The 144,179-nt window shown below is 45.7% G+C and overlaps 2 protein-coding genes across 5 annotated transcripts; one reads left to right on the top strand and one right to left on the bottom strand.

Moving 5' to 3' along the window:
• Nucleotides 1–61,017: 61,017 nt before the first annotated feature.
• LOC149869964 (histamine H2 receptor-like) lies at nt 61,018–83,624 on the top strand. The gene is made up of 5 exons (XM_090035323.1): nt 61,018–61,186; nt 71,695–71,820; nt 71,935–72,223; nt 77,420–77,596; nt 79,571–83,624. The coding sequence occupies exons 3-5, from the start codon at nt 71,952–71,954 to the stop codon at nt 80,247–80,249; spliced, it is 1,128 nt and encodes a 375-aa protein (XP_089891449.1). The 5' UTR covers nt 61,018–61,186; nt 71,695–71,820; nt 71,935–71,951; the 3' UTR covers nt 80,250–83,624.
• Nucleotides 83,625–83,659: 35 nt separating this feature from the next.
• On the bottom strand, nt 83,660–141,271 carry EIF2AK3 (eukaryotic translation initiation factor 2 alpha kinase 3). Of its 4 annotated transcripts, none has more exons than XM_090035318.1 (17): nt 140,953–141,271; nt 130,339–130,468; nt 114,613–114,807; nt 112,615–112,745; nt 106,394–106,628; nt 105,965–106,127; nt 103,194–103,331; nt 102,532–102,654; nt 101,797–102,017; nt 101,354–101,466; nt 99,871–99,993; nt 98,510–98,659; nt 96,659–97,436; nt 89,807–89,974; nt 88,934–89,035; nt 85,831–85,893; nt 83,660–84,835 (listed from the first exon to the last, which is right to left on the bottom strand). In XM_090035318.1, the coding sequence occupies exons 1-17, from the start codon at nt 141,210–141,212 to the stop codon at nt 84,659–84,661; spliced, it is 3,270 nt and encodes a 1,089-aa protein (XP_089891444.1). In that variant the 5' UTR covers nt 141,213–141,271; the 3' UTR covers nt 83,660–84,658. The 4 variants fall into 4 exon arrangements, with proteins under 4 accessions (XP_089891444.1, XP_089891446.1, XP_089891447.1 ...); XM_090035320.1 differs by having other exon boundaries at nt 101,354–101,463; XM_090035321.1 differs by having other exon boundaries at nt 101,797–101,984.
• Nucleotides 141,272–144,179: the final 2,908 nt, after the last annotated feature.

Here is a 144,179-nt window from a genome sequence, read left to right as displayed (position 1 = left end):
TCCAACAGAGATTCACAGGCAATGACTATGCACAGTTATGTATTCAGGCAGATAGCATGGCAAACTGTTTGTACTCATGAGCTATTAATTTAAACAATTTGACATCAGAGCTGTTTTTAGAGTGGTTCAGTAACCTGTTACAAAGCCAGAGAGAAATATTGCTCAATTTGACATTTCGGCTGTTTGTGGTCGTTGTGAAAGGCCGGGGAGGTGGAAGCCGTAGAGCTATAAGCTCTATCCCCTATTCCCAGATCCTTACTAAAAAGAGGAAGTATTTAATTGACTTGAATACCTATGATACTAACCTCTGTTTTGCAGGCAGTCTATTGGCTGTTACAAAACGTAGAGGGGCCAGAGATGTTGAGCTGCTAGATGGTGCCAAAGAACTGCATAGGAAATTAGGCCTGTCTATATATCAAAAGGTTATGCTTCATCAGGTACCTTTGTTTGAAGACCTTGAACAGGTTAACATTCATATAGTGATCCATAAGGAAAAAACGGGGTGGAGTTTATTTAAAACACAGGACGCACCCAGATACCCTGACACCTGTTTTCATCTGCTACATGGTGAACATTATTATGGCATTTTGGATGTGAAAAAGGTGTTTGGCATGAGAAATTATTGTGATCTTTGTCAGACGTTGTATAGCCATAGCCACACGTGTAGGTTCTGATGTCATCTTTGCCTGAGCCCCAACTGCTCTGAAAACGTGGACAGGACACAGAGGTGCCCTAATTGTAAGCTGTTCTGTTGTTCCAAAGAGTGCTTAGAAAGACACGTGGCCCTGGCCTCTGAAAAACGGATTGAATGTCTGACTAAAACTCTGTGCAATGAGTGCAAATCTTACGTGGGCAAAAAGCACAAGTGCAAGGGGCGGTAGTGCAAACAGTGTAATGGGAAAATCACAGATGTAAACAAACACTGGTGCTTTATGCATCAGATTAGAGAGCCTGAAGAAGGTGAGGGGTACATTTTTTATGTTTTTGAATGGGTGCAAGAGACAGGGATGCATGTACCCAACTACATTTTTGCAATGGAGCTAAAGACAGGGGGAAAAAAATCGCAGAAAGCCACAGGCAAAACCCCCAAAAACGCTTGTAAAGCTAAGTCCAAAAAGACAGAAAGAACTTGGAAGTTTAAGGGCAAAGAGTGCCTGTCTGATTTTATTAAGGTTTTTATGGATAAAATGTTCAAGGACTACACCTTCATAGCTCACAATGGCAAAGGCTACGATGGTTACTTTGTTGTCAGCCAGTTATTGAAGGAAAAAATGGGCGTGAAACTAATCACTCAGGGTGGTAAACTCATGTGTATTGAAGTGACCAGGCTAGGCATCCGTTTCATAGATTCTTTAAACTTTTTGCCAATGAAACTTAGCAGGCTTCCACAGGCGATGGGGTTTGAAGGATGCTGTCGGGGTAAACCGAACAGAATGAATCGGGCCCCAAGGTCACGGTGGGCCGGGGTGGCAATCAGATACGAACAGGTGGGATTACTAGCGCGGAGTTCAGAGGAAGGGACATGTAGCGGATTTGAACAAAGATGAATTTATTTAACTTACGCTTTAGGCGTAGGCAGCGATGTCTTCAGTTACAGTATTAACAACAGAGAACAACAAAGGGGTCTGTTGGCCCACAAGGTTCCCCGACAGGGCAAGCCTGTCGGATAAGTCCCAGGGCTGGTCAACAGCTCATAAACGGGGGTAAACAGGCAAACAGAACTGTAACACGTAGGTCAATAACCGGGGTTGTGACGCCAGTCCAATGGACAAACGGATGGTTGATGATGAAAGCTGAGGTCAAAAGCCAGGTAAGTAGAGTTGCGTCGAGGTGCCAGGGGTGATCCAGAGGCGAAGTCAAGGCCAAAGCGAAAACAGTCCAGTAACCAGAGAATCGTCAGTATAAGGAGAATCCAAATCGTAGTCAAGGATGGCGAGAAGTCAATCACTAATGCCAGGAGCCTGGGCAACAAGCAGGACGAGCTCGTCCTCCTGCTCAGTGCAAAGAAATATGATGTCATTGGGATAACGGAGACCTGGTGGGACTCCACCCATGACTGGACCACGGGTATAGAGGGCTATACCCTGTACAGGAGGGATCGTGTTGACAAAAGGGGCGGGGTGTAGCTCTCTATGTGAAGGAAAGCTACATGTCCCTGCAAGCTTATGTTGGCGACCGGCATGGACAGCTAGAGACCCTCTGGGTAAAAATTCGTGGGGAATTCGGCACAGGGGACACAATGGTGGGAGTCTACTACAGACCTCCCACTCACAGTCCCGAGCTTGACCAGGAGTTCGCCCGGGAACTGACTGAGGCCGCTTGCTCCAGGACCTTGGTTGTCATGGGTGACTTCAATTACCCGGACATCTCGTGGGAGGATCACTCAGCAAAATCCGAGCGATCGCAAAGCTTTCTCTTGTGCATGGATGACCTCTACCTGACTCAAGAAGTCTATGGGCCAACGAGAGGCAAAGCGCTGCTTGACCTGGTACTGGCTACGGGTGACGACCTAATCAGCGACCTAGTGATCGATGGGAAGCTGGGTGACAGCGACCACGAGCTGATCACCTTCACTATCCGTCGTAAAGCTGGCAAGTCAGTCAGCAGCACAGAAGTCCTTGACTTCAGAAAAGCCGACTTTGACAAGCTCAAGAGGCTAGTCGGTCAGGCCCTGAGGGACCATGACCCCAGGGAGAGGGGAGTTCAAGAAGAGTGGTTGCTTCTCAAGGAAGCGATCCTCAGTGCACAAGCTAAATCTATTCCAACACGGAGGAAAGGCAGCAAGAAGGCACAGCAGCCCCCCGGCTCTCCAGGGACCTGGCGGACCTCCTGCGGCTAAAAAGGAAAGCCTACAAAGGATGGAGGACGAGATTCACCTCCAAGGAGGATTATTCCGCACTGGTCCGGTCCTGCAGGGAGCAAACCAGGAAAGCCAAGGCTGCAACTGAACTTCAACTAGCTTCAAGCATCAAGGACAACAAAAAGTCCTTTTTCAGATATGTGGGGAGCCGGAGGAAAAGCAAGGGCAATGTTGGACCCCTGCTAAACCAGATGGGGCAACTCACAACTGATGCCCAGGAAAAAGCCAACCTATTAAATAGGTACTTTGCGTCAGTCTTTCATCAGTTGCATGGGACGCCCATGCCTGCTATGGGACAGGGAGATCCGGGTGATGGGGATCCCCTACCCTCCATAAATGCTGAGCTCATGAAGAAACATCTTGAGAGGCTGGATACCTTCAAGTCAGCCGGCCCTGACAATCTGCACCCCAGGGTACTCAAGGAGCTGGCGAGCGTCATAGCCCAGCCCCTGGCACGGATCTTTGAAAACTCCTGGCGCTCTGGTGTAGTGCCCGAAGACTGGAAGAAGGCCAATGTGGTGCCGATCTTCAAGAAAGGGAGGAGAGTGGATCCGGCTAACTACAGGCCCATTAGCCTGACTTCTATCCTGGGGAAGATCTTAGAAAAGTTTATTAAGGAGGCCATCCTTGAGGGACTGGCCCAGGCTAACATCCTAAGGGACAGCCAGCACGGGTTTGTTGCGGGTAGGTCTTGTTTGACCAATCTCATTTCCTTCTATGACCAGGTGACCTATCACCTGGACAAGGGAGAAGAGATTGATGTCATATATCTTGACTTCAAAAAAGCTTTTGATCTAGTATCCCATGATCACCTCTTGGCCAAACTGCCCAGTTGTGGCCTTGGCTCCACCACGATCCGCTGGCTGGGAAATTGGCTTCGTGGTTGGACCCAGAGGGTTGTGATTGATGGCAGTCACTCATCGTGGTGCCCTGTGACCAGTGGGGTCCCCCAGGGCTCTGTCCTTGGACCCATACTGTTCAACATCTTCATTAATGATGTGGACATTGGAGTCAGGAGTGGACTGGCCAAGTTCGCCGATGACACCAAACTTTGGGGCAAAGCATCCACGCCAGAAGATAGGCGGGTGATCCAGGCTGACCTGCACAAGCTCAGCAAATGGGCAGATGAGAACCTGATGGTGTTTAACACCAAAAAATGCAAGGTTCTCCACCTTGGGAGGAAAAACCTGCAGCTTCTTTATAGGCTCGGCAGTGCTACGTTGGATAGCACTACAGAAGAAAGAGACTTGGGGGTCATCATTGACCACAAGATGAACATGAGCCTGCAATGCGATGCTGCGGCTAGTAAAGCGACCAAAACGCTGGCGTGCATCCATAGATGCTTCTCGAGCAAATCCCAGGATGTCATTCTCCCCTTGTACTCGGCCTTGGTGAGGCCGCAGCTGGAGTACTGCATCCAGTTTTGGGCTCCACAATTCAAAAAGGATGTGGAGAAGCTTGAGAGAGTCCAGAGGAGAGCCACGCGCATGATCAGAGGGCAGGAAAACAGACCTTACGATGATAGGCTGAGAGCCATGGGACTCTTTAGCCTGGAAAAGCGTAGGCTCAGGGGTAATCTGATGGCCACCTATAAGTTTATCAGGGGTGACCACCAGGATCTGGGGGAACGTTTGTTCACCAGAGCGCCCCAAGGGATGACGAGGTGGAACAGTCACAAACTCCTGCAAGACCGTTTCAGGCTGGACATAAGGAAGAATTTCTTTACTGTCCGAGCCCCCCAGGTCTGGAACAGTCTGCCAGCAGAGGTGGTTCAAGCACCTACATTGAACACCTTCAAGAGTAAATTGGATGCTTATCTTGCTGGGATCCTATGACCCCAGCTGACTTCCTGCCCTTTGGGCAGGGGGCTGGACTCGATGATCTCCCGAGGTCCCTTCCAGCCCTGATGTCTATGAAATCTATGAAATTTGTTTCTAGCTTTTAGGGAAATGGAGGGGAAAACAGCTGAGAAACTTAAGAAGAGGCTTCTGGGGGCATAAGGAAATGTTTCTTCCTTAAATTTTGGCAGGAGATTTGGGAAGAGGGCAGAATCTTGATGTGAAGCACCTGGAGGTTAAAGGAACTGTTTGAGTTCCCCAGGGTAGTGTTTGCTCAAGAAAATTCACAGAGATAAAAAATGAAAGATACTTATTGGATATGTCTACATGTGCATTGATGTCACATAAAATTTACTGTGCAGTAAGTGGGAATAGGCTCATGCCTACACGTGCAGATGACCTGGGACTAAATTTAGTTCCAAATCAGAGAAGCCTGCAGTGTGCCCCTGTGGCCATCTTAAGGGCCTAGGCAGCTGCCAGCATGTGGTGGCCATCTTAAGAGCTCATCCCTGCCTGCAGAGCCCTGCCCAGCCCCTCCCCTGCCTGAAAGCCATGTGCCCAGCACAGGGCCAGCATACAGCAGCTCCCTCCCTGCTCACCCTGCCTCCCCACAATGCCCCCGCCCCTGGTGACCAGCAGTCCAAGCTACTGCTCGCCATGGTGTTGGCTCTACTGCCCCCCACCCCCCGCCCACCCTGCCCAGGCCCTAGGGTAGCCATGCACTCAGCGGCTGGGCCCAGGGCACCGGCTGCACGAGGCTCTGACCAATCCCCTCTTCTTGTGCTTCCCGCTCCAGCCCACCTGTCCTCTGCCCACCCCCAGCACCACTCCAGGACACACATATAGGAGAAACTGTATCAACTTTATTAATAGAACAACCCCTCCCCCTGTTCCTCGTCCCTCCCCCCTCAACAAACACAACCCCCTTCCCTCTTCCCCTGCACACACTGCCCCTCCAACAGCTTCCCCACCCACCAACAATAAAACCCCCATTCCCTAAACTTCCAAGACACTTGGGGTGTCTGACCCTGTCCTTCAGTCCACCTGTGTGGGGCTCAGGGCTGCGGCTGCCCAGGGCAGCCAGCACCCCAGTCACAGGACATGACACTGCAGGTCTGGGGGCCAAGGTGAAGCCCAGCGCTGCCTGCAACTGGCAGGCACCACACCAGTGCCTTGAGGGCACTGCTGCAGCCCTGCTGCAGGGCGAGGGGTGGGACCCAGAGGCCCTGCAAGGCCAAGGCGGGGGACCAGGTGCTGGGGGGCACAGGTGCAGCCTCTACTGGGCAGTCCTAGGCAGTGAGCTGCTGCTCCAGTAGCACTGTTTGCCACTACTCCAGGGTCACCAGGTCAGCCCCATGCTCTGCATATGCCCAGAGCTATACCTCCTCCTGGGTGGCTTCCTAGGCAAGGGTCTCCACCTGAAATGCCCACTGGTCTGCCACCCAGCCCTCCATAGCTACCACCAACCTCTGGAGCAGGCGGGTTCAGTCAAGGACATGGTGGCGGTGTTGCTGGCATCTCCAGGTGGTAGGTTGTGGTGACCCTGTGGCAGCAGTCTTATGGGCCCCTGTAGCCTCTCCCTCATGTCCAGACGTTGTCCTTGCAGAGACAAGGGACAGAAGGCTTTTGTGAGAGTGCAACATTTTGAGAGAGAAAATGGCTCCAGAGGCCCTGCGCTGCCTGGCCTCGGATCAGAAGGCAGCAGTGTGCGGACACCCAGGGATCATGGTAAGCTGGCTGGGCAGGCCTAGACCCAAATGGGTGCCACCCGAGTCCCCCGGGGAGGAGCTGGTGCTGCTGGTAGCCAGTGGTAGGATGGCCGGCCACTCCTCGTGGGCAGCTGTGGGACAGGGCCAAGGCTGAGGCACAGCAACCAGGGAGGAGTGCAGGGTGGGGTAGGGCACTAGAGGCCCCAAGGCCCCTTCCCCAGTGCCAAGTCACCAGAGGTGTCCAGGTGGGGTGCAGGTGTGGCCTCTTGGGGTGCCAAAATGAGGGTCAGCTCCTGCATGAAGGGCATGGTCTGAACCGGCGATTGTGGCTGGTCACAGCCACCCACTGGGCCCTCAGGGCCTTGGCCCTCACACAGCACAGCTGTGCCGACCAGGGATGGCCCTGTACCCACATTCCAGCTGCTAGAGCCTCATAAATGTGGGTGTTAGAGCACCTGCCCTGGGCAAACTGCCTCAGGACATCATCCCCACCTCACAGGGCCACAAGGGCACACATACCTCCTCCTGGATCCAGTTTGTGTCCCTGGGGCTGTGGAGAGGTGTGTGGGTAGGGCCGGAGCTGGACATGAGGGAGGTGGTGGGCATTGTCCCCATGCCAGTTGACTGGGCCCCCATGTAGCTGGCCCTGTGTGGCTGGCCCTGGAGGGCTGGTGGCAGCATCCCCGATAGGGACACAGCCAGGGAGTCACAGCCACATGGCCGAGGTGCTTCACTGTGGTCCTGCAAAGAGAGAGAGGCCGGGGGTGAGCAGCAGGAGGCAGCAGGTGCTGGCCCTGGTGGGGGCCAGCAGCCATGGTGGGATTGCAGGGCTGGGCAGGGGTGTGTACCTCACAGAATGAAATGGCTGCAGGCTTTTCTACCCTGCAGCTAGGGGCTGTCAGAGAGCAGCCCAGCCCAGCAGCAGGAGAGGGGGCCAGGCAGAAGCTGCACGGTAGCTGAAGTCACTGTGCACTGATAATCCAGTTTGATACCTGCATCATGCAGGTAACAAATTTACACCCAAGTCATCATAAGTTGCCATAGTTACTGCTCAGTACGGGCATGTACATGTAGATGTGTGCACGTGTAGACGTGCCATTTTGTAACTACTTTCCAGGTTTGTTTCCTGTGCTAGATTCTCTATTGATTTGTCTACCCATTTATGAATTGTGTCAGGCCTCCCTCCAGTTTTCTCAGGAAGCTATGGCTATTTTACAATAATGTGTTGTTTTATATTTCAGTGTAGATACTTTGTAATGAGAAAGAAAGCAGACTCCATGGCAGATTTCAATAACAGTACACTACGTTCTACCACATGTACTTGCATTGTCCTATACACACTTCTTGCAAAAAACAAGCATTCCACAAGTGGAGGTTATCTAATTGCAAGCACTTATCTGTCTAAGGCAATTGGCAAGTTTAAGAGACACAAATGTACTTACAACAAAACCATGACTGTTTCTCACAACGACAGTTTTTTTTCTTTTGAATGGTTTATTTATTCAAAATCAATGAATGGAAGTAATTTGTTAGGCTTTATTGTATTCAAGAGAAAAAATGTGCATTTTTTGTTCTTTAAAAATACTCTCATAAACAATGAAGATGTCAACAACTGTCCTAGACTTTGATAACGTCCCTAAACCCTCCTCAATTAGTTTTCTAGTTTTCTAGGCAGCAAAACTGCATAGCTGCTTTCAGGAAAGAAAGGGCTGAACATCGGGCTCAGCACAAGAAGATTCAGTATTTAATTGCCACATCACAAAGTGTCAAGATGCAGGAATCATTCATGCCACAACCGTGATTACTGTTTCTATGTCCACTCTACCTCAAGGTTACTGCTTCTGATAGTGCACTAAAACAATAACAGACACATGTAAACTTAACGATTATATTTGGGGTTTTTTTGGAAAAGCACAGAAATTTTAAGCAGCCAACACAACTATCTGATGATAATTTTTTAGGTATGCTCCCTCCCACCCCCTCCATTCTGTGGCCTAAAATATGTGTAAGCTGCATAAACTAACCAGACATTTTAATGTTCAAAGGGCATTGCAGGCAGGGTAAATACTCGCTTCACTCTATTTATTTCCAATAAATACATTTCAAAAAAATAAATAAATAATTTGACAAGGAGAAGGTGGAGCATCAGGTTTTCTTGCTGCAAATATAGTACTAACAGGTGTTATAATGAATGTGTCCTGACAGAGGTAAAAAAATCACAGAACCATCTTCTTCTAACATGAAACTAGGAGCATTATTCACCTAACACAAACAGTATTTCCCCAGAAAGGTATTCTGACCCTCTTGCCTCAATCTCTGCCTACCATCTTCTCCAGCCCTACTCTTGTCTGGCTTCCTTTGTTTCAGCCTATGGTTTCCCTTTACAACTGACTTCTGGTAATGGAAAAACCCTAGCGTTTTAGCTTGACTAACAAAATTAACACCCATATATCTATTATAGCAAAACCATATCCAATTCATTTGGTTACATCAGTCACTACTACTGACGTTTTCAAACTAAGGTTATGATACAGTATATTTGGATTATCTAGTTTAAGGCCTTCTTGTATAGTGTCTTCTTTCAGGCTTGTTGCTCTGTTTAAGTTGACCTGGTTTAGCTAGATGTGTTGCTTGCTTTCTTTCCTTTGCCGACCAAGCTAATTGCCACCATCGCAGAGGCCCACTCTGTGGTCACTCATAGTTTCATAGTTGGTAGGGTTGGAAGGGACCTAAGCAGATCATCAAGTCTGACCCCCTGCCATGGTAAGGATGCTGGGGTTAAACGACTCATAAATAGGCTTTTGGGGCCTCCTGCTTGACCCACATTTGTGTAACTTGGCTTAGGCTCCTTGAAAGTGGGCAAGGTTGGCAACAGTGATTATATATTTCTGCCTTACCATATTCAGTTAACAAGAACATTAGCATTTAATAGGATTTAAACTAGCTGCACACAATTCAGTGCTTCTCATCAAAAGATAAAACATCATGGTATTAAGAGTTGTTACCTGTAACTACTATTAGTGTTTTCCAAAAAGCAATTATCTGTATCTGGCCAATTGCTGGTGGCCTTGACTAACCAACTTTATTCTATTTTCCCATGCTACTGCTATTCATCATACACTGACCACTTCCATCTATACAGGTGTAAATGCATATTTTCCATAATTTAGGATCATAGAAAATTAGAGTTGGAAGGGACCTCAGGAGGTCATCCAATTCAACCCCCTGCTCAAAGCTGGGAGAAGCATCCCCTGCTACCTTATCCCAGCTAATACTTGGTCTAGCTCGGTCTTAAAAACCTCTAAGAATAGAAATTCTATAACCTCCCTGGGTAACCATTTCCAGTGCTTCACTACCCTCCTAGTGAAAAAGTTTTTTCCCAATATCAAATCTAAACTTTCCTTGCTGCAGCTTGAGCCCATTGCTCCTTGTGGTATTATCTTCCACCACTGAAAACGGTCCAGCTCCATCCTCTTTGGAACCCCGCTTCAGGGAGTTGAAGCCTGTTATTTAATGCCCTCTCAGTCTTCTCCAGACTAAATAAGCCCAGTTCCCTCAGCTTGTTCTCACAAGTCATGTCCCCCAGCCCCCTCACCATTTTCATTGCTCTCCACTGGATTCTCTCCAATTTGTTCACATCCTTTCTGTAGTGGTGGTGGTGGAGGGACCCGGATGTGGCCTCACCAGTGCTAAATAGAGGGGAATAATCACTTCCCTTGATATGCTGGCAACGCTCCTACCAGTGCATCCCAGGATGCCATTAGCCATCTTGGCAACAGGGGCACACCATGTTGGCTCATATTCAGCCTATTGTCCACTGTAACCTCCGGGTCCTTTTCTGCAGCTAAGTCTTGAACAGCTGAATGCCTGGCTACTTGGGTACGGTCCTATACTCTGGTCGTCTCTATTTCACTCAGTGATCTCACCAGTAGCAATGTGTAGGTGCACCCCCTGACAGGCCACGCTCCTCACTTAGGCACCGGTGCCCTACCTATGAGTGCCAGCTGGGAAGTGGGAGCGCCGAATGAAGTGCTGCAGTCACTTCTGGGAGCACCGTGGCCACTTTCTGGTCGGTGCGATTGCCTGCAGGTGGGATCCCCGCCCCCCTGGTTGGCGAGATTGACTGAGGGGGTGGGGGGGTGGAGCACATCCTCCCCTGACTAAGGTGGCACCAGTCGCCCATGGATCTCACATACTAGGCTGTGAAGCTCTGTGTTGCAGTAGCTAAACCAGTTTTGTGGATCTGGTCCTTGATTCCCAACTCCAGATGTTGTGACAGAACTTGGATCTAGTAACACTTGGTGTTTCACTGTGCTCCTGGTAGGCACTTTCCCACCTGGTCATACCAATAGGCTCAGGTTGTGCACCTGAGCTGCCAATACAATGGGAAGAGTTAAGCATCTAATAGTGTGATCCACAGAAGTCAGCACACTCAGCGGGGAACTGATGATCAGGCAAGTAGGAAATACTGAGGAGAGGGTGGGACTGGAGCCTTACTCTTCTCTTTGGCAGCTCTGTCCACCCAAGATTCACAACCTTCAGCTCTCTGCTGCAGGGAGGCCTGGTGTAAATGCCTTTCTCACAAAGGCGCCTACTCCTGGGACTGTCTCTGGTGTCATTTTATAGTGAATTGAAAAATAGAAATACCTAGCAGTCGGGGCTGGGTCTTCCCTCCTCCCCAGGGACGTGCCCTCCTTGTTGAACTAGAGCCTGTGCCCTCCTGCTTACCCACCTTGCCCTCCCAGAGCTAATTTGGGTTACAATGAAGTGTACTGATTTGGATTACGTGGGATTGAGGAATGTACATGGACAATCCAACAGTAGCTCAGTTCTTAACGCCCCAGTCTTTTCAGGGCAAAATGAGGGCAACCAGGTGTCTACACAGCATTGCAGCTGCTGAGTTAAGGTTGATTAGGACTGCTTTTGGTGACTTACACACCTAACTTCTTAGGCTCTGTTGAGATGTTTTAGAAGCAGACTTGGATCTGACCCTTAAACAAATAATGTGCCCTTGAAGATCTGGGCCGTATGCTACTAAATCCAGTTGACTTTCAGTATGAACGAGGCTCCCAGCACCTGACTTTCTATGGCAGTTCAGTCTTCATTGAAACCTTTATGAACCTTGTCCTCCAATAACTCTTAAAAATGGGACTTGAATGTTGCAAAACATTTTACTCTGGGCAAAAAATGGATATTTGAGAATAAGAATAAATACCAAATATCACTAATTTCCTTTAATACAGACTGGATATTGCAGTTCTCACAATGCATAGTCAGCTGGTGTTCATGTTTTTAAGTTTCTAAATTAAAAAACGAAACATGTTTTTCCCATTTTCCCAGTAAGTGAAACGGGAATTGCAGCCGTGGCTTTTAAAAAAAGGAGAGGAAAAAAAAGAACTAGAGAAAAAAAGCTTTTGAAAACCTAGCTTCCAGTTTCCAGTCAAAATATGGGAACACTCCCCCACCCAACTTCCTCCTCCCCCAGATATTATCCACAAAATAAACCTATTTTTGATTGGAGAAAAAGGTTTGAATGAAAAATGTGGCCTGGCTCAATCCCAGTGTGACTGAAATGTTGTCAGACCTCAAATGTGTCATCTGTCAATGGCAGATGAGCCCCAGTAAACAGGTTATAATTTCAGAAATAGACTTCTTCCACAGTAACCTACAAAGGATGCCTGTGAAGGTGGATCATTTCATCTTGGGATGATTGGATTCCATTACACTTCCATAGGTTTTGCCGTAGTCGTATGTCATGGTTTCTCCCTGAATGCTATGAAATTGTCCTCCGCGTGACTGTGATGTAGTACTGGCTTTGCAGCTAATCTTCCATTTCTGATGACCTGCTTCCAGCCACGTACTGCATCTTCAAAGGTCTGTATTGTACTGTTTTTCACTAATATCATTTTGTAGTGTGATCCAATGAGCGGGTCATTCAGGGGCAATTTTATCCCTGTTGGTTTCTCTGCATAGGGATTTTACAAAATGGGGATTTCTTCAAAGAGATGAAAATTTAAAATTGTCTCTATTGTGATTTAAACCCCGTCCTGCAGAGAACTTCACTAGACATTTCACTTGTGTATGAAATGCTGCCATGTGAGTTTTTAAACAACTCCGTTTCCACTGAATTCTCTTGAAACTCCCCCCACCAAATCTTCCATACATGCCTGGTTTTAGTTTTATAACTAAACATGAAAATCTTGTGAGGGTTCAGATGTTCCTGAGACCTTCACATGCACCCCACATTTCAATCTTAGATTTAAGACCTTTCTTCCAGTCCCTTGACCCTGAGTATTTCCTTATAAAGACAGCATGTGTGATTCTCGTCTTGTTTGCAGGTCCTACAGTGGCCTGACATGATTCCAGTTCTTCCCAGTATGACAGAGGATGCTGTAAACAAATTATACTAGGGGAAAAGATGTCCTGTACTTGCCTAAAATGCATAATAATAAGAGACTGTTTGTTCTTGGGCAGTTTGCTCATCTGATGCAATAGGGGCAGAGGGTGAATTACAAGCTTGCCAGTAGCCCATGCTAAAAGCTATATAGACATTGATGATTATTTAAAGCATCCTGCAGAAAAGCGTGCTATTATCTTCTTTGCTAGAGATTTTTTTCTTTTTTTTTGGCTCTCTCTAGGTTTTTTTCCCAAGCACATACTAACCTTCAAAATCAATTCGGTTAAAGCATCTATTATTTTCCAAACCACGGAGGTCACTTGAAGGGAACAATTACTCAGCACGCTATTGCTTTTTCCACAGAATTACCTGTCCCTGTTCGTATATTGGTTTTGCAGTCCACAAAAGCCTGGTACCTACAAATGTAATGCTGTTCTGTTTTGTTTTGGTATTTTTTGTATAAATAGAAAGTCTCCTTGTCAAATGGACCCAAGGAACATGAGCAATGTAAAGCAACATGCTATGAGAAAGAAAGCAGGATACAAATCCCCATTAAAAAAGAATTTTAGTTTTATGAGTCATACAATTAACTTGTTAATACCTCCAGTGCCCAGACTTAGGGAACCAATGCTTTAAAGGAAAGTGATCTTTATCACTTCATATACAGTCTTTTTCTAAAAAAATAAAGAGCTCTTTTTGTGCACATTTTACTTTTAGCTTAGGGCTATTAAAGCTTAAATTATATATCTAGTAAAAATGCATGCCTTAAGAAAGCCTAAAATGTTTAGTTATAAGGTTGGCTGGAGAACAAGAATTGTTTCTCACACTTGAGGCTTTGACTTGGAACAAAACGAAGCCAAAACCTGTCACTTGCTTCTAAGCTATTGATAAAATACCTTGTATTAGCAACAACTTACTTCAGGAGATTTGAATCTAAGTATTTTCATGTTTCGACAATGAGCTGATTCATAGGATATTGTATCAACAGGTAGCAGACTTCATCCAATGGGTTATAATTTTATTGTCCTTGTTTATTTGCAGGCCCAAATAGGAAAAGCCAGTACTAACCCAGCACAGCTGTTCTCTAGTTGGACACCAATGACCTACCCGCTTTGAGGGAGACTTCAATATAGTACATATATGCATAGGCTGAAAAGAGTGCTGCCAGGGTACGGTGGAGACTATGTCTCAGGGTTCTAAACCATATGGCATCTCTTGCCATCATGACTTGGCATGCTAAGCATCTAGGTTGTATGCAAGAATGGTTTTGTTTTGCATACTAGCCCTGCAAATATCTGGCTTAGTGACCCATGTTCTACCATGAGACTTCTTGCTGTGAAGGTGTTGGACAGATCCAACACAAGTCTGAAGGGAGATTTTGTTCCTGGTTCTCTCCTCTTCTGTCAAAGAGTTCGTCACATGCATCCATCTTGAACAAGGGAACCCATCTGGATGACTTGCAAGTTAGGGATTTGTTTTCAGATGTCACCTGAGCTTTCTGTGACTGACTTCTTAGGGCTGTTGGTTGTAGCCGTGTTGGTCTAAGGATCTAGGCAGACAAGATTCTTCGGATAAATGTGATATCTTTGATTAGACCAACTCAAATAGTTGGAAAAAATCTTCTCTGCAAGCTTTTGGGTATGAACACCCTTTGTCAGGCGGAGGAAGTGTCAGAGGAGATATTTCCTCTGCCTGAAGAAGGCTGTTTGTACTTGAAAGCTTGCAGAGAAGAATTTTTTCCAACTATTTTATGTTAGGGCGACCATCAATCCAACCGTTGGGGAACATTGAATCTGCAGCTGGAATAAAGCTTTGATCTGTGTCCCAGCAAAGCTGCTGGTCACAAGGCAAAATGGTGTATTAAAATAGTCTTGCAGGTGCTTAGGCAAGTAGTTTTAACCATATAATAGGATTTTTATGAGAGATATATATATACACATACACATATAAAAGATATATATTGTTGTGAGATATGTATAATACACACACACACACACACACACACACATATATGTGTGTGTGTGTGTATTATATATATCTCACAACAATATATATCTTTTATATATATAAGATTTGTCTATATTAGATAACCATTTTCATTGTGTTAACCATTTTTTCTGGAAAAAAGCAGCAATCAAGTTTATGTGCTGTGGACCAGCTATAGCAAGGAACGAGATAAGATACAGGGGCCCAAAAAAGGTGGAAGATGGTACAACCTGAGACAGAAAAACAGACTGGAATGTGGAAAACAACACAAAATTGGTAGCAAAATCCAAGATGAACATATGCAAAAAGGTGAATGGTGATTGGTGAAGAAGCCTCCAGAAGCTTCCAGGTTTTGGTCAAAGTCCTCCCATTGAGCAAAGAAGAGAAGTCAAGGTCTTAGACATGCGCTCATAGCAAGAAGTCATGTAAATGAATGAAATGCATAGGCAATTCCTTGCTAATGAAGCAAACAGTAAACAGAGACAGAGCTTGAGATGGGAGGAGAAATGGGTGGAACATAGGAGGGGTGAGGGTAGAGTAAATGTTAATGAGTATAAACCAAAGTGTATAAATATGGGAGAAAACTATTTTTCATTGCAGCTTCCTGTATTCTGTCAGTGTGGGAGCTAGTCCAAAGCTGTCTCCATTTCAAATAAAGCTGTTGCGAGCAATGTGTGCTGGTGTTTGCTCCCTGCTTGCTCTGGCTAATGAGTAACAGGATCCACGGGTAATTGGACCATCGTCTCCCTAGTCGTTGGGCACCACATGGAGGAGTCAGGGTCTAACATTTTAGTTGCTCTAATAAAAGATATCAGATTTACCCAAAGAACTGTGTCTGACTTCTTCTTAAGAATCTTTCTCAAGTTGATGCTTTCCTTCTGTGGACTATTTTCTACCATAGAGAGTGGGCAATGTTGCATCTGCTCCAAAGTGGGTCAGAGCCCAGAGCTCATTTCAGATACGTTCCTGATACAGTGGTATTCAGACCTGCTCTATGCACTTCCTCAGATTCCATTAATGGCAGGACTCCTTAAGACGCAGACAAAATGGTGAGGATTTGCCAAGGGGATTTCTCAGTCTTAAGGTGAACTCAAGTTACTGGTTTGGCTTCAATAACAATGTCACAAATACTTCCCCCTCTCTCCGGGAAATACCTTTCTTGATGAACCCTATGATCACATTGCCTCCTTTATCACTTCATTGCATTGACTCAGACACAGGGTGACAAGTCTCTTCAGCTCCTTGTCCACCTCAGCCACTTACAACCAATGTGCTCCTAGTTTACAGCAGAATGGTATTAACTCCAAGTCCGTGAGCTTGCATTCTGTCTTAAGCAGTACATCCAAAAAGTCCTTTTCTTTCACCTAGATAGGAAGAAATGTTCTAGAAAGACTTTTCATAGCTCTTGGAGAGAGTAAAGCCAGGCTTTTTCAGCATAAAAACTTTCTAATTGGATTTCATCCTTTTTTCAGTTATAGATGACCTACATCCAGGTCACACTATAAGAATTAAGCTGCTTCATTAGGAAGGCATCTATTGGCATAACATCATGCTCTTGAGGTGTGGAGTGACTGGGAGTGTTTTCTGGCAGGTCTATCTTAGAGTCACCACTTGAGTAGACTTCTAGGATCCATTTCCAGTAAACAATTGTTGCTTGGGAGTGTCTTGATAGAGGAGTGTGTGTGCGCATAGATGTGCATATTTGTGTGCATGCATACATTTTTATATACATGAATAAGCCGACACAGGGGAAAAAGGGTGACTTGCTTTACAGCCATTGTGGGGATCTCTATGGCATTTTCTCAGATGTTGTAGAGCTATGGCTCTCAAGCATTCCTCCATACCACCCACCTACTCTGCACCTCCCAAACCTGGAAATAAAGTGGTGAAGCCATTCTTCAGGCACCCCTCAGCTTGAGATACCTGTGCCTGGCATGCTTGAGAGTGGTGGCAAAGGGCATTTGGAGCAGCTCTGCTACTTCATCTGTGAGTGGACAGGGCATGCCTGAGAGCAGGGCTTCTGAGACTGCTGTTGGAAGCAGTAGATGAAACCTGGGGCTCTTTGAGCTGTGTTGTTGTTACTATTCAGTGACCAAACACCTGTCCTGCTATTCTGAATCTATTAACAGGAATTTGATGCTAATTAGCAAGGGATCTGAGGGATTATTTGGGGTGGCCCTGCCCCCTTAATCCCTTTGCTTTGAGGCATAAAAATGCTCAAGGTACTATCACTGCCCCAATGGATCCTGCTGAGCAAAAACCTGTCTTTTATGCATGTACATTGACAATGGAATATTAAACAATACATCTCTATGGTGCATGCAGGTAACTGTATGGTAACTGGTGTGGCCAGCTGTTGTATTCCAAAAAAAATTGCAACACCAAAGGTTCACACTAGGCAGGGTTGGGAGCATGAAGTTTGGTAAGATAGAAACCATGCACGTGTGGGCAAACAGAGACAGAGTTAAGGCTAAGAAGCATGGTTTGTGTTTGTAAGCAAATCATGTGCTTCTGCGTGTGTGGAGGCACAGAGGGCATGTACCTGAAGGGAGTTTAATTCTTAAATACTATGCTTTGGTGGTCTTGGGTCAGTGCTGTGCTACTGACACCAGGGCTGTTGCACAATTGATTGTAAGCAAAGGGTCAGCACAATAGAGATGAAGACAAAATGCCCTGAGCCTAGGTGCACATGTGTATCTCCAGTGACCTGTGGGGATTACACCAGTGGAAGTGAAAGGAATTGGGACCACATGTACAGTGTATCCACACGTGGAAAACTAATGAGCTATTTCACAGTCCAAACTTAGCTCTGATTTCATGGACACTTCTGCAGGTACAGACTGCTGCGGGGCCGGGGAAGATCAAACCACTTCTGAATGTCCGTGAGTGTCCCCCTCAGTGAGGTTACAGATCTCATGCCTTTTGCATAATCTTCCTTCTCTAGACAATTTTACATCTGCTTCTAGAAATGACAGACATGATGGCCTGGAAGTGTTTTTTTTCTCTCTCCCTAAAATGGCATGTCTTATGTTCCTGTCCTTGGTAGGTCATTATTTCCCTTCTCTTAGGTATCTCATCTCCTTGTTTGATATCTCTTGGATGAGAACTAATCAAATAAAGTTACTGCCTTGTCCACTGCTGTGATTCCTGATGGAGTAGATTTCTGAGTCATGGGCTCCACATCTCAAAGAGTCAACCACGGGTGGGTGACCTGGCAGATAAGCCACTGATGAATTGCAACGGGTCTCAAGCAGCTTCAGGCCCCAGCAGGGACTCTCTCTTTCCCTAACCTTGAGAGTGCAAGACCTGTTACAGTTTATATTACATGTCCATGTATGTACATTCAATGTAGGTATGTACCATATCGACTCAAATTCAAGATGAGGTGCCCCCCCTGTTTAACATGAGTTGCAGGGATCCCCTTGTCTCTTGGATTTGAGTATGAAATGGCAGGGGAGCAGGCATCTGTTGTAGCTGTAGCTCCAGCCCTGACTAGGGGTTGGGGCCAGAGCTGCAGCTGCTCCCTTGCTGTCCCTGATTTCTCAACACCTCTTCCCCCTGACCTTTCCCCACCCACAGCTGCTGTTCCCCCACCTCTGGTTGGAGATACCATGTCGCCATCATTACAATGGGGCCAGAGAAAACACATGCTCAGTGCCCCAGGTTAGAGTGGGGCCAGAGCTGGAGCAAAAGTAAGTAGTGGGATGGGGGCAGAGGCTGCAGGGGTGGGTGAAGAGACAGATAGAAAACAGGGGGATATGTGAGCATACAGGGGGAAAGTGGGCATACTCATGAAGGGTACAAATGGTGGGGGGCAGACAGGCAGCAGAGGGCAAGACATGGTGGGGACAAGGGGCAGCGGGTCAAGCTGCTTCGCCCCTCCACTGTCTGTCCCCCTAACACCTCCCCTTCTTCCTGCCTGTCTACTACCTCTTCCACCTCTTGCCCCTCCCTGCCTTCCCCACTGTCTGCCTCCCTACCACTGCTTTCCCCACTGTGGTGGTAGGGGGACTAATTTAAGACAGCCCTCCAATAATTAGATTCGATATATGGAAGATTATGACAAATGCATACATTTTCCATGTACGGAATCTAATTATGGGGGAGGGGGGCGGTCATCTTAAATTCAGAGTCATCTTGGATTCAGGAAAATATGGTGTTTAATATGTATATGTATGCCATTATATATATGGCATGGCATGTACATTTAGACTTTTCTTGGAGTCATGCAAATTAGAAGCAATACACATTCTTTTAGTTTTCCAAAAACTTTTTCTCCACCGGAGCAAAGAATAGCTGACTCTTAACTGAAGTAAAGCACACACTTCCTACCTGTGCTAGCCTCAGGATGGGTTTGCAACTCTAGCTGAAAAACTTCCTTATTGCTATGGATATCCTAATAATTATTTGCATTGAGTACGATCCCAGTTTGATCTTAGGTAATTGCTCAACCCACTTCTTTGCCCAGTGGCTAAAACACTCTGATTTTCTGTTCGCCTTTTCCTCCAAAGGTCTTAAAAGTAATTTGCAAAATGAGTTAAGCTTAAGAAGATTCATGTGAGGCAGTTAAACATCAGCTCAGTTTAAAAGCTTGCTAAGACCAAAGTTATGTGATTTGTACTCACTGTTGTACTAGAACTAGCAAGAGAAAGTAGGGTTGTTAGTTGTAGCCATGTTGGTCTAAGGACATAGGCAGACAAGATTTGGGTAAATTCAATATCTTTCATTAGACCAACTAAAATAGTTGGAAAAATTCTTCTTTGCAAGCTTGCAGGTACAAACACCCTTCTTCAGGCAGTGGATGACAGCCTGGGAAACCTGCCTATCTGTACTGGCTAATCCTCAGACTCCTCCCTCCTAGCTGTCTGTGTCCACAAAATTGGGATGAGTTTACCTATACCAATATAGTTAAAACAGTACAGTTCTATAACTTGAAACAAATGATGGTGGTACAGCATACTTTCACATGGAAAAGAGATTAATTGGACCACTATACGCCATCTTTATATGGGTGTAAATGTATAAGTATATAAACTCTAGGATAAGTCTGGGTATAAACATGTTGGTAAAAAACCCACACTCCTACTGGAAGTAGTTAACCTTTCCATTCGTAAAGCATTTTGTGATCCTTAGATGAACCCTATTAAGATATAGAGCACGGACATAAGTTACCAGCGAACGCCTTCTGAACAGCTCTGAATCACATCAATAAACAACAAGTTCTGGGCCTTTGCTGGCTTTCAAATGAAACAGCTTGGAGGAAACTGGATTTCCTCCCCCTCTGGTGCAAGGCTCTTTCAGGAAGAAGCAACATGACAGCATTTGATTTATGGAAGGCATGGCTTCCCCACCTCATCCCGAATGGATAACTAACAATTTCAAGCCCAGATGATAGGAGTGAGCCAGACTAGGATTTGAAAGGTGATCTACAATTAGAGCTAAAAATAAACCTTAATTCAGTCTGTCGCATTGCAAAAGTGGTTTGTGCTTTATTTATGGTGAAGATTGTGACATCTTGGCATATTATTTGAAGGGCAGGTATTAAAACTTCCTAGGGCCCCATTGCCAGCAAACTGGTGTGTGTGTGTGCATGGGTGTGTTTGTTTGTTTATTTATTTATTTATTTCCCCCTGCCACTTCCCTGCCTGGCTGAATATTTCTCTCACATTTGTAATATTCTATAGTGAATCTTTTTTGAAAATCAGGTAACACTGTTCTGACATCAGAGAGCAAGATAAAGTCTTTTTCTGCAGGCACTGAAGAGCCAGCCACGTGGAAACAAGCATTTCACAGCTCAGCAGCTGGTCTTTGAGTTGAACGGCACTGCATGTGAATGAGATAAAGTGCATTGCCTCTGCAGGCCAGAATTTAAAGAGCTGGGAGATGAATTTCAAATAGGCTTGTAAAATATAACCAACTGCAGCGCTAGCTGAGCATACAGGTTCTGGCAACCGGGGACTCATTTCAGAAAATGAACGTCATGAGCAGAATGTGTTGTGTTTCACAAATACCCTGCCCAGCGAGGTGCTCTTCTGAGCATGTATGAAACGTTACCTCGAAACCATTCAGTGGTTTTTATTATGATGGGTTTTTTATTTATTTTGGGAGTTCCTGATTGCTGGGCTATTCAGGCCTGCAGTGAACTTGGATATAACAAAGCTCCTTTTGTGTAGTCAAGCGGACTCCTTTTTTTCCATTCCAGTATGGTGTTGAAGTTATGCCCTGTCTTGTACCTTTAGCTAATAACTAAGTTGAGTTTCCAGATATAGAGCTATACACGCTAACCAGATCTAGGGAAAAGCTCAAGTGAAGTCAGCCAGGGATGCTTAGAAATGATTGCTGCTCAGGATGCTCCCCAGCTATACATAGGCCCATAGCCACAATCAACTACCCCTGAGGCAATGTTTCTGTTACTTCACATATGATGCAGACTGTATGGATTATAACACAGCTGCAAAGGGCCTATCTTTAGAATTCATCCAGTTGGATCCTAATGTCTGTTCATAGTTGTAAATTGTTTATGGATTACGGTAATCCCAGATTCCCCGACAAAGGCTTTTCTCTTCCCCATCCTCTAGTCAGCCATTCAGATCAACAAAGCCAGACTCAGATCTTGCTCCTATCTGCTACAGTACCAACTCTGGGACATGGACAGCAAAATCCCTCTGGGGGTCACCTACAGCATCCAGCTTCAACACCAGATATATTCTCGATTAATGACCTCCAGCCACTCTCGTAGAAGGATGACTGTCTCAAGGTAGGTCATGGAGGATGAACCTGTCCTGGTTTACAAACAGCCCTCCACCCTCAAATGACATCTCTCAAGCAACAGACTAACTCCCATCCTCACCCAGGTACCAGGCTGCAGCAGTAGATCCAAATGCCTGTCTACACCCACATCAATACGGGCCACATCCTCCCCAGACCGAATAAAAAGGAGTCCATTCACCTGCAGGTCTACCAACATCATACATGCCATCACCTACTTACAATACCCACCTTTACATTGGACAGACAGCAATCTACATGCAAAAATGAATGAACACTGATCTGATATCAGCTGCAGAAAGACACCAAGGCTTGTGGCAGGACATTATAACTCCCCTGAACACTCCATTGCTGACCTCAGGATTACTGTTCTCAGGTAGCAAAATTTTAAAAACAAGTCTGAAGAGGAAATTGTGGAACAAGAAATCATCCACAGACTGGATCGTAGTAAGTATGGTTTGAACAGGGACAATAGATTCTTATCCCATTACCTGGATTATCTTTTGTGATCCCTTTGCTTCTATGGGTTCTTCGCTGGTTTGCTTCTCCCAGCACTGTCTTTGTCATAGAGGTCATAACTCCCAATTGGTACTTGCATAGATGCTTCAGTTTTAAGAACACAGACTGGAGAGGCTTTTCTGAAAACCTTGGCAAAAAAGTGACACACATTGAACCAGTCTTGGATAACTATGACCTCTTCATGAATTCATGGTGCAAAACTGCCAAGAGGCATATGCCTTGAGGATGAAGAAATGCGTATATACCAGGTTTTCTCCCATGCTACCAGCCAAATACAAAAAATACCTGCAAATAGATTTCATAGACATTAGGGCTGAAAGGGACCTCAGAAGATCATCAAGTCCAGGCCCCTGCCCCAGGTGCAAGAAGTCAGCTGGGGTCATAGGATCCCAGCAAGATAAATATCCAAATTTCTCCTGAAGGCATTCAATGTGGGTGCTTGAACCACCTCCGACAGCAGTCTATTCCAGACCTTGGGGGCTCGGACAGTAAAGAAGTTCTTCCGTATGTCTAGCCTGAAGCAGGTCTTGCAGGAGTTTATAACCATTTGACCTTGTCATCCCCTGGGGGGCTCTGGTGAACAATCGTTCCCCTGGATCCTGGTGAACACCCCTGATAAACTTATAGGTGGCCACCAGATCACCCCCGAGCCTGCACTTTTACAGGCTAAAGAGCCCCATGGCTCTCAGCCTGTTGTCATAAGGTCTGTTTTCCTGACCTCTGATCATGCATGTGGCTCTCCTCTGGACTTTCTCAAGCTTCTCCACATCCTTTTTGAATTGTGGAGCCCTGCAGTGGGACAAGAGCAGGCGGGGGCCAGCGGTGGCACCAGGCTCTTCCTGGCACTTGGCAGCCATGCTGGAAGGGCAGGTTGCGGGGGGGCTATGGTGAATTTTGGGGTGGCAGCAGCCCTTCTCCCATCACCAAAGCCCACCCTGAGCACCGAGAAGAGCCTGGTGCTGCCACCGGCCCTCGCCTGCAGCAGCCGCTGACCCCAGCCTGCTCTGGTCCCACTGCAGGGGGGGCTACCTGTGGCTGCAGGTGGCTGCTCACAGGTGCTGGGCTCTGCTGTGCTGGGGGTTTGGGGCACGGTGCCCTGGGGGAAGCAGAGCCCTGGGGGGTTCAGGGCATGGTGCAGCCCAGCGACTGCAAGCTGCTGGCATTGGCCACTCCCAGAGCAGCTGCAGCAGGGGCTGCAGTGAGTGAGGCCCTTTCCCCTCCCCTTACCCCTCCCCTCCGCTCATGGCCCTTTCCCTTCCCCTCACAAACTCACAGACTTACCTGCTTGGGGGAGCGCGCCTATGCCAATTACATAACAGCAAATTTACCTTATTCTATGACAGGGTCACAAAACACTTAGAGGTAGGAGTAGCGGTGAATGTTGTTCTCTTGGACTTTAGCAAGGCCTTTGATATGGTATCTCATCCCATTCTCATAAATAAATTAAGAGGCTGCGACTTAGATGATTACACAGTCTGGTGGGTCACAAACTGGCTTAGCAGTCACACCCAAAGAGTGGTAGTAGACGGGTCAGTATTGACCTGGAAGGATGAGGGTAGTGGGGTCCCACAGGGTTCGGTCCTTGGACCTCTGCTTTTCAGTGTCTTCATCAGTGACTTGGATGTGGGTGTGAAGTGTGCTCTGTCCAAGTTTGTGGACAATACTAAATTGTGGGCCAAAGTGAACACTCCAGAGGGTAGGGAACAGGTTAGAAAAGTGGGCGATACACAATAGGATGCAGTACAACAAGGACAAGTGTAGAGTGCTGCACGCAGAAATATCCAGCACACCTACCGGCTGGGAAGTGACCCTCTCAGCAGCACAGAAGCAGAAAGGGCTCTCGCAGTCATAGTGGACTCCAAGGGGAACATGAGTCATCAATGTAACAAAATCATCAGCAAAGCTAACTGCACTTTATCGTGCATTAGCAGATGCATGACAAATAGATCCAAGGAGGTGATACCTCCCCTCTATGTGGCATTGGCCAGACCACAATTGGAGTACTGCATCCTGTTTTGGGTGCCATACTTCAAGAAGGATGTTGATAAACTTGAGAGGGTCTAGAGGAGGCCACTCATATGGTTAGGGGCTTACAGGACAAGCCCTCTGAGGAGAGACTGAGGGACATGGACCTCTTCAGCCTCCTCAAGAGAAAGCTGAGATGTGACCTTGTGGCTGCCTACAAATTCATTAGAGGGGTGCAGCAAGAGATGGGAGCTGCTCTGTTCACCATGGCACCTCTTGGGGTAACAAGGAACAATGGTCACAAACTGGCAGAGAGAAGATTTAGGCTAGATATCAGGGAAAACTTCTTCATGGTAAGGATGGCCAAAATCTGGAACAGGCTTCCAAGGGAGGTGGTGCTCTCCCCTACCCTGGGGGTCTTCAAGAGAAGGCTGGATAGGCATCTGGCTGGGATCATCTGACCCCAGCACTCTTTCCTGCCCAGGCAGGGGATCAAATCTGATGATCTGTTGAAGTCCCTTCTGACCCTAACATCTATGAATTTATGAATATAAATTAATGACGCACACATACAGAGTAATACGAGGAGCTTCATATATTCTGATGATCTATGCATCGTGTCACAAAAGAAGGACTTTGTCACTGTCGAGAATAGTCTAACATGTGCAGTGAGCAACCTCTCAGATTCCTATAATAAGAACCAGCTTTGTGCCAACCCAACGAAGATGCAGGTCGCAGCTTTTCACCTACACCACAGAGAAGCCAAGCAGAAACTAAACATCACCTGGGATGAAATCCCACTGACTAATCACCCAAACCCCGTGTACTTGGGGGTTACATTGGACCAAACACTTACCTTCAAAGCACATGTAGAGAAGACGAAAGGAAAAGTCAGTGCCCACAACAGCATACTTCAAATGTTGGTCATCTCAAAGTGGGAAGTGAACCCAGCTACATTACAAACCACTGCTATTGCCTTGTGTTACTCCAGTGCAGAACATGCATATCCAGTATGGGAATGATCAGTTCATGCCAAGAAACTAGACCCAGGTCACAACAGCTGTTGTGAAATAAAGCTAACACCAAGGATAACCTGTATTTACTGACTGGCATTGCATCATCTGAGATCAGAAGACAGGTAACAATCCAAAAAAAAAGATCATGGCAGCTGGAAGACCCCAGGCATCCAGTGTATGGCCACACAGAAATAACCAAACAGCTTAAAGTGCAAAAGAATTTTATGACCAGTGTCGCACCCTTGGACACAATGACTGACAGGGCACAACTGAGGTTACAGAAGGGAAGGTGACATGCAATCAGGTGGTCTGAGACCCAGGAGGACCTTCCTACAGAGTCAACATGGTGATGCCTGAATTGCCTGGCATGCAAACTGGAAGATTAAAACCAAACAAGATCAAATGGGGCTACTCTAATGATATCAATATATGTGAGTGTGGTGAAGTGCACACCTTGGAGCAACTGCATGTTTGCTGACTCCTTGATTGAGAGCTGTATGAAGGGGGACTCACTGCAGCAATGGAAAGAGCCACTGCTTGTGCATGATTTTGGAAAAAACACCTAGTTTATGACTAAGACATAAGAGGAAGAAGAAGCACTGCCCTCTCCTCCCTTCCCACTGTGCTCACCCTCCTCTTTTCCTACCTTTTGTGTTCAAATCATTCACTCTGTACACTGTTCTATGCCGTTCTTTCAGAGCCTCTGGTGAAGTGAACTTGAGTCCATGAAAGCCTGTGCTCTATACTTATCTTATTTATTTAGTCTATAAGGTACATAGCTACCTTGCCTTCTTCCAAATTACGTAGTCCAAATCCAGGCAATACGCAGTCAAGTCAAGTGCCTTTGAGAAGCTAATGTGTCATGGTTGTAGTTGGCTTGCCAGCATTTAACATTTGCAACGAAGTGCTGTGAGTCATGCTAGACACATAATTAATGCTTGCTTCTTTGGGGATAATTATTTTTTGCTGCAAATAAAAAAGCAGCTTTTGTCTAGCTTGCCAGGAAAATAATAGAAAGGGGGAAATAGAAATGCTTTTGGCAGCTTACTTGAACTTGACAAATAGTTTCCTTGCTATGTTTCCTAGATGGTTTTCAATTGATTCTTCTTTTATAAGGTGAAAAGGGAGACTGGCTGCAGAGCTGTGTGGCTGCTGGAAATATGTAACATTAGTGCTACATTAGCAGAATTCTTGGAAGGCAGCGAACAATGGGCTCTCATAATAATAAATCAAGTCTTAGTGGGAGAGGATGCATCCTGATGCACGATGTGCCTGTGGTATTATTGTTCTCAGGGGGTAGAAGAGACAGAAACAGGAATTCTTTTCTCCATCCTTATTCAGTAAAACATGTCATGGGATATATTCCTTCATGTCCCAGCGGCTGGTCCAGAGTCAATAGAAATCTTTCTTTTTTCATAGATTCATAGACATTAGGGCTGGAAGGGACCTCGGAAGATCATCAAGTCCAGCCCCCCCGCCCAAAGGGCAGGAAGTCAGCTGGGGTCTTAGTATTTCTTAGTATGTTAATGCCTACATACTCAGATTTTTTTATCTAAATTCCTCTTTCTAATTGATGCTATTGTGTCGTCAATATTCTAAGTCAATGCATCGACTTGAAATAGAAACTCCCAGACTCTGCCACTGGCTCTATGCAGCTTTGAGTGAGTCACAGAAGCTTACAGAAATATTCATGGATTTTTGGATGCCTCTGTTTTTGTGTCTGACTTGAGATATCTTGGTCAGATTTTCAGAGAGGCCAAGTACTCATAATCCTTGTTTGAATTCACAGTTGACCTGCTTACCCTCTTGAAAAATCCAGCCATGAGTGACTCGGGTTGGGCACTCAGAAATAGAGGCACCCATTAGTAGTGAGTACTGTAGAGAACAAAAGCCACAACTTCTCCGTGCTTTAGTTCAGTAAAGTGGGAATAAAAATGCTTCCCTGATTCACGATGGCTATATTTGCAAAGCAGCTTGAGTGTCTTATTTAATACCTTCCATCTGAATGTGAATTGTGGAAAGAGCATGCCATTAGTGAGGAATCTGCAGTCTGGGATATGGGCATACCCTTACCCTTGCCCATGAATAGATCATCAAGTCTGACCCCCTGCCCTGGGCAGGAACAAGTGCTGAGATCATAATACTGCAGCCAGATATCTATCCAACCTTCTCTTAAAGACCCCCAAGGTAGAGGAGAGCACCACCTCCCTTGGGAGCCCATTCCAGAGCCTGGCAGCCCTAACTGTAAAGCAATGCCTCCTGATGTCCAGCCTGAACCTGCTCTCAATCAATTTGTGGCCGTTAAAGTTAGAGCTGTGCAGAGAACTCCCACACACTTCCAAGACATCTGCCCAACAGTTATACAGAATTACCTAACACAGAATTTCAGGGAAGAAAGCAAGTGGAAGTTGGCACAGGCACAGTTCATCACAAGTTCTCAAAAGTTACAAAAGGGAACCTTAATAGACAACATTTGGTCTTATTGTACCTGTCATCATGGCTGAGAAATCCCACCTTGTCATCATTAGATGCTGCTATTTGAAGCAGAGAGCATTTAATGAACTAGTCTAGTTCCAGTTCCAGCTGACAAACTACAAGTCAAAGGAGGTTGATAGGATAGAGGCAAAGTCAGGGATAGGGCCAGTGAAAGACAATGATGGTGCCCTTTGCGGTACCCATCAAAAATACAACAGTTGATCAGATATGTGAAATTTACCTTATTGTATTAAAATCAAGAAAAAAAACCGAGTAGTCCACTAAAAGAATAGTATTCCTTTACTGTCATGGCTACCAGAGTTACCATAAGCTTTGCCCTTCCTGAATATACCTCCACAGCTGATGAGGCTCAGCCTCACTTCTCTTGAAATAAAAGAGTCTTAAGAGAGCCCTGGATTACAGACCCAACATATTAACTACCCTTTCTCAATGGCATAATGTGAATGTCAATGTATCGATCCTGCTTAAAGCTGTTTGGCATCCACAAGCTAGACATTTCCTTGCTGGAGTCCCCAAAGGGACATGAACTTTTAAGGCCAGTGCCTAATGGAGGAGGACAAGGATCCACCTCCTTGGTGCAGGATAGCCTCATCGTTAGGACATGTCCACAGGAAGATCAGAGCATGGTTTCCAGACCCTCCACAGTCAGCACTGGGTTAAGCTGGATGGGAGTTTCCCCCATCCCTTCTGTTGGAGCTGGAGTGAAAGATTCATGGTACCAAAAGGAAAGCAAGCAAAAGGGCATCTCACTCGATAGCTCAGAGGTGGGTGCTCTCCTAGAAGAGAGAGAGGCCTGGGTCTGGTCTGGTTCCCAATGCTGTGTATGTTTTATCCAATAACCCCTTAGGGCAAAATGCCTAAGCAGTCCCAGCACTCCCAGCAGCTAAGGCTCTGATCTTTGGGATGCAGCCTTCTAAGGCAGAAGTCCTCAACCATTTTAGACTCTAGATACCTCTCACTAGACTTGAGGCACCCTTCAGAAAATGACAGCAATTCATTTTCACTTTTTTTTTTTTTACTTGCCCTAGCAAGTTTCCTCTTGCAAAAACTCAAAAAGCCCCTGACAGGTCAGAAGGTTTTCAGTGCTATGGGTCCATATTTGAAATCTCTGGGTGCGTCCGGATGTGCATGGATGTTTGGTTCCTTGGGGACAAATAGCAGCAGTGTGCCTTGCGCTGCAGTGACTTGTCCCCTGGGAATGCCTGTGTCATGTGTGCTTTCGTACGCAGCAAGTTACTCCAGGGGCAGCAGAGGAGGCTGGGACCAGCACTGTGCTGGCCCCAGCAGTCTTACCTGGGGTCATAGGGGCCTCCCGGGGCTGCAGCTGCGGTGACCAGCGCTGCTCCCAGTGGTCCGGCTCTGATTTTCAGCAGCACATGCTGCCTGAGCGTTCACTGCTCCATTTTATTTTTTTCTGCTTTTTTTTCTTGGCTATCTGGCTATCCAGGAGTAAAAAAAACCTGCAGAAAAGAAAAACGGAGCAACGCACACTGGGCAGCATGCCCTTGCAGTGCAGAGAACACCAGATTGTGCAGTATGTGGCACTGCAAACATGTTTGTAGCACCACATACCGTACAACCACGCTTGTCTGGACATACTCTCTGGGTTTACCTTGTGAACCAGTTTGCACATCTAACAGTGCTAGCATTGCATGGGACCCTGCAACCCCCTTGAAACAGATCTCAAGGCCCCCCAGGGGCTGTGGCCCCCTGGTTGAGAATCACTGTTCAAAGGTCTGGAATATACTGCAGTGCATTTTGAACAATCTTAAATGCTGTATAGTATCTCTTAAGAGCAACCGACCGCTGAAGGCATTGGTAATTAAAAATTTTAGAAGACAGTCGTCATTAGAACAGCTCGCTGGTTGGTCTGGTTAATTGTTTCTTCCTGTCAAACTTAATAGCGGTAGTTATAATCTGTTGCTTTTTTTATTCACTGCTCTTTCAAGCTATGAAACAATCCTCAATTGTTCTGGCCAATAACTCAAAAAAGGCTTATTACAAGCTTAATTCTTTGAAGAATTACCATGGTGGTTTTTTTTCTCTCTCTATTCTGTCTATATCTGGATACTATTAAAGAAAAGATCAAATGGAAAGTGCTAACGTCTTTCTTTTTACATAGCAACACCTTTCTCTCCTTTGTATGTGTTCCTTAAGATGTGCCAGGAATACTTATTTTAAGGTAACTTTTTTCCTGTACTGAGCTGCTTATTTGCACAGGACAAATCTTATATTCTTTACATGATCCACATTGTATGTCTGTTGTTGTCAGTAGTTGTTTTCATAAAGAACAAATTCTGCAGAAGGCATAAAAATCCACAGAGCGGTTAACAGAAGAAGAGTTAGGGTGAGATCCACAAAGAGACTGAGGCATGGTAACACTCAGCTCCTGAAATGGTATTTACAAACCAAAGCTAGGTGCCTAAGTTCCTTATACATTACACAGAGAATTAGGTGCCTCGCACTGGAATTCACAGCATTTGGCCTGCAGAGAGGAACAGCTCCACACATGGACACACATAACACTTAGACTGGTTTAAATACAATTTATTTAAACCTGCCCTGAAATGATTAAAAAAATGTACATGGAAAATCAAATACTCTTTTGAACTTCACTATGAACTGGATCAATATTATGTGTAGACACCAAGTCTTCCATGGCATGTGTCAGGTCAGTCCTCCAGGCTTCCCACACTGCATCACTCCTCACTCCTGCTGTAACTGGCCAGTCTTGTATGTGGCCAGAATTCTGCTACCTCCTTTTCCCCACTTTTTTTGCCACGTTTTATCACCCCTTGCCCTGCTTGCTCAGGAAAAAGTATCTAACAGCCATCTGTGTCCTCACTTCTTACTTCACTGTGCCCCCCAACCTTGCTCCCCCTGGCCCAGGGAACCCCAACACCTGGCTCCAAGTGCTCCCTCCATGCACCCCAAGTCAGGCAAGCACACTGCAGAGTGCAGTCAAGCTCAGGCTACTGAACTTCATTGAACACATGTTTAGGAGAGAAGGGAAAGCAGAGCAGTGGAAAGACCCCCAGCCCCAGGTCACCCACCAACTGGGATTCTCAAAACACGGATGCAAGTACTCTGCTTCCTTCCAACTCACCCACAGCAAGGCATGCTGCATTGGGTGCTCAGTCCCACCTCCTGGTGTCAGAGCCACAGCACTTCAATGCCTAAATGATGACTTCAGGTAGAAGTACTTGGAGTGCTAGGGCACTGTATGTGTCGTAAAGAGGGAGGGGAAAGCCCTTGTTACTTTTAGAGTGGGAGAGCAGCGGGCTAGGGTTGCAGTTTGCTGTGAATAGCTGAGCTAAGGCCAGTTACACTGGAGTAAGCAGGCAAGGGAAAGCCAAGACAGGGACTACAGGGATGCAGGTGATTACATGGGAATCAGATGCATCACAACAGGCAAAAGGGCAAAGCTCCAGGCAGGTAGGAGGGCAATGACTGCAGCTCAGCTGAGCAGAGTGCAGCAGACGAGAGCAGCCTGCTCCCTGCGTTACAGGGACACAGCTGGGCGCAGGGAGAGAGCTGGGGGTTGTGTGACCGGAAGTGGGTGGATCCTGTGGACCTATACACTTGGCTCCTGGGCTAGAGAAATCTGTTTTCATCAGGACATGGGCAGGGGAGGGGAGAGAGAGGAGCCCTTTTGAAAATCGATGTAGAGAAAACTCTGTTAGCCTTGGCGAAGGAGTCCCTGAAAGTGAACGCCGGAGTCGTTTTCTGGGTAGGCCACAGGGGACTGAGGCTGTGGGGCTGGTCCCATCCAATGAGCGAAGTCTAGAAGGAAGAAGGGGAGAGCCTTGGGAAAAGGCAAACTGCAGGCTACCAACAGAAACAGGGAAGGGTCCTGGGAAAACCCAGGATAGTTGAAAGTGGGGAAGAGCCTAGGGAAGGGCAAAGCCCAGGTCAGATAACCATTGAGATGACAGCTGTGAGATGTGGACTGGCTAGTAAGGGGTGGGCAGAGGCCACCGGGGCGCCCTGAGAACTGTGCCGTAGGGTGCTATATCCCTTAGGGTGGCTAAGGGAGAGTGTGTGAGCCCAGGGATTACCCTAGAGATAGGGCAGGGACCCAGTGCTAGTGCTGGGGGAAGCACACCCTGGAGAAACAGCATGGAGGAGGATGCACACCCCAGATAATTGTGCTGAGGGCAAACAGCATATTGGACCAGGCTGGGGGAAGCACCCTGTAAACTGTGCGGATGGGGAGGGCATGCTCTGAAGGAGTGTGCAAAGGTGAATAACCCTGAGGACTGTGTTCAAAGGGGAGGCACACGCTGGAAAAAGCCTGATATGGGCAGAGAAGCTTGGAGAGACTGTGGCAAGGCTGGAAAAGCCCAGAGGATGGAGCCAACGGGGGAAATACCTAAAGAGGATACTTCAGCCCTGAGGCAGCCTCCCAAATTTCATCAGAACATTTAGCATCAAAGGTATAGCAGGTGGGAAACGAGGTGCTGTGGAGCACAGCATGCAGGTCTGACCACCAGCGGGCATCAGACTTTGTGGTCAGAGCCTTGAGCTTACTACAGGGTGGACGCGGCTGACTTGCAACATCTGTGAGCCAGTTCCCAACCAGTGACATTTTGGAACTGTTCAGTTGTTCTGTGCAGCCCACACGGAGCCATGGGAAATGCTGAAGAGAAGTGGGACATCAGCAATCTCTCCTCTCCCAGCCAGGCAGCAAGTAAGTGCTCACCTACAGTCCTGAGTCATGCAGCCACCCAAGCTGGGCTTCACAGCTTAAGTCAGGGCTGGCCAGCTCACAGCCCATGCACTACATGTTAATTTGTGGCTTCTGGGCTCCTTCCCAGCCACTGGTCCCCCCTTGTCCCCTCCTTCCCTACCCCCAAATAGCCCCAGCTACAGCAACAGAGGGCTCTGGGCCCCATCTCTCTCCTCTGGCTCCTGCTGCCTGCCCTGGCCTTCTGCTCCTGCCCCATGAGTGCTGTGGTACCATGTGGCACATCCATGGGGCTGGAGAAACTTGCAGCCTGTGGTGCTATGCAGCATGGCACACTGGAGGAGGTGGCAGCCAAGGAGCCTGCAGCTGAAAAGCTGGGGGTGTGGGCTGTGGGGGGATTCCCATACAGCGCGGTGCAGCAGAAAAACAGTTGCAAGGTGCAGTACAATACAGCAGGCAGGGTGCCCATGTGGGGCCTGTGGCCTGTGCTGGTGTGGCATGCATCAGGCAGCGCCCACTGGTACAGCCTGCACAGCACACAGCCACTGGCCACTTAAAAGTCAGACAGGCCTGGCTGAAGTCATCCCTTTACACCCAGGTAACTGGGTTTCTGACCACTTCTAAAACAAATGATGACCGTGGTGTTCATCATTTACAGAGTGGGTAGCGCCCTTGCCCAGGAGTGGGAGACGTGAAGATATGCTGCTGTAGCATGGTGGTTCTCAGCAGGTTTCGTGCCTCTGTTAGACTTCTTTTTTAGACCCGAGAAAATGCATCTATAGCGGAAACTTAACACGATGTTGTAAGTCAGGGGTGTTCAACCAACCCATTGCATGGGTGCCATGAGTAGCATGGGCAGCCTCTGTGTGGCATGCAGACTGGGGAAAGAACAGGCAGCACAGTGGCAGATAGGGCACAAAGTGAAGCAGCCGATTGGGCAGGGAGCACAGGGCAGGGGGCAGAAAGCAGAGCAGCAGACTGGGCAGGGAAAGTGGATTTGAATGGCACTTGAGGAGGTACAAGGCTAATTGTGGTACACCTGCCCAAAAAGTTGGCTCCAACTGTTGTAAACAGATGTGCCTTGACAGCATGAAGCATCCTGGAATCAAACACATTTTTTTGTTGCTGTAGCTCATCAGAAAACCAGTAGTGTTGGTGATTGGATTGCCTTTTTCCTATTCAGATCTTTTCAGTTCGCAATGGGCATTTTTTTGTATGCATCTGCTGAAGGCTGGAGAAGGGTTGCTCTTACATTGCTTCCCTCTTTTTTGGCGGTCCTATGAACAACTCAGAGGTGAAAGGCAGGATAGTAATAGGGCAAGCTCCCTTCTTCGAGAATGAGAGGGAGAGAAGATAGGGAGAACATCACGGGAACACAAAAAGTCACCAGGTGCAGGGAAGGGCGGGCAGTCTTCAGCAGCCAGCTGCTTAATGGCTCTTTTAGGATTGTTGCTGCTTGTTACTCCTGGAGTGGAAGGGTCTTGCTACTCCTGGCTTGCTGTCTGTTTGCTGTTGGATAACTCTCCTGGAGGAGCGCTCCCTTCAGTAAAGAGTCCATTAGCAGCTGCGCAGGTCTAGAGAAAGTAGCACCTATGAATTCTACCTCTTGATTAAACACTGTGGAAGAAATCGCTCTGTTTCTGACTTTCAGGTGTTTTGTTTTTCAGCTGATTGCTTTATATATGATGAGTTTGGGTAAACAGGAGCATCTGATTTGGTTCTCTATGCTATTCATTTATTTTTCTACACCTCCGCCAGGTTGCCATGGGTTTGCCATTGCTGTGGCATTACAGAGCATTATTGTTACTCCACATGTCATGCATGTCATTGTGGGGATCTGTCTTAACTGTTCTTGGCCACAGAAAATCATGGCTGTAGCAGACCAGACCACGCTGAAACCAGATGGAAAATCCTCTGCTGAGGACTTGGTGTGTTGTGGTTTCAGTACCAGGGACAGGTAATTACCTTTCTCATGAGACAACGTCAATTGAATCAGCCAAGCAATTGTGTATTGAAGTCAGTGGGACTAATCACATGAGTAAAATCAAGTTTGAGCACTGAATTAGCAATGATTTATTGAACTATAACATGCTGATTTGGTAATAAAGGTTGGGTTGGCTGTTTTTTAATTGTCCCTGTATTACACGGGGTTGGAAATGAAATAAGGGAGGGGAAAAATGTTACATATCAATATTTTATAATATTTGCTATAATGTTTTTTATATATATATATATATATATATAATTTTCACTCCATGACTGCAAGAGACACATGCATATATGTCTCTTGCAGTCATGAATGTGAACTAGCCATTATTTACAATATCAGTTTTTATTGCTTTTGTTCCTGGGTTTGATTTGTTTATGGTTTGCCAATCTTAGAGAAAGAGCAGGGCAGAAATAGCAAACTTCTTTAAGGTTCATTCCTTTTATGAATGTCAATGTAATGGATTAAATTTAATAGCTCTCTCTGTCAAGGAAAGCTACACATCCCTGCAAGCTGACATTGGCACCCGGTGGAGATGATTGGAGACTCTCTGGGTCAAAATCTGTGGTGAACAAGGCACAGGGGACACAATGGTGGGGGTCTACTACAGACCTCCTAGCCAGGATCAAAAGCTTGACCAGAAATTCGTTAGGGACCTGGCTGAGGCTGCACGCTCCCGGTGCATGGTTGTCATGGGAGATTTCAACTACCCTGACATCTCGTGGGAATAGCACTTGGCCACATCTGAATGGTCCTAAAGCTTCCTCATGTGCTGTATCTAACTCAAGAAGGCTATGGACTGATGAGAGGCAAAGCACTACTCAACCTGGTACTGGAAATGGGGGATGACTTAATCAGTGGCCTAACGATCGAAGGGAAGCTGGAAGACAGCGACTATGAGCTGATCGCCATCCGCTGTAAAGCTGGCAAGTCAGTCAGCAAAGCAGTCCTCAGCTTCAGGAAAGCTGACTTTGGCATACTCAGGAGGCTTGTTGGAGAGGCCCTAAGGGACCACGACCCGAAGGGGAGGGAAGTTCAGGAAGAGTGGGTGCTTCTCAAGGGAGTGATCCAGAAAGCACGAGCAATGTCTATTCCGTCTTGGAGGAAAGGCAGCAAAAGGGCACAGCAGCCCCCTTGGCTCTGCAGGGAACTAGTAGACCTCCTGCATCTAAAAAGAAAGACCTGTAATGGATGGAGGACAGGATCCACCTCAAAGGATGAGTACTCTGGACTGGTCCGGACCTGTAGGGAGTGAACCAGGAAAGCCAAGGCTGAGACTGAACTCCAACTAGCTACACGTATCAAGGACAATAAAAAATCCTTTTTTAGATATGTGGGGAGCCGGAGGAAAAGCAAGGATAACATGGGACCCCTGCTAAATCATATGGGTCAACTGACAACCAACCCCCAGGAAAGAGCCAACCTGCTCAACAGGTATTTTGCATCAGTTTTTCACTAGCTCTAAGGGACAGCCCTGCTCAATATGGTATGGGATGGCCGGGTGAGGGTGAACTCTTACCCTTCATCATTGTTGACCATATGAAGGAACACCTTGAGAGGCTGGACACCTTCAAGCCAGCTGTCCCAGACAGCTTACACCCGAAGGTACTTTAGGACCTGGCAAGCATCATAGCTCAGCCACTTCAAGAACTTGTGGTGCTCAGGTGAACTGCCAGAAGATTGGAAAAAGGCCAATGTGGTACCTATCTTCAAGAAAGGGAGGAAAGTAGATCCGGGGAATTACAGGCCCATCAGCCTGACTTCCATCCCCAGGAAGATCTTGGAAAAAATCATCAAGAGACCATTCTTGACAAACTGGCTGAAGGCAACTTCTTGAGGAATAGCCAGCATGAATTTATTCTGGGTAGGTCTTGCTTGACCAATCTCATCTCCTTCTATGACCGGGTGACACATCACATGGACAAGGGAGAAGAGATTGACGTCATCTTTCTTGATTTTAAAAAAGCTTTTGATCTGGTATCTCACGATCATCTCATAGAAAAACTGGCCAACTGCAGCCTCAGCTACATCACAGTCCACTGGCTGGAGAATTGGCTTTGAGGTTGGATCCAGAGAGTGGTAGTTGATCCCATTGGTGCAGATGGGAGCTTACTTGAATGCGGCTGAGATCTCAGTAGTAGGAACCTTTTGGGACTTTTATGTTGAGAGGCCAGTAAAAAGGGGCTATGCTTAACTTTTGCCATTAAAATGACTAATGCTGCTTGTGTGTGAGAATGGTGCTGAATTTCTACAAACCAGGCACAGGCAAGGCATCAGTGATGCCAGTCACAGCACCACAGCCTACTCCTCGGTTTCAATCCAGCCTTGCATTCAGTGTGTGTCTGCACTGACAGCTGTCAGATCAGGTTCCTATTCACGCCTTAGCTGTCCCACGGTGAAAACACTAGTACACATTTCCTACGGCTAGTGAAAACTGAATCCAGACCCTTTGCTTGGGTTCCTGACATGAACTCGGCACAGTATGTGGCCACCTCCATAGTGGGATAGCCACATTGTTGTGAACGACAGGGCTGTGAATGCAGGCAGGTTTATATCAGCAGTCCCACAGTTCCCTGATTTTTTGTGGTTTCCATCCCTTTAGCTCTTTCTTCCTGCTGCCTGGGAAATACTGATTTCTAAATTCCCTTTTAGTAGTTAGTTCCTCACTTCTTCTCCTTCAGCCAGCACTGAACCCACTAGCATAGTCCTTGGCAGTGCCCATCCTGCCATGACCTGGTACTTTGAAGCTAGCTGGTCAGAGGAGCATACCTGTGTTTTGGTTGCTGTCTGGAGGAAATACACAACTCTCCCCGATTTCAGCCACACTAGCAGGTTTGTCTACTGTCACAACGTGACCGAGGCATTGGCTCAGCGGGGTGTTCGCTGGGTCATAGTACTGGAAGCATAGTGAACACCTGAAGCAGCACAACAGAATGGCAGAGGATGCAAACCAGGTGCCCAGCTGTGTGATCTGGGTTACACGCTTGTAGGCGAGCTGAGTAATGAACCTGCGTTCTTCTACTGAGGTCCTATTCTGTAGCTCAGAAGAGGGAGAGGAGGCTTATACCAGAATGCAACCACCACCCTTTGGCCCATGATAAACTTGGAGTAACCTGTTTAAGAAGCTGTTTCTTTTGTAGGCCTGTCTGTGCTGCAGCAGTCATGGTCCCAGTGAGGACTGGCCAAACAGTTGCTACTCATCCATGCCTGCTTAAACCGTAAAGTGCATCAGTGAGGCTGTTCTTGGCCACACCAGAGACTTGGGACTTGGAAGCAAGAGCAGAGGGACAAGCCTGGAGTAGCTTCATTAATGGCCTTCCAAGTTTGGAGTATGTCTTTATGTGGTCAGGGAGGCTGGTTCTGCTCTTGCTGTGACTTGCTGCAGCTCTGTTTTAGGCAAGCCCTATCTGTCATGACACAATCAGGCGAAGTATCTCCTGGTCTGCTCTCTGGTACCATGTAAACCAGTACAGCCTGTTCCATGGTGCACCCTTGTTGCAAATACTGGGCTGCATTGGTAGGTGTGTTGCCAGCAGGTCAAGGGAAGTGATTCTTCCCCTCGATTCAGCACTGGTGAGGCCACATCTGCAGTGCTGTGTTCAGTTTTGGGCTCCCAGCTACAGAAAGGATGTGGACAAATTGGAGAGTCCAGCAGAGGGCAGCAAAAATGGTTCATGAGCTGGGGCACATGACTGATGAGGACAGGCTGAGGGAACTGGGCTTATTTAGTCTAGAGAAGAGAAGACTGAGAAGGGTTTAATAGTAGCCTTCAACTCCCTGCAGGGGAGTAACAAAGAGGCTGGATCTGGACTGTTCTCAGTGGTGCCAGATGACAGAGCAAAGAGCGATGGGCTCAAATTGTAGCAAGGGAAGTTTAGGTTAGATTTTAGGAAGAATTTTCTCACCAGGACAGTTGTAAAACAGTGAACAGGTTACCCAGAGAGGTGGTAGGATCGCCATCCTTGGAGGTTATTAATACCCAGCGAGAAAAAGCTTTGGCTGGGATGATTTAGTTGGGGCTGGCCCTGCTTTGAGCAGGGGGCTGAACTAGATGTGACCTCCTGAGGTCCCTTCCAAGCTCGACTTTCTATTATTCTATCGTCATCTTCGCAGTAACTAAATTGATACCTCCACCTGAGCTAGCCTGGGTGAGGAGGGTGTGTGGCCACCCAGCAGGACTAAAAATAAGACCTGTCAAGGGGTGGATGAGCTCTCTGTGAGTCAACAGCCATCCCTATCTGGAGGAGAGATGGGCATCACCAGGTCACTTTGCCCACAGAATCACCAATGCTGCACAGCACAGTGGTTGCAGCAGCCTCGGGACTGACTTGACTTCTGTGTCGTGGGAGAAGGCTCTGAGATCCTGTTCAGCAGCGAACCTGTAGGAACCATCCCAGGGGAGGATACTGAAGAGTCAAGGCCTGAGTCCAGCAAGTGCTATTCAGTGTATTTGCTGTTTTGAAAGAAGCTTGGGTAAAGAAAGAAGGGATTGAGTGGGAAAGAGGGTAATGAGTGTCAAGCTAGGCAACTTCCTTGCGTTGTTACTGGCATTTATTTAAGGCAGAAGCCACTGGAGAAGCTACAGGAGATCACTCTCCCTATCCCTCTAGGTTATTCTGGCCAATATGATCAGTGAGCAGGGAAAAATAATTAATCAGCACCAGCTAAGCACTAAACGCCTCTTACCAGGCTGGGTAAGGCAATATTATTACTATTAAAAAGACTACCCAAACCTCATGAGTACTAAAAGAAAGATCTTTAGTCTTACGTATTGCTAGTACTGGTACAGATTACCTAAAGAGGCTGTGAAATCTCCATCCTTGGACGCTTTTAAGAGCAAGTGAGAAGTACAATTGGGTGACATGATTTAAACAACTGGGAGAGATTTGTTTAACAAATTTTACAATCGGATAAGATGATCCTGTCTTGAGCAGGGTGCTGGACTGGACGGCCTCTTGAGGTCTCTCTGTCTTTTTTTTTTTATGATTCTGTGCTATGACCTATGTCGATAGAGAGTTTATGGTATATAATGTAAATACAGTGCAAAAAGTTTTGCAAGAATGAAGCAGTGGCTTAGTCTGTATTATATGGCTCTTTAGAGGGTGACATTTGTTGATAATAAATGCCAGTGGAAGCCTGCCCTGCCCTTGCAGATCAATCTCTGTGAAAGCTGTCTTGCAGCGGGAGATGAGGCAGGCAGTGTCTTTTGGCAAAGTGTTCATGGTTTCTGGGGAGATGTCTGTGAAAAAATCCAAGCTGTTTGATTCACCTCCCCCCTTCCCTGTGAAGATTTCACAGCGCTGGTACAGTGGGTGGGAAGGCTAGTCCATGGCTGTCATTCAAATGGTGCTTTGCTGCAGTAATTTATAAATGCTTTCTGATCTTTCTTTAATTCTGCAGAAATAACTTGAAGTTTGTCACTTATAAGGCATTCTAGTCATTTGGTTACATTATTTGATATGGCTGTCCAAGTGACATGACTGATTCAGTCACTTACTGCATCCTGCATCCCGGCTTCTGAAAGTCTCCTTCACATATTAGAGGCCTGGATAACACTGTTTATGAAAAAAGGCTGAAAGAACTGGGATTATTTATTCTAGATGAGAGAGGGCTAAAGGGGGTTTTGATAAGTGTTTGGATACCTACAGGGTGATTTTTAAGAAAAGATGGTCGTGGGCTTTTTCTCTGGCCATAGGGGACGGTACTAGGAGCAATGGACTCCAACTGCAGCTAGGGAAATGTTGGTTGGAGATTAGAAAGAACGTCTTCACTCTGAGTGTCAAGGATTGCAACAGGCTGCCTAGAGAGGATGTGGGATCTCCACCCCTGGAAACTTTCAAGAGCAGGTTGGGATTGTTTAGTCAGGGATGATCCTACCTTGAGCAGGGGTCTGGACTAGATGACCTTGTGCGATCCCTTCCAGCCCTACTCTCCTATGAGCTTAAATTTTGAGGAAACACCTCTATTTGCCTGGAACACTGCTTCTCTTTTTTTTCCTATATAGTGGGTGCAACACACACATTCACGTAGGTTTGGGAGGGGAAAAAAATACTGCACACACTTTCCCATTACAGGCACTTCAGTCTGATGGGCCTAGCAATGCCATCCTCCCTCATTCCCTGTAGCCCGGCGGTTCCCAAACTCTGGCAGATGGTGCACCATCAATTTAAAATGATACAGCCTTAAGAACCACCAACAATTTTTTGTCATATAAAGTAATTATAATAAATCTGCTAATGCATACCACGGACAGGTTGTCTGAGTACCACTGGTGATATCCATACGACAGATTGGGAGCTGCTGTAGTAGCCCTAGGATGCATGAGGGGTCAAAGGAACAAGAGGGAAAGTGCAAGCCATTGCAAATGAGACCAACATTTTTCTTTTGAGAATTGTGAACTAATGTCTCACTGTAATTGTACTTCTGCTTTTCTCTTTGGTTCAGATGCACCATGTTCTGGAGATCAAGAAATAAATACTTTTTGGTAGTGGGTGGCAAGTTTAGCTGCACCCGTGTTCTTTCTTCTGCACATCTGTTTCTATTTGTTCCCTCTGTGTTAAACCACTCTTTCTGCCGGTACAGTGAGAAGGAAATGGAAGCCCCAGCTGTGCCAGAAGATTCTGAGTATATTTAAAAAATAAACAAAACCCCCAAAGTTTCAGTAAGCTACTGAAAAGGCACCCCTGACCCCAACTAGGAAGAAATGTTACAGGTAATTGGTACTTAATTTAGAGAAGAATAGACTCTTTCTCACGGCAAGCCTTACATTCATCTGAGATAAAATTCCCCATGCAAATTAGCAGCCTACGCGCCCCAGAAGTTTTAAAAAAATAAGTACAACAGGCAATTCTTCAGCCTGCAACAGATCAGTACAGCATGTTCCATGGTTCTCTCAAAATCCACAAAACAACACATCCATTAGTAAGCCATTACTCATTAAAGTAATCTTGTGTAGCATGGATGGAAGCACATGCAGCATTCCTAATTTCCTTTGCCTCCCTTGACCCTACACTGGCATTGAGCATTGTCTGGATGTGTAGATTGGTTGAGGACCTGTGGTGATCTGGGTTTTAATCCATGCAAAAATCCATACTGCTCACTTCACAAACATTGTGCAAGGCACAGCTTGGCACAAGCCAACATACAGAGTTGTCATCCAATTCTGGAAGCAGAAAGGGCTTGCTTTAAGCCTCCCAAAAGTGTATTCTAGAACTGCCAGGAATGCAAATGTATGTTCATGTGCAGCTCTATGCTATTCAGTCATGGCCACATACGTTGTGATAGGAAAATATATGTAGGGTCCCCAAAATCACACTTTGAACCTATGCACCATTTGTAACTGCCATTGAGAGAGAATACTATTCCAGCTTGTGCCTGATTTCCTCAGAAGCCTGGTGGTGTGTGCCTGGCCCATGCTTGCTGCATTGATGCAGTGGTTCCCTAGTGGTTAAGGAACAGTTCATTTTGCCTCTGTGCAGGGCATTCGAGCCATATAATTCTACCCTGCCCCAGTACAGTGCCCCTCATCTCCTGCAGAACATGGGGGCAGTACCCTTTGTACTTACATTTTTGGGTGGTTCTTTTGGGAGGAAGTAAACTACAGGAATGTGTGTTAGCATTGGTCCCAAAACAGCTGAGGGCACCCTATTCTCTGAAGGACAACTAATATTTCATGCACGGTCCTTAAACATAAGAGCGTTGCTGCCAGTCTGACTGTTGACTTGCCAACACCAAGATTATTAGTCAGAAACTTGCAGGTGTTAGAGATGGCCAGTTTTCAGTTAGCTATTGCAACCTCCTTCTGCACAGGTCTGGTATCCCTCAATTGTGTGCTGGTTCTTGAGAGCCTTGGTCAGCTCCTTGTATGGGTCCATGAAGGTTTGCCTTCTCATGGGGCTGCTGCTGGACACATATGAAGAATATGTTCCCACTACCATAAGCTAGTTTTCTTTCTTCAAAGACCCCGCAGCTTGCTTAATAAAGATGGCAGAAATCACAGCAAGTTGTCCAAATCTGTCCTGTATGCTTCCTCTACACTTTGGAATCCAGGGTCCTTGTATGCCTACCATGATAGTCTTCCTGTGTTCATCTATATGGCTGCCCACCTCATAGACCACTGGGCCACAGTCAGAAGGAGACCTTCCCATGGATGCGTGTTTGTTTTGCATCAGAGACAAACTCACAAATGAAGCAGCATGCTAGGCCAACAAAGCATCATGCAATGGTGGGTGAAAATATCCAACCCTTGGGGCTGTTAAGGACAAATATGTGATTCCACAATGCATTCTAAACCAGTTCTAGAAGAGCTCCACTATGAATGGCACCAGGGACTGGATATGAAGCCTCCACAGACCCTAGAGTGCAGTGTGGATGTGGGCAACCAAACTGAACAAAGACACAAAAATAATGCAGATAGGGGAATGATTGCTTGCAGAATTTGAGCTTGTAGGATAAGCCACATGGTACTTAAATGTGGCATCCTCAACATTATTACCTTAATGTACTGATCTGGAAAACATCATAGACTTCATAGACATTAGGGTTGGAAGGGACCTCGGAGGAGCATCGAGTCCGGCCCCCTGCCCCAGGGGCAGGAAGTCAGCTGGGGTCACAGGATCCCAGCAAGATAAGCATCCAAATTTCTCCTGAAGGCATTCAAAGTAGATGTTTGAACCACCTCCAATGGCAGGCTGTTCCAGATCTTGAGGGTAAACAAGGTCTTAACAGTTAAGGCTCCTGTCCTTCAAAGAAGCAGATGTGTAAGTTTATACGCCCAAGTAGCCTCAATGAAGTCATCAAAATGACTCGACTACCTGGCACTACTAATATGTTAGAACTGGTAAGAATGAGGCCTGTGCCTGAAGGACAATACTCAAGGCTTGGTCCTTCAAGATGCGGAGCATTTTGGCACAGACATGGGGAGGACTATCTGCGCGTTTAAAACTGGGCAAGCCATGTACATATGGGTATTTTGCTGGGATGAGGATCCTTATCTTGCAGGATTGCATAAGCAAAGAAGGGTCCATTTGGGGACATTGATTTATGTATTTGGCTTCCCTGGGAAATGTTTGGTGGAAGAAGCTGGTGAGCAGGAATGCAAAGGCAGAGAGGGCTGCCATTCAGGCAGATAAGGGGAAAGTAGCTGTTCTGAGCTCAAGGAGTAAAAGCAGGAAGATTTTTGCATAACATGTTTCCTGTTTTGATCCACTCCTTGCATTGATTAGTGACAATTGTCCTGTGTTTGTGGAGCACCTTGCACAGCACTGTTTAGGTCCGTGACCTGGGCTCCTGGGATGTGTCCCAATAAGCATGCACGTGCGGTTTGTGGAACCTCAAAGCAATCTGAGGCACCACAAACCACATGTGGCACATGTGCAAGCACTTGCTACACCGCTAATTTGCAGCATGGTGGGGGGGTTTTGACACTGGAAGAACCCAGTGTCAAAAAAATCACCACTGAAAAAAGTGACATGGTGCACGTGGCAGCAGCGTGCACTGCAGGAAACTGGACCCTGGCTGGCCAAAGCCACACTGGCTGCTGGCCTGCCTCTGAGTGGCCAGCTTAACATTGCTGCTACACCAGGATGCCCCCGGGAGTGCAGGTAAGGCTGTTGGGGCCAGCACAGGTGCTGGCCCCAGCATCCCCTATCCCACCCTTGTCACTTTGCTGTACACCAGAGCACACAGGCAGGAGCATGCCTGGGAACAAATAACAGTGGCACAAATATGTGGCACTGCTATTTGTCCCCAGGCATGCCCCTGCAAATGTGTGCCACTGCTATTTGTCCTGTGGGAAACTTGCACCCCTTCATGTGCACACTTGTGGGGATGCACCCCTAGGTGCTAAGCTAGAAGTACTCTAGATAGACCTATTGAGCAACTTAATGAAGGCAATTGACTCCTGGGACACTTAAAGCTAGACTGAATGAAGCACTGTTAGTGTAAGGGGCAGTGCCTGTATGACAGTAACAACTTTTGGTCTTTACTAGTGAGATTCAGAATCAACCCGGGAAGAACAGTTCCCCATGCCACTGCCAGTCCCATGAAACAGCCCACAGGGGTGAGTTTTGTTTTATTTGACCTTAATTTCATTTAGGTGCTGGAAATCTTGTTTCAGTCAAATCCTTAATTCAGTAAGCCAGCCCCCAGCACAAAGGGAGCAGAATTTGTATTGAGTTAAGGGCTCAGATGAAATATAAATCAAAGCCTCATCCATTTTACAAGGAAGAGAAACCCTAGGGCTTAACCTTCTGCAATGACAGTATATTCACTGTAATGACCCAGTATTGCTCCCAGTATTGATGTCAGAAGAGACAGGCTTGGGCATCAAACTCTTAAAGGTTGAAAATAGTTGTCTGAAGAACAGCAGGGAGTATTTTTGACGAAAGAAGAATAACCTTCTGCTTTTGAAATAAAATCAATGCCTGCCAGTTGGAATATGAACAAAACATTTGGGCAAAAGCAGTTCCTGAGTTGGATCAGCAAGGTGTCATCACTGGATGTGTGGCAAAATAGCACTTGAAGCCAAAAAGAACAGGATATCAGAGCCATGGGCTATAAAGGGCAAAAGGATAAGATAATAAGTAGGAGTGCTAGGCTCTGTGGCTGGTGCTGAAATTATGTAAATACAACCCCAAACCTGAAAGGTACAAATGAATGTTTCACCTTCATTTATGGTAAGGCCAAAGACAGGAAGGTGATGGGAATGAGCACATAGAAACAGAAATTACTGTAGCCAAAAGGAAGCAAAATTCAAAGATCCTGATGCACTCAGTTTGGGAGAACCAAATAATCTCCATCCTGGAATACTGATAAACTAGCGCAGGGAACTGCATGTCCAAGAGTGAGGGTTTTAATCAATTTATCAAGTCAGGTAGCATATGATCGGAGAACAGCAAACACAGTACTTCTATTTAAGGAAGAGGGAGACTAATGCAAGCAACAACCAACCTGTTAGTCTGAGCTCAAGAGTCTGCAAAGCTTTCAAACAAAGTTTAAAGGAAAAACTAACTAGCGACATGAAGGAAAATTGGATAAAAAGTAATGTGGTTTTCTGAAAGATAGGTGCCAGACTAATCTGATCTTTCTTTGATGAGATAACTGATTTTTACACAAGAGAAATGTGGCAAGCTAGTCCACTGGGACTTCAGTAAAGCATGTGATATGGTGCCACATAGGAAATTATTAGCTAAATTTGAGACGAAAGGGGTTAGAACAAGTGTTCTAAGGAAATAGCTAAAAGGAGAACTACTAGGCTGGAGAAAGACGAGTAATGGGACTCCCAAGAAAGGGGTTGGAACCAGTATTGTCTTGTTTGTTCCTTCATTAGTGGCTCTGGTTCAGGAAGTAGGAGTATAATAAAGAATTGAGGAGGATCACAGTATCCTACAGCAAGAACTGGATGGCCTTGGAGGTTGGACTACTAGATATGGGATGAATTTCTGCTATAGGATGGAGGCCCATTAATTGAAAATGACAGAGGAAGAAGAAAGACCTGGATGTATTAGTTAACCATAGGAGAGCTGTGAACTATCAAAGCAATGTACCATTAAAAAAGGCAAATGTGATGCAAGGAGTGGGGTATTTCCAGTAGAGATAGGGAGGTCTGAATGTCATTGTATAGCATCAGAAAGCTTCAGTTCTGTTCATCCCTGTTCAACAGAAGATGAACTCAAACTGGAACAGGTGCAGAAAAGCACTGCTAGGAAGATCAAGGGGATGGAGAGCCTCTCACAGGAGAGGGGATTAAAACAGTTTGGCTTGGTAATCCTAGTGCAATGAAGCTGAAAGTAAACCAGAGGAGTCATCATCAGAGAGGGAAAAGTTCTGTGGACAGTGTTGGAACAAGAACAAGTGGTGATAAACTGGCCAAAAATAAACGTAGGCTGGAAATTAGGAGGTGTCTAAATACCAGAGGAGTGAGGTTCTGGAATAGCCCTGCTGTAGGAGCAGTGGGAGCAAACAACCCAAGGAATTTTAGGCAGAGATTAATGCATTGCCTGGTGTAGTTAGCTGAGAGAGGATTTGGTAACTCAGGAGTCCTACCCCACATTAGGCCAATGCTCCAAACTAAAGCTGCTGTCCAAACCACATTTCTGTCTATGGATGCCACTTTGCATTGAGGCACCAACCTGGGTAACAGTGGGAAAAGATGCAGAAGGAAAGAAGATCCAGCACACAGCACCAGCACAAAGCCCATGTGTCACTGAAAAAGAGTCGGCTGTAGGGGCGGAGGCTGTGTTTCACGGGCACTACCATGTGGGGTTTTTCCAGGTGGGCTGCACTAATCCATTCTTTTGGTAGCAGGGCCAGAATCCAAACCAGCCCGCTTTGTAAACTATTTTGCAGGGCAGCTGCTGTGACAGTGGTGAGTGTACACGATGACCAACATGGCATCTCCCCGGATCTAGGAGGTCCTGAAATGCTTCTGGGACAAGTTCAAACTGCACAAGGAGGCCCCAGCAACCCTGGTGAATTACCACAAGATGAGAGAGGTGGTAAGGACTAGAGACATCATATCGCTTGTGGACTTACTACCTGGTGACAGCTGCCAGGCTGTGCGGAAGAGCACCTTCTACAAGGATCTGCAGAAGGGGCACAGAAACTTGAAGTGGCAGGAACCCCTTCGGGCATGCCTCGTGTGGGCGGAAAACCAGTGTAGGGCAGAGAAGTCCATCCAACTGGCCAAAGCAATCCTGCTGGTGGCAGGTGGAAACAATTGACCGCCTCTTCTGAGACTGCCCCATGCACCAGAGAGGTGCATGAAGAAAGTACACACGCTCCTTCTGGTGGTGACAGGTTTCTTAACCATGACCAGAGAGATGGATCTGTATGGGCACTTGACTAAGCAGCAAGGGGCCCCGACAGTCCGCTTCGACGAGCTCATCTTCTGCTTCAGGTATGCCCCGCAGAAGACCAGAAACTTGCTCATAAACAGACACACAGACCTCTCATTCAAGGACTGTATAAAAATTGGACTGAGGGAAATGTATTGGTACTACAGGAAGAAAGAAGACAATGGAAAAGAGCTGTTGGACCTCCTATGGAAGAGAGGGGACTAGCACAGACTTTTCAGAGGTGAGCTGTCTGAAGAGAGCGACAAGGATGCCGATGATGATGACAAGGGTTGAATACAATGACAAATGAAAGGACTGGGCACACAGGCTGGGGAGAGGGGAAGGGAGGAGCAGAGGCGGAGGCGGCTGAGGTATAACTCCTTTGCATAACTGTGCGGTAAGACTGTATGTGTGGACTGACTTGGGACACAGTGTTAATGCACTTTAATGTGTGTATGTGTAGATGCTGGCCTATTCCCACTTAATGCACAGTGTCTTGGAAAATTCTGTATACATGTGTGCTGCCAATACAGAAGTCGCTGAGCATGTGCCATGGAGACAGGCCTAGCCTGTGCCCCCTGTGTGACCTGCAGGCTTGTCACTCAAGCGTGACCTCCTTTCCCCACAGGCGCATGCTCAGACTGTGTCAGCTTCTGACTAGAAATTTCTTTCTGCTACGTGTTCTGATTGGCCGCTAAATTCTTATAAAAGACCTGTGAGCCCCTCCTGGTGGGGGGAGACCTGTTTAACTGAGGACAGAGGCTGATTTCTGTCATGGAAAAATCTTAAATGTATGCTGACAACACAGAAGAGCTGAAACTGGCATGCGCATTTGACTCTGTGAGTGGAAAGTTCCAAGGCTCACCCAGCCCTTGCCCCCTGGGTGACCTGCGGGCCTGTCAATCATTGCTGACCTACTTTCCCCACAGACACATGCTCAGACTGTGTCAGCTTCTGACTGAGAGCATGCTCAGTCAGAACCTGCCATGAGGTAATCTGACTAGAAATTTCTCTGCAGAGAGTGTTCTGATTGGCCACTAAATTCAGATAAAAGTTCAGTGAGCCCCTCCCTCGGGGGGAGATCGCGCTAGCTGGAGACAGAGGCTGGTATTCCAGGGACTGTCTCTCAGTCCGGCTTTGGGGCCTTTTGATCTCCTCCCTCACTCGGCGTTCCGTGTCGCTTGTTGCTGGTGTATTGCGGTTTTGATCTCCTGGGTTCCAACCTATCTTGGCATTGACCATCGACCATGACCCGGATCATCCCTGCTGGCTTTGGCTACTTCTCGGCTTTTGACCTCGGCTTCGGCTACCACCGCTTCTCTTCGTTGTCCTTACTGGACTGGCGTCACGACCCCGTTCTACCCGACGTGTTACAGTTTTGTTTGTTCGTTTACTCCACTTAAATGAGCTGTTGACCAGCCCTGGGACTATCAAGTTGGGCAGCCGCACCTAGCTCCGGCTAGAAAGCAAGGGCTCACTTGAGAACCCCGTGGGCCAACAGACCCCTCCGTTGTTTGGTATTCGCATTCGTTAACTGTAACTGAAGAAAGAACTGTGCCTCCACTTCAAAGTGTGAGTAAATAAATCCTTCTTAGTTGAAACCATGTGCTTGGGTGCCTCTCAGACTCCGCAGCCACTATTCTCACCTGTTTGCGTTCTGATCGCCACCCCGGCCCACCGTGACCTTGGGGCCCGATTCTTTCGGATCTGTTCTCCGACAGTTTCCAGGGACTGTCTCTCAGTAGGCTTCTTGGCCTATTGGTCTCCTCCCTCGCTTGGCGTTTTCGTGTCCTTCTCGACTCCATTCTGTTTCTGTTTGCTGCATCGACCTCCCGGTTTTCGGCTTACCTTTGGCATCGATCATAGACCACTGATCCGGATCATCCCCACAACTTCGACCTTGGCTTCTTCTACCTCGGACTCAACTGGCATCCAACCTCGGCTTTCTACAACGACCACCCGATCGCCCATTTGGACTGGCGTCATGAATGTGTTTTCACCGTGTTACAGTTTTGTTGTTCATCGTCCCAATTCATGAGCCGTTGACCAGCCCTTGGACTTAAGGAGTAGGCAGCTGCCCCTAGTCCTCCAGGGTTAGATAGCAAGGGCTCACACAGTTTACCCCATTGAAAGATCGTCTGTGGGCCATCGGCATACAGACTCGGGAGATGATAGAGCACACTATAGCAAGGGAGTTCAGTTAACCCGAACGCCGCTTAAAAAGAAACCTTAATTTCATGAATCACCTCATTCATCTAGAAGACCTTCATCTCAAGAAAGTTACTCACCTCTACAATGGTCACCAATGGAGAGGGCCATGTTTGGATTCCTCCTCGCAAAAACTGGCCTAACAAAGGAAAAGCTGAGGTTATTGGGAGACAATGGACAGGAGGATCTGGCAAGAGCGTTAGGCTTCACTGATTTCCGAAATAAGCCAAAAAACGAGTGAGCGCTGTCGGCGTGAGCCCGGCGACCGACGGCTGTCTAACCCCTACCGAGCAACTTGATGTACGATTAACGGATTGTGAACCCCACCAATGCAAGAACGATTCAAAACATAATCGATTACTATGAAACGAAGAAGCGACCCGAAACATAACACAAATAGAACGAAACCAAAGCGAATTATAATGTCTAATTCAGCAAAACGAACTTGAGGTGGAAAGAGCAAGGCCCAAGACAAAGCTAAAAAAAAAACCGTTAGGTTTATGGAATCGGAACTACGAAGATCAACCGAAAGACGAGATGACGAATGGGAAGGTCGAATAGAGGACGACAAGGTTATAGTGGCCAAAAACCACTTGAAGGTATTTGATGATGATCCGCTGCCCTATGCTTCCACAGAGGTGCAAAACCCTGAAGACCCGATGGACGTTACGACTGCCAAATTTTTATTAGATACTGGGGCGCAAGTCAATGTTATCAAATCATCCATCCTGCATTCTCGAACAAGTAAGATCATGATGGTCCAGGGTCTAAACACCGCCACGGCGACAGTTCGTGTCAAGTTTAGTGTAAAAGGTCATGCAAGATGATTGGATGCGGTACTTGGAAATGTCAACATCCTTGGAGTACCTGGTATCCGGGCTTTAGATCTGAAATACAAGGTATTGGAAGTGTTGCCTATAACAACCATACCGAAATCCGATTGGCATAAGCCTGCATTACGAATTAGTTCTTTATGGCATTATACCCCAATACCTACCAAGTCGCACCTCCAAGACCCACTCGATGCCTTATTGGAAGGCCTAGTGAAGGAAGGGTCGATCCAGCAAATATACGCCAGCACTCGTCTTTCCCTGGGTTGGGGAATACAAAAACCGGGAAGACCAGGCGAAGTTCGACTTGTGGTAGATTACCGCGAAATGAACAAGAGATGTGTGGTGCTGACCCAACCATCACCTTGCACCCTACCTCAAAGTTTGTATGAGATGGCAGAGTATCAAACTCATGAATGGGTAGGAACAACTATAGACCTCAAAAACTTTTTTTATTCCTACCCATAAACGATTCTGAGGGCATCCTTAACATGTGCATAAAAGGAAAGATCTACCATTGGAACGTGTGCCCTCAGGGGTACTGTAATGCCCTGGCACTTGCCACGAGCGCCATCGATAGTCTCAAAAAATTTCACCAGAACAACCCACTGGCGACAACGGTTAACGTTTGGAGCTATATTGATGATATCGCCATGATGGAGAGAGACAGAGAGACAGTAGTGAGAATTACTAATGACCTTGTGAAATATCTGAGAGTTGACGGATGGATAATAAATTAAAAGAAATCTCAACTAGACCCTACCGATTGTATTACTTTGCTAGGAACCACCTTTGTTCGGGACACCCGGCGGGGAACGGTCCATGACAATCTTACTCTTGACTTGTGCGAAAATAAGACCTTGTCGAGGAAAGTCGACTTTCAATCCTTACTAGGAAGACTGAATTGGGTTCAACACTTTATCACGCTGAACCAGTTACCGATCATAGCTCGAATCCAATGCCAGATCAGAGAACGGACAAGGAAAAAGACCCCTTGGGATCAAATAGATGCCCATGCACTACGTGAGTTGATTGTATCAGTAAAAAACACGAACCTCCACGCTATTGACTTTAGTACTCCTTTAACCGTAGTGATTGGGTTTACGGCAGAACACCTGTTCACCACTATCAAGAATGAGGATGGAAATCTCGTGTTTCTAGCACATCGTACTATCCAGGTGGCCCAGCACAGTTACGGTGCCATAGGAAAAGCGCTTTTAGCCGCCCAGTTGGCAGAAACATTTGCTGTTGGAAAAGGGAAGCTACAAGCTATAGGAGCAACTCTCCTACTCCACCTACTGCACGACAGACCGGACCCATGTTTCCAGGGTGAACCTAATACCTGGAGCGCCCTGGTACTAAAGCATCTTTATCGATGACAAGCTTGGAAACATGAAGATTTATCACCACCACCATCTGTTGGAGAATCACGGAACATTGTGTTGTATGGGACTACACAGACAGCTTGGATGGCATCGGATGGCTCCACCCGTGAAAGCGAGAAGTATGGCTTTTACTGCCATCCATGCTTCATACACGAAATCCACCCTGGCTGTGAGTCGGCTCAACGAAATGAGCTCCTTGGATTCCATGCGGTCGTTCAGCATTGCTTAGAAAATCATGATGAGACCCTCCCCATCCCAATAATTGCTATAGACTCTCACTACATATACAAGGTCATGACGGGTACTGCCACGCCAACTGAAAACTTTGACGTATGGAAAGAATTGTACCAATTGCTCTCTCAATTTTCCATGTTACCTTTAATCTGGCATACACGATCACATCGAAACAACACTGACCCGGTACACGCCCATATTGATAAACTATTGGAGAAGGTGACAACCAATGAGGTACTTGCCAACGAAAATACTAACGACTCTACATGTATACACCCATATCTTACGTGGCTTCACAAACATTGGAGTCACCCAGGCCTGAAAGCCTGTTACCTCCGATGGCGCCAAGGGGTACAAGAAAAGTTAAAATACGGTCTGCACTAGGACTGGAGAAGGGTTGTTCAAGCTTGTGCGGCTTGCACGAAAGAAAAAATTCACCCGACCAACAGCGCCAAAGGCGCTCTCGATAAAACTGCCTTCGTTCCGGGACGATCTTGGCAAGTGGATCTTTTTGGCCCTCTGCCAGGGGCATCAGTTCCTAACAAGGGGCTACTTGTTGTTGATTTAGGTACACGACAGGTGACTGTAATACCTCTCAGGAAATCCCATGCCGCAGCAGTCGTTACAGCATTAACCACTATCTTCGCCGTATGGAAGGTGCCTGCAACCATTCGATCAGATGGCGGGCCCCCGTTTACATCGAAAACCATCGAAAATTTTGCCAGATTATATAACAGTGAGTGGCATCATCACTTGCCCTACCACCCCCAGACCAATGGGGTTGTTGAGTGGGCAGTGGGACTTTATAAGGAAGCGCTACGGGTAACGGGAAATGGTACTTATAAAAATTGGATGAAAAGGAGCCATGAAGTCTTGATAAACCTGAACTCAATGAAACAACTTTGGATACAGACCGTTGAGACATCAATTGAACCATGGACGAAAAAATTTTCAACGGGAGAACTCGTCTGGGTATCATTGCCAGACCCCAAAAATCGGCACCCGTGAGTCTTGAAGGGTGTAATACAATCTGCAGAAAAATACCCAAACATATACTTAGCCACTCTTGAGGACAGCAAACGGACAATACTGGTCCACCACAATTGGTTGGCGCGGTGAGCCGTCACCGATTCTTTGACGTAATGCGTTTAGATTACACACAGTTTTCACTTTGTTTCGTCTCTTTCCTTTTAGGCCTCCTAAGGACAGAAAAGGCAGCCAAGTCCCGATTATGCGACATTACACATACGACCTAAGAAGTATAATCACTGCAGAACAGAAGGCACATGCAGTGCTATTTATACTGACGTTAATTTGTTTTTTAATCAGCATAACCTGTATATATATTGTTTTCCAATCCATCAAACGAAGAATACGATTCATATCCACTTACATTTACAAAAAATTACTGCCTCATCTTGACGTTAAATTTGAACGCAATGTCGAAGAAGCCTTTTAATTTGAATCTTATAGTTCCTGTGTTTCCAGCAAGGGGGCATGTGTTTGTTCCCTTTTCATCAAGTGCTGGAAAGCACAGGAGGGATAGGCCTGTAAATAGTAAACCTAGATAGTTTATGAAGGAACACGTTCTGTCCTGTTTGTGTTTATTATTTCAGGGTGGCCAGACCATCATCAAGCTGTTTGCTGGATAAACCTAAGAAAAACCTCGAAATTGGACTGACACGGCAATCCGAATAGGGGATGAGATTGCGGGGATGCCAAGAAAACAAAAAGATTTTGGAATGATTTGTATTTTAATATATGTATATTGTAAATATGTTACCCTTGTATTCACAACATTGGTTATGGAACTTGAACAGTCTCAAAACTCAGTTTTATACCTGTTATCGATTTGGGCTAATGGTACAGGGGAGGATGAAGTGGGACAAGAATTGACTGCTTGTTTAAAAATCCCTATGTCATCGGAAGACCAAATCCTGACCCCCTATGTCATACCCCATAACATCACTGAGTGGTTTTATCAAGTTGCAATAAGCCAGGTGTTATCTGTCAATATTACCCAAGTTCCACTAAATGATGAGGAAAGGACAATTTATCCATCTTCGATCTATATACTCCCAGGGAGCGTAGATGTGAGCAGACTCTTATAAGAGAACATTCATTCGTACATAGAACCGAGAAAATTTTGTGTTCAAAAATCCCTTGGGGATTAGACCCAAGGAGGAAAAAAGAACCCCACAGGGAGAATACCCTCCACTGGGAGTCTAAATCCACGACGCCTTATTGAATAGTATCATTTCCACCCTATCCAGGAGGAAGGCATAACGTAGCCCCAATTACTAGAGCTCCATTAAGAACACCGGATACTATAATAAAGTGGAGAACGGGGTCCACTGATAAATACCTAAATTTTACTACCCGGTGCTTCAAGCTCTAATGCTTAGCTCAGCATGTCACGGACTTACTACATACGTAGATGAGAAATACCCGGACAAGCTTCAGCAACTGGAAGGGAGCTGTTCCGAATTATACACCCCAGCCCCGCTAGGATTAGCCTGGGCTTGCAACGATGGGCAGTTATGGTTAAAGCTACTTGCTACACTTTCAAAGGTTCAGTGTTTTTTAGGGACTGTTGTATTCTGTCCCCCATTGTCTGCAAATACTGCCCATCCCCCTAGCCCAGCGGTGTTACGCCGCCACACTCAGTCTGTAATATGGAGTACCCTTACTAGAGGGGAGAAAATAGCTCAAGGGCTCAGTTGGGCCTCTGAGGGGCTCTTTTTATGGGGCCTCGCAATTGCCAAAGTTCGGATTGCTTTAGCTCAACTGGCCGAGCAAGTTGAATTATTGGCAAATCATACAGCCACAGGTTTTGATTTGATAGACTGACAACTTCAGGCGACCTCCCGCATGACTCTTCAGAATCGATTGGCTTTGGACACGCTTCTTATACAACAGGGAGGACTATGTCAGTACTTGAATTTAACTTGTGATATGTGCTGCATAGCCATCCCCAATATCAGTGTTCCATTGCAAGGTCAGATTGTTAGAATCCGAAAAATCGCCGAAGATGTAAATACTACTGCGGGAATAAGTCAAGGTTGGCTATCGAGACTTTTCAACTAGTTAGGTTTCAATGTTTCATCCTGGTTAATGAATCTGCTGACACCTTTGTTGTCATTTCTGTTTATATTGTTTATAATCATTGGTGTAGTTAGTTGTATATTTCCAATTATATCTCGAAGAGTTTCTAATTTATCTGTTTGTATATACTCCGCTATCCCCAGATACCTGGACCTTAAAAATGAAGGCGGAACAAGCAAACACGAGGTAAAATTAGATTCGGAAATATGACCCAGAATTTGGAAAAGTATGCTCCTGTATTGACAGCAAGGGGGCATGTCTTGGAAAATTCTGTATACATGTGTGCTGCCAATACAGAAGTCGCTGAGCATGCGCCATGGAGACAGGCCTAGCCTGTGCCCCCTGTGTGACCTGCAGGCTTGTCACTCAAGCGTGACCTACTTTCCCCACAGGCACATGCTCAGACTGTGTCAGCTTCTGACTAGAAATTTCTTTCTGCTACGTGTTCTGATTGGCCGCTAAATTCTTATAAAAGACCTGTAAGCCCCTCCCGGGGGGGGAGACCCATTTAACTGAGGATGGAGGCTGGTTTCCAGGGACTGTTTCTCAGTAGGGCTTCTTGGCCTATTGGTCTTCTCCCTCGCTTGGTGTTTTCGTGTCCTTCTCGACTCCATTCTATTACTGTTTGCTGCATTGACCTCCCGGTTTTCGGCTTACCTTTGGCATCGATCATAGACCACCGATCCGGATCATCCCCACAACTTCGACCTCGGCTTCTTCTACCTCGGACTCAACTGGCATCTGACCTTGGCCTTCTACAATGACCACCCGATCGGCCATTTGGACTGGCGTCACGAATGTGTTTTTACCGTGTTACAGTTTTGTTGTTCGTCGTCACAATTCATGAGCTGTTGACCAGCCCTGGGACTTAAGGAGTGGGCAGCCGCCCCTAGCCCTCCAGGGTTAGATAGCAAGGGCTCACTCCTGAACCCTGTGGGCCAACGGACCCCTTTGTTGTTTATTGTTTATTTGCTGTAACTGAAGAGAGCTTCTCCACGTATGCATCAAAGCGTAAGTTCAAATAAATCTTGTTTGCAACCATCACGAGTTTCGAGCCACTCAGAACTCCGCCACCGCTAATCCCACCTGTTCCGTGCCCAATTGCTACCACCCGGCCATACCTCCGTGACCAATATTGTGAGCTTGGCTCGCCAGCTCTGGTTTGACACACAGTAATTTAGTCAACAGTACATTTAAGCCAGCGTAAGTGCACATGAAGACATGCCCTGCATGTTGGGAATATTGATACATATATTCTTTGCAAAGCACTTAGAGATGTATGGATGAAGAGCACTACATAAATCCCTGTTTACTAGGCGTGGAATTATCCATGCACCTCCCTAATGGACTTGATAGCCAAAGCCCAGTCTTCAGTGATGGCTTGAGGGCCTAGCCTCACCTCAAACTTATGCTAGGCAGCAACTTAAGCATGCTATGCACACTATCTCTTGAACCAGAAGCTGTGTAGCTGCATGTGCTGCATCTGATCTAATTATCTCTGTTTCTCAGCACAGCTGAGTTTATATTGTGTAAAAGCTTTATTGGTTCCATTTGTAAAGATCTTGAGGAATTCATCACTTATGGATTGAGCAGACTGAAGATTTTCTGCTGAAACAGTTTTTTAGCCAGAAAATGTTGACTTAAAAGAATCAACATGTATCACGGGAACTTATTGACTTCATCAGCATTCAGTGGAAAATGATCAAAATGTTTCATTTTGATAAGGTCAAAATGTCTTTTTTTGTCCCCTATAAGGTCAAAGCATTTTGCTTTGACTTGTATGGGTAATACAGTACAAAATATTCTGCCTCCCCTATCAGATCAGTTAGTCAAAATGATCCAAAAAAAGAAAGCTGCAATAAAATCCAAACAAAATATTTTGTTTCACAAGAAATGCTGAGATGTCGACTTATCCTGATTTTGGATGAAACCAGATTGCAGGTTTTCCCAGGGAATGGAAATTTGATTTTTGAATCAGCTGTCTACATAACCAAGGCAGCCATTCGAAACTCATATTGTCCAAGCAGTGCCATGCTTTCTGTATATGTGCTTTCAAATTTTATTTAAAAGAATGGTAGAAGGACTCAAGTTCTGGAGGGTGATTGTTGTAGCCGTGTTGGTCTCAGGATATAGCCACACAAAGTTCTTTGGGTCAATGTGAGATCTTTTATTAGACCAACTAAATAGTTGGAAAAAATGTTCTTTATAAGCTTTCAGGCTCAAAATTCACAATAATTGAACGCCAGCTCTGGACGCAGTGCTCTAAATGTAATCATAAAGCTGAGGATATTTTGTATTTGGCTGGATTCAGGGAACCTACCAAAATCTGAGATCCTTCTAATGTATGATCCTGCTTGTATCCTGGGTGGCTAGGGTTTGATATCACAAGAATCACCACGACTGGCTCCTGCTGGCTGGCTAGCTTTGAAGGGAAACCAATGATGAAATGAAGTTGGAGGATAACATGTTCTTTCATTTCCATGAATAATCACTCCTGGGGACAGGCAAGGCACGACGGTCGGGAAACTAGCACTGCTGCTCTCCACACTTGCGTCAAGTCTGCTACTAACAAGAGGATTTCAGCTACCAGGGCTGCTGATCCAGTATTTTTCATTAGTACTGAATCCACATTTGTGAAAAGAAAAACAACCTAACCTTATTGGTAATGCCCATGCCTTCAAAAACAGATGCTTTGGCCAGAGTTCAGGCTGCTGTTGAAAACCATGTATCTTCATTTCTATTCAGACTATTAAAAATTCAGATAAAATATGAGCATGACCTTTTATGAATGCAATTATGATTAAAAAACGGGCAGTGTTTATATAATTTGTTCCTTTCCCCCCCCCACTATAACACAGATTTTTGTAGATGGAGTCAAAGCAATGTATGCAGGGATCATGCAGCCCATTCAACAGGGAAATGCAGCTGTCTCTGCATGGAAGACAGAAGCAGAGACAGCTGCATTTCAACAATACCCAACAATGCTTCATAACACTAAGACAAGAACTGGATCTACAGAGAGAACCATATTCCCCAAAGTGGAATTTAGCCTGCAGAGAAACCCTACAAAAATGTAATGACAAGAAAGGATAACTCTCTTTTAAACACTGAGCAACACGTTCAGCTCTGTGAACAATATGCGCCCCTGGAGCTTTCGTCCAAGCAAGGTTGTCCCATGTTCCCCCATTCCCTCAGTTAATCATTCATCCTTTCCAGGATGGGAGAGGAGGCAGACGGGTCTGTAGAGGTGCAAAGTCCCCAACAGTAGGTTAGAGATTGCAGCAAGGGAGAGATCCAAATTCCTAGCATGTATAAAAGCAAGTAACAGAATATTTGAGCAATTGAGGCAGGAGGCCGAGCAGAGGAAGCAGGGTCATGCCAGGCATTGTGGCACACGATGGGGTGTGAATTGGCCTCCCTGTATAGTGTGATTTTTTGTAGAGTGCAAGTTGGCAACGGTGGGGATCAATAGGCAAGAGTATAATTTGGTGAGGATCTGGGTGGTGGTGGCCAAGGATGGTTTTCATTATTGGCATGAGGTTAGACAAGAATGCCAGTCACAGTGGGGGTAGGTGGCAGTCATGAGGGCATGAGAAGATGGGAGCTGACAGAGCAGGCACAGGGCACGGAGTGCTGGGTCTCCGCTGTGACTATCAGTAATTAGCTGGGTATGGTCACAGTTAGATCCTGCAATGGGGGAAATTCCTTCCCTGGGCTTGACTGACTAGGGCCAGGAAAGAACTGAGGGTCTGGGTGAGGGGCAATTCCCTGAGGCAGGTTTGTGACTGGGGCCTGGGAACAGAAAGAGCACAGTGGTCCTTGCCTCTTTTTGGCCTAAGAGGTTATTAGGCAGAATTCAGAGTCAGGATTCAGTTGCCCTGATTAGGAGGAACCTCCCCCCCCACCACCACCAAGGATGGCATTAAGGATCTTTTCTGCAGTTCTGTTCATTTGAAAGAGGGCACACAGCCCTGTTTTACCCAGAACACAAGTGGAATCAGACAGCGGGAGATGCTCTCAGCCTCTTCTCAGCCAGCACTCAGCCCAAAAGCTCTCTCCCCAGACTGTTCTTGAAGCCACTTTTCCTGAGCCATGCCCTCTGCTCTCTGGTGCTTCACATAGACACACTGCTCCACACTGAGCACTCGCCCGCCCCTGGGTATACCCGCTGGGGGGCATGACTTCTGAGGAGAGGCTGAGGGAACTGGGTTTATTTGGTTTGGAGAAGAGATACTGAGGGGGGATTGAATAGCAGCCTTCAGCTCCCTGAGACGGGGTTTGAAAGAGGATGGAGCTGGGCTGTTCTCAGCAGTGGCAGATGAGAGGACAAGGAGCAATGGTCTCAAGTTGCAGCAAGGGAAATTGAGCTTAGATATTAGGAAAAGCTTTCTCATGAGGAGGGTGGTAAAGCACTGGAATGGGTTACCTGGAAAGGCTGTGAAAGCTCCATCCTTGGAGGTTTTTAAGAGCCGGCGCAACAAAGCCCTGCCTGGGATCATCTAGTTGGGGATGGTTCTGCCTTGAGCAGGGGGTTGGACTAGATGATCCCCTGAGGTTCCTCCCAACCCTCATTTTCTATGCATCCATGATCCGCAGCCCTCTTCTAGATCCGCCTGTGACCACGTGGGTAAGTTGTACCCCAGCCTCACTTTCAGGCAAGGCCTCCAGGCCAGCTTCCCATTCCAAAAAAAGGGCTTGTTTGCTTTTCAATTTTCTGCAGCATGAAAGGCATCACTGACAATCCCTCGATTTGAGGATGATCTCTCCTGAAACTCAATGATGGTCTTGAGATGACTTAAGAGTCCAAACCTTGAGCCACCAATCTGTCCACAGAAGGTGCTGATCTTTCCACAGGGGAAAGCAGGTTGCAGGCTGGGATCCCCGTTCTTGTCCTTCGCGTTTCCTCCACGCTCTCATCTCACCTCCAAGCAAGCTGCTACTTGGTTGAAGTTGTGACTCTTTCCTACTCTTTCCTGCCACAGCAGGGGGTCGGACTAGATGATGTACTCAGGTCCCTTCTGACCCTAGAAACTAAGAAACTTATTCGAGTGGGTCAGCAGCCAGCTCCTCCCAACTCTTGATGTTGGCATCTGTTCTCTTAACACGTCCTTGCAGCGCATCCTCTGGCTGCCACCGATGACTGTGAAGCTGCCGCTGAGCTGGGCCTACTCACAAAAGTTATAAAACGAAATATTGATGCCATTGTACAGTGCAAGAAGATGTAAGTTTGCGGCTGGACCTTCTGAAAAGAAATAAAGAGGCATCACTTCCAGCTTATCTTACTATGCCTATGATGATTTTAAGCAGGCTCCTGTGTGTCAGGTATGTGACTGTGTGAAATGTCTACCCTTGATTAATTATTGTAGGAACTATTTCTTTGCAATTAACTTGCGTCTCTGTGCAGGAAGAGACAGACTCCACCTGGGGTTTGATAGGTGTCTTCTGATTTACTCTTGTTTTGCCTCAGCCGTTCCCTTGATCTTCCAAGGACGGCTCTTCAGAAACGTGGTGCTTCTCCTGGTTGTTAATCCATTTCTCCACGTGTCCCAGCTCAGTAGAAATTCATAACTTCCTGTTCCTGAGGAAGTCCATCAAAATTGGGACTTTCTGATAACCCACAACGAACCGTTTTGAGTCACAGGATTTTCCTGGTAATAGTTATTGCTTGGGTTTCCCTCTTGATTTCCACAAGCTGCAAGAACGCTTTGAAGGTGCTGAGCTGCAAGGCTTTGCCCCGAAGGGAGCAGCTAACGGGGTTTCTAGAGGACCGAAGCGGCTAGCAGGGCGCGCTTCACAAGTGCCACATCCCTCAGCGCAACGCCCGGAGCCAGGCCGGAGAAGCTGCCAAGGCCGAGACTGCCTCAGTACGCCCGGCCAGTGAGACGCTCCTGCTTTTGCAGCGAAACCTACTGGACTTCGCTTCGCTCCGGGCCCGTTGGACAGCAAGGCCTTGCTGTGGCTCGGTCGCCCCGACTCCCGCTTCCCGGCGGGGGGCGAGGAGACCTCGGGCCGTCGCTGAGCGGGCAGGCGAGCGCTTGCCTGGGGGGAGAGTGCGTGACGCCTGCGGGTCCCGCGCGGCCGCCCCGCCGCGCCGCGCCGTGGCGCGGAGGCTTTTCCCGGGCCGTTGGCGGTGACGCCCCTCCGGGCGGGTGAGGCGACGGGGGCGGGGCTCCGGCGGGGGCGGGGCGGGGCGGGGCGGCGCTGCCGGAGCCCGGGCGCGGGGCCCCAGGCGGGGCTGACCCGAGCCCCGGGCCGGTGCCTCGCCCGCCTGGAGTGCCCGAGCCGGGACGCGGGGGAGAGCTGGTCCATCCCGGCACAGCCGTCTGGGTCCGGCGGTCCGTGCGCGCTTCTCGTCCCGCCGTAAGTCTGAGCCTACAACAGCGGCTGGCTTAGCCCGGGGCGGGGATCTTCAGCCCGGGGTCTGTACGGAGGGACAGGCGCCTTGTCCTGCTGTGAGACCTGATGAAATATCTGAGTTTATAGACATAGAGCTGGCTTATCCCAGGACAGCGATCTTTAGCCTGGGATCCGTATAGGGGGACAGGTGTCTTGTCCTGCTGTGAGACTTGATGAAATGTCTTAGTTTATAAAAGCAGGGCTGGTTTATCCCGGGACAGAGCTCTTTAGCCTGGGATCCTGCAGAGGCACGGGCTCCTTGTCTTGCTGTAAATCTGCATGAAGTATCTGAGTCTGTACAACGGGGCTGGTTTATCCGGGGACAAGGATCTTTAGCCTGGGATCCTTATAGAGGGACAGGTGTCTTGTCCTGCTGTGAGACTTGATGAAATATCTGCGTTTATAGAGATAGAGCTGGTTTATCCTGGGACAGGGACTTTTAGCCTGGGATCTTGTAGAGGCACGGGCTTCTTGTCTTAAGACTTCATGAAATATCTGAGCCTATAAAAACAGACCTGGGCTGTCCCTAGGCAGAGATCTTTATCCTGGGATCTTACAGAGGTACAGGCTTCTTGTCCTGCTGTGAGACTTCATGAAATATCTGCGTTTATAGAAACAGAGCTGGGTTATCCCAGGACAGAGATTTCTAGCCTGGGATCCTACAGACATACACACTCTCCTTGCAGAGGTGGCCTTAGGGTTGTTGGGCCCTGGGCAAGAGAGGCATTTGGGGCCCCTTAGAGGCTTAATTTTGATGACCAGTAAGCAAGTCGGACGTTTTCAGTTTCAGTTGTACTTTAGCCTGTCCATGAAACTGCCATGAAAATATCTTAATACAGTATTGATAATACAAATGTTTGGTTTAATTAATTTTTATTATAACTGGAGTGGAGAATATTACAAAATTTTGGGGCCCTGGCAGTCGCCTGGTTTGCCCTCCCCTGAGGCTGCTACTGCTCCTCGTCCCAATCTGAATTTTGCCCCAGGACAATCCAGGCTAATTCGAGGTTGTTGCCATGCAAGCTGTTTGTATGAACAATTGTCCCAGTGTGTTTTCATGCTGATCAATACCCAGGACAGCCCTGGATTAAGCCAGGACGAAACCAATCCTCTTTTTTTAGCCTTTGTGTCTGCTTTACAAGTCGGGAGGTGACAGGTAGCACATGGACCTGCCCTGAGTTCCCAGGTTAAGTTGAAGCAGTTCTTCTCCCAGCACCAAGGATGTGAGTGCCCCTGGGACCAGGGAGCGCTTGGCTGGGTGTGTGAGTAGCCATGTGTGGCCCCAGCTGAGAAGGGGACCCTTGTGCTATGGCTGGAAAGGTCATCTGGGCGAGAGGTGGTGGATTTTGAGGTATCTGCTCAGTTATCTGTCAGCTGCTCCTTGACTTGGGAACTGGAAAGTGTGACTGGAAGAAAAGAGAGGTCTGAAATCTGATGCAGCTCTCAACCCCCTCAGTCATTAGGGCATCAGTTCCCAGTCTGTGCCACGTGTACCACCAGTGGTACGCAGACAACCTGTTAGTGGTACGTGTTAACAGATTTATTATAATTACTTTATATGACAAAAATTGGCCAGTGGTACTTAAGGTTGGATTGTTTTAAACTGGTAGTGCGCAATCTGTCGGAGCTTGGGAACTGCTGCATTAGGGCATTTTAATTAACCATTCCTCAGGCGGTACTGGCAGGAGCTCTAGTGTCTCCAGGCAGCAGCTCTGCACCTTTTCCCATGTTCCCTGTGACTTACACTGGCTGTTATTTGGTCTTTTCAGGTGAACTTTGAAGTATTGGCTTGAAACTAAAAAGAGTCTAAAAACAGTGGTTCTTGAATGTTTTAAACCAGGACCCATTTGTAAACATCGATGGCCAGTCCTGAGGCAGTGCCCCTCACTCCCGACCCGCTGTCCCCACCCCAGGCCCCAGGTCCCCACTGTGTGGAGCAAGGGGTGGGTGTAGGGGGCGAGGGGAGCCCCAAGCAGCCCCTCGCAGGCTGGAGCTCTGCCAGCCTTCAAGGGAAAAGCCACCATTTCCCACATTTTTCTCCTTTAAAGAAGAATCCACTTTTAAAGTTTGTTGATCCATTTTTAACATTTGTTCGTGGCCCTTTCATATATTCTTGTGACCCACTTTTGAGTTGCAACCCATGGGTTGAGAAATGGGTCTAAATGGCTTTGAGTCCTGGCTGGGAGAGAGACTGACTGGTGCTCTCTGCAGGCGATGCTGTGGTGGCTGTGGTTTGGGGAGGCAGTGCATTTTGTGTCAGCGAGTTGTTAGCATGGAGGGTCTAAGCCTGACTTTTGCAGGCACAGTGACTTTGCCCAGTTTGAGACCCCTGAATAGGCTTGACTATAGAAAATGCAGAGTACATGCTCCACCAAATATCTGGGCCCTTTTAGGTGTCTCCAGCTGGGCATCCACAGACAGTAGTCCCATTTGGAAGTGTGGGTGTTAGGTCTGGGTGTTGCTCCTGCCCTCGGCTGTTTTGCTGGACCTGGGTGTAAGAACACCCTGCAGAAGCCCTACATTTTATAGTGTTTGGCACGGGGGGAGGAATTGATCTTTTTTTTGTGCTTGGGAATGGTTTTGGCAGGAGGGAAAAACAACATTTTTGAGGGCTATCTCTGCTGCTTTGTAGGTGTGGGGCTGGCTGGAGATGGGAGGGGGAGTTTTGATTTGATATATGATACGTGAGTGCATGCTTCTGTGAAGCCAGTAGGCACTGCCTCTCCTCTCACTCACACGGGGATGTCACCTGTGCAGTTCTGATTCGCAGTGGCAGCAGCAGGCAGGATCCAGCTCAGTGGGCTTAGAGAAGTACAGCTATTTTTCCAGCCACCTGCATTGCTCCTTTTGGTAAGATGGCAGACTGGTGAGTTGGCATCCCCTTGTCTAAACAGCTGAAGAGTGGGACGGCTACATCCAAGCTCCAAAATCTGCTTGGCGTGGGCGGGAGCGCCTTCTCCTTCCATCTTGGCTTCTGCTGGTGCTGCTGCCAAGGTCTAGTGCCCGGAGGGAGAGAGAGCAGCATTGCTACATCCCAGCCTCCACCCTCTGATAGCTCCCAGCTGCTTCCTCAGGTTGGGCACTTGTGAAAAACTTCATCTCTTTTCCTTTGGGATCCTTACAGGTACCAGAGAAGAATATTGCTGGTATAGTATTTCTGGCATGGGAGCCCCTTAAGGACCCATGAAGGGTCAGGGCCTCGTTGTTACAGGCACACACGCTGTAAAAGACCATCCTCTTGCCAAGAAACTTACCCTCCAAATAGGAAAGGGAGACCAAGGTTGGGCAGAGAAGCAGAAAGGAAGGTGTAGTGATTTAAAGTATGTTTGGTAGAACAGCCTCTGATACATGCATTTCATTCACAGCAGATCCTTGGGGTGGCAGCAGGCTTGCAGTCTGATATTAGCCTGCACCAGCATAGTACAAAAGTGCAGAGCGCTGGAAAAAATAGCAGCCACTGAGCTTACCAAACAGCACACAGCCTTGGACACGTTTCAATCCGCGACAAGACAATTCTAGGAAAAAGAAGAATGCATTTCTTAGAATCCCGAGGAAGCAAAATTACTCACTCAGAGGTGCTAATGCTAAAACTTGTATTCAGTCGGTTCGGTAGGTGGCAGAGGTTGACAGCAGATGTGTTGCTAGTCTTACGCCTTTTGTAAGGTTTGTAGTGAATGGAGCCATCAGTGCTGAAACCATGGTGCTTTTCTTTTCTCTCTTTTCATCAAAAGGCATCAATTTAGACATAAAATCAACCTTTCTTTTGGGGTTGGTTTGTTTGCTTGTTAAATAGGTTGGGCAAAATCCTGCTTCTACTTGCAGCAGTGTAAATCCAAGGAAACTACTGAAGTTGGTGGAGTTATTCCAGTCAGTGGGCATGTCTACACAAGACGCTTCATGCCCATTGGACTAATTCTACTGTGCATTAGCACAGCTGGCCAAAACTATGCTAATGCACAGTAGATTAGTCCAATGGGCATTTAGCGTCACTTAGAAAGTGTTCATCTGTGCTACAATGCACAGTAGCGCCGATTAGTAACACATTGTTAGTATCTGTTATTGTAGATACTAAACTTAATGCACCATAATTACAGCACATTATTGAATGTGTGGATGTGCTGAGTGATTCTTAATCAGGAAGTTGTGTAGTATTAGCACTGTGAGGTGTGCAGGCACCTGCACATGATCACAAGATAACCCCAGAGATTTCAAACAGGAATCCAGACAGCCAGAAGCGTTCTGACCTGCGGTGGTCTTGCTGAGTTCCTTGCAACAGAGGAATTGTTTATTCATAGATTCGTAGATGTTTGGGTCAGAAGAGACCTCAGTAGATCATCAAATCCGACCCCCTGCCTGGACAGGAAAGAGCGCTGAGGTCAGATGACCCCAGCCAGGTGCCTATCCAGCCTTCTCTTAAAGGCCACCAAGTACTATTTTTCTGTAGTCAAAAAAGGAGTGAAAGCTATAAAGTGGCACTTTCTGAAGGGTGCCTTGAGTCTAAAAGGTTAACCACTGGTCTAGATCTATGCTATACAGAGAGGACAGAATCTAGCTCACCAAATCTTAAAATGGTGGCGGTGGAGTCTGTATGGCTAAAGAATATCAGTGTAACCTAGAGACATCTTCCCATCACAGAGTCTGATTCCACCGACTAACTTTTTGAGAGAAAACTCAACCCAGGGAATGGAGTTGATTTTTCCCTGGAAACATTAAGGTAGCCCCCTTCCACACCAATAATCATCCCTCGGTGGGGCAGAACAGGCACTGCTGGTTAGGAGCGTCACCTGGATGTAGTCATTCAGGGCGTAGGGGGTCACAGCCTAGGGGAGCAGGAACAAGCAGGCCATGCTGCTGAGGTCTACAAGGGACATAGGCTGTCACCTTGGGTAGCACCGTTGCGCAGGTGTGGGGGTGTAGGAAGAGGAAACAAGGATCCAAACTGGTGTCACTATATCTAAGGTATCTGGAATAGGCGAAAGTCAGGAGAAAAGGACGTTGAGGGATTGGGATCACAAATCAAGGTGTGGGGGAGGACTGGATCTGGACTGGTGTCACTGGACAGGAGGTCTGGAGTAGGCGTCTGAGTGTACAGTACTAGAACATGGGTGAAAGCCTAACTAAACCACAAGCTGGTTCTCCGAGGGTGGGGCTCTGGAGCACAAGGGCCAAGGAGCCAGCAAGGCAGCCTGGAAGCACAGGGACCTGGGCTGGAGTCTGGAACCAGGGACAGATGGGCAGGAACTAGGATGAAGTCAGGAAACAGGACCAAGGGCACAGGAAACCAGGAGCAAGGAGTCAGAAGCCCAAAGCTAGGCGGGGAGGTATCCATCTTGCTGAGTAGTCTGTTGGGCATTGAAAGGGCTGATGCTTAAAAGCAGGCCACTGGGACCAGGCAGGGGGAGTTAAGCCACTAGTAGCCAAGTCACTTTGGTAGCCAGGGCCAACTGGTGGCAAGCCTGCTGCCCTGGCCCATGACACTCCTTAGCAGAAAGAGGAGGAAAGAGGTGATGGCTGACCAGGTATAGACAAAAAAAAAAGGGCGAAGACTCCTAGTCTGTGGGATTTCTCTTCCATGATCAAAATATATGATGCTACTGGTTTTCAGTACGGCACACTAATGTGTCTGCACCTCTAGCATAACGGGGGGGAAGAGCACCCCCTTGGAGCCCAAAGGCCCTCCTGAGCCTAATGTCCCATAGGAGTCCCATGGTTAAGTGACATAAGTCTGTGTAGTTGCCAGCACAGGAGGGAATGATGCAGCTACCTTCGGCTCCCCAGCCTTAATAACCAGGGACCCATTTACAGCTGGGTTAACCGGAGGGGCAGGGGGTGGTGGTGAGGGAGGGCATTCGGCACACTTCCAGCATGGAGCCCAAACTTGCATTTGGGCTTGTAGTGAGCTGTCTTGCCTCCTGCACTCTAGCTCCCAAATGAAGCCATCTCCTTTCAGCAGCCTTTCCCAGGTCAAAGAATGACAGCATCATCTTCTGCTCAGCATACCAGACTGCAGTGGTATCATGATTGAAGACATCTTAATGGACCACTTCCCTCTGCTTGTTAGCGTGTGGGACTCCAGGGTGTATCATTTTGCAATCACCTCACTCTCCAGCATTTGACTGGAAGAAGCCTAATGAGCCGTGTCGTTTTAGACCACTCAAGGTGATTCGCTGGCACTGCAGCAAAGCGTCAGGTTTGGCCAGTTGAGTCTATAGAGATGATTTTAATGGCTGTATCAAATGTACACTCTTAGCTTGGGACTGTAATGTCAGTCTGCCTGGATTCAAATTAGAACAGCACCAGGTTGCTACCAACCTATTTCAGATATATCTATATTAGCACTTTCACATACTACATCACTTTTATATACCATGCAATGGTCCTTGTACCCACAGGGAGAAAGTCATGTTTTCTTAACATCTGACTTGTGTTTATATTTAGTCTTAAAAGACATAGTTCTTATATAATTTTTTGCAGAGTCCAGACCTAATGTACATCCCCCTCTCTCCCCTCTAAAAAGTATAACAGTGGGTGTGTCTACATGAGATGCTTTACTGCTCAGTAGTGTACTTTACTACACAGTAAGTGTGTATCTACATATGCACACACTTAGTGCACAGTAAACTTCACTAATCATAAGTAAATTTGCTACCTGCAAATGCAAGTAGCAAATTTGCTTGCAATTACTTACTGCGCAGTAGTGCTTCTGTAGGTGCCTGACCGGGAACAAATCTGCCCCTGGTTAGCTGCCCACCAGGGGACTGGAGATTGTTCCTAAGCACCAGGAGCTTCCTGCTGCTGGGGCGGGCTCTGCCCCTGGAGCCCAGGTGGGGATTATGTCCTCCTGCCCAGGTAGTAGAGAGCTCCAAGCCCCCTGCTCGGAGATTGCAATCAGGGAGTGGGGGCTGGGAGATCCTGATAGTGGGGCTGATACTGGGAGGTCCTTACCTCCCAGCCTGACCTTCACAGTCATGGGACCAGCCCTGGGAGATCCTTATCCACAACTGTGGGCTGGGGCTGGGAGCTGAGGATCTCCCAGCACAGGTCCCATGACTGCAGAGTTGGTGCTGGACATAGGGGTCTCCCAGCCCCCCACTCCCTGATTGTGATGGCAAAGCTGGGGCTGGGAGATAAGCAGGGAGAGAGCCTGTCCCCACCCACCTCCACGATCACAGAGCTGGACAGGGAACAGGCTCCCCAGCCCTCACTCCACGATCATGGAGTGGGGGCTGGGAACTGTTCTGGTCAGGGGTAGCTCCCAGCCCTGTGACCCAATTGGGTGATAGAGGCACAGGGCTTGGAAAGAGCTGCAGGGCTGAGGTAGGTCCCAGACCCCTGCTCTGATCTGCTGGTGGGGCAGTTAGTAGCAACCTAGCTGCTAGGTGTTCCACTGGAGGATTGGGGCAGGGGGCTGGGATCTGACCCTCCCCTGAAGCTCTTTTCAAGTCCTCTGCCCCGATCAGGGATCCTGGGCCAGGACCTCCCTGTTGCCAGGCCAGGGGGACACTGTTCCTGCCCCAACAGCAGGCAGCCCCTGGGGGGAAGGATGCAATGTCCCAACCCCAGCCAGGAGACAGCTCCCTGCTCCCTGCCAGCCCCTGGACTGGCACCCAGGAGGAGCCTAGAGCTCCCCCTGGTGGCAGCAGAGGCCCATTGCAGGGCCCCAGGAAGCAGGAGAAGTTTGCTGCCATTAGCAGCAAATCTGCTCTTACTTCCCTGCATGTGTAGCATTCCCTGCCTGGGAGCATTTACTTGCAAGTATTTTGCTCACATGTAAACTGTTCCTGCATCAAATGCATGTGTAGATACACCCTGTGTGAGAAATAAATGATTCACTTGATGGTGCTACATTTTAATTAGTTTAATTCTGCATGGTAGAAAAGACACTGCTAAAGTAGCTGCTGATGCATTGAGGCTGGAAATTAGAAGAAGGTTTCTTGTTTTTCAAGGCAAGAGATCTTGGAATAACCTTCCAATGAGAGTAGTGGGGCAAAGTTCCAATTAGTGTTAAGATGGAGCTTGGCTTACCTACAAAGGTGATTGTGTGATGTGTTTGCCACTAGTAGCAGGGTGTGGAGTCTCTTATCTAGAAGGTTTCCTCCACTCCTACCTTCTTAGCCAGGGACAGGGTCTGACTCAGTCCCCTTAGTTCCTCAGCGTATGCTGTCATGAGTAGAATTGGTTGAAAAAAATTGATAGTACTATTTGTGGATGTCAGGATGGCTGAGTGGTCTAAGGTGCCAGACTCAAAACTTTGTTTTCCCTTCTAATGGGTGTTCTGGTTTCTGCTTGGAGGTGTGTGTTCAGATCCCACTTCTGACAAACCTTTATGAACGTGAGCCTTCATTGTGATGCTGTAGCTAGTAAAGCAAGTAAAACGTTGGCTTGCATCCATAGATGCTTCTCGAGCAAATCCTAGGACGTCATTCTCCCCTTGTACTTGGCCTTGGTGAGGCCGCAGCTGGAGTACTGCATCCAGTTTTGGGCTCCACAATTCAAAAAGGGTGTGGAGAAGCTTGAGAAAGTCCAGAGAAGAGCCACGCGCAAGATCAGAGGTCAGGAAAACAGACCTTATAACGAGAGGCTGAGAGTCATGGGACTCTTCATCCTGGAAAAGCACAGGATCAGGGGGACCTAGTGGCTACCTATAAGTTTATCAGGGGTGGCCACCAGTATCTGGGGGAACATCTGTTCACCAGAGCCCCCCAAGGGATGACAAGGTCAAACGGTTACAAACTCCTGCACAACTGTTTCAGGCTGGACATAAAGAAGAATTTCTCTACTGTCCAAGCCCCAAGGTCTGGAATAGACTGCTGCTGGAGGTGGTTCAAGCACCTACTTTGAATGCCTTCAAGAGAAATTTGGATGTCTATCTTGCTGGGATCCTATGATCCCTGCTGACTTCCTGCTCTTCAGGTGGCGGGGCTGGACTCAAAGATCTTCTGAGGTCTCTTCCAGCCCAAATGTCTATGAAATCTGTGAAATTTCCTGTTAGAAAATACAGGTTCATAGGAATCATTTTTTTTCACAGAATCACATCTGTTTCCACCAAATCCTCAGTGGAAAAGGCAGGGTAAAGATGCAATAGACCGAAGTTAGTCTACAAGGTACATAACAGGTTTCAGCAGCCTGACCTGCCTTCTCCTTATTCCCTGACTCTCAGCTGTAGTGTGGACCCTTGCTCCCCTGAGCTTGCCTGCTCCTGATCCCCTGGCTTGACCTCCCCTATGCCCTCAACATGATGGCTGAACGTGAAGCTCCAGCCTTCTGCCTCACTGCTCAGTGCAAAGGTGCTGCTGAGTGGTTTTTGACTCTCATTTTTATTTCAACAGGCTCAAAAATCATACTCAGGAATTTGGGGTTGGAATGTTTGTCCATAGGAGAAGTATCAGTTTTTCAAAACAGGACAAAAATCTATTCAATTTTAGGATTCAGACAGCACTGCCATAGGTGCAGGATTCCTACCACCCCTCAGCTCTTGGGAGCTGGTTCCTCTGCATGCCTGACTACTGGGACAGCTGGTTTCATGGGCTGTCTGACACCTGGAAGCTGCCTTTGGAGTTGGATGCGAGAGTCCCTGCTCCCAAGTTGCAAGAGTCTCTCCGTTGCTAGAGTGGCCAAAGTTTCCGGCTCCAAGAGGTGGAATCCTGTTTTAAAAGGATTAGAAATATTTCATTTTAAAATTTGACATTTTTGGTCATTCTGTTTTGTAAGGAATTGTTTTTTTCATTCCAAGTTGGAGTAAAAATGGCATCACCTTCTTCTGCCTGACTCAGCTTGCTAGTTTTGATAAGGTGTGTGCTTTTTTTTTTTTTTTTTTTTTTTTTTTAAAGTTTTGGCTCTCTTTTTCATTTTACTTCATTTTGGCTTCATCATTAGTATAGTGACTTTATGTAGGTTGCCTCATCATCAGGGAAATAACGATTCCCTGTTTCTGAATCAAGCAGTTTTTGGAATTTCTTTCCGTAGCGAATTTCAACTTCTTATTCTGATAAAGAATGAAAAAAAACCTTATTTTTTCAAAATTTCTCTCAGAATGGAAATTCCATATTTGGGCTAACTTAAATCACCCTTTTGTGGGGAAAGGGGGCAACAGTCATTTTGACCATGACTAGAAGCTGAACTAGGGAGCTCTAGATACTTGTATGAACTTTTCAAGCTGGAGCTAAAGAAACAAGTCCCATGGTTGTGAATATCCTCTTTGAATTGCCTACAGAGGAGGACGCACAGTTATGCTGAACAGAGAGCTACATAAGTATAGAGCCAATGCAGAAAACATTGCCTGCCTATAGGATGAAAAAAGATAAAAATAAGACAATATTTTTCTTGCCCATCACAATGTTTCGCTTTAGGTGAGGGGGGCATTTTGCAAAGCTGCTTTAAAGCTAGTTGCTCATGGCTGGCTTGCTTTCCCAGCTCTCGGTGCTTTCTCCCCAGCATCAGGCTTCACTTAACGATGTGCTTTTCATTCACAGGAGAGCTGGTAATTGTCACGATGGAGTTCAGTCGGTGCAGGTGCCTTTGTAATGTTCCCATCGGGATTACAAACACTCCTTACGAATTGGCAACAATGACACCGTGATGGCAGATTACGCAGCAGGGTGCGTGGGTTTCCTCTTATGTGAATGAAGCATAATTATTGTTTCCTGCTTCCCTTTCATCAACCCGGACTTCATTTTTGCTTTAAAGGTCTTGTTCCCTCATCTCTGCTCTAGGTCTCAGTGGTCAGAAGATGCCGGTGGACAAAAATGCATCTTTGCTCTCTAACTTCTCCTCCGTGGCCTCCTCCTTGGTCACAGCAGATGGCAACTGGACTGGGATCGGTCTCCAGGAAGTGGCTGTTGGCTTGATCCTAACCCTGATCGATGTGATCACTTTGCTGGGGAATATGGTGGTGTTTATCTGCCCCGTGGTGGAGAAGAGGCTACGCACTGTCACTTACATGTTCATTATGTCCTTGGCCATGGCAGATTTCCTTGTGGCTTGTCTGGTCATGCCTTTTAGGTAAGAGCTCCCGGTGAGGTTAGATCTGATTTCCATGTACCAGTATGATGCCCATTGTGACACCGTACATAGCACATACTATGTGAGCCAATAAAGTCTAATGACTTACGGTACCTGGGACGTACATGTGTCTCAGTTGCCCCACCTAGAACATGGGAATTAATGATGCTTACGCCCAGAGACCATTCATCTGTTTCTTGGGCAGTTAAACCCAAGACAACCACAGAAGTCAGCAGGAGTTTTAGGGGCCTAAGGAATACAAGACCAGGCCTGCACTTCATCCCACCAACAAATGTAATCATTGTTTCTCAGTGGCGTAACTAGAAGGGGGTGGGCAGGGCACCCGCCCTGGGGGCTGCCTGGAAGGGGCACCAGAACGGAGGCTTCCCAGGAAGTCTGTGCTACAGTGGTGACTGCAACAGTTGGGTCTAGGGACCCTGTTGCACCTACCTGCTGCAGCGGGTGGTCCTTTGGCCACCAGGTTCCCCCCTCCCATTGCCACCAGCAGCGGCAATCAGCAGCCATTGGTGGTGAGGAAAGTGGTGGTGGCAGCTGCAGTGGGGGAACGTGAGTGTCCACTAGGTTTGGGAAATGGTGGCCCAGGGCATAAGCTTTGCTAGTTAAACCTCTCGTGTTTCCAATCAGACTGGAGCTGCTGTTAAAGTAAAGCCATGGGCCAGCTCATTTTCTTATTTCTGAAACCGATAGCAACTCTTCTGAATCAGTGAAGTTCATAGATTCATAGATGCTAGGGTCGGAAGGGACCTCAACGGATCATCAAGTCTGGCCCCCTGCCTGGGCAGGAAAGAGTGCTGGGGTCAGATGACCCCAACCAGATACCTATCCAAAACCAGTTAAACCAGTCTAAAATCATTGTGAGAACAGAATGTGACCCCGCAGAATTTAGAAAAACTACTTACCTGTTTAACGGCACCTGGAGTCTTACATCTGAAATGCAATTGCAAAGATTACCTTGTTCTCTTTATTTTTATCTGAACAGCAGCAGCTTTTGCATTTCTTTTGACTCAATCCAAATGCCTCTGGATTTTGGAGGAGGGTGACTGGCAGGTTTTTTTTTTGTTTTTGCCAAAGAACTATTTTACCTCTGTCACTTATTGACGTAAAAGGATAATCTCTGTAACTTCCAACTGTCTGGATCGCCGAGTGCTGATTTATATATTGAAGATTTAGGGAGTCTTGTTCTATTTAAAGCTGTCTGCAGTGAGAAGGCAAATGAGAACTGTTTCATTTAAGGGATTTCTTTTCCTTGTATTTAATCTGCGCTTTTGCTGGTGGTGACGAATTCAGGGTTATAACTATTGACACCAGGCTAAAAGATTAAGCAGGGACAAAGCCAATAACTGTAAATCTTTTGAGCCCTTTTCTGAAAATGGCAGCATTTCCCTGCCTCTGGGGTGTGTTGGGAGGATAAATCTTTTTGCAGTACACTCTGGCTGCTCTGGTGATGTGTTTAAAATAGCCATAAAACTGCCCTTAGTGGCTTATTATATTGGAAATGGAGATGATTTGGGTCATCACAGTGACACAGCCACAGCCTGAGAGTGAATTTGATCTTTTAATTTAAGTTTAAACCCTGATTATGTAAGAATTAAGGTGCCAATGTATGACAGTAATAGTGTGTTGGAAGGTCACTAAAGATGGAAACAAAACCTTGCTTTTGGAGGAAAGCGAAACATGCCTTTTACAACGGCAATGTCTGCCTCTTCTAGTTCGAAAACTTTCAGTTCAGGCTCCAAAATCATCCTTGACTCTGCTCCTGGATCCTCATCCACCTTTCACTGTTGCCTGTTGCTATGCAAGCTTGTTTCTGCTTTGTTGAGTATAGGAAGTCCTACAGCATAACCTGTTTATAACATGATTGTTCACGTCCAGTCATTGAACTCATGGGGCCATTGCCAGCGACTTCCCTAGGAGTTGTATCTGGGGATCTGTATCCGCTGCACAGATGTCTTTGTTGTGCATTGAAGTGGGAGAATTGTCATGGTATGTTGGGATAGAGACTGTGTGCCAGACAGGGACCACAGATGTGTCAGCAGCCAATTCATCCCAGACTGAAGACGGCCAGATGCTGGGGACACTGGCTGGAAGAACAGGAACCCGTAGATGAGACAGATGGAGAGACGCCAGCTTTAGGGGTTCTGCCAAGGCTTAGATGTGAGCGAGATGCCAAGCTGTCCAGCTCTGTCTAGTCATGTCCAGAAGTGGTTCAGATGGAGAAAATCTGAATGCTGAAAACTTAGGGTCCTTCAGATTCCAGGTGCCTCCGCGGGTAGGCAGCACCTGACATGGAGATTTCAGTATTGAAAGTGTGGACGTGGTTGGAGTTTAAATACCTACATCCTTTTGTGGATGTGGGTTTGTGCCTCAGCTTTCGAACTGTAAAATGCGGGTAGCAGCACCTTCCTGCCTCTCAATGTGGTACAGTCTGGGAGATACTCCGATAATATGCCAACAAGGGCCATCAAAAAATCAATGTATGTGTACAACACCGCACGGTGAGGGCTTGATCCTGACTGACAGCTCTAGATGGGTCTGCAACATATGCTGTGCCCTTAGTATACATAGCTTTCTGCAGTGTTAGAGCAATCATAGTCTTGAAAAGTACCTGTCATTTGTAGTAGTTAATTAGACCCAAACCAGACGTTATGGGGGAAAAAAGCACCCCCAAGAATTGTATCCCTCTCTGCTTTCTGGAGGGCAGTGCCGAGGGAACTGCCATGGTTTGTGTAGCTGCTCCAGTCTTAGTGCAAAGTGATCATGGAGCTGTATAGTTTCAAGGTAGAAGAGAATTAAGCCTCACACAAGTAGGTAATTGTTTGCCTTCCCATAAAATCAGTCCAAGAGTTATTTCAGGAGCACTGAAGGAGTTATATAAAACTGGTAAAAGTAGGAAGAAGTAAATTGCATGCAGTCAAGAGCTATAGCAACAGCATATGGTACTTAACCCTTCATATTCCTGCCATCAGCAGGAAGGTACCTTCCTTACTGGTCAGCAGGGATCCTGGTTTTCTCTATGTAAAAATTGCAAATTCTCTGATTAAACCCCCCCAAAAATGTGTTTTTCCACTGTTAAATTTAAATGCCTCTATCTATCTATCTATCTACATATAGATAAATAGATATAAGTATCAGTTGAACACAATGTTTTATTAATATATTTACAATTTTAAAACAATCTGGAAGCCTACTAGTGCCTGAATAATAAATAGTAACAATAATATTACTATATTATTTACTATAGTAACATCAATTCTAAATACCTATACATTTTGGCATTAGATTTTGGGTTTTTTATCGTGGAAAATCAGAGCTCTCCCTGCCTGCTTTGCTCACTAGGATGAGAGTTCAGATGCAGCTGTCCTGCCCACACTGCTTTGTGGCACTGAGTGTTTATTGATGTGTCAGTGCTCTGCCCATGCCATTGCCCCTCACTCCAAAGCCAGAGCCCCCAGGCCTGCTGGTGCCTCTCCCTCTCCACCAACAGCCCCGCCAACCCAGCCGGAGGGGGTCCCCATCTGCCAGGGCTGTAGGGCCATGGACCTGGGTCTGCAGCCCCCTACCCCCTGCAGCAGCACCCGAGCCCTAGTTGCCGCCTGCAGGAGGCAGCAGCAGGTGCTGTGGCAGAGCGGAGTGCAGATCCTCGCTCCCCCCTGGGCAGCACGGCCCATCCGGGGCAAGGGGCAGAGGCAAGCTGCCCTCCCTGCAGCCCTTCCCTGGGGCCTCGGCCCAGCAGCTGGGACCCGGCACAGCAGGGCAGAGCAGGGCTGGGTGGGGAAGCTCAGTGCTGCCACTGGGAGCTCTGCGCTGCCCTGGCACAACTCTGTACCACCACCCCTGCTGCTGCCAGGTGGGCAGGGGGCACCTTGCCATGGTAACACACAAGTCCTAGTGGTGGCAACGAGCTCCCCCACCCAGTCCCACTCTGCCATGCCGGGTCCTGCCCACTGGGCTGCAGAGGCCCCAGGGGAGGGCTGCACAGCAGGGAGTCCAAACCCATGGAGGGCAGCCTGCACTTGATCCCACCTCATGTACAAATCTGGGGGACACATGCCCCCCCATGCCCCTCCTGGGAGTGAGCACAGCAGCAGGGAGCCAGCTGCATTCCCCACAACAAGCTCCCTGAGGCTCCATCCTGTTGTCCACCCAGGCCCTCTCGCTGTGCATGATGACCCTGGGCCCCACGTGCTACCCAAGCGGGGCAGCACCCATAGCCCCATCACTATGGGGGCTTCAATTCCACCCCACCCCACTGCCAGACTTACTTGCAGGGGCTGCCTGGTGGCCATGTGCATGTACATGCGCATGTACACATGGCACTCCCTGCCTGACTGCCCTCCTCCTGCTGCCTCCAGCCCCTTGCAGGCTGGGACTCTGCCTGCCTGCATGGGGAAACCCACCGCTTCCCACGTTTCTCTTCTAAAGGAGAAAACCTGGGTTTTCCTCCTTAAAATGAGAACATCCAGGTTTTACCATATTTTTCCATGGTGAACAGAAAGCCTGGATCCCTACTGGTCAGTCTTTTGTTACAGCTCCCTTGACTTTACTGGCAATGATTTGATATAGGGATACATTTTTCACAGATGTACTTGCCTCAGCAGACCATTTAGTGTGCTAATTCAGTGATGCTAAACATTTTGGCCAGATAGGCAGTGTCTGGTCTGTCCATGAGCTGGATCCAGGCTGTGATCCTGATCTGGCATCTGGAGTGATCATGGTGGGCTCCCATCCAGCTGTGAGGGAGGGAGGGATGGAGGGAAGGGGCAGCCTGGCCTCACCCAGCCCTGCGGGGGAGAGGGGGAATGGCCCAGCCAGGAGGGGTGAAGGTGGAGGATGGGCATGGTCTTGTCTCAACCCACCAGGTGGAGACTGTGTTAATTACTACTGCTCCCGTGACACCAAATGTCCTGATCTGTAGAGGGCCTCGTGGGCCAGATACCATGACTCTGGAGGTCATATTTGTCTCACGAGCTAGAGGTTGAGCACCCGTGTGCTAAACAATGAGAACGGGCCTTATAGTTTGAATTTTGTCATGTGGGACCTCTGCTTCAGTACCTCACCAGCTAGGCTTGGCAGTCACGTTGCTCTTGAGTAAGCAGTCTTTGAAAGCAAATAAGCATCCTTCCTGGATATCTATCTAACCATGCTCTTTGTGCATCCTCACCACCCCCTCCCCAGTATAATTTATGAGGTGACAGGGATGTGGCTGTTCGGGAAGCTGTTCTGCAAAGTGTGGATCTCCTTTGATGTCATGTTCTGCACGGCGTCCATCGTTACCTTGTGCTTTATCAGCCTGGATCGATATTGCTCCGTGGTGACCCCCTACCATTATTTGAAGAGAATGTCACGTGGCAGGTGAGTGGACTGACTCCTCTAATGACTGTGGAGAGGAGAGGAGGCTCCAGGCTCTGACAGATGCTCACAGCTGCCAGGGTTTAATGACTGGCAACTAAAATGTTGCTGGGTGTTTAACACAGCCAGAGGAGTGCCTCTGATCTTATGATTCAAATAGGAACTGAGCATTGCAGATGACAAAACAGAAGAATTCAAAGGTGAGGATGGAGATGAAGGATGGTCCCGTGTTTAGATGCTGGCTGGGGGCTTAGGCTCAATTCTTTACTCTTCCATTGACTCGTGCACTGTTGGGCAAGTCATTTGGGGTACGGGCACACGAATGTGGACTTGCTGTAGAGTATGAGAGGTGGAGCCTTACTGCCACTGCCTGTGTGTACTCTTACCCTGTACTAAGTGGAAGCTACACTGCAGCAGCTTAGTCCTTGATGAGAGACGGTAAGAATGCACACATGGGCAGTTGCTGCAGACGAGCAGCCGATGTGCAGCGAATCCTGCCTCCCTTTCACCCTGTGGTATATTGTTTTATATCTCATTATGCCTCTGATACTCATCTCTTAAGCTGAGGATAAGAGCACTTCTCCGTGTTTGGCTAAATACATTAACGTAAGCGTGGAAGCACTTGGGTATTACGGTAATGCAAGCTGTGCTAGCATGTACGAGATCAGCACTCAGGCCAATGGCCTCAATAACATTTCATTTATAACCACGCCCAGTCAGGCTCCTCTGAAGTGCCCGACCCCTTCCACATTCTCCCTCAGCTGTCTGATCCACATTCAGCATGGACCATGGCAGCCCCCAATAAGCTATTTGCAGCCAGCTCTCAAAATCGGATCAATAGAGACAAAAGGATGTTTGCACCGCTTAGTGCCTCTGTGCTGCACTATTTTTTTTTTCTTCTGAGGATGATCCAGGGGAAAGCTGCATGAAGATGCACATCCCACCTAGCCTGGGTGTCCTTCTGTGGATGCCTCTTTTGAATTCATGGACATGTTTAAAAATGTAATTGGCTCACAGTAAATTTCCATCTGTGATACCTGCCCCCAGGCACAAGAGACACCCTGCATGCCCTTTGCATTTCGGGAGGGAACTGCATGAAAGAGGAAATAACCCCCAGAAAAATGTAGGTAGTGGTACCGTCACTCTCCTGATCTAGTAGGACCACCAACACAGCAATTAGCTTTAAATTCCCATGGCAGCTCCATAGACAAGGACTGCTGAATGGGGAGAGCAGGAGTACACACCTTCCTAATGCCCTGGCCCTGCCATCTTGCAGTCAGTCAGTTTGTACTTGCCTCTGCAGCAGGATTAGCAGTACAGCTGGTAGCAGGACTCGTGTTGTTTTTTTATTTTATTTTTAAAATCATTTACATGTAGAATGGGAACTGGGGGGTCACTCCAGGCTCTTGGTAAACTGAGGCAAAGGGTCATAAGACTTTTTGAGGACATTTTCACTGCAGTCACAGCCTTGCCTGCACCTCACGTGGACCAAACCAAGCTAGCTTTGAACTAGCTGGCTGTGGTATTGCTGCCACATAAGACTTCAGTGCTGCCTAACCCCTCCTCTTCCCAGCTCTGTGTGCATGTGTGTACACCTGTGTGTTCAAGGGAGGGGTGGAGGGATAAGGGGGAAACCCTAAATGAGCACCATATTGCTATGGTACATAGACTGCTATAATACCAGGGTTAACCTGTTTAAAACTAGTTCAGTACAGCTACAGAGGGTGTAGCTGCTGCAGTGTAGACAAATCAGCTAGCCGATATCATCCTGTATCTAAGCCCTAGATCCAAATGCAACAAGCTTTGGAGATGCTCTTGGTTGGTGCTAAATACTGCAAAGGCGGCTTCTCTCTTCTTTACCTCTTCAAAGCTCTCCAAGGCCACTGACTGATGATACCCTCCAGGGTGCCCATGGAGATTAAACTGTTACCTTTCAAATAAGAACTCACTTGTGCCCTTGTGGTCTTCCATTCCTAGGTGCATTGCGATGACCTGCATGGTCTGGGTGTACTCCTCCCTCATTTCCTTTCTACCCATCATGCAAGGCTGGAATGAGATCCCTGGTGTAGATTTTGATGCTGGCAGAGAGTGCATCTTTGTCACCAACTGGACTTTTGCCATCGTCGCTTCTGCCCTGGCCTTTTTTGTCCCCTTCATGGTCATGTGCAGCATGTATTTCTTCATCTATCGAGCGTCACGGCTCAAAGCTACCCGCATAGTCTCGCAGGCCCTTGAGATTCACTACCACCCCAAAAGCAAGCGGCCGAACAACCTACAGCTGGAGAACAAAGCCACTCGGACAATTAGCATCATCATCTCGGTCTTTATACTGTGCTGGTTACCATACTTTGTCCTGAATGTATGGCTAGCTGCTAAAGGGGCTGATTCCACCAGCTCAGTCCTGGCTGATACCTTTAAGATCATAACTTGGCTGGGTTATTGCAATTCTACCATTAACCCCATGCTCTATGCTTTCCTGAATCGGGACTTCCAGCGGGCTCTGAAGAAGCTACTTTTCTGCAGGCGCAGGTCTCAGGTGGACATTGGAGAAGATATGGTTTCAATAGCCACCTTTACTAAGACTGCTCAGGACCTGGATTACAGCATTAAAGTGCCATTGCCTTCTGGAACCCTGAAAAACAAGACAAAACAGTAAGAGGTCCAAGCTGTTTATTGCAGGATGTGACCAAAAGCAGGCAGAGTGACTGGAGAGCATTTGGGGGGGAAACTTATTCACTGAACTATTTTCATTTTTGGGTGCATATTACAAATCAACTAGCTTTGATTTGTGTGAAATGCAAGGCATGATAAAGCCATTGTTATTTCATATTCTTTTGTGTTTAGAGCAAAACTAGTAGCACATGGGAAAACAGGAAGAGACCCTGGCCTCCCCGCTACTGTCCATAACCAATTGGGCTATTTTTAATTAAAAACGACTATTCATAAAAATAACAAATTGTTGGTCTTCCATGGAGTTTCTTCTGGGTGTTATTCTAGGTCTTTATTAAGGATTTGGATGTCAAAAGAGAACTCCCTGATGAAAGGTCCAGATGGCAAAACTCAAAACACTTGGGAGGACAGGATTTGAATTAAAAAGAATCTCCATAGATTGGAAAACTAGATAAGATTTCATAGACATTAGGGCTGGAAGGGACCTCGGAAGATCATTGAGTCCAGCACTCCACCCAAAGGGCAGGAAGTCAGCTGGGGTCATAAGGATGAATTTGGCGAAGACAAATGTAAGGTGCTACATCTACAGGAGAAAAACAGAATGCAAAAGTCCAGAATGGGAAATAACTGGCTAGGCAACAGTGGTGCTGAGAAGGATCTGAAGGTTTTGGTGGATCACAGATTCAACTTGAGTCAGCAATGTGATGCAGTGAGCTTAAAAAAAAATGGATTAACAAGCATTGTACAGAAGACACAAGGGGTGATTGCACCACTCCGCTTAGTGTTGGTTAGGCCTCAGCTAGAATATTGGGGGCAGTTCTGGGCTCCACATTTTAAGGATGTGGAGAAACTAGAGAGGATCCAGAGGCAGGTGATGATGATAAAGGGGTTGAAATGTAAATCATACCTGATTCTTTCCCATCTGTCTTCATGCATTTAATTGGAGGAGACTAAGGGTTGGGCACTGGGTAGCAATTTTGAAATATCTGAAAGACTACTGCAAGTGGGAGGACACAAAGCAATGTGTTGAAACTGCAGTAAGAGATTTGGATGAAATCGGGAAGGAGAAACCCTCCCTAACTGTAAGAAGAATAGGAAATGGAACAAGTGGCCCAGGGAACTTGTGGGATCTCTCTCATTCGAGGTTTGCAAGAGCATTTGTCTGGGATGGCTTAGGAATAGCACATTTGTGCAGCAGGTTGGACTAGCTGACCCTTGAGGTCTTTTCCAACCCTACAATTCCTTGACTCTTCCTACAAAAGTGGGGGCATCTACACATGCACTTTACTATGGGGGTGACTAATTAGCTTTATGATAAAGTATCACCATCTATACATACAGCATTATTAGGCCAGAGTAAACTAATTAACTCTGCTGTAGGATAGTACTGCCCGATACATGTACTATCCTATGGTGGGGTAATTTAGTGCATCACAACACACATGTAGATGGTGACTGGGGATGGCTGGGGCACGAGTGTGCTACAATGTGGGGATCTGTCTGCTGGCTAGCCCTACACTGGAGCACGCTCATACCACAGCAAGTGCCTCCGCAGTATGTTGAGCTGGGCAGAGCAGCTCTGTTCTGGTTGGCTGACCCCTACCCCCACAGGCTCCCTGCCAGCCAGGGCTGCACCGCTCAACATGCTGCAGTTCAGGTCTCGTGTAACTGTCGTGCCCAGGAGTAGTAAATTCTGGCATGAACTGCACTGGAGTTCATTTGGGAGTACTAATTTCACATGTGGATGCACTCAGTGATGCCTTCACATAGAAAAAGACTTGATAAAACCAATATGAATTGTGTTGTTTTTAGCTTGGGCATGTACTTGCACTGAATATGGATGGAACAGCACATGCACCTCACAGCAAGTCAGTACAGCCCACATTCTGCAAAATCCACTTGATTCAGTTTTTCAATGCAACTGAACTCGTGTCAGAGCGCATACACGGGGTTTTGCAGGATTTAGTCCTGAGTGAAATCTGTTCCAGTGCAGAAAGCCAGTACACACACCAGGAACTGCTTCCAACAACTTGAGCAGTGACTAGGTCTGAGGCCATCTCCGCACAAGAGTGAATTTTACCCCAGTTGTCTTCTGATGTATAAAGTTGAAAACTATAAACTTTCAAAACTCAGTTGAAAACTGGAGGATACCAGAGCCATGCTTCATAAGGAAGGCATATAGGTAGGGGAAATGGTCTTAATGTACAGGAATTGTGTATTCTCTTTGTAAATATGAACCATTAGCAACTCCCGGCATTGTTCTTCTGCGCTGTCTCTGAGGAGACTTGTCATGTTTAATATGTAAATAGAACTTACCATGCCCCCAGACCTTTGGCAGGCAATTTACACACAGAAGAGATGCGAGAAAACCAGAGTAAGATAAAATATTCTTCTAGGAAACTTCTACAGCATGTCACTGAGGATATTCAAAAGTGTGTAAGAGAGACCAGACAGGCAAATGAGAAATGCAAGATAGCAGTTCTAACACATTACAGAACCACTGGTATGGAAAGATGCAGCTACCAAATTATAAAGAGTATTTAAGTTGACCAGACTTGGACAGTAACAAAATCTTGCTGGTATGAGGACTGAAACATGCTGGTGATCACAAACAGCTAAGTGAACCTTCCCCCATGCACTTACTAGCTGGATCTGAGGGAAGACCACACATCTGTTTCACTGTGCTACCCCTGCTACAGACCTTCCTGAATCTAACTTCAGTTCAGCAAAGCTAAACCCTGAAAGCAAACTGGCTTCACTGGACAAGCCCACTGTCCAAAACACTTTCAAGCCACAAAAGAAGAAAAGCCATTTACTTTGCTGTTGCCATTGTATACAATTGCAGAATTTGGACGTTGCAGGCAGTTGGGTTCAATCTCAACATGTTTCTAGCCATACAATATAGTGACATGATGAGAGAACATAACTAGTGCTATTTTATTTTTTTGGAGAGAAAGAGAGAGGGAAGAAGTCCTCAGTCCAGGACCAAGATTTCAAAACCGTACCAAACAAACCTGCAAGTTACTGAAATGGGGTGGAAAAATGCATCAGCAAGTTCAGGTATGGATGCTGCTCTGATCTTCAACAAAGCTCAAGAGATGGTCTTCAAGCTTCCATAACCAACTCATTCACAAACTCAGACCAAAAATCAAGTCCCTCTCTCCCCCAACTCTCTTCTTTTCCCTTAGTATCTCAGGCACAATTTAAAGGGCCATCTCAATCTTAAAAACATTAGTTTGCACTGGGCCAAATCTGATTATTTTAAACTTGGCAGAAAAGCTAAGTAAGATACAGGAATCATCTTTTTGTCCTTTTCAAACCATGTATACCTGCTATTTGTGGTGTCTGTTGTGTATAATTTTTGATTTTTTTTTTTTTAAGAGAAGCAACTAAACATTTTAAATAAAAAATTTTTTTATTAAATTATTTAGACTTGAAAGAAGTCACAATAATTAACGCACTTGACAACCCTAGTAAGTGCATTCTGTACACCTCCAACCCATATGGATTGACTTTGCATTTTATAAATAAAAATGAACATATTTACAGTGAGAAAAAGCATGGTATTAGGCAGTTAAATTAGCAGATTACACAAATGTCTACAGTTGATTTTTAAAAAAGTACAAATCTACAAGATTACATAAGACATTTATGACTTCATTTGTCTTAAAAATTTCAGAATCACAACTTTTTGATATATGCTTATGTCTTACTATGGCTCTTCAAACCAGTACCTATGCCCAATTTTTATGGCAAAATGCTCCTCCCCCCCACCCCCTATAGCTTATCAGTACAAAATGCATTCACTAAAATCTACTGTGGTGTGAAAATATAAACCACAGGATGCTCTAAGGACTGCCTATGGATGGTGATAGTATATACAGCCGTGGTATTTTGCTTTGAAAATAGTGGAGATTCCCAACTTACCCCGCAACGAGAAGAAATGGAGTCATGGATTTTCATGGTCTGTTTCAAGATCTCAGAGTTTAGGACACGTACACACCAGGCTTAGAGACTGTAATTTGTTTTATAAAAATACAGTATTTTAATTCTATTTACATCTTAAAGATCTCTTCCATTCCCTAGAGCGCTGATATTTACAGGATCCAAACACAAATAAGGTCAACAACGTAGAGGGCAGGCAGTGTGCTGGACCGATTCATCCATGTGGGCTTAGGTATAAGAAAGACTGGAATGTGAAAATACAGTTAGTTACTGGCTTTCACTGAGTCACCAAACAAGAGCAAACAAGATTAACTGAACTCCGATTGGATTGTTTCTTACAAAACTAAGAGCAAAATCAAAGTTGAAGCATAAATGTTTCCGAGATCAACCTTCTGCGCTGTAGGATCCACCTGCTGAATTATCCCTCAGAAAACTTTCTAGTAAGCAGAATCATTTGCTTGGCTGTCTTGAATGCTTATTTCCAGATGAACTCATTGTCCGTGACCTCTGTCTAAGCACTGTTTTTGTTGGGAGTTCTAAGTCTTCAAATACAGGGTTTTCTATGATGTCTTCAGCTTCTGGTCTTTCGATCGGGTTTGTCGAAAGCATATGCTTCACCATAGTGTACTAAAAGATAATAAATGTGGTATGTGACATTTCAGACACCAACTGTTTAGTTCTGGCTGCAAAAACAACAAGATGCTCCAAAGTGCTTTCCAAGAAACCTGTGCATTAATTTTTTGGCACAGTACTGTATGTACAGTGGCAACAGATTTATCCTTTGAGCAGGGATTAAAAGCTCACTTGGCAGGTCCAACCTGCTCCAAGATTCAAAGGGCTGGTACGCTTTTGAAAATTTACAGATCTTGTATCTTAATTTTACACTCCACTTAACTGTGCATTTAATTCTTAGATTTAAGGAAGCACATGAAGCAGCTTTAAAAGAACACACCAACATTTTCCTTTTCAACATAATTTTAAAAAGCAGAAAAATATTTCTTGTGTCTCAGACGTCCAAGAAGTGAAGCATCACTAATCTCAATTCAACTCAACACTCCAAGCAGACTTCATCTCTCCAGAAGTCTGGCTGCAGTGGTTTGAGAGGGAGGCTGGTGTCATCTGAGTACAGAGATGCAGCAGCCAGAAAGGAATCTGGAAATCACTTAGTTTCTCATGCTGGGGGTCTGCAAACTCCCCCACTTCATCTGAAATGACCCTCCCTCTGCTCTGCCTCACAGTGTAGCTTTGTTCATGCAACATTCTCCTTAGAGGCTTGGCTCACCTGTAGTACCACTTCTCACCTACGCGGTTTCTGTGCTAAGGATTCAGGCACAAGCAGAAGAGGGCTGGGACATATGAGAAAAGGAAATGCTGCTGCATCAGCAGTACAGGAAAACCAGGCAGGCTGAGCACTGGGAATGTAAAATAGCACGAAGCAAAATTATTTGTATAAAGGCTAAGGCACTGATAGAAGGCTAGTACCCTCACATCTGAGGCACAGTAAAGCACCTGGAAGAGGAATCTGGTCTAAAACGGAAGAGCTAAGACGCCTTTCACTTGCCCAAAGAGAAAGCAACTGGAATGCAGGTGGGCAGTCCCGAACCAGCATTAAATATATTTACCTCCTGTAAACATTTCTGAGTAAACAACAGTGGAAACTTCAAGATTCTTACTTCACTTAATGTCTGCAATGATATAAAAAAAGAGGGTATTAGACACCTCACACTTCAAGCTCTTGCTCACAAAGGGTCTGGGGAGATCACACTTTTATACCAGCGTAACAAGGAACACACAATGTAAAACCTTTACATTAGGTCATTGCCTCAGCCAAGCAAGATTCTGCTGGTGTACATTACACTGACAGTTGTCATCTGTCTTCAACTGATCATGGAGTAGCCTTTTGTCTTAGGAAGTTGTTCTCAATGTTTTTGGGCTCAAAGTACCCCTTGCAGGGAGGGCTCGAGGTACCCCTCTATAACTTTTGTAAATTGAGTGACACCAAATTTCAAAATGTATATATTACAGTGCTTTCCTCCTTGCATGGGGGACAGGCAGTTGGGGGGGAAGATTGGCTAGGCAAAGACAAATCTGAGCCTGTACGTATCTGCATATCTCCTCACACTTCAAAGGATCTGGCAATACCTCAGCTAAGAATCACTGATTTACAGCAACCAGGATATTTTACCTGCTTCGTTGTCATCTAGTGGCCAGTCTCTGTAATAGCTGCCTATTGTGATAGCAACGTATACGGAACGGATATAAAGTACAATAGTGCAAGTATGCCATATGTCCAGGCTCAAAGTTAGGATAGCAACTCAGCAAAAATGTACCATGCAAACAAATCCATCCCGTACACGTTTTGGATGCTGATAAACTAGAGAAAAATCAATGTTTTTTTTATCAGACTTTGATCGCTGGTTAGGATTACTGTGCATGTAAATGTACTTGTCCCTGCTTCCCGGGATGTGCATGGCCTGCACTAAGAGACCCAGGATACAGAGTTCAGAGTTTGAACTGTGTTAAACCCACTGACATCCCCAAGGTCCAACCTAATACTGTCAACAGAGCAGTATTATATACAGTGTACTGCTAAGGACATCAGGCTTATCTGTATTATGACTAAGATGCTCATGAGCTACACTTTTTAGAGGTGGAGGCTCACATCTATTTAACGCTCACAGACAAATGAACTTAACTGTCACTTGTTTATTCATTCTACACATGTAAGTGTACAACATAACTCGCATCCATTATAGTTTGGGCTTACTTCATTTCATTTGCTTTGGCTCCCTCTACTGGTAGGATTTCTCCCACTTTATATAATTACAAGTTACGTTCAACTGCTGCTGCAAATGCATTTGATTTAATAACTTCCATAGTAATCCATTTCAACAAGCTTTACGTAGAGGCAAGCCTCTGTACCTGAACTATGCTTTACATTTGACTTTCTTATAAAAACAGGCCTGCTTTTGCAAAGATGTGAATATGGAATTTGAGAAGTTAGAAGGGTATATTCAGGCAAGTATGATGGGACAGGAACTGAGGAAAGCTGAATGTATGATTGGTCATGCTGGTGGGTGAGGGCCAGCTTACTGACACTGCAGGGAAACCAAGTTTCATGACAAAAACCCACAGAAATCCTGGCACTGAACAGCACCTTCAAAAAAAATCTTGCTCTCTCTGGGACCAATCAGACCAGTTTGGAAATAACTTGTTCTGGCACAGGCACATTTCTACCTGAGCTCTGCTGCACTGTTTGGGGAAAGGACAGAGGAGCCCCCTCTCCTCCTGAGCCTTGTGAAGCCTTCAATCCCTTGTTTCTGTTGCTCCTAGTTTATTGGGATACAGTAGAGCTGGCTAACAGGTTGTGCAGAGGACTCTTGGCTTTGGAGGCAAGCACTCACTGCTCAGACAGTCATCTGAACAGCTTTTATTAGCAGCACAATTGGTGGCTGGGAGACAGCTAACGGGAGAGGGAATATATACAATATGAACATACTAGAATGGCATCCTGAGCAATTAGCTAAAACTTACTGGTCACCAAATAAAGAAAATATATGTTGAGAAATAACAGTGAAAACAAACAAAAAAGGAAGAGCTCTTCTTCTGTCGTGGAAGCAGATCTGAACTTTGGCCGGTGCAGTTTTGTTTCTGGATCTAGAGCAGAAAGCAGAAGGACAATGCTCTTCTACTTGCTGGATGGGATTCTGGCCAGAAAATCAAAAGGAAAGTGTTTTATGGGGTATGTGACCCTGTAAGTTTAATGTTTAAGAAAAGATGAGCTCAAAGTGGATTCTGCCACAAATGACTCAAGCTAAGTTAATTTTTTTTTTTCCTCTGGACAGACATTTAGATTTACCACAAAAGTCTACAAGTAAAAGGGCCATGTTACTCACAGATGTGCAATGCCTGTACAGGAGGAATACTTCAGGTCAGATTCATGCTCAGAGACAGGTATGTGAAAGGCAGTTTAGACTATGTCAAAATAGTCTGCTTCGTTAGAGAATTTAAATCAATCATATAGTGCACAGTTTCTTCTGTGAACCTAATCCCACGGAGAAGGAAGGAATCTACACTCGATTTTCTAAGTGCTGCCTCTTCCTAGCAGTTCCAATGAACATTGTTCAGTGAGAATTACAAGCCAGCAGATGGTAGCAGAAACCGTTACACTCCCTAAATTCATGGTTAAGAAAACAGAGAATCAATCAACCAACTGCTAGAAAGGCAGGGAAGCATGCTTTGCAGTATGGAAGTTTTGACTTGACTGGGATTGTACAAAAAGAAAAGTAACCAGAACTTCACTGGGTGTTTGGGGAAAAAAAACGAGGAGGAGGAAAAGAAAAGGTAGCATGCACATGTACAGATCCAAGACTCCAAAGCCACAGTGGCTATTTTGAAATCAGAAACTAATTCGATGTCTTGGCTCCACTAAGTTCTGGTTCCTCATCTTCTGTTACATAGGTCAGCAACATCAAAACTCTCATTAAGTAATGACTGCATAAAATCTGTTCCACTTGTTCGTGTGTGCAGTTCACGCCTACTGCTACATGGTGTTCTGCTTCAAGGCCGACACCAAAGCTATGCTTTATTATACTTGAAAGCAAATGCTGCATTGTTTTATTGCTGAGTAACTCTTACAAATGCATGTTAAGACATTTTTACACAGCACATTTTAAATAAAAAGAGAAAAACTGAGAATTGCTTCTTTTCTACAAGTATATCTACCTTGATCCTTTCCATCTGAGTGCTGAAGGGGTAAAGCAGCTCAAAGAGAATCAGTCCCAAAGAGAAGATATCCACTTTGTGTGAATATGTGTTCCCATAAATCTGGAAAGCCAGAATCAAGTTCATGTTAATGGCACAGCTCACAGCAGAATTCAGCAACACACATAAAAATCATACACCACCAGTCAGTTAAACACATCCAAATGATTAATTCTGTGAAGGGCTGATGGAGTCTATTATACTACTCAGGTTTTACCTTCCTGTCCTGTTTTAAGACAGGATCAAAATAATCATCTCTACTCAGGTACATTATTTTCACAAACCTAATTTTTACAATAATTAAAGAGTGCTGAAACTAGCAGTATCAGAATTCAATTCAGACTGACGGCCCCATCTGAAGCACAAGACTAATTCTTATCAGATCAAATTAAAATATTCCAAACTAAGAACAGGCAAAAGGCAGGACAGCATGGCACCTTAATAGAATTACTAGTTCAGAAAGACATGAGCTTTTATATGCAACAACCTACTTTCTCAGATGGTACATAGGGCCAGTTGTGTTTGACGCTCCTGTTTTAAGAGAAATCTTTTTTGAATCCCTCTCTTCTGAAATATGTATGTGGTCGTTACAACACGAAGTTATTTTTCAACATGTTGAAGCAATATTCAGGGGTGCTGCTATTACATGAGTGCAGCTATCACAGTCACCGTACATTCAATGGGCAACCTATTATCTATCGTTACTAAGAATTCTCTGCGATCACCCAGAAGACACTGTATTTCTACATGTCCATGGCCAGGAAGACAGTGAAGCCCCAGTTACAAGTACTTTTCTTAGTTACTTCCATGTGTGAAGTTTGAGAAAAGCCTCACCTGTTCTGGGCTCATGTAAAGTTTAGTCCCCACTTGTCCTGTGTGCCTGGCATAGGCTGGCATTGGTGTAAGAACAGATTCTTCCTCCTCATCTTGGTCCATAGCAGTTACCAGTCCAAAGTCCCCAATCTTCACTATGTCATCCATTGTGAAAAATATATTGGAAGGCTGAAAAACCCAACAGGCAAGATAAAATAATATTCAGAAACAAGAAGCAAAAGCCTCTTCACTTCATAAGCTTTAGGAAAGAAGTTTGATTAAAGGAAGAAGGCACTGCCAACACTGCAGTAGAAAAAAAAACGAAAACAATTTACTTGGGAGGGCATACTAAGAATCCCAGCTATCTAGGCAGAGAAGCATTCAGTTTATGGACCACATATACACGGTAAATAACAGCAGCATCTCAGCTCTGCCTTTGCATTATGAACTGTCAGGAAACACAGTTCTTACTACCTGAAGCTCACGGTGTATCTGCAAATTCTGCTAAATACCTTGTCACAAGAACATGAAAAAAGAAAGGTAGGAAACACATTGAAATGTAGTTGCTTTATAAAGAGGAGCAAAGGCAAACCATACAGGTACTGACCCATAACTACAATTATTTCTGGCATATACACACAGGGGTGCACTCTGGCTGAAAGACCCTCCATGGCAGAGGGTCGGACTTGATGATCTGCTCAGGTCCCTGCCGACCTACCAACTATGAAACTATGAATCTGAATAAGGGAAGGTTACTTCTAAATAACATACTACAACTGCATTTTTTAAAATACTTCTGTAACTCTCTACTCTGACTATATCCACAATAGAGTTCCTCTCACCCTGTTCCAGATAAAAAGGAGTTATTTTAGACGAAGAAAGGGTGTCCCAAGAATCAGAACCAAATCCTGGGAACACAGCCAGACAGAGGTGATATGATTAGTATGAAGAGGTGCAGAAATATGTTCCCTTCCAAGCATCAGGATGTTCAAGGCTGGGAAGGCATGAGACATTTCCACTGAGAAGGGCAAACTGTGGAGCCAGCCAAAAGGGCTCTCTCAATAAATCTGAAGTTTGGGAATGATCTTGCACAGAATAAAGAATGACTGCAAATCCAACCTCCTTCAGCTCCCATGCCAACCCCCAGTCTTGGCTTTTTCACAACAGCCACCCACTGGGTGAGACAGGGGAGGAAGAGAGGAGAAACAAGTCTCACTAAACATTTTATCTATTAAAAAGTCTGACAGTGCTGTGATGACCACAGCAGAAATATCTATACAGCGGACACCTTGTAAAGTCTGTAACAACTGTACCCCAAATATGAAATTTAGTGTTTGGCCTCAAGGTCTTTCCTACAATATTTTCCTAAATGAATGCCCTTAACATCAGCCTCAGATGTTCTTTACAGCAGGATAATTCATATCTAGTAAAACACAGAACATCACTGGATTATCCATAAAGTTATTTTATGGCCTTTATCCCCATGGAAGAACTCTCTCTTCCTCTACAAAATCCTTATTTCAATTAGTAGCCACCTAGGCGCAGATTCCTGCATTTGGGTTTTATATAGCATAGCTGCAAGTTTTCTTCCACTTGCAAGTGTGCAGAAAGAGGAATATGAAATCTTGCTCATTTCTTGAAGATGACAAAAGGGAAAGAGGAAATAAATATTCAAATCCAAAGAACAAATTATTTTTTTCCTGTTTCCCATAGCTTCTAGCCATTGAAGATGCATTAAACTACCAAATATGGACAAATGACAAATGACAGTGAGTCACTGAGTAGATGAGGAATGGCTGCTCAAGAGAAAAATAAAATTGGGCTGTGGACTCTGATTGAAGATAACATGTCACAGAGAAACTAAGCTGGAGGGATGTGGTGGTCAGCCAGATGCCCAAAGAAATGGTTCCATCAAATTCTTTGGTCAAGACAAGGATGTTTCTAGGGCACAGAAGTCTGCTTTTCCATGTAACCAATGGAACAAACTGCATCTCTGGAAGATGGTTTAACTGGCCTGGTATAACTAGCACTGGGAGTGGAACCCAAGGCCGCAACATTCCCCATCCAACAGGACTTTTGGTTTCCTTTCTTGTCACACATTGCCTTCAAGATATTACAGCCCGATTCAGCTCACCCTAAGCCTATTCTAAAAACTACCAGACATACTTCTACGTTCATGTGCCCAACTCCTTGCCAATACAGTCCAAATGTGACATCTCAGGCCAGCAGGGAGAATAGCTTGCATTTCTGTCACCTTGACATCAGGCTAGCTCACACCAGTGTGACTCTCAAATGCTAGTATCGATTATAATAATTCTGGAAATGCAGCATTAGCTTAAGACACATTCTTAAAAGAAGACACTGCTAAATCTTTCAAATATGAGTGTGTGCACTTCTGCTGAGTTTATGTTTTCAGTTGTTTCCAAAGTCTGTAAACAGACTGGAAATCTGAAATCCGCACTGTTCAATTTCTTTATTAGCGACTTGGACAAGAGGGTGAAAAGCACCCTGTTCAAATTTGCTGACAATACTAAGATTTGGGGCGAGTTGGGCATGCTAGAAGGGAGGGACAGGATACAGCTGGACCTGGACAGGTTACAGGGGTGGGCAAATGAGAACAGGATGGGATTCAACACTGACAAGTGCAAGGTACTGCACCTGGGCAGGAAGAACCAGCAGCATACCTACAGGCTGGGGAACTCCCTTCTCAAAAGCACAGTGGCAGAAAGAGATCTTGGAGTCATTATTGATTCCAAAATGAAAAATGGGCCACCAAGGTGAGGATGTGTTCAGGAAGGCTAACCACACCTTGTCATGCATCCACAGATGCATCACAAGCAGGTCCAAGGTGATACTCCCCATCTATGCGGCACCGGTCAGGCCGCAATTGGAGTACTGTGTCCAGTTCTGGGCGCCGCACTTCAGGAGGGATGTGGACAACATGGACAGGGTCCAGAGGAGGGCCACTTGCATGATCCAGGGACAGCAGGGCAGATTCTACGGGACCTGAACCTGTTCAGCCTCCACAAGAGAAGACTGAGAGGGGAGCTGGTGGCTGTTTATAAACTTACCAGGGGGACCAGCAGGGAATGGGAGAGACCCTGTTCCCCAGGGCACCTCCCAGAGTAACAAGGAATAACAGCTGTAAGTTGATCAAGAGTAGGTTCAGGCTGGACATCCAAAGGCACTACTTCACAGTCAGGGCGGCTAGGATTTGGAACCAACTTCCAAGGGAAGTGATGCTGGCTCCTACTTTGGGGGTCTTTAAGAGGAGGCTAGATAAGCATCTAGCTGGGGTCATAAGCCCAGTATTCTCTCCTGCCCAGGGCAGGGGTCAGACTTGAAGATCTACTTAGGTCCCTTCCGATCCTACATCTATAAATCTATATATGAATAAATTTTAAACCAGCAGTTTCACTAACCTGCAACTCCTTTCCCCAGCAAATCTGAAAAGGCATCTATCTGCTCTTCACTTGCTTTTGCTGATGTAGAAAATGGTTACTCTTTCTAGGTTTGAAAAGCTACATCACAGGTAAGATTAAAAGAAAAAAACGGAATTTATCTTTTTATTCCATGTCCAAATTTGGCATTGTTACATCCTCAGAGAACAGGAAATACCTGCCTATACAATCTGCAACAGTGGCCCACTGAAGGTACAAACAGTAACTAAGTTTATCAGCAAATTCTGCTTTGTCAAGTGCTTGATGTTCTATAGACAGCAGTTGCTAACTGAGATCAGAACTGGAATGGGAGGGAAAAAGTATAATGCTAACTGGAGGTATGCATGATCTCTGTATCTCAAATCACCAGGCCTAGAAACAAATATTGCAGTAGCTTTCTAATAGTGTACAACGAAGTTGTCCAACTTCTAAATCCATGGTTTTCAAACTTTTTTTCCATTTGTGGTTCCCTAAAACATTTTGAATGGAGGTGTGGACCCCTTTGAATTGTAAGTGTGGGTATTCACATACTTCTGACTGATCAGTCATCTTTTGTGGACTTTTTAGACAGCCTGTGGACCCCCAGGGGTCCATGGACCACAGATTGAAAACCACTGTTCTAACAGGCCAGGGCCTGCATGGCCCACAAGCTGCATCAACGGGCGGTTCATCAGGGCAGGGGATAAGCTACCCCAGGCCGTGTGGGTACTCCCCGCTACTACATCACACAGACACCCCAATGCACACCCTCAGCAACCTGCATTGCACTGTCTCAGCCCCTGGGGCAGGAGCAGGAAACAGAAGCTGGAAGAGGGAGGGGAGCCCAGAGTCTGGCTGCTGCTGCAGCCAGGGTTAGTGAGGAGAGGGGGCCAGGACCTGGGGGGCCACAACATAACCCCTTGCAGACCATAAGTTGGACAGCTCTAGTGTACAACATTTCCTTCCAGTTGTAATGTTTTTTAGGATACCAGAAGATTACAGGTCCTTCAGATGAGCTGAACTATTGTGTTTGGCATTGGCGCTGGAATTCATAGTTTCATAGCTGGTAGGGTTGAGCAGATCATCAAGTGACTGCCTAGCCTCTTTTGAAGACCCCCAGGGTAGGAGCGAGCACCACTTCCCTTGGAAGTTGGTTTCAGCTCCTAGCTGCCCTGACCATGAAGTAGCGCCTCCTGACATCTAGCCTGAATCTACTCTCAGGCAACTTATGACCATTGTTCCTTGTTACTCCTGGTAGTGCTCAGGGGAACAGGGACTGTCCCACAGCCTGCTGGTCCCCCTTGGCAAGTTTATAGGTGGCCACCAGATCCCCTCTCAACCTTCTTTTGTGGAGGCTGAACAGGTTCAGGTCCCGTCCCGTAGCCTCTGCCCATAGGGCCTACCTACCCTGCTGCCCCCAACCATGCGAGTGGCCTCCTCTGGACCCTCTCGATGCTGTCCACATTCCTCCTGAAGTGCAGTGCCCAGACCTGGACACAGTACTCCAACTGTGGCGTGACCAATGTCGCATAGAGGGGGAGGATCAGCTCCTTGGACCTGCTCGTGATGCATCTGTGGATGCATGGCAAGGTGCGGTTAGCCTTCCTGACTGCGTCCTCACATCGGTCCAACCCCCTGCCACGGCAGGAAAGAGTACTGGGGTCAAACGACTCCAGCAAGGTGTACATCTAACCTCCTCTTAAAGGCCCCCAGAGTAGGAGCCAGCACCACTTTTCTTGGAAGTTGGTCACAGATCCTAGCCGCCCTGACCGTGAAGTAGTGCCTCCTGATATCTAGCCTGAATCTACTGTCTGCCAGCTTGTGACTGTTATTCCTGGTCACTCCTGGTAGTGCACGGGGAAACAGAGACTCCCCCAATGCCTGCTGGTCCCCTCTGACTTGTTTGTAACAGGCAACTAGATCCCCCCTCAACCTTCTTTTGTGAAGGCTGAACGGGTTCAGGTCCTGTATCCGCCTTGTACCCCCTTGTCCAAGTCGCTGATGATGATGTCAAACAGAGCGGGACTGAGCCCTGGAGAACCCCACTGCCCACCTCCCTCCAGGTCGAAAACGAGCTGTCCACCACCTCTCTGGATGTGGCCCTTCATCCAATTTGCGACCCATCTGACTGTGTAGGCATCAAAAACACAGTTGCCTAATTTTTTAATGAGGATGTTGTGAGAGAGTGTCAAAGGCCTTCCTAAAGTCCAGAAAGACTACATCCAGAACACTTAAAATGTTTCACCTGATGTTCTAGCACATACTTTTTATACCTCTTGTAAGCACAGAGAAGCAATATGCTGCCAAACTAGTATGATTTGGTTCATTTTGCACAGGTGTTAAAATGGAAGCTTCCTTTACCTTAGAGCTCAACAATAAAATAAGATGTATGGTAGCATCACGTAAACTCTGGAAGTAGGCAGCATGAACTAAGTAATGAATGCATGCTAACTTGTGGCACTTAGGAAGATTCCAATAAAGCACTCTAATTGCAACAATTAGTCACTACCTTTTGGTGTAGTGCAGTTCCAAAGCTCTGAACAAACATTAACGAAGGCCCACAACACCCCTATAGAGGCAGGAGATATTGCCTATGACTGGGTTGTCCAGCTTCAAAGTGGTCAGGAGCTGCACACCACATGAGTCACGACCCTGGGCCACATGCTGCAGGGACAACTTTCCATGTGGGCTCCTGGAGCCCCATCACACACAAGCCCCCTTCTCACCTCTCCCCACCCTGGCCCTGCTGTTGCCACTGGATGGGTGACTCTCTCTACCCTGCCGCTGCCATACAAGCAGTGTTAGCCCACTCGCCCTGCCACTGCCTCCTGAGAAATGCAATCCCCCAACCCTGCTGAATGGGCAGCCCAAGCCTCTCCCCTGCTGTCTGGCTATAGAGCCTACCGGGCTGTCTGTGGCTGTGGTGTCCTGTCCCAGAGAACCCTGTGCTTCTAGCCACCACCACCAAAGGAGGAGCAATGAAAGGAGCAGCAACCAGGCAGGAGTCCACAAGCTGCACATTAGCTCCTTTTAGGTTGGATATAACCTACAGGCTGCTACTTGGACAGCCCTGGTCTACTGCATCTGAAGGAAAGACCTGAGGCAAGTGCTGCTGAAGCTCTAGCAAGGAACACAGTAGAGGGCTGATCACTCGGTGCTGCTTATTATACCACAATGGGTCCTTCGAGTATTTTCAGGGAGACCGCTCTCCTGTGAGCAAGATTAAAGGGAGAGGAGTTGACCTGAATGTACGTAACTGGAGCTACTGCTGCAATAAGGATAAGCTCCCAGAGGGTGAGAGAGAAAACACCTGCCCGAGGGCACGGTGACAACTGTGATAGGGATTCACCATGCAACAGTGGCATATGCAACTCACTGGAGCATGCTCAATAGTAAAAGATGCAAGAGCTAGATAGCTAACATAAGTTCTACAGCAATCCTTGTCCATACAAACCTTGAGGTCCCTGTGCATTAATCCTTTACTATGGAGAAACTGAACTGCCTCAGCTATCTGCAGGAATATCTGCAAACACTCTGTCCTTTGCCTCTCCTCTATGGAGCATCTTCTGCTCATCCAGTCCTTGAGGTTCTCCTTCCTGCAGAGCTGCATCTGGATGTACAGATACACTTTTGGTGAGGAGGGTTTGACATTTTCTGCAGTTTTTTTAGAAAGGTCCAGGCTTAAACTTGTTGGTCTTGGTGGAGAAATGGACAGAGAGCTTCGTGAAGGAGATTTCCTGTTATCAGAATCTTTTGTATTTGTTGCTTTTTCCTCAGAGAGGCTGTCATCATGGGAAGCATCAATTTTGTTATCTTCCTTAGCAGAAGCATTATCACAGCCAGAATCCTCAAACACAATGGAGGAAGAGGTCCTCTCTCTCAGGCGTACAGTGGCCATAGTTGGAGGACAAAGTTCAAAGGAATGGCCTGGGTCATTCTCATCATCAATACTGTCCTCCACATCACAGTCTGTAAGTACGCTGTCCTGCAGGTTTAACATTGGATCTCCTGACTTGTGTAAGTCTCTGTTATCAGCAGCAGAGAACTCCAGTGGAGAGAACTGGCTCCCGGATGAATCAGACTGGCCACAAGCTATCCCGACAGAGAAAGATTGAACTTTCTGGGATGAAGTAGTAATAACTTCAATGTGTTCCTTGGAAGAGAACAGCTCTGTTCTTATTTTAAATGATGGCACATCCATTGTACTGGGAGAACTGAGTAGCCAGTCAGTACTAAAAAAAGAGAAATACAGATCAATACACCAGAAAACTTTATCCTAAATGCATTTCTGCAGACTAATTCTTTGCTATGTTTGCTTAAACATTCCCATTAGGTTTGATAGGAGAAAGAAGCTTGCTAATAACAATTACTAAACTCAGCAAGAGTTACTGCTTCTATCCTTCATTTACATTTCTTACTGAGAACACCATTTTTCCATTATGCTAGAAATATGCTGTGAAGTACTTCATCCAGCAAGCATCTTAAAATGCCCTCAATGAAATTAACAGGCAGCACCTCTGAGCTCCCCACATGCTATCAAGCTTTTCCTGTAGCACAAAGGGATTAAACTATCAGAAGTGTTAAAACTGACATTACAAGCATGATTTGTTGAGGATCCAACTGCAAACTGCTAATGCTGTACAGTAAATTTATTCAACGAACTCCAAAGTTATAATAAGAACTTACTGGTCCATAATCTTTTATTTTTCCCTTTCTACCTTCAGCCAATGTTGTTCCATTTTTCTTTCCCTCTTCTTCATTCTCATTTTTATATTTCTCCTCTCTCATACTCATTTCCATTTTTCTCTCTTGACATTCTGTATACTTTATAAATTTGCCACTACAGGACATGAATTTTATTTCAGTGTAAACTCACTGAACCTACTAATGGATCAAAAAGCACTGTGATCTAAGATAAATCAACCAGTAAAGGAAGTGAACAACCAAGTAGACAGTAGAAGTTCTTTGGAATATGTAGTCTGGAAGCCAAAGTTGGAACGTTTAAAATCACATCAGCAAAAAGCATGCAACTTCACAGACTCAAACACTAAAATCAAATAAAGGGCTTTAGGACAATCCCCCTCCCCCCCAAGGACCTTAATAACAGGGAAGATGACATAGGATAGAGAAACACTTTACACCGGATATAATATACTTATAATCTGCTATATAACTATGCAACTTTAGATTGAAATAATCATAGCTATCTCTTTTATTGAGTGGACTTTGTATCCTTCTGGTACAGAGCATCAGTTCTCTTAATCTACCATTGAACAATCTCACTTAATAAAACTAAATAAGTTACCCATCATCTTTTAGCCAGAGTTCATCCATCTTTTCCTGCCATCGCTCAGGTGGTGCCTCTAGCCATGCATTAAAATATCGAACAATGCCCGGGTGCTCGAGTTTAGCCAATGCCTTAACTTCACGCATCACCTTCTCACGAGCCAACTCCCTGGATGGAAAAAAGATTAAATTGTATAAACCAACTGTTTTATGTAGGCATTTTTGCAGATTATCTATGCATTAGAGATGAACCCATAACAGACTATGCCAGTATGGACTGTCTTAGTGGTGGTGCTCTGGACGAGCATAAGACATGTCTGTTTTCAAGTCCCCGGTCTTACTCTACAGGACAAGGCGCATTGTAGGGGCAGCTATGCTTAGGCCTTATAAACACACCTAGCATTTTCTCTCTCAACTAAAGGATGACAAAGAGTGAGACTAAGTATGTCTCATCTTGTTTCTGTTTGTTTATGGGGACAGCAGATCACACACACACACACACACACACACACACAGAGAGAGAGTTAAACCATGCTAGCATCAAGGACATTAAATGGCAAGTGCCCTCTCTAGAGCCACTGTTCCCTCAATTCTGTTCATCCTCATCATGGGACCAGAAAATACAACATTTGTAGTAAAAAAAAAAAATCTAAAAAGTTAGTTTAGATAGTATTTGCACAACAGAACTCTGTAAGAGCAAGTCATGATTATCCTAAATTTACAGGTATGGAATTATAGCTCTCTTAACAATTTAAAAAGTGCTTCATTTAAGAGTTTTCCCCTTGCTCTACTGGCCTGCCTCTTGCTGCTCTAACTTGAGATTTCCAGAAGTAGTCTCCCATCTCACACTAAAAGGAAGTGCTGTAATCTCTGTGTAGGTTAATTCAGCAGCTTGACTTGACCACCTAAGGCTGAAAGAAAGGCAGGGGTTGTGGAACCAGAAAATGAAACAAATGAAGAATCAGAAAAGTGAGCTATGGGGAGGAAAGGGGCAGGGGAGAGAAAAAAGGTGAAGCAGAAAGTTAGGAGAAGATGGGGAAAAGCAAGCAAATTAGTAGTGCTGAAAATAAAAGGTCCCATTCCCAAAGGCTCCATTCTTCATGGAGTTTGACAGTTCTCATGCAGCACCACCATCTTCTCAAGGATCCTACTGCAAAAGCAGGTCCTGACAGTACTTCACAGTTGTAGGCAAAAGGGCCAGCACTCTGTTGGAGTACATAAGTCAACTCTGATGCCAGGACTCAATCAGGTTAAAGCCTAATAAAAACTGCTTTATTTATCCTCATCTAATGAGGTCCAGGTGATCAGCTGAGCTGCTCATAACAGTACAAGTCTGGAACCCACAGTTTATTAACTTTTATGAAAAAGCTTGGTCATTACCTGTTAGGTAGACGGATCCTTTTGATAGCATAGTTACAATCATCTACTTTGTTTCTGGCTTCAAAGACTACTCCAAATCCTCCGCGACCCAGACACTGAATTGGTTCAAAATCTGTTAGATATCTGAAAAGAAATCAACTAGTTAGCGAGTATCTGGGAGGGGTGGGGGAAGCCAACCAAAGCAGGACTGACTCCAAGATACTAGGCAAGCCACTTCACCTCTCTGCGCCTTGGCTTGTCCTTTCTCACCTTACCTTGTCAATGGGAAACTGAAAGCTCATGAGAGTAAAGACTGACTTAATACATTATGTGCCTGTATAGTGCTTAGCATAGCCCCTAATCTCAACCACAACCTATATGAGATACTGCTATACAAACAAATCACACACACTTTCCAGACTATTACATTTCTGCTTACTGTGAATGTTAGACTTTTAGTGTAAGTTTTCATTTCATCACGTACAGCCAAACCAGGGTCAGTTTTCTCAGTAGTTTCTATAGACTCCCCCCCCCAACAAAGTGGCCATTTTCTCAAAATGCTTTTTGTTGCAAGATCTCCTCCACACACAACTCCTTCTAAATACAAAAACCAACCATTTCCCTCTTCCTTCCAGTCCTTATTTGAGAGGCTCCAGTTCTTAACTGTAGTAGGTTATGGCATTCCAATAATGCAACCTCCTTTTTCCATTAGTCCACATTTTCTACAGATAACATATTTCCCTGCTATGTGTTTTTAGTGCTCTTCAAAAACAACAGCAGAGCTGCTTACAGTATGTCTCAAAACACCTGTTCCACCTTCCAGATTAAAGCAACATCTGGCTCCTTCTCACTATAATTCATAAACACATTAACAGGCTCTCCTGGTAAACACTGATATGAAGACTTCAAGGATCTTTTTATCATTTCAGTCCAGGCAGCCAGGGCTGTCTCATGATGGGTGAGGGAGCAAATCGAGGCAACTGCCCTGGGTCCCGCACTTTGGGGGACCCCACAGACCTGGGCAGAGAGGCCGTGGCTGCCCTGTTTGAAGTTTAGCCCGCCCACCCGCCTGGCAGGTTGGACAGCTCTTTGCCTGTTCCGGCCAGAAGTTCTGGCTGCCACCCCTCCCACTGCATCCAGTGTGCCAGAGCTTTTGCTCCCTGGTGTAAGTGTGCTATGGGATGGGAGCCCCACGCAGGCCGCTTTGCCCCAGGCCCCGCACCCTCCTGGGATCGTCTCTGCAGGCAGCTATCATTAGACTATCACATACAAATGGTATATGATCACCTGATGAGTGCTTAGAATGACCATAACTGCAGCCTCCCACTGATAATGCAGAGATAAGGCCCAAAGTTTATGAGCTGCATTAACATCTGTCAGTTTTCATATGGGACAGAAAAACTAGAGCAGGTAAGAATCAATGATAGAATCTGCTGGACAGAACTAGTTCTCACATGGACTAGTGCTTCGATTATTCTGTTGAACTGGGATGAATGAATCTCACCTTGACACATATCCTGAGTTCTTAATGTCACTCCAGCTGTTATCTTTACTCTCACCACCAATTGACTCATATTTATTATCAGTCTGACATTGTGTTTCTGATTCCTTCCGCTGCTGACAAGAGTTAAAAAAACAAGTCCTTTACACTACCAAGAAAAACAGAGACTACCTTATACTGCTAAGCATACAGATGGGAAAAAAAAAATCAATAAACATTTCTAAAGACTGCAAAAATGACTAAAACAATCTATTTACTTTATGCAGTTACTAAGCAAATCTTATATTCTACAGCCAATGGCTTTCTTTAAATCAGTTTTAAAAAGCAAGTTTTCTTTCCCTAATTTCATTAATAATTTACTTACATATCTGTACACTTAAGCCTGAAACCAAGAGAAAAGCCTAGCAAAGACTGATTAAGTAACAGGATTAAAATGAGATGCTTACTCTGCTATGAGGATGGGGATGGAAGAGTCTGCGTACAATGAAAGTTGTGGCCGCAATGCAGAATAAAATGGTGCCAATTATTTCTTTCCACCAATGCAGAAGCAGAACAGGATCTTTCTTACGGATATTCTTGTAGTTCATATTATCAAAAAACCTAATAGTGATCTGAGTGCTTCGTTTGTTCCTCTCTGTTTTGTGATAGGGCAAATAATAACCATTGTCTTTGTTTAAAAGAAAAAGAATACAAAGTTTATTTACACCAAACTATTATGAAATTCTATTTGTGGACAAACAAGTTTGTCCTTAGTGTTGTAAAACACTGCACCAGAGAAGTATTTTAAGAAGTATTGTTATTTATTAAAACAAATATACTGTACTATCTATTTATACATACCCTGATTTAAAAAAAATGGCAATCTTGAAGAAATTTAAGCAATCAAACTCTATACAAGTTCAGTTACCTAAATCCATAAACTCTATAACCTACCAGGTTTCCTTTGCAGAATTTATGAACCCTGTATGCTTGACTATTGAAGAATTCAGTGCATGCATTTTCCCCCTAACTATCATTTGCTCAATGGTTCAGAAGATCAAGTGTTTATCGTACTTAACAATTAAGATTAAAAAAAGAATGTTTATTGAACTTTATATATAAAAACTGACCCACTTTCTAGTCTGTTTCAGGTGCATTAATTCATGCATCAAGAGGTACCAAAACTTGCTACTGACACATACCATATGGATACTGTAGAACCGAAAGTGCTCCGTTACTGTACTCTTCATGAGAATATTTGTCATTGCTGAGACATTTATCAAATTCATCAGACCCCACCAATACAGGAGTCCTGGAGGGAGAATCTAGTCAGAGAAAGAAAAATTCTTTTTACAGAGCCATGAATGTCAAAAACCCTTTCTGCCGTCTCCTCACTATAATTCTTTCCTTGAGAATTCCAATTGTGCAGCAATAGAAAAATACAAATTAAAAAAAAAATGAACAGTTGCGCAAATAAAATAGTAACCAGGAGATACATTTCTAAAAAAGTCATTGTTTCCAGAACTAAACCAAACAAAATCTATACACCAATTCACAAGTCAAATACATGAAATTTGTGACACTGAAAATATATTTTTCATTTCTGATGGGACTAGAACATCCTTTTGATTTAGAGGCAGTGGAAGATTTGACTACTAAAAAATGACTGTCACTACCTATAACGAAGCAAAGATGTTTTTAAGACTAAAAGACTTAATAAAGCACAAAAGTGGATTCTGAAGTAGTTCACAATCATCACATCTGAGCTGGAAGGCCGTGTCTACAGTTTAAGGAGATCACACTAAGTGAACTGTCTTTGCAAAGGAGATGGCGACAACATGAAGACTTTGAGATTGTTACTTACGAATTAGAGGCTTCCACTTAATTTTGGGCAGAGGGATAATTGCATTGTCGTTCCTGGATTCCAGAGCCTTTGGGTTGGTTGGAAACTTTTCAGAAATTCTGACTGAGGACTGAAGGTACAGCTGGCCTCTATACATTCCTGAGTAATAAACCAGAGAGCATATTTGCCTTAAGATTTAGCTCCTTCCTCAGTACCAAGTTGCACAATTAGGACTGTAGTTTTAAGACTCCTAGCATTTCAAGAGAGAAAATGGAGGACTTAAAGAACAACTCCATAAATGCTCAAGTGAATTTTCCCTTCAGAAGCAGAGAAATGATTATCCAATTATTACTCATTCTGTGCTCCTCAGATAAGCACAGCTTGGGAGTTATGCATGTGATACACAGTCTGTTTTGCTGTGTAACTTGGCTGCACTGTATGTTTTGCTTCCTCCCATCCCCCCCTTACTGTGTCCAGACCCTTTGTCTTAAGTTTCCCTCTGAGGAACCTGTGGAACCAGTTTGGTGAGTGGTCACTTCACCAGGGGTTGCTGACCACTCTTGAAATGCTTAGTCTGCATGAGCGGGGTTCATATAATGCCTGGTTCTGATTGGAACCACATGATGGGGTCAAAAAAGGTTATTTAAGGGTCATGCCACCTGGTCTGGGGCTCTCTTCCTCCAGCAGGCATCTTGGAACAAACTAAAGCAGGGACCTCAGGCTACTATCTGCCTGACTCAGTGAGTATGCCTGAAGACTAGTTAGGAAGTTAGATCCAAGTAGTTCAGACACATATGAAAAGGGTCACTCAACTCAATATTTGATGAAAGGCTCAAAACATTGTTTCATTCCAGACATTTTTCTTTTACTATTCCTCTGTCCTGTACCCCACTTCCCCATTCTCTCCCTCTTTGATCAATAAAAGCTAACTTAGCATGCCTGGCTATGAATCTGAGAGGAGAAGGGTGAGACAAGCTTTTATAGCTCCCTTTGCTTGGCTAGCTATGGTGGGCTTGGCATTTTTACTTTCCTATGGTACAGGAGACTACTTTTGAATGCTTCAGGCTAAAAAATGCACCCCAAAACACCATGGTAGGCTAAGCAACTCCAAGGTCTACTGGGTCTGTGTACCCCAGGCTGCACAGAGACGTAACAGAGCCCAGTGCCCGGGTGGTGGCAGCATTACTGCAGGCTTACAGGGTCTCCAGGAAGGGGGTCGGCTGGACATAGGCGCCCCATGGGAGACTCTCGAAGTGTGGTTTTGGGCCAGGCAGCTCAGCATAGTAGCAGCCCCTGCTGCTCCACCACAATGCAGCTACTGTGCAGAGAGCCCCATTGTGAAGAGTATGTAGTTCCTTTTAAGTAAATAAAGCATTTCAAGGGAGTCTCACTCAAAGAAACAAGTACTATGTACTTAACACTTGGAGAAGGTGTTATCTACACTGAATGCTAGAAAAAAATATGCATCACTAACGTAAAAGAGTTGCACATCATCACAACCAAGCATTATTTGCACAGTGAGCCTACTCCCTCTTTCTGAAGCACCCTTTTGGGGCTTAATACCATATTTTTAAGCATGCCAATTAAACTGGAAGTGCTTCAGATGTAGTCTTGATTCTGCCCTTAAAAACTATGATGTGTGGACCTCCATTCTGGTGAGAAGAGTAATAGTAGGGTTAAGCATGGTGTCTACAGAAATTAAACGATTAATACAAACACAGCAGGGAAGCACATTTATCCACCGTGCAGCGGTGGCAGAAAGATTTAAGGGGAAAAAAAGCACAATCCTTCCTGTTGCCCCCTTTTATATACAGTGACTCTGTCACAGTGGTCAGTGTAAAAAATTGATTTAATATGATGAAGACTAGGGATCTGAAAAGGACAGAAGTCCATATTGAACAAGAATGCTGCTTCTCGTTACCTAAATCCTAGCTTTAAAATAGTTTCAGAATTCTATAAATAGCTCCTAAATAACAAGATACACATAAGTATATATTTTAGTCAAAATGGGAAAGCATTTTGAACGTGTGGCATCTTTCTTTCATTTTGAACAAAATATTTAACTAAAAACCCCATAGCCTTACACCAAAACTTTTTTCTCCTTAGGCAAGTCAAAATAATCAAATGAGTTATTTATACAACTGCTAGGAGCTTACATGAATTGTCCACATTAATTAGAGCAGGGCAATGGTAGCTACGTTTTCTCCATAGAGTTTTTGCACAAAGTTTTCAGTAAATTTGATACAATTAAGCTCATGCCTTCTAGCACTCTTGTTTCCACAAACTTGCTAGTCAAGAATCTCACTGTTTTACTGATGCAGCAAATTTTAAAAAGAAGCAAAAATTATTCACAGACTGTACATTTCAGATCTGGAACAGTATTTCTGCACCAAGAACCAGATCTTAAAAATTCTGCTCATCCAAACAAGAGAAAAAAAATCAGCATGGTAATAACTAAACCAAATGCGACTGTTAGTCATTAAAAAAAAAATCATCAAAGTGAGAACTAGAACAAAGATAATTAACTACTGGAACAAACTAGGAAGGGAAGCAGTGCCCTCTCCATTTGCTGACCTCTTCAAATAAAGACTTCTGAAAGGTATGCTTTAGCTAAATGCCAAGTTATTGAGCTCAGTACAAGATTTACTAGTAAAAGGGTCTGTGCTATATATAATATCTGAGTAGGTAACCTAACAGGGTCTTCTCACCTCAATCCATGGCTTTTAAGCAACCCATTTGCTGTGGCTTTGCTAGGGCAAGAAGGTAACAATAAAAGGCATTAGGCATCTCACCTAAATAGACACTGGATTCTGTGGCTCCCCTGGCAGCTTCCACAAAATCCTCCTCATCTTCTAGGATCTCACTGTCAGAGCTGTAACTTGTATCATCAAAGAGACTGATTGGAACAACCTTGCCATCTTTAACCAGCCATGCCGAAGCAATTGGAGTGCAAAACTGAAGGAGTATGAAAAGGGTAGTTTTAAAATTTACTTCTTAAATTAACCCAAGATTTGCTCTAAGAAACACTTACCCTTGGAGCCCCTGGTTCAATTTGCAATTGATCAACAAGCCAAAAATACAAAAATTAAATAAAAAATGTATAGGGAGACATGCAACTTTTAACCTGGACAGATGTCTGCTAATTCAAGATGCATGACATTTTCCTATAAGACTGTAAAACTTCAATTGCTATACATTTAATTCTTTGCCATCTTCAGTACCTGGTATTCCCATTCCAGATGTCCTCCCTGTTTATTAAAAGCCATAACCTTCCAGTCGGCTACTGAGACCTTTATCACTGTATCCTTCATCACAGCCTCCTGCTCCTCCACATCCGAAATGATTTTAGTCTCTTCTTTGTTTATACTTGATTTAAAATTGCTCTCAATATATCCCACTCTAGATTCGATGTCTGGGACATAGTGCAGTTCAAAGTGACCAACGCTAAAATTCCACCTTAAAGTTAAAAAGAAAAAAGGTTTCTGGAAACAAGGTTTAAAAGGGAGCCCCAACCCTCCCCACCTCCACCTGAGATATATGGAAATGAAATTGAGGTAATCCCATTGCATTACTAATTGTGATACTCTGCTGAACTACCCTTGCACCACTAGAGGGAGTGTTAACACATCAAACAGGGCTATTTCCAAAGTGCAAAGGCAGTGCAGAATCAGTGCAGTTTCAATCCAAAATGATATATTAAAAAGTTAAAGACAGTCAGCTAAGCAGGATTAGTGGTTTTAGAGGTAAATTTTGGTTTACTGGGCAAGAAATCAAGCACTAAGGACTGGAGTATCAGTTGCATAAGAACTACTGTAATTGTATATCAAACAAAATCTTGTCTAGCTGCTAACAACAACAAATACACCACAGTTTAAGATGGAGTATTTTAAAATAAACTCTCTCACTTATATAACTGCTTTCCTTACATATCAAGAAATACCAAACTAAAACTAATGAAAAGAAACAAAAAATTAAAGGCATGGGTCTTACTGAAACAGGGTTTCAACATAACCAGAACGCCTCATCCCTCATGCCCTAACCCAGGGGTTCCCAGCCTTTTTGTAGTTCGTGGACCGGCAAACTGACTGTCACACTGTGGAGCAGAGCCAACTATTTTCTATATTTAGTATAAAAAGGGTTGGCTGCCACTCCACAGTATGCTGGTCACTTCCGGACTTCCAGTCTGGCAGCCAACCCTCCTGAGGACCAGCAGCCAACCCTTCGCAGCCCAGGGGTTGGGAACCTCCACTCTAACCTATATAGAAAAGGGTTCAATTTTTACTATAGTTTTGACAACAGACTACATCAGCAATGTCAGGCTGGTTAGTGTCCTGAATAAGGCTGTGTCTTGGATACTAGGGGTGTGTGAAGCGGGCAGTATTCAATTTGGATTCGGACCGATTCAGGGGACAGTGATTTGATTCACTGATTCAGATCACTGCCCCGATTTGATCTGGCCAAATCTGAAGATTCAATTCCGATTCAGCGAATCAGCGATTCGGCCATAGACACAGCTTTATATTTTTTCTATGTACCTCAATGTACCAGGCGTGGCTCGTGAAAGCCGAGATGGTATGGGAGGGAGGGTCTGCTGCCAAGCGTGCGGGGGATCCCCCCCAGCTTGCCATTTGGCCATGGGGGGACCCCAGGTGCCTCCCCAGACCCAGGAGGCACCAGTTGCCGAGCAGGGGGGTGCCCTGCGTGCTTAGCAGCAGACTCAGAAGTGGATCAGAAGTACTGAGCGCGCACACCATCTCAGAGCCATGCCTGTTACCTCGAGGTACACAGAAAAAAACATATAAAGCTGTGTCTATGACCAAATTGTCGAATGTCTCCAATTGAATCGGAGGCTTCAGAGAGATTAATGGGTCTCCTGATTCGATTCTGATTTGGAGATTTGGCTGCCAAACCGGGCCAAATCTATTCCGAATTGAATCAGCGACCGAAGCTTCACACAGCTCTACTGGATACCAGAGATCTTCTATATTTTACAAAGGTAGAAATATTAAGAACTATATTTATAAATAGACAGAAGTATTTTTCTAATATTTATGTTATGGAGACTATGCTATGTCAATCAGGATATACACAGCAGACACTAATATGTGGGCACCGGGTTTATTTTGAATGACAAAGGGGGGAAGTATATATTCATGAGTAACAATACATCTGGTTGTCCAAAGATTCCTAAGACCATTCTGTCAACTTAGCAGGAGTCAAGGGCCAGCGCGCACACACACACACACACACACATATAGAAGAGAGGTAAAAGATATATATATGTTTCTTTTACCTCTCTTCTCTTATAAGCTGGTCTTTCCTTAGCTAACCTGAAAGCTCTCATAATCATCACCCCAGAGCTGCAATATTACCAGGAAAATAATCTCTTTACTTTTTCCCTGCTAATGACAGAAGAACTTAGATGAATCAGATATGACATTGAATCCTAGAAAACAATGGTGTTGGCAGGAAAGTAAAGTTCTAACAGCTGCATTATACTTTGTTACTGTATCTTTCCTTGCCACTGCCAATCTCAGAGAAGCCACAGTAAACCAGACTCCCACTCAGAATGATGGAACTTCTTAATTGATCAGACTGGGAGATTTAGACCAACCCTGGGTTTCCAAAACTTCTAAGCACATTGCAGAGTACCTGTGCCAACCACTAAGAATTCTGGCCATGTAGAAGGGACTGCACTTTAAGCTAACTAGCTGGGGGATATTTACTGGGTTTTTTATGAGAAATAACTAGCCTTTTATATTGTACTTTGAAATTCTAATTTTAAATGTATGGAATAGGTGCCTATAGATGTTTTATAAAAAGCTTTGTAAGAAGTGAAGTGACGCTGTAGTAGGGTTCAGAAATGAGCAACAAAAATAAAGGGATCTGAGAATGGGTCATACAAGAATACGCTAACAAAATTATGTGTTTTCAGTTTAAAGAAATTGCACTTTAAGTGAGAGATGCAAACACTGAGTATATTTCCAAAGTGATAACTAAAGAAAAGAGGTAAGATAAGAACACTGGTAATAAATAACAGAATTAACCCAACAGCAACATGCTTCAGTGTAAACACACAGACCAAACAGCACCCACTACAGCCCAGCCCAGACCAACGAGCGAAGCGAACAAACAGGTAAGAGATAGGGGCCAGGGTAACGCTGGGACTAGGGGGTCAATACAAACATCCTCAGGAGGCCTCAAATGCCTCTACACAAACGCTCGTAGTATGGGTAACAAGCAGGAGGAACTCACCCTCCTGCTGGCTGACACCAGCCTGGACATAGTGGGGATTACGGAAACGTGGTGGGACGCAATGCATGATTGGGCAGTGAATGTCAAGGGCTATAGGCTGTACAGGAGGGACAGGATAGGAAAGAGAGGTGGGGGCGTGGCACTCTATATTAAGGAGGAATACATATCCTTGTCAATTAGCAGGGAGTCGGGAGGGGCACTCTGAAGTGCTTTGGGTTAGAGTACAAGGCAGTCGAGGGGAAAGGGACTTAACGGTGGGAGTCTACTACAGACCTCCCAACCAGGGAGAAGAGCTTGACCAGGAATTCTTGGGTCAGCTCACAGGGGTAGTGAAGGCTAAGGATGTGGTAGTCATGGGGGACCTGAACTTCCCGGACATCTGCTGGGAAGAGCAGTCAGCCAGGTCTGACCGCTCACGTAGGTTCTTGGCCGGAGTGCAGGACCTCCATCTAACCCAGGAGGTGCACAGCCCCACCAGGGGAGATGCCTTGTTGGACCTGGTGCTGGCCACGGGTGATGACCTGGTGAGGGGGCTGCGGGTGCTCGACCACCTGGGTGACAGCGATCATCGCCTGCTGGGATTCACCATCCAGCACAAGGTGGCAAAGGCATGCAATAAGGCAGCGGCCCTAGATTTTAGGAGAGCAAACTTCAACAAGCTAAGGAGGATAGTTGGAGAAGCACTGAGGTCCCGAAGGGGAGGGGAGCCAGGTGTCCAAGGAGAGTGGTCACTCCTTAAGGAGACGATCCTCCAAGCCCAAAGGAAGGTAATCCCAACGAGGATCAAAGGGAGCAGGAGAGCACACAAGCTCCATGACTCACCAAAAGCATCCGGGAATGTCTCTTGCTAAAAAGGAGGCTTACACCCAATGAAAAGAAGGGGTCATCACCAGGAAGGACTATTCTGTAGTTGCTCGGGGATGTAGGGGGGCAGTTAGGAAGGCCAAGGCGGAGATGGAATTGGGACTAGCTTCCCAGATTAAGGACAATAAGAACTCCTTTTTTAAATAGGGGGTAAAAAGAAGGTTCCGGGTAATGTGGGGCCCTTGCAGGACACATTGGGAAATTTGGTCATCACACTGGACGGCAAAGCTAACATTAACGATTTCTTTGCCTCCGTCTTCCTAAGTAGGGACCAGAACAGCCAGCTCCCTGCTGGGCCCCCCTCAGGCCCCGGGGGAGGCACACCTGGGCCAAGGGTTAGCGAGGATTTAGTTAGGGAGCTTCTGGAGGGGTTGGATGTATTCAAGTCAGCCGGCCCGGATGATCTCCACCCTAGAGTTCTAAAGGAACTGGCCGAGGTCATTGCAAGTCCCCTGGCACAGCTTTACAAGCACTCGTGGTGCTCTGGTGAGGTACCGGAGGACTGGAAGAGGGCCAACGTGGTCCCCATCTTCAAAAAAGGCAGGAAGGAGGACCTGGGAAACTATAGGCTGGTTAATCTTACCTTGATCCTAGGCAAGCTGCTTGAAAAAATTATGCTGGCACATCCAGGAGGGGCCAGCAGGGGACTGCATGCTTAGGGGCAACCAACACGGGTTCATCAGTGGCAGGTCCTGTCAGACCAACCTGGTGGCCTTTTACAATCAGATCACCAGATCATTAGAGGCAGGGGTAGCAGTGGACATAGTCTTCCTGGACATCCGGAAGGCTTTTGACACTGTCTCTCACCCCGTTCCCATTAAGAAACTGGGGGGCTGTGGTGTAGACACCCACAGTCAAATGGGTCGCCAACTGGCTGGAGGGCCGCACCCAGAGGGTGGTAGTAGATGGGTCCTTCTCAACCTGGAAGGATGTGGGCAGTGGGGTTCTCCAGGGCTTGGTCCCCGGGCCCGTACTGTTCAACATCTTCATCAGCGATTTGGACAAGGGGGTAAAAAGCACCCTGTTCACATTTGCTGATGACACTAAGATGTGGGGGGACGTAGGCACACTGGAAGGATGCACCAGGCTACAATCAGACCTAGACAGGTTACAAGCGTGGGTGGACGAGAACAGGATGGGTTTCAACACAGACAAGTGCAAGGTGATGCACCTCGGGAGGAACAACCGGCACCATACCTACAGGTTGGGGAACTCCCCTCTTGTCAGCATGGAGGCGGAAAAGGATCTTGGGGTCATCATTGACTCCAAGATGAACATGCGCCGGCAGCGTGGGGAGGCAGTTAGGAAGGCCAACCGCACCTTGTCATGCATCCACAGATGCATCTCGAGCAGGTCCAAAGAGGTGATCCTCCCCCTCTATGCGGCACTGGTCAGGTGACAGTTGGAGTACTGCATCCAGTTCTGGGTGCCACAGTTCAAGAGGGATGTGGACAGCATCGAGAGGGTCCAGAGGAGGACCACTCGTATGATCAGGGGACAACAGGACAGGCCCTATGTGGAGAGGCTGCAGGACCTGAACCTGTTCAGCCTCCACAAGAGAAGGCTGAGGGGGGATCTTGTGGCCTGTTACAAACTAGTCAGGGGGGATCAGCAGGCATTGGGAGAGTCACTGTTCCCCCGAGCACCGCCAGGAGTGACCAGGAATAATGGTCACAAGCTGGCAGAGGGTAGGTTTAGGTTAGCAGGAGGCGCTACTTCACGGTCAGGGTGGCTAGGGTCTGGAACCAACTTCCAAGAGAAGTAGTGCAGGCTCCTGCCCTGGGGGTGTTTAAGAGGAGGTTAGATGAACATCTTGCTGGGGTCATTTGACCCCAGTATTCTTTCCTGCCATGGCAGGGGATCAGACTAGATGATCTGCTCAGGTCCCTTCCGACCCTAGAAACTATGAAGCTAATTCTGATCTGCTGCTTGGACAATACATTTAACAGCTGGACGGACTGTAGCACTAATGCAGCAGAACTGGAGAACTCCTTGCGACATAATGTAAAAGCGATATATTAAATACACAGGGAAATCCTGTCCTACCAACTTATTGAAAACTGAGAGAAACTGAAGCTAAAGAAAGTTTTGCAAAGCAACACAGAGCACAGAGGTTATACAATCCAAATGGCAAAGTCTGACAGGTCACTGTGCTTGAGAAGCTAAAATCCAGCAGAATTCTCAATCCAATAAGGGTAAAACGAAGTCAAACCCTCAAACATACAGAATGTAAGATGTGTCTTTACTGTCTCCTCCCTCCAATCACTACTGCCACCCGGTTGCAAAACAGTGCTAAGACACCAGAAATTGTACTGTTACATACTTCTCATTGCCGCTACGTGGCCCAACAGCACGGACTGTTTTCTGTGTTCGATGCAGAAGAAGAGTATCTTCTTGTTCTGTCTCATCTTCATCCCAGCGGCGACAGCCCACAGATGAACATATGTACTTTACCTAAGGGACAAGATGAGAAATTCACATATACCTGAAAGACTAACATGAATGCACACCATAGAACAGAACACAGACTTTGAAAGTTAGCACTTCTCCAAAAAGTTTAGTACTTCAACAGTGGAATGATTTAGAGGCTTGGGCAAAGACTGAAAAAGGAACTAGAGGTTTTAGGGTTCTTCATTCTTGGATGCACAACCCGAGAGATGTTAACAAGGCCTGATCTACAGATCATGGGTGCTCAGAGTACTGCAATTTTCAGAAAGGCTCTGTAGTTTGGAGCAGTCAAACATTACTAGTCAACTTTGAAAGATTTTAAGACCAGTACTGTCTGTCCTTCTGTGTGGCAATTCACAGAAATCACAACTTCATTATGTTTAGTATTTCTCCATTTTTCCCATCATATCCTGAACAAAAAAGTGGTTAACTATGTTAATCTGAAGTCAGGCAGAAGGTAATATAGGGTGATACATTAGAGACCAACTGCTCCAGAGAGGCATGAGGTTTCATAGGCAACAACCTACCTCAAATGCTAAGAATGGTCCACTCCTATGAAAGCACATGCCTCTCTGAGCCACCCTGCCCTGCCTTCATATCCTGAGCTGCAAGAAAATCTTGCAAACCCTCTCACAAACTGACTCATCCTGGGAAACAGCTACCAACTGGAAAGAATATCTTGGTTTACCCCCCAACAGCAGTGCATTGGCTGACTGTAGCATTCCCAATTCCACAGAAGCAGCTCTTTCACAAGCGTGACTTTAACTGGGAAGGTGAGCAGAAATCAAATTTAAAAAAAGCTTTTAGGAAGCCTTCATCCCTTCTTCAATATCAGCCTGGAAAATCTCACTGAAATTCTGTGACAAAGAAAGGCTGGGCTGCTATTAACGTTGACAAGAAATCCAAGCAGAAGCCAAGACTGTTCATCTGTCCTTAACATGTCTCTACAGTCAAACAGAGATTTAAAGTGATCTCATTCACCCCACTGTTGCTGGAACCTTAGGCAATGTCATTATCTTTAGTACCTTTTTATATGACATTCCTGAAAGATGTTCTATGTTAAACCTGTTACTATAAAGCATCTGGCTGGATAAATTAAGGGCGCTGGAAAAAAGAGGAGAACTAGTTTTGTAGAATAAAATTCTGCAGGATTTTTCTGTTGAAAGCAAAAAATATATATTCTGTAGTGTTACTTTTTTGCAATCCTACATTCAGTTTTTCCATCCTGTGCTTTTGGAATGGGTGTCAATATTTTCATTCACCAAAAGTGTTTTTCACAAAAACAAAATTTCAATAAAAATGTATCAAATATTGTTGAAAGAACTGCTTAAAAAAGTAGAAAGACACATTTGTACAAAAATAAAAGTGTCAATGATGTGGGCAATTTTCTCTGAATTTTTAAAATGCTACTTTTTGATTCTAAAACACATTTAAAATTGTCAATCTTGTGTTAGTTTTAAAATAAAAGTACAAGAAGTGAAAAACATGTTAGAAATAAGCACAGGTCTAGACAGATATTTGCATACGGTACATCACTGTCTTGCTTTTCAGAGTGGTCTCATTTATCATTTTTAGATTACACAATAGAAAAAAATCCATGTACCATTTACACTTTGTTCATATTTGGTTAAGTTAAACAAGAGCGAGCCTACAAGGGTATCTATCTATCAAGGTGAACCTTATTCCAAATCCAGCCTTTAACGTCAGATTTGTTGATCAATGAACTGGAAGGTCTTTTACATGCTATGGTTCTACACTAGAATTAAATCTCAGAGTATAAAAAATTCTTAATAAAAAGAATGCTATTTGAAAAAAATAGTTAATAAAATGCACATATGGAAACACACCAAATTCCCCGGCATCAAGCTTTTACCTTCCCTGAATAGGAGCTCAGCCCATATGTTGTTAAGGATTTTCCCCCAACTAACACAACATCCTCTCCAAATTTGTAGGATGACTCAAGAAGAGATTCAACTGTGAAAGGAACTGCTTCCATGCTCTCTCGATCACGATCCCACTGGAAAAGGTCCCCATCCAAGGAAGGAATGATCATCTTATTCCCAAATACCTACAAGTATTGAATAAAATGGAAAGTTAGCCACTTTTAAACGCATCTCCCAACAAAGCACATATGCAACATTAAGAGAAAGCCAGAAACATTGCAATGTTCAATTCCTAAAAGTGAGGTGAAAAATACAGTTTTGTGTCTTGGTCCAGGCTTTATAGCAGCATTCCCCACTGTGCGTAGTACAAAGGGGTTCTGGGGAGGCGTCTACAAGCTACGGTAGCAATCAGCAATTGCCATCCCCTACCTCAGCTACTCTTGTGCCTCCCCACAGTGAGACTTCAGCTTTTGCTGCATAGCTGACCCCCAATTCTCTTGCACCCCCCCTTCTTCAGCTGCCACTGCTTGGCACTTCAGAGGGGAATCTGGCAATCTGTCGTAGCAGGTGCAGTAGGGGCACGAGAGAATTGGCAGCAAGGGAAGCAGTGGCAGCAGCTGAAGTACATGAAGGGTGCTTGACTTTCCTGTGATGAGGCATAAACCTGCAAGATTTGGGACCCTTTACGGGACCATTAAGTTTTTGAAACCTAAAGTTTAAAGACTTCATAGACCAGCACTCATCTAGTCTGTGTCCAGTGCGATGATGAAAGGAAACCGCGGCATGCCTCCACAGAAGAGTGAACACCTATGTATGGATTCAATCCTCCAGATTGGTGATGCTTTCAAAATGGTTACACTATTTTCCAGGTAACTCAGTGCCTTTGCCCCCTGCTCTTTTCAGAGCCCCTTTGCCCCCACTAGACCAACTGTTCTTTCCAATGCAGGTTCTTTCCAACCCTGTACAAGGGAAATCTGAGGCATTTTGTGAAACAATCTCTATTTATTGAAGGTATGCATATAGTACCTTAACCCACACACCAGTCACAGCAATGCTTGGATTAAAGAGCATTAAATTCAGACTTCACATCTCATTTCTGACTTATGTTTAGATCTAACACTTCCTTCATACTCACTTTACAAAAGAACAAAAAACCAGAAAAGATACTGTTCAGCTAAAGCAAAGTATATACATGGATGTGGGGGAGAGGTGTTAAAATATACAGCAGAACAAAACAATCCTCGCAGGAGTGAAGAATTCAGGCACCATTACACTCACTTTTTTGTCGAGATTCTAGTTCGGAAGTATGAGTCACTATTAAAGCGTACTTAGGGACTCATTAACAGACTCATTATGCAAATGATAGACCGTAACTAATATTGCGAGACTGCCACAGCTCTGCTCTGTAAAGGGTAGCTGGAAACTGAGATCTGCAAACGCTGAACACTTCAGGATGCGGCTTAATATGGCAGAGCTTTGTCTATTTTAACAATGCTCAACAACATAAGCTCATTAAAATCAAATACTATGAGGTGCTAAGTGCAAAGAAAACAGCTACTTTCATGTATATTAATGACCCAAAATAAAATATCCATTCTTCCCAGTTAGACTCCAAAATAAGGATGTATGTCAGGAATTGAAAGGCATACACAAGATTGGAGGAGTTTTCAGTACAAGTTACAGAACTGTCAACAAAACAAGCAGCAATGGCATCAAACTGCAGCAAGGGAAGTTTAGGTTGGATATTAGGAAAAACCTCCTCACTAGGAGGGTGGTGAAGCACAGGATTTGGTTACCCAAAGAGGTGGTAGAATCTTCATCTTTGGAGGTTTTGAAAGCCTGCCTGGACAAAGCTGTGGCTGGGACGATCTAGTTTGGGCTGGCCCTGCCTTGAGCAAGGGCTTGGACCAGATGACCTCCTGAGCTCCCTTCCAACCCTCATTTTTCTGATTCTAACTGCTGAAAACATCTGAAACTGCTCTTTGCATGATTAAAATAGAAACACTTTGTAGGTCTCCAAATCCATCTACACGAGTCATGGAAAAGCATAAGACATTAAGAGGCAGACAAGGTTCTTTGGGTAGAGGTGTTATCTTTTATTAGACCAACTAAATCAATGGCAAAATTGTTCTTTTCAAACTTTTGGGCACAAACGCCCTTTTTCAGACAGAGAGAGAGTCTGCTGGGGAACTGTGCGCTCAGACTCCCTATGCTTGAAGAGGGGTGTTTGTGCCCAAAAGCTTGCAAAGAACATTTTTTCCAACAATATAGTTGGTCTAATCAAAGATATCACATCTACCCAAAGTCTGATTATGTCCTTAGACCAACACGGCTACAACGAACAACCCCAAGACATTAAGAAGAACCGGGAAGAAGAGTGATGAAATGGAGAAAGGAAGAGTCAAATACCTATATGTGTCGTTACATGTATCCTTTTTTACATTTTATTTTGTAGATTCAGTTTCATAACTGAAGCTCAAGGAATCTACGTTAACACCAAAGTGCTCTGGTCAGCGGTGCTCAACTTTTTGGCTCAACTGACTGGATGAGTGGTACAGGGCCAGTTCATGCACCATATCCATGGGTTCTGCACCCAGTTGGGCCCCGCATGCCTAGATCAGGCATCGTGCTACCTGGATCCTTCCTTGCATCGCCCAGACCAGGACCTGTGTACCCGGATCTCACTTGGTGTTGCCCAGATCAGACCCTGCATACCTGGATCCTCCTCCTTGATGCCACTCCACCCTGTGTGCAGGGTCACACTATCTGTCCTGCAGGGCTCCCCATGGGCCCATACACTTGACAGGGGGAGTGGCAAATAATACTTCACCACCACCAAATTTTTAGACTTGTGGGGAACCTTGTGGGCCAGATGCCATGGCTCTGCAGGCTAGATCTAGCCCACAGAGACTGGGGGTTAAGCACCCTCTTCTTGTATACTGATGCTTCATGATGACTGGTCAACCAGTGAAATTACTTTGCATTAAGACTCTAATGACAAAAGTTGAACAACTGAGAAGGGGAACTTTTTTTACTCAGATTGCTAATAGAAGATAAAGTTTTGAACTCCTATTTAATTTCAATGACAGATCAAGGTTTTGTATAATGAAAGTCTTTGCTTAGGATTCAATGCCCTTCAGGTTCCATAGCAAGCGTGTGGAAATCCACCAGGGAGCTTCAACAGAACCAAAAGGAAAACACATGTGCTTTGCTTTCTAATTAGATAAAATCTTTTACAGGTCAATCTTCAGTGATTTGTCCAAAGCTATGAAGCAATAATAGTGACAGAACCAATGACAGATTCTTGAACCTACCTCCCTTGTCTCACCACTAGACAAAATGACATCTATAAGTGCCTAAACTAAACAATCTCAGCCAACACCTACTGGTACTACTGTCATTTAATCTTGGGCAGCATGCTGGAAAATTATACAGCAATTAAATCTGCATAATAAAATTATCTAAAGTAAATGAAGCCTCATTCAAATTAAATGCATGAATAAAATAAAATTGAGCAACAAAAAAGGAGTCTTACACAGAGTAAAAACAAAACAGCACGGTGCCAGTCAGCATTTTATATTTTCTTAGTGCGTCATTAATGACTGACTGCATTTTCACCTCATCCCACATTTCAAATTAACATATGAACTTGTTAGTGACAGTGAAATTCATGTATGTTTCCCCATAGGCATGAAAAGCTTAGCGATTAAGAGGCCTCACTGACAAAAGCAAGCCCTACCTACACAAGTATCCCATCTCTGGGTCTGGGTACACCAAAATAGGTTACTCTGCAGGAATCGCATATCCTCTAAATGGTTAAAGCTGTTCCAAGTAAAAAAAGCAGAATCTCACCCAAAACCAGATGCTTATTTTGGCCAACTCTTTTCTAACCTGTTTATTAAAGCAGTTTAAAGGATAATCAAAATGTAGACCTACTCAAGTGTGAAGTACTTTACAAGGCAGAATAAAGATCCTTCCTCTAAAATCTAACAGCTTAAGACAAGAGAGACAAAATATGTAACACCATTTCGGGTATGAGTGTGTGGTGCATGGAAAATATTGGTTTACTGCAAATATATGCAAGTAATATGAATAAAACAAAAACTCAACAAGTTATACTTACAGGTATCTAACAAAGGTGAGCAAGTGGAAAAAGAAACTAACTGTTGTTTCTATGTAAAGTCATTAACGAAGGCTGCTTTTCTGAAATATAGACTGGAAGTTTTTCCAAAGCACCTTCCTAAAAATGAAAATTATATAACTAGAACCCCCACTTTCAGGTGCTAATGTAGTAAGTGTAATGGCATTTGCATAATTCATGAATATCCAGATTATCAAACAAAACCAACAAGTTAAGGCTATGAGTCAGATTTTCTAATATGTTAATTTTTTCATTAACATTTAATTTATTTTTTATGAAGAATACAACATTTTAGTCTGATAATGAAAAACTGAGAGTTAAAAACAAGAAATCCAGAGGTCCTTTGGTACTTGACTATTTCCAGACATTAATGTCAGTCAAACCATTGAAGAGTACTGCTGTGGGTGTTAAACCATTTTATGCCAGCCATAGCAAGGCATTTAAATAATTTTTCTCCCCATACATACAAGTGTCAGAATTCTGATAAAGAACAGAAACAGGAATATAAAGGCATGGATAGCTAGTGCTTGGAAACTCATTCAGTGGGCCAAACTATGAAACCATCATTTATGCTACCTTATTACTTATGCGCTTACCCATAAGTGATCCCACTGAATGGAGGGAGTAGGGTGGGGCAGGGGTGAGTGGGGCCCAGGCCTAACTGGGTGGTGGGAGGGTTGGAGCCCCAGCAGCTCATCTAGGTGCATGAGGGGGCTCCTGCAGCTGCACGTACCCCAGCACATGCCCCCCCCCACAATCTGTGTGCGGGATGGAGGTGGCTGCTGCTGTGCATTGGGCTTTGCACCCACAGCACAAATTGGAGGGGGAACGACATGTACCCATAGGCAGAGGGGGAAAAAATTATTTGGGGGTGGTTGAGCACAGATGCATGCGTGCACACCCACCCAGTAAGTTAAGTGTGCAGGGTAAGGGGTAGGGGGAAGGAGAAAGGGCGGGCAGGAAAGATTGGGGCTGGAGCAGACAATGCACAGCAGAGGTGGGGCACGGGACAGAGCCACAAGCAGCTCATCCAGAGGCCGCAGGGAAGGGGTGGCGGCTCCCGGCACTGCATGTGCCCTGGGAGGGCATGAAGGGCATGTGCTCCCAGATCTGTGCAGGGCAGGGATAGACCAGTTAATCATGACTGACCGGCAGGTGACCACTGGTATATACGTTCACCATAGACCCATATGCACCTTTACATTACTGAGCAGGAATAAGACTGAACAACAGATGTTCATTTAGTGCAAGTTCTGATTTTTAATCAGTTATTCAACAGAAAAAGCACTAAGCTAGCTTCTGTACTGTCGTTTCCATCAAACTCACAGACCAAACTAAAATTGACTTTATCACACCACCAGTTTAATGCAGTTCTATCTGTGAACACGTTGCATTTCTCTGTAGAGAGTACCTACACTTAAATGTTCTGGAGCTATTTTGACATTGGATTGCCTGTTTAACGTCTCTCCCAATTTAAAATAGCCTGAGTTTAAAAATGGCATAAACATTTTACATACAGACAAAGAAGATGTTTAAACCATTGTATCCGGCAAGGCTCTAAACATTTAGAGAGTCAGTACAGGAAGTCATAACAGAGGTATCTGAATTGTTCTTTAGTGCATCTGCAGAAGCAGAAGGGACTTTTCCTTGAGAGCAACAGAAATCAGCATCGGCATGCAACTCAGGTAGAGAAATGACATCACCCGATATCTCTAAAGCATTACCTCATCTCCTAATCCAAGGAGTGAGTCACCCAGGCAGTCAGCTGCAAATCTCTTGGCACAGAAAATGTAGGTTACCATGATGCACTTACACATTCCTCTGATCTTGTCAATGTAAATTGCTATTTGTTCAGCTTCACTGGTCAGCAATATGGCACACCAGTTTTAAGTGGCTTGTTTGCACTTTAAAAACATGCACCCTGCTAACAACAGATCTCTATATAAGAAATTAGTCTTTTACTTATCAAGAGTTTTTAACTTGAAGTTCTGACATTGGCTGGTAGGACCACCCCAAGCAGCCAATCAGGATTAGTATTTGCACAATCACCAAGCAGGCTGGTGAGGTAATGCAATTTGCAGCAGCCTTAACAGAGAGCAAACCTAACTATCAGAAACGGCATATGTTACTAGGGAATTCGCTGTCTAGACTCCTCACTGGGAAGGAGGGCACAACACAAATTCCACGACAGGTTGAGCTGGGCACAGAGGGAAAGCTGCCAATTCATTAAAGAAAGGGAGGCAAGTGAACACCCATCAAAAAATCTAAAGTACTGAGGCTGCCATAAGCTATTTACAATGTAATTCCGACTTTCATAGATTTATAGACAGTAAGGGCTGGACGCATCTTGCAAGATCATCGGGTCCAGCACTAGGCAGGATTGTATTTCATGACTGTATTTTTTGTAGAAAGCAGGTATCAAGTATGCCAACATGAGCTGGGTGAAATTCAGGGATGGACCTCAGATGTCCAGAGCTTGCTGCTGTCACCACAGGAAGCTGCTGTTTACCAGCAGGACTGGCTGATGAAGGAAAGTGGCTGAGAGTAGGTAATTCAGAGACACTGTTACTAGGATAGGGAGGCTAGTTTATATGGCTGCAGAGCAAGGGTGCAGGTTCAAGCACATCTTATCTTGTCCACATGTGAGTGAGTCCATAGCCTAGAAATGTCAGTAAAACTATTCTGAGCTCATCCCTTTTGTGCCTACTATTGAGCTCTCAGTCTCAAGCTCAGATTGTAGAAAAGAGAATTAAGAGGGGACATGACAGTAATATTCAGGTATCTGAAAGGCAGCCATAAGGAAGAGGGAGAACACCTGCAGAGGGTGGGAAGAAATGTCCTTCTTCCTCAGATCTCATGAGTGCATTTTAACAACCCTTGCAACAGTGGGACGCTGATAGCCCTCATCCCCCTGTTTTGCCTTGTGGCAGGTTACGGTGGTTTCTTTTTTGTTTGGCAATACGTCTATATGTGCAACAGGAATGTTTGTGTTGTTTTAGAAACAGGTTAGAGAAGCATTCGTATGGGATAGTTCAGATAGGAATGATCCTGCCTCAAAGTTAGCAAAGGACTAGATAAGGTGCTGATGACCTTTCTAGCTGTACTTTTGTATGACTATCATTCTACTGCGCTTGAGTGGGCACTAGGACTGCACACGCCAAACAGCCACACTAGCAGCCTCCCAGGCTTGGTAGGCGTCTGTGAACTTGAATGCCAGGCATCCCAGGACCAGCTGCTCCATCACTACAGACTAGAGCTTTGAGGATGTGCCCCACATTAAGGAGTGGCCAGGAACTGAGACAGGGAAATGTGCACAGGAATTTATTATTTTGTCTGGCTCTGTTATTTTCTCATAGGAAACAGTAACATTTAGGGATCCTTACAAAGTTGGTATATCTGTTAGCTTTCAGCTGTCTTAGATCACTGAAAGCCCCAAGGACTGATGAAGCCGGAGCCTGAGAAAGGGATGTGCTTATGAGACTTGGGAATTCGTCTTAGGAGCTGAAGAATGCATCTCCTAGGGAAAAGATGGCATTGCAACCCGCTCAGACCAAGAGAATCATAAGAGTATGTGGCTCTTATGCAGCAGTTACACTCAGTAAGCCACTCTTGTTGTGCATCGCCCAGTTTCACTTATGTATTTTATTTTACAAGGCCACATTAGAGATGGTTTAAGGACATGCCATGACAAAGAAACTTCTAGAACAAGTCTTCTATAATCTACCAAATGTATCAAGCTCTATCTTAAAGCTAGTAATTCTTTTTACCCCCATTACCTGGTAGACTTCACGCATTTTTCAGAAGGACAACTGCCACTTGAAGAAAGAGAAAACCTAGTTTATTCCGGGATAAACATGCTTAGATCTCCTCAGGCAGGCTTTGCATCAGTCATTCAGCTGTCCAACAGGCACACAGCAGGAAGGAGGCACTACACACCACTCATGTAGGAGTAGTGGCATAGATGACGTTATGCAGTCTGTATTGCTCAGAAAAACCCTCTTTCCCTTTCAGAAGCATGCTCTGCAATACGGATCCCTTGCCGTTGTAATGAGAAATGCCTACAGTTTACACTGGAAGTTATAAAACCACTGTCTGGTGTTACTGATCAAGTCTCCAGTGAAAAATAATTTTTCACATCATTTTCTGTATATATTAACTATGAAAAAACTGGAGTTGTGAAATGTTAAGTAAGATTTTTATTTTAACAATACTACTTACTCTCTTTCAGAGTAGAGAGTCTGACATGGGGAACAAAAACTATTTACAAATGTTTTAGATGGTAATTTTTCTTTTTGGGATAGCAACAAGGATCGTTTTCCCTCTTTAGATCAGGGGTACCAAATACGGACCATGGGCCATATCTAGTGCACAAGGCTCCTAGGAGGGGCCAGAAAGTCGGGACAGTGAGCAGGGGAAAGGAAGAAGCATGCAAAGGAAAAAGGGCAAACAAGGGAGAAGAGAAAGCTCTTTGAGATGGTGATGTCCTCTGGTTGCCTTACTGATGCCATCTTGTCAGAAGATCAGTCACAGTCCAGATGACTTCAGCCCAGTGTCATGCCGGATTGCAGCAACCATGCTGGTAGGACATTTCTTTCAGACCACTAGGCTTCATAATGGCAGGACTTTATCCCCAGTCTTCATGTTAAAGAATATCAAAATGAGGGATAAACAGAATAGCCCAGCTCACTTTATCCACCCATTAGGCATAACTTCCCAAGCATCAGTTTTTATCTTATTTCTAGTTTCATTCTGCTTTCATTTACAAGTCACAATCTTAGCACAGGCTGGGATATCACCACATACAGATGCCATCTGGACTGATATATTCTCCTAATGACATTCATTGTTACACAGATGCTACAGCAGAGTGGCACCTTAGAGAGGGGGCGGGGAAGGGATGTCAGGAGGTGAGGCACAGCTATTGGGGGGGTGGAAATGGAACAGGAAGGACAGGGCAGAATTACAGGAAGGAAAAATGCAGAATGGAGTTTGGGATAAAATGGAGTGTCTCTCATCACAGAAGAATTACAGAAGTCCCGGCATATCTGACTACCCACATGGTTTCATAACCAAGAAAAGAATAAAATGTGACCCAGTTCTGTTCACCCACAGATTTTTATTTTGTTGGAGGCCAATGAAAAAAAAATTGTAAGACAGGCAGCATAAAAACAGAACTCTTTAAGAGTTCCTGTGTTGTCTCAGAAGTGTGTATGTAAAGGAAGTGAAACCAAACAGCAAAGCAGGGAGATGTTGGCCTTGCAGACTGATTGTACATGGCAAGTAAGGCTGTTGAGTTGCTGCTTCTGTTTCTTCTTGGCCACACTATTTTTGAACCTCCTCACTAAGGAGGGCCCACAGCTGTCGCGTCAAACTTATACAAAAAGCTAGCTTCCCATGTCTTAGCACCAGCAGCTATGATTACAAATGCATGCTCTTATTTGATTTTTTTTTTAAATGGGATGGTGATGAAAAAAAAGAAACTTAGGCAAGTTTCATACTCATAAACTTGGGCACATATTTAACATATGAACTGAAGAACAGCACATGGTAGGCAATGTGAAGTTTCAAGACATTACAGAATGACGTGTGATAAAATAAGGGAAGGGAAGGTAGTGTTGAATGTTAGTAAAAACAGGAGATGTTCCACTGTAAAACCTTTTTTTTTTTTTTTAAGCAGGAATAGGTTACAAAAGCAACTAAAGGAGTCAGAAGACATGTCCAAAAAGGTAAGAATTAAATACTGTGCAGGCAAAGTTGTCATTAATTCCATTCTCCCCCTCCCCCCATACTTTACTACCCTTTGAAAGAGCAAAGGGTCTAAATGTCCGAAGTGTAGGCTGTGCACACTAGTAAAGATCTATCCACTCCCGCACCAATGAAACAACGTCATCAGACCTAAATCATTGCTAATCAAACTGTTAAACATCAGTAAGAAAGCAAGCAGGTGCAGGAAGCAATCTGCCTTTAAAAACAAAAGCCAATATGTAACCATTAAACTAAGTGACCGACTGATTTCCCATCTTTTAAGTTATTTATCCTTGATGCCTATGAGATCCAAGCAGAAGTGTATAAACAACAAAATTAGCTTCCGCAGTACAGTACCTATATTTCAATTCTCCAAGGTTGTAAAGCAATTATTCTACTCCCTACAATAAAAGTACATTAAAAAGGTATTATTTTTCCCCACCTTATAACAAGTGGAACCTCAGAAATAAACAAAATTAGCCAAAGATCAAGCCAAATTAAGAAACATTAATATACAAAATTGTCTCCCCTCTACATTAATATGAATCCTCACTAGTTGAATAATTTCATAGAAGTTTGTACATTACAACATTTTTAAAAAGGAAAAAAATAATATGTAAGTTGTTGGAATGGCTAACTAACAATGAGCACTGAATATGTAACTCACTACCTGAAAAGATTTATGCACCAAAGTAAACGGCATACAAAAAAAAAAAAAGTTAATCTACCTAACATTTTAAATCTATAAAATATTTTTTAAAAAAAACCAAAAATACAGGAGTTGATGCAATATGAAAATACTACACTAAAATTATTTAAGGCCATTTGTTCAGCTTGAAATCTTTTTCAGCTCTACTCTCCAGGTCCTGGGAAAGAAGCTGTCTATCTTCAGATACATCTTTTCTATATAGCACCCAAGGAACCAAACTCTAGCATCCAGTAGGTCTAAAAACGGGTCTTAAGACCATCTGTTGCCTATATATAGACTACCTGCTATATATGTAGGCAGATTCTACTTGGCAAGGTACAGAATCTGCCTATACCTTGGAACTTTATTACAAGGGCAAATGCTATGGTCTTGAGACCCATTTTTAGACCTACTGGATGCTAGAGGTTGGTTCCCTGGGTGCCACATAGAAAAAGATGCATCTGAAGATAGCTTCTTTCCCAGGGACTGGAGAGTAGAACTGAAAGAGATTTCAAGTTGAACAAATGGCCTAAAATAATTTTAGTGTAGTATTTACATGAATTGTTCACATTAATTACAGCAGGGCAACGGTAACCTTGTTTTCTCCGTACAGTTTTTGCACAAAGTTTTCAGTAAATTTGATACAACTAAGCTCATGCCTTCTAGCACTGTTTCCACAAACTTGCTAGTCAAGAATCCCACCGTTTTACCGATGCAGCAAATTTTAAAAAGAAGCAGACTGCACATTTCAGATCTGGAACAGTTTCTGCACCAAGACCCAGATCCGCTCATTCAGTCGAGGCAAAAAAAAAGTCAGCATGGTAATAACTAAACCAAATGCAACTGTTAATCCTTAAAAAAACTGAAGTGAGAACTAGAACAAAAATAATTAACTATTGGAACAAACTAGAAAAGGAAGCAGTGCCCTCTCCATTTGCTGAAGTCTTCAAATAAAGACTTCTGAAAGGTATGCTTTTAACTAAATGCCAAGTTATTGGGCTCAGTACAAGATTTACTAGTAAAAGGGTCTGTGCTATATATTGTGTCTGAGTAGGTAACCTAACAGGGTCTTCTCACCTCAATCCATGGCTTTTAAGCAACCCATTTGCAGATCTTTCTTCCCAAAGGCTTTCAGATGCACACATGTACACTAAAAAAAAAAAAAGTGTAATCCTAGCAAGTCACTCGCACATACTTTATCTTCTTACTTTTATCAAAGAAGCAAACAGAAGTCAAACCCAAGCCTAGTAGGAGCAAGACATTTAAGAGACAGTTTACTTCTTGGTAGGCTCTTTGTGCTCTTGGCTGAAATCAATCTACTCTGTTCTCTTCAAATGATTTCTGAGAATCAGAACCAAGGGGGGTGGGGGGGAGAAAGGGACATGCAGGTTAACTGTGTGCACAATATTCAGCAATTTCTGTATAAGTTACCATAATCTGGCTCTCAAACAAAACATGACTGACAGTACCCTGGAGTACTTTTTTGGTTTGAAAAACGGAGTATCCCATAGCTTTTCGCTGGACACTGTTTGTAAACAGCTATTTAAGCAGGTACACAACCAAGGAAAAAATTAAATGGAAACTGACAGTGAACAAGAAAAAAAAAATCACTGTTATTCAAGCTCTCATAAAACAGTAGGAGTCTCCTCTATCAATAACAAAACAAAGTTTCAGTTGGTTTCTCTCTGTCTGGGAAGAGACATGCACCAAAAAGCCACCACCTCGCACAAGTTACCCTGGATCATTATGATGAAGCCCGAATTGTTTTAAAGCCCCCAGATAAGCTCCGTGTGCTGGATTGCATAACTGCTTCACCAAGTACATTCAGACAACCAGTAGCCTCCAGTGTTAAAACTGTGACTACTGTCTGCCCACCCCAAAATATATGGATGCAGGAAAGCTGCTTTTCAGTGGCCCTAGAAAAAGCCTTTCCCTGGTGACAAGGTTTAGACTTCACTTTCCTCAAAAGATTAACCTGACCTTCCACAATAAAGCTTGGGGAATGGCCTTTTTTGACCAATTGTTAAGGCAACTGAACTGATTCCCAGGTGTCAAGACTCTGGTGCCCATTTCATTCCCCAAACAAGAAAAGAACTAGAACAAAGACTGTTGCACTATAGACAGGAACGGCTTTTAATGATCCTGGTGAAGGCAGATGGAGGCTGCTGTAGGAAGGCGCAAGGTATGAAGGGACAGGGTACTTTAGAGACCACTGGCAGCACCCAGGACAGAAATGCCTGGCAAAGGGTGCGTGCCACAAATGGCCAGATCCAGCTCCTGGTTGTAGACTGCTAGTCTCTGGCTTGTACACACACATTTGCATTACCAAGAAGGTGATACTTTAGTATAAAGTCATTTCTCAAAGAAGCCTCAACTGAAGCAATGAAAGGGTCATTCTTTGTTGTCTTCAAAGGTTTGTAGCAAGCATTTAAGAACAACTTCAGAGACAAGAAAGCAACTTTTTAGGAACAAAAGACTGTGACCTCATTAAGTCTGCATAAAGTTTTACTAGATATAATTTCAAGGGGTCAGGATTTATCCCTGAAGCTTCAGGATTTAGCGCGATTGGCTGAAAGCAGTTGAAGGCAGTATAAATCTTTCCACAAGGGCTAGGGCTAGACTGTTTGGAGCATTTAGCCCTAACACCCCAGTAGAATTGTTTTGTTTTATTTTGATAGATTTTGCATATATTGCATTTAAACTCTGGAAATTTCATTTATAAAAATACTTGCACCAAAGCCATAAGAAGACTGGAGGGCTTTATTTATCTAGACACAAACTGAGAAGTGCCTGTTCAATACTTGTTGACATTACTGACGCTGAGTGGAAGTGTGTTCTCTATTGCAGTTGTGTATAGTCACTGACAATTGTAGCAACAGGGAGACGAATTAATTGTCTGGCAAGCAAGCACAAGAATAATTTATATTCAATTGACTGAAGTGTCCCATGGCATATGAAATTAATTTCTAACTTAGAAGGAAATTAAACAGTAACACCCTCGCATTTATCATTATCTTGTCTTCCACTTGCTAGCCTAGTGCTGTCTGAATTGCTAATGTCATGTCAATATTGGAAAGGCAACAAAATACTGTGAAAATACTGTAAGTCAGCTCCAAGGCTTATGGACCAGATACTCAGAATGCCTTACTTCAAGATGGGTTGAATACATTTCTTTAAAAACTTGAGTTTACACTTCTCATTTTGTCAGGAATTGAAGTTTTATGAAGGAGTTACAGAAGTGAAAAAGAAGAAAATAAAAAAGACAGGCTAGCAGTAGTCCATGCTAAACAATAAAATTCAAGAGATTATTAGTACCTTGATTTCAAGGTCAGCAATTTAATTAGAAGTAATCTACATTTGGCCTGACAGGAGAAATCAGCTCACATATTCACAGGGCACTCAGTACAAAAATGGGAGAGAGCAACAAAGCATCTCAATTATAATGGGACGCCCGCAAATATAAAATGGATGACTACCTCTCTCTTGAGTTTCCTTGTTCCTTCCACTTTGTATTCCAAGAAAAAAAACTTTAAAATGTTAGATCTACATCCCCTTTTGCCATTTAATAGGATCCACTTGTTTTGCACCTCACACTTTAAAAGTGTCAGCTCTAGTTTTTCTTATTTTGCAAAATGACTTGGGAGTCAAAGAGACTATATAAATTGCTAAATCTCATCCCTGAACTAGACAAAAAAAAAAAAAAGATGCAAGTCTTAGAAGGAAAACACTGTTAAAAAAAAAAAAAGGGGTTGACTATTTAAAATTGCCTAGAGAACAACAAACCCATACTAGTTCAAACAAAATCAAGTCAGCCAACCAACATCTTTCACTGTTTTATTCAATGTTCCTCCTTTGGTTCTTGCAATGCCGAAGTGTCATTAGTCATCTAGCTCGACATAGGACTGGAAGGAAACTCTTGGGTCATCAAGCTGAATTCCCCTGCTATATTAAAGCATCTACATCATATAATCCTATTCATAAGCTTATTAAGCTCAATTTTAGTTAAGGTGTTCTTCCTCTACTACTTTTAATAAAATATTTTCCCAGAACAGTCACTCTTTGGAAGATTAGAAAGCTTCCAATTTATAGTCTAAGTTTATTCAGTTTGTGATGGCTAAAGAAACTGCGAACAAGGAGAAATACAGCCCTTCAAGTGTCCTTTTATATACAGATTATTTCCATGCTTGGATTCAATACATTACTTCAGTGGTTCCCAAACTATGACCTACAGATTACCCATGCCTTCATGTGGTATGGTTCAGTAAAGTTCATGATTATCAGCAAAAAATTTGAGGGCCAACATCACTGCATTATCCAAACTGTTTGGAAACCACTGCACTGTTAATAGGAAGACCTGCTTATGTAAATAGAATACATAGCAAAATTAGAAGAGACTATGGATCTTCAAAAGCAAGAAAGGGCTTCTTTTTGCTTCTCTTAACACAAAAAGATAACAATTCCTTACTACAACAGAAAAAAAATACTTAAGGCTATAAATAGACATTGCATTTGACCCAGCCCTGATGGTCCCAGGTCTTGACCTAGATCAAAACAAGACCAGCATCATCAGATACATGTAGCTTTTCCAAGCTTCACTGATGCTCTTCTGACATTTATATGGGTCATTCCATAACAATCTGGCCAGCCATTTACTTTACAGGTGCACACTGCAATGTTCCAGGGAAAAGAAAGTGAAAGGAAATTTTATCTTACACTCTGACAGGACTTAAAGTAGGATCATAGTCTTACGTGACCGGATGGCTGTGGGATAAAACGCTTTCTCCCAGAAAAAAAAAATACAAATGTCGATTTGCAGCTTAACAGTGAGACAGTAAAATCAGAAAAATCCTTGGGCCGCTTCGAACAATATACAATCAATAGCTTGTTCCTTTTAAACAAACTGCACACTCCCCTTACAACTGACGTATTAGAGCTATAAAACCAGACAAGTGTATCTTAAAACCTGTCCATTCCTTCCCTACCTCTTAAACTCTCATTGTTACTATAATACTAAAGTTGCATTTAAGATACAAAATGGCAGACAATTTCGGGGGGGGGGGGGGGCGGGGAGGGAAGGAGGAGAAAAGTCTAGTGTAGGCAAAGGCTAAGAAGAAAGGACAGGTAAAAAGAAAAAAGTCTTACCTCTGGCTTACTAAGGCTGGATGATACAAGCGAGCCAGATCCCACATCCAAGTCCCATTGCTTTTTGCCACCATTTTCTGGATCCAGTGCAGCAATTCGCCCATCCAAAGTACTGATAATTACTAGTGATCTGCAAACCACATAAATATTCAGAGTCAAACAAAGTAGCTGAACCAATTTACTTTCTCCTGTAAATAGGTATTAAAAATATTTCTCTGACTGCAAATCACATCTTTTTTAGCAAATAAATTCTGAATTACAGGACTCAGCCTGGAAGTTCCACTTAGCCCACCATAAGGTAGAAGATTAAATTTTGTAGCTACAGGAGTGCACCAGTAAGGACTTCCTTGACCGATACAAATGCCCGATTATTAACCAGCCATATCAGCCGATACCAATCCAATAGCCAATTTATAGGCCTGTGCAAAGCAGACAGTATTTGCTTTGGATTCAGCGGGTCAGTGATTTGAATCAGTGTCCTGATTTGATTAGCTGAATCTGAAGATATTCAGTGCTAAATCTTATTCAGCCACAGACAATACAGGCAGGCAGTGCCAGCAGGAGCAGCCAGACAAGTCTCGGCTTGAGCCGGCCGCTCTCCAAGCCAGGTCGAGGCGGGCAGAGCGAGCAGCTCTGGGGAAATGATTGGAGATTTTCCCCCCAGTTTAAATCTCCCAGTTCCCCAATCATTCCCTCAGGGCTGCTAGTACTGCCTGCCTCACCCAGCAATGGGGCAACTGGATGAGCCATGTCTTGAGCCGGCAGCTCTGAGAAAAGCCATGGGGGTGATTGGGAACTGGGAAACTAACAGGGGCTTCCCCCTAGCTCCTGGCTCAATCCCCCAGCTCCCAAACATTCCCCCTAGCCCCTACAGCTTCTCCTGGATTTGCCTGCCTGCCTGCCTCACTCTAGCGGGGGAGGAAGAAAGGGCAGCACGGCCTTATCCAGCTGCTCCTGCTTGTACTGCAGCTCCTGCCCGTACAGTTTATGGCCGTATCTCCAACCCACACCCCCCCAAAAAAAAAACCAACCCCAAACAAACAAAACAAACCACAAAAACAAAACGATTCAGAGAGATTGATGGGTCTCCCAACTCAATTCAATTCAGATCTGGAGATTCAGTGGCTGAATCTCCTCCGAATCAAAATCAGCTACTGAACCTTCACAAAGCCCTACTGATTTACTGGAATGCAGCCTGGCAGCGTGGACAGCAGCCTCCTGCTGCCAAGTTGGGGGGGAAGGGGCTGCAGATTGAGGGAGGGAGTGCAGCAGGGGCAGCGAACATGATCCTGGGGCCGAGCTATAGGAGGCTTGATGCACCTTGCTCTCCCTCCGCTGCTGCCTCCTCTTCCAGCCTCAGGTACAGGGGCTTCTTCCTCCTGCCTGTCTCTGCCTCACAGTGGGGCTCCCCACCCACCCCTGGTTGCTGTCGGGACTGGGAGGTGGGAGGGTACTGCCGCCGACTCCCCTGCTCCCCCCTTTGCTATGCCCATGGTGGACAGCCCCCACCATGATTCTCTCCCCCCCCCCCCCCACACACCAATACGACCTACCTCCCTGTCATCTCCCCCTCCCAGCAGGCTACTGTCTGGGTCCCCTTCCTGCTCCCCTTGCTTGCTGCCACCATGACCCCCCCTTTGCCTTTCCCTGCCTCACCTTCCCCTCCCTGCTGGCTGTTCTGTTATGTTCTTTGGCTAAGCTTCCAAATTATTGCTGGGATTTGCAAAAAGGGGTAGATAGGCATGTTACAAAAGTTGCCATAAAAGATTTGGAGCCCTCTAAATCCCATTCATTTTCATGGAAGTTGGCCTTTTGACTCAGCTTTGAAAATCTCAGCCCAAGGTGCCAACCAAATAAGTCAAAATATATTTTGCATTTCTATGCAGTACATCTATGTGGGGCTCTCCAAGCATTTTATAAACATTAAATGAGCCTCAGGATGAGCTCAGCTGCACTTTCCCCCTATCTGCACTGGTCAGTCCTGAGCGGCACATGGCTTTGCCATCACTTCTGCTGGCTGGTGCTGACCCAGGCAGGTCTGTCCCATCCAGAGCAGCACACAGCTGAAGCTGGCTTCCCACGTGCTGCTGGGGACAGAAGGAGCCCAGCCGGGTTGGCACTGGGCAGCAGAAGCGGCGGCAAAGCCACATGCCGCTCAGGACGGGATGGAACGAGCCCAGCCGGAGCAGCAGGGGCTGAGCTGCACTTTCCCCCTGCCTGCGCCAGTCAGTCCGGAGCGGCACATGGCTCTGCTGCCACTTCTGCTGACCCGGCTGGGCTCCTTCCGTCCCCAGCAGCACTGCAGGCCTCAGACAATGGCTTGGCGGACAACATGTTGGACAAGCCTGCCCATGATCATTATCATCATCGACATTAACACCATAGTACATTTTAAGGGGTCATATATGAAACTTGATACCTGCATTTCCTTCAAGGAATAACTTACTAAGGCAAGCATCAACAACTCTTCTGCCAGAAAATGTAAGTACTAAAACTTACCATCAGTTGCTGTACATAAAATAATTACTGCTGTAGTGTCCAGTCCTCAGGACTCAGTTAATAATAAACCAGACTGAAAGCAACAAACTCATTTCAAGTACCCTAAACAAACACTCACATACTTGACAACTCCCCTACAGAGAAGTCTGTATAACTGAATTCAGCCTGAACTCAAGACAAGGCTTGTTCAAGAAACAAGCTCTCAAAAAACACACGCTTTACTGTTTCATTCATTGTTTATCAAAATTATTTACACAAATGCGACTACTCAGGGTTTATCCACAGACTCATTTTGATCAGACCAATCCCTAGGCAAACCAAATAAAAAAAAAAATCAAACCAAAATAAACTGGAGTAGTCTAGCCAGAATTTAGAAATGTCTGTTTGTCTGTTTTATTCTGACTGCAAAGCGATGCTGACAAACGAATGCTTCCTTCCCATCCACTTGTGCCACCCCTCCCCCCCCCGCCTTTTTTTTTTTTTAAATGAAGACCGTGAATTGGGTCTGGGAAAAGAGGTTATGTTGGGCCGGGGTTGAGATGTGGGGGAAGAGATCCATCTCCGATAGCATGATGAGTGGAGTTTGTTTCGTTAGAAGAGTGTTTTAAAATAAGAAAGTATATGTTATTGTAAGCTGCCCTGAGCATTTGTGTAGTGTAGATAAAAGTCAAATTTTAAAAACTAACAATAGCAGTCCCATCCCTCCCCCAGCCTGCTGTGTTTTGCTGTATTTGTTACATGTTTCATATCACCTTTATTTACCACAGAGGTGTCAAACATATAGCCCACAGGCTGGATCTGTCCCATGCTGCCCCACCATCCAGCTTCCAGAGCTGTCCTGGAATCTGAGCAGAGCCAAAGGGCAGGGAGTGAGGCAGGTCCGCATGCTGGATCAGGTCCACAGACCCCTGGCACCCCCAGCATACAAAATACAGCTACTGGTCCAGCTTGTTTGGGACCTGCACGGCCCAAAGCCTGGAGGCGCTGGCATGTGCAGATCCCAAAACTAGAACAGGTGCAGTGCTGCACAATATGCCCACCCTGGCCAAACTGTGCCACACATGATGTCTGCTCCAGGGCTGTGCCACATGTGGTGCCTGCTCCAGCCAGTCCAGCACCCATACTGAGAATGGCACATTCCCAGAGTGGACACCATATGTGGTGCAGTCCAGCCAGGGTGGGCACCACATGCAGTGAGGTGCCCAATTCCAGGCAGTCTGGGGTCCATACTACATGCCCCCAACCAGACTGCACATGCCATTTGTTTTACAATTCACACCACACACACCAATGCTCCCAGACTGGCTGGAGCCATTGCCAAATCTGGTATGCTGAGGATGGGGGAGGGAGTCTAGGGGCCCACTCCCAACCATGGACCAGCTCTGGGCCAGACAAGTCTGACACATCTGCTTTACCAGAGGTAAACATCCATCTAACATAGCTAGTGACAAGGGTTGGAAGTTACAAGCATCCTTCTTTGTGACAAACTCAAACATCTTATCTGCAGTTATTTTCTTGGGAGGATAAATGTACCATGATTTAAGTTTTCATATCACTTATTGAAAGAGAATTCACTCATCTTCAGAAGGGAAAAAGAATCTCTGCACCAATTACATGTGGTCACTGGAAAACTGGTTTGGTTACTATGTATTGGCTACCCCCAAATTTTCCACCCAGTTATGATTCTATCTTCCTATCTGGAGATAAAAGCTATTAAAAAAAAGTTTAAGGAAATGGTGGCAATAAAATGGATTTTATTCATAAGCCTCACCTACTAAGCAAATACTTCTGTCCAAAAAGCACAATTGCTTTGTTTGAATAGACTAGAGTCACAAGACAAGATCAGTTCAGATATAATCTTAAAATCTTACAGTTTGCTACATTTAGAATTAAAATTAAGTGACTAGTTACAAGAAAAAACAAACAAACAAACAAACAAAAAACCCCCAACACCATTACACATGTTGGTCTTTGTTAAGGACTGATTAACCAAATAAAAGCTGTAAAACATTTTGTAAGTGTTTTCTTTCAGATATTTTAGTCTTATGTTACTTGTGGCACTAGCGAGATTTTTTGACAAGTAGATGTTGCTTTAAAAATAGCTGCTTTTCTCGAGGGTTTTTAAACCTTGTAGTTGCTTTGCTTCCAGAGATCCTCTGAAAAACCTCTCTCAATCATACTTGCCACTGCTATTACATCAGATTACCACAGCATACTATGCCAAATTCATAATGGTCACGCTTAGAAGACCAAGCTTAGAGAACTACAGAATTATTCAGGAACAAGACAACTATCACAAGCTTTTTCTTGACTGAAAACATTTTGAACCCAACTGAATAGCAGTTTTATAAGTGAACTTGTAAGGCAGGATTGCATACTTCCTGAATGTACCGCTTAAGTCAGACATCCAATCAAATACTTTGGAATAAAAAGATACAACGTGACCACAACAATTCTTACATTAGTACGCCTGCACTGATAGAGATTTTTTGGGCCAATACCAATGGCTGATTTTTAAGGAGCTGTATCAGCCGATATTGATCCAATTCCAATATGCAGCCAGGCAGCCTGAAGACCAGCATCAGGCTGGTAAGTCTGGTGTTGAGGAAAGGATGTGGGGAGTGAAGGGGCATTGGGGGGGGGGGGCAAGATTGAGGCCAACCCATACTGAACGAAAGAGTGGGGCAGGGGCAGATGCTACCCAGCCAGGGTGGGCCATGGGACAGAGCCACAAGCAGCTCATCCAGGGGGTTGCAGGAAGGGGTGCACACAAGGTGGGACTGCAGCCCTGCATCTGCATGGGGCCAGGGCTGCAGCCACAGCAAAATTTATCATAGCCCCCCACTGTAGCCACTGCCCACTGAGAACAGCCCGGCCCAACACCCGTGCTGGGAAGAGCCTGGCACTGGCACCAGCCCCAGCCTACACCAACAGCCCGCCCCACCCCACATGCAGATCTGGGGGCACATGCCATCCCATGATGTGCACAGCTGCTTCCCCCACCTGCACAAGCTGCTTGCAGGTCCATCCTGAGCCCTGCTTTGGCAGCACCTGCCTGTGCCCCACTCCCCCCCTCACTATGGGGGCCTTGATCTGCCCCCCCCCACACCCCTTCCCCTACCGACTTACCAGGTAATGCTGCTCCCCAAGCCGCTAGACTGTACTCCTAGCTGCATACATGCTGTGCTGTGGCTGTGTGCATGTGTGGGGCATTTAGAAATTGGACACATAAGGCAAAAAAAGTTGACTTCTGATGCTATCAATTTTCCCCTATAATTGGTGCTGATCTGATATGGGACTGATATATCGGTGCACCTCTGCACACTAGTTCATAGTTTCATAGTAGCTAGAGTCGGAAGGGACCTAGGTAGATCATCTAGTCCGACCCCCTGCCTTGGCAGGAAAGAGCACCGGGGTCAGATGACCCCGGCAAGGTGCTCATCTAACTTCCTTTTAAAAATCCCCAGGCTAGGAGCCTGCACCACTTCCCCTGGAAGCCGGTTCCAGGCCCTAGCCGCCCTGACTGTGAAGTAGCGCCTCCTAATATCTAATCTAAACTTACCCTCCGCCAGCTTGTGACCGTTATTCCTGGTCACTCCTGGCAGCGCACGGGGGAACAGGGACTCCCCCAATACCTGCTGATCCCCCCTGACCAGTTTGTAGCAGGCCACAAGGTCCCCCCTTAACCTTCTCTTGTGGAGGCTAAACAGGTTCAGGTCCCATAGCCTCTCCTCATAAGGCCTGCCCTGCTGACCCCTGATCATACGAGTGGCCCTCCTCTGAACTCTTTCCATATCGTCCACGTCCCTCTTGAAGTGTGGCGCCCAGAACTGGACGCAGTACTCCAGCTGCGGCCTGACCAGTGCCGCATAGAGGGGGAGGATCACCTCCCTGGACCCGTTCGAGATGCATCTGTGGATGCATGACAGGGTACGGTTGGCCTTCTTCACTGCCTCCCCACACTGCCGGCCCATGTTCATCGTGGAGTCAATGACGACTCCAAGATCCTTTTCCGTCTCCGTGCTGGCAAGAGGGGAGTTCCCCAACCTGTAAGTGTGGTGCCGGTTCTTCCTCCCCATGTGCAACACCTTGCACTTATCAGTGTTAAACCCCATCCTATTCTCATCCGCCCACCGTTGCAACCTGTCAAGGTCAGCTTGTAGCCTATTGCACCCTTCTAGTGCACCCACATCCCCCCACATCTTAGTGTCATCAGCAAACTTGAACAGGGTGCTTTCTACCCCCTCATCCAAGTCACTGATGAAGATGTTGAACAGTGCGGGCCCGAGGACCGAGCCCTGCGGAACCCCACTGCCCACGTCCTTCCAGGTCGAGAAGAACCCATCCACTACCACCCTCTGGGTGCGGCCCTCCAACCAGTTGGCGACCCATTTGACTGTGTGGGCATCGACACCACAGTCTCCCAGCTTTTTGATGAGGACAGGGTGAGAGACAGTGTCGAAAGCCTTCCGGAAGTCCAGAAAGACTACATCCACAGCAACCCCTGCGTCTAATGATTTGGTGACCTGATCGTAAAAGGCCACCAGGTTGGTCTGACAAGACCTGCCACTGATGAACCCATGTTGGTTGCCCCTGAGCATGCATTCCCCCGCAAGGCCCTCCTGGATGTGTGCCAGGATAATTTTTTCAAAGAGCTTACCCGGGATTGAGGTAAGACTAACTGGCCTGTAATTTCCCGGGTCCTCTTTTTTTCCCTTTTTGAAGATAGGGACCACATTGGCCCTCTTCCAGTCCTCCGGCACCTCACCAGAGCACCACGAGTGCTCATAGAGCCGCGCCAGGGGTCCCGCAATGACCTCGGCCAGTTCCTGTAGAACCCTAGGGTGAAGATCGTCCGGACCAGCGGACTTGAACACATCCAGCCTCTCCAGAAGTACCCTAACTCCTCGCTAACCCCTGGCCCAGGCGTGTCTCTCCCGGGGCCCGAGGGGGGCCCAGCAGGGAGGTGGCTGAACTGGTCCCTACTTAGGAAGACAGAGGCAAAGAAATCGTTAAATATGTTAGCTTTGTCATCTGGCGTGATGACTAAGTTGCCCATCGTGTCCTGCAGGGGCCCCACATTACCCGGGACCCTCTTTTTACCCCCTATGTATTTGAAGAAGGACTTCTTATTGTCCTTAATCCGGGAAGCTAGTCCTATCTCCATCTCTGCCTTGGCCTTCCTGACTGCCCCCCTACATCCTCGGGCGACTGTAACATAGTCCTTCTTGGTGATGACCCCATCCCTCCATTGGGTATATGCCTCCCTTTTAGCAAGGAGACATTCCCGGATGCTCCTAGTGAGCCATGGGGGTTTATGTGCCCTCCTGCTCCCTTTGACCCTTGTTGGGATTACCTCCCTTTGGGCGTGGAGGATCGTCTCCTTAAGGAGCAACCACTCACCTTCGACATCTGATTCCCTTCCCCTCTGGGTCCTCAGCGCTTCCCCAACGATCCTCCTTAGCTTGTTGAAGTCAGCCCTCCTAAAGTCTAGGGCTGTTGCCTTGCTGCAGCCCTTTGCCACCTTACGCTGGATGGTGAATTCCAGCAAGCGATGATCACTGTCTCCCAGGTGGCCCATCACCTGCAGCCCCCTCACCAGGTCATCACCCGTGGCCAGCACCAGGTCCAACAAGGCGTCTCCCCTGGTGGGGCTGTGCACCTCCTGGGTTAGATGGAGGTCCTGCACTCTGGCTAAGAACCGACGTGAGCGATCAGACTTGGCTGACTGCTCCTCCCAGCAGATGTCTGGGAAGTTCAGGTCCCCCATGATGACCACATCCTTAGCCCTCACTGCTCATGTTAGAGTCAAAAGGTGCTTTTGAAAGAAACGTGTTCCAGAAACAAGACATTATCACTGGCAGAGTCGGCACCCACACAACTTCACCTTGCTAGCGTAAGAGATGCCAAAACCAATAGGGACTAAACATCAGTATTACACAAGGAGATCTGAACTACACCACATCCAGGTGTTTCTCATATTAAACTGTTTCCACTCAGATAACCAAATGCATTATCATGTACACCAAAAGCCTATCCCTCTGGCAAAAAAGAGCACTGATCCTCTACTAAAGTATTGTTAGCACCATTTTCCCCATTTAAACAGGCAGAGAAAAAACAAAAACAAAAAAACTCACAAGTTGCAGACTTTTGAAACAGATACACAGCAGTCTAGCACATTAAAAGTGATCTGCTTATGGACTGAATAGTACAGCACTACAGATGGGCACATGAAAACTCCATTCCACTGTGTTGAATGTGGGAACTTGAGCTACGCAGGTACAGAGACCCTGCAAGATCAAATGTAACTAAGCCTGGGGAAAAATATATTACAACTGGGTCCCCCTGGCAGCAATATCTGTGGTAAAAGGCAAGCTTTAATGTTTGTATTTTTTTTAAAGAGATTATTTATTCATAAAAAGGTCACAAAACTGTACACAATTCATTCCCCCAACCCCAGAATAGGAGAGCAGCTTTTTGGGGCACTAATGAGAGTACTTTCGGATACTGAATTTTAAGGAAGACCTGACTTTGTTATCTGTCAGCTTCACAACCTTCCATACACTGAAAGAACTGCTCTTCTACATGTACAGCGTACTTATGCATGAAGTTTTAAGCACCTGCAGTTAACTTTATAATTCAACAACCCTTGCCATTTACAGTTTCCTAGCAAAAGGAGAAATCCTCATGAGCTACACTATAAATGAATGCCCTGAGCATTTCATCAGTTCCTGAAATATCAGGGAAGAGTTTCTTCATGCAATTCACAGCCAGAACAGAACTATCTCCAAGCAGTGCCACATTATATTCAACTGCTCTTAAACACCTGAACAGCCAGAACAAAGAGACTGCATCCTCCAAGTGCATGTTACCAAACCCCTAACAGCAATGCTTCAGGTGCAAAGAGAAGTAGGAAGCTATAACCACACAGGAATCCTACTGCCATTTCACAATAAATCTAAACCTAGTGCGTTTACCAGTAAGTGTCCTCATCTGATTTTCAGCTTCAAATTATGAAATCAACTGTTTCATAAAAGAATCTAAGAATTCATTAGTCCTTACCGTAGTTTACTGTGCGACATGCATTTTGAGATTAGGTTACATGACAGAAACAAGTTACAGTTACTTCCCCCTCCCCCCCCCAACCAGTACATGGGAACCAGGTTGTGATCTTTAATGAGATAATGACAACAACAACAAAAAGAGACTCCTAACTGTGGAAGGGGGAGGGGAGAAACCTTTCAACTGTCAGAAAAAAAGGAGTGTCAGCCAGTTTCCTGCCCAGTACAAACACTGCAAGTCTCTGAGAGCTTCACATCTCTCACTTTTACACGGCCTGGTTCCTTTTTAAGCTTAAGCAACAAAAATATGAGCAGTCACAATGATGCAATGCCTGACTCCCGCCCCCCAGCCCTGCGCAGCTCAGGGTTAGTTCTGCCTCTTACTTGCCACCAAGATCTTGCCTTCACGGGTTTTAGCTAAGTTTAACCAAGACAACTGCAGGCTGCAAAGGGGGAGGGGCAGGAAGCAGCAAAGCAATGGAAAAGCCCACTATGATGAAAGCTACAGATTCACAGATGGGAGGGTCGGAAGGGACCTCAGCAGGGCTCATCTCCCACAGGCTCTCTCCTGCCTAGCACACATCGATACTACAGGCTGAGCAGAAAGAAGCGAAGCTTTAATGCAAGCGCTCCTCCACCGGTACCAGACGGTGCTGAGGTGCACACGACTCAACCACACGTTACACTCGCAGGGGCTCGTGGCACTTTGAGCAGTGACCCAGCCGCATTCGACATGCCTGACAAAGCAAATGAGCGGTTGCACAATTATTCCACAAAAAGCTGATAATAAAACTTTGTGGCTTGCTCTTATCACGCCATTAATTGAGCCTGTGGTGAGGGGGAAGTGAGGAGATCCAGGCACCAGGGCAGGCCAGAGGAACCCAGCCGCCTCCTCGGCTCAGCACGACCCTTCCTAGAGGTCGTCCTGGGGAGGTCCAGGCCACGGGGACCCAGCACCCGGCTTCCCCCAGACACCCCCACGTTTCCTGCCCCCCCCTTGCTTGCCACGTGCCCCCCCCCACCCTCCCCTAGTGTGCCCCCACCCCTCCCCCACCTGCTGCTGGGCCGCGTCTCCTCCGCCTCGTCGTCCGGCTCCTGCTCCCCGGGCCCCGCGGACGCCACCCCGGCCTCGTCGTCCTCCACGGTCACGTCGGCCCCGGCGGGGAGGGCGGCGGGAGCGGCGGCCGCCCCAAGCGCGAAGCAGGTCCCCGCCCGGCCAATGCGGCCCGCCGCGCCCCGCACCACCAGCACCACCACCAGCAGCAGGAGGCGGCCAAGGGCGGCCGGAGCGCGCCGGCCCCGCGCCCCCCGCATGGAGCGGCCGCTAGAGCATGGACCCGCTGCTGTCGCCGCAACCGAGCCCGCTGGCTCGCCCCGCCCCGGCCACGTCCCGGCCCCTCCCCCGCGCAACCGACCTTGCTGCCTTTTCCCAACGAAGGAAGCTCATTGGACCAAGCGCACGTCCTTCATGCCGCTCCCCGCGTCTGATTGGCCCGGTTGGGGAGGGAAAGGGGCTGGACCTCCCTTTTCCTCAGTCAACCGCTGTTTGTCAACACACGGGCCCGGCCAACGGGATTTGTATTTGGGCCCACCCCGCACACCGCGCTGGCCAATGGAGAGCCGAGACTTCACCTCCCTCCCCTCCGATTAGTCCGCCTGGCTCTCCAGACCCGCTGCTGATTGGGAGAAAGTAGCCCGGCAAATGGGGCGCGGGCTTTCTCCGCCCCTTCCCGATTGGCTGGGGTTGGTGTTTCATACGTGGCCGATTCTGAGTGTCGAGAGAGGCTTTCAATGGAGCAGCCCGGGCTCAACCGGGAGGGGAGGGGAGAGGGGAGGGGAGAAGGGGGGGGCCTTAAAGGGCCCGCAGCCTTCCCGTTCCAGGTGCTGAATGGGCTCTCCCGCTGGCTGGCAGGGACGGCCCTGCCACGGGGTCGGACTGGCAGCCCGGGCTAGGTCGCGGAGCATCATGGGGGTGCGCGCGCCAGAGTGGACAACCTTTTTGGCTAGTGCACACTGATTGGGCCTGGACCCTCCAAGTGCTACTCTGACCCCTTGCCCTGCCAGATCTACTGCTCTGCTTTCTCCTCCATCTCTTCTGCTCTGCTCTCTGCTGCTCCACCTGCCTAGTTCTGTTCTCTTCCTGCTTTGCCACTTTCCATTCTCTGTCTGATCTGGTCTGCTCCTGATCCCATTCTCCTGCTTGTTCTTTTGTTCTGTTTTCGTTTTTGCTGCTCTGTCCCCCCCTCCAGATGTAGCACACAGCACAGGCAGAGGTTGCTCCCCCCATGTGACCTGCATGCTATAGGCTGGCCATCTCCTGTAGGCAGAGGTCACTTGTTCCATCCCCACCCCACCCCTGGACTTGGGTATACAGAAAGGGGAGCTCCAAATACAAGGACTGAACAGGCTTCTCTTACTGTAGCATCACATGGGACATCATGCCACATCACCCGTCTCATATGAGGGTATCACCTTTCCAGGCTGTACACCCACATCCTGTTTTTGACTCTAGAAATACTCCATTTTTGAGTGGGCCCAGCTTCATCTGTAGACTGGACAGAACTCAGTTTTTAGTGTCAACAGCCAAAAGAGATAAGATATATCAATGTTTATTTTTAAGCATTTATTTAGATTTTTTTGTCAATTTTAAACTTTCAGGCTTGCACAAAATTGGGGGAAGACAGGCAATAATGAGTGACACTATACTGTTAAAAGCTTTGGAAAGGCAAAAAAAATAAAAATAAAATCGCATCAAACTATAAGAAGTAAATATAAATCAGCATACCTGCTTTAAATCATCCTGTTCATTCATCAGGAAAGAGTTAAGCAGGCAGCACTCCCAGAGCTCTGGGAATACAAGACAAGGTGATAACCACCCTTAGCCCCAGTACTTAGCCAGGCAGGGCCCATCTACCCACTATTTGGGTAGGGAGGGGTTTGTTTAAGTAGCCTGTTGTCTCCCTCCAGCCCACTTCCCTGCACCTCTGAAGGAGAAACTAATTGTGTAATTACTGAGTCATTAGTTCAGTACCAGCAGCTAATTGCTTGACTGCCAACTCCTGAGGCCATTCGCAGTTTAGTTCTTTAACCCCTCTCCTCCACCCTCTGTCTCCACTGCCCACCTGGGTAAGGGTTCTTTGTTACCATCCCCCTTCTATATATTTCAGTTATTACCAGTGACAATATTTTTCTGTGGGTCTGAGAGTGTGAAGTGGAACTGATGTTTATTGGTAGGTTCTTTGGGTAAATCTGGTATCTTTTTTATTAGGCCAACTCAAATAGTTGGAAAAAAATCTTTTTTTGCAAGCTTTTGAGTACAAACACCCTTGGTCACTTAGCTTTCAAATGGAATCTTACTAAGCCTATTCATACTTGATGCAGATCCTTCTGAGTGGACTAGGGTGGTGCAGGTGTCAAGGTGCATGATTAACAGCCCAGAGGTTGCAAGTTGGAGGCTATGACAGAAGTGCTCAGGTTCCAGCAAATCTGCACATGCTGCTAAGCACCTTGTCACAGGGACAGAAAAAGACTGATCACTCTGAATGGCTGTCTTCTCCACACCCTTATTTACTCCATGCCAATTTTTGCTTCATTTCCTGATCCTGCTGCCTTGCTGAGTCAGGAATGTGATGCAGTTGCAAAAGAAAGCAAATGCAATTTTGGGCTACAGCCATAAGAACATTAGCTTTAAGAGATGGGAGTTGATAGTACCACTGTGTGCGGTACTGGTTTGGCTTTATCTAAACCAGGATTTCTCAACCCATAGGTTGTGACCCAAAAGTGGGTTGCAAGAATATATGAAAGGGTAGTGAACAAACTTAAAAAACGGTTTCTATTTAAAGGAGAAAAACATGGGAAACTGTTTTTTTTCCCTTGCAGGCTGGTAGAGTTGCAGCCTGCAAGGCTGCTTGAGGCACCCCATGCCCCGCCCACCCATCTGTTCCCTGCCCTACACACTTGGGGCTGAGGCCTTGGGTTGTGGAGCAGGATTGGCCATTGATGTTTACAAATGGGTCCCAGTACAAAAAAAGGTGGGAAAAAAAACTGATCTAGACTATTGTGTTAAGTTTTGGGCTCCACATTTTAAGTAGGTGGAGAAGTTGGAGAGGATCCAGAGGCAAGTGACAAATAAGAAAGGGGTTGGAAGGCAAGTCATATGAGGAAGGGCTGAGAGAACTTGGAGAACTATGTTTAGCTTGGAGAAAAGTAGATTAAGGGGGGACATAACAGGTTACAAATATCTGAAAGGCAGCCATAAAGAAGAGGAAAAACAACATGAAG

Source organism: Crocodylus siamensis, chromosome 2, assembly GCF_052110815.1.
Source record: "Crocodylus siamensis isolate JL-2025a chromosome 2, ASM5211081v1, whole genome shotgun sequence".
In the NCBI taxonomy this organism is placed as follows: domain Eukaryota; kingdom Metazoa; phylum Chordata; order Crocodylia; family Crocodylidae; genus Crocodylus; species Crocodylus siamensis.
This window is presented reverse-complemented; position numbering and strand designations above follow the sequence as displayed.

Bases quoted from the DNA above. Each gene is read 5' to 3' on its own strand.
- LOC149869964 (XM_090035323.1), top strand. From the start codon at position 71,952: ATGCCGGTGGACAAAAATGCATCTTTGCTCTCTAACTTCTCCTCCGTG. The intron at 72,224-77,419 runs GTAAGAGCTCCC...CCCCCTCCCCAG, and splicing joins TGTCTGGTCATGCCTTTTAG to TATAATTTATGAGGTGACAG. The intron at 77,597-79,570 runs GTGAGTGGACTG...TTCCATTCCTAG, and splicing joins AAGAGAATGTCACGTGGCAG to GTGCATTGCGATGACCTGCA.
- EIF2AK3 (XM_090035318.1), bottom strand. From the start codon at position 141,212: ATGCGGGGGGCGCGGGGCCGGCGCGCTCCGGCCGCCCTTGGCCGCCTC. The intron at 103,332-105,964 runs GTGAGATGCCTA...TTTATTACTCAG, and splicing joins AGAATCCAGTGTCTATTTAG to GAATGTATAGAGGCCAGCTG. The intron at 98,660-99,870 runs GTAATGACCAAG...TTTTCCATCCAG, and splicing joins AGGATCCGTCTACCTAACAG to GGAGTTGGCTCGTGAGAAGG.